Source organism: Triturus cristatus, chromosome 7 (assembly GCF_964204655.1).
Source record: "Triturus cristatus chromosome 7, aTriCri1.1, whole genome shotgun sequence".
NCBI lineage: Eukaryota > Metazoa > Chordata > Amphibia > Caudata > Salamandridae > Triturus > Triturus cristatus.
Window position 1 is genome coordinate 1,307,904,757 of NC_140590.1, and position 142,155 is coordinate 1,308,046,911.

Consider the following 142,155-nt stretch of genomic DNA (forward strand, 5'->3'; position numbering starts at 1 on the left):
CCTTAAGCATTAGGCCAGAGTACGAGTCTAATACCTTAGCTAACAGGCCAGAGTAAGAGTTAAGACCTTAGCTATTAGGCCAGAGTAAGAGCTAAGACCTTAGATATTAGGCCATAGTAAGCGTTAAGACCTTAACCAGTAGGCCAGAGCACGAGTCCAAGACCTTAGCTATTAGGCCAGAGTAAGAGTTAAGACCTTAACCAGTAGGCGATAGTACGAGTCTAAGACATTAGCTATTAGGCCAGAGTAAGGGTTAAGACCTTAACCAGTAGGCCAGAGTAAGAGTTAAGACCTTAGCTATTAGGCCAGAGTAAGAGTTAAGACCTTAGCTATTAGGCCAGAGTAAGAGTTAAGACCTTAATCAGTAGGCCAGACTACGAGTCTAAGACCTTAGCTATTAGGCCAGAGTAAGAGTTAAGACCTTAACCATTAGGCCAGAGTACGAGTCTAAGACCTTAGCTATTAGGCCAGAGTACGAGTTAAGACCTTAACCAGTAGGCCAGAGTAAAAGTTAAGACCTTAACCATTAGGCCAGAGTACGAGTCTAAGACCTTAGCTATTAGGCCAGAGTAAGAGTTAAGACCTTAACCAATAGGCCAGAGTAAGAGTTAGGACCTTAACCAGTAGGCCAGAGTAAGAGTTAAGACCTTAACCAGTAGGCCAGAGAAAAAGTTAAGTCCTTAACCTGTAGGCCACAATACAAGTCTAAGACCTTAGCTATTAGGCCAGAGTAAGAGTTAAGACCTTAACCATTAGGCAAGAGTATGAGTCTAAGACCTTAGCTATTAGGCCAGAGTAAGAGTTAAGACCTTAACCTGTAGGCCATAGTACGAGTCTAAGACCTTAGCTATTAGGCCAGAGTAAGGGTTAAGATCTTAACCAGTGGGCCAGAGTAAGAGTTAAGACCTTAACCAGTAGGCCAGAGTACGAGTCTAAGACCTTAGCTATTAGGCCATAATTAGATTTAAGACCTTAACCAGTAGGCCAGAGTAAGAGTTAAGAAATTAACCAGTAGGCCAGAGAAAAAGTTAAGACCTTAACCAGTAGGCCAGAGTACGAGTCTAAGATCTTAGCTATTAGGCCAGAGTAAGAGTTAAGACCTTAGCTATTAGGCCAGGGTACGAGTCTAAGACCTTAGCTATTATGCCAGAGTATGAGTTAAGACCTTAACCAGTAGGCCAGAGTACGAGTCTAAGACCTTAGCTATTAGGCCAGAGTACGAGTCTAAGACCTTAGCTATTAGGCCAGAGCAAGAGTTAAGACCTTAACCGTTAGGCCAGAGTAACAGTCTAAGACCCTAGCTATAGGCCAGAGTAAGAGTTAAGACCTTAGCTATTAGGCCAGAGTAAGAGTTAAGACCTTAACCATTAGGCCAGAGTACGAGTCTAAGACCTTAGCTATTAGGCCGGAGTAAGAGTAAAGACCTTAAGCATTAGACCAGAGTACGAGTCTAATACCTTAGCTAACAGGCCAGAGTAAGAGTTAAGACCTTAGCTATTAGGCCAGAGTAAGAGTTAAGACCTTAGATATTAGGCCAGAGTAAGAGTTAAGACCTTAACCATTAGGCCATAGTACGAGTCTAAGACCTTAGCCATTAGGCCAGAGTAAGAGTTAAGACCTTAACCAGTAGGCCAGAGTAAGAGTTAAGACCTTAACCAGTAGGACAGAGTAAGAGTTAAGACCTTAGCTATTCGGCCAGAGTAAGAGTTAAGACCTTAACCAGTAGGCCAGAGTACGAGTCTAAGACCTTAGCTATTAGGCTAGAGTAAGAGTTAAGACCTTAACCATTAGGCCACAGTACAAGTCTCAGACCTTAGCTATTAGGCCAGAGTGAGAGTTAAGACCTTAGCTATCAGGCCAGAGTACGAGTCTAAGACCTTAGCTATTAGGCCAGAGTACGAGTCTAAGACCTTAGCTATTAGGCCAGAGTAAGAGTTAAGACCTTAACCAGTAGGCCAGAGTACCAGTCTAAGACCTTAACTATTTAGGCCAGGTTAAGACCTTAGCTATTAGGCCAGAGTAAGAGTATAGACCTTAACCATTAGGCCAGAGTACGAGTCTAAGACCTTAGCTATTAGGCCGGAGTAAGAGTTAAGACCTTAAGCATTAGGCCAGAGTACGAGTCTAATACCTTAGCTAACAGGCCAGAGTAAGAGTTAAGACCTTAGCTATTAGGCCAGAGTAAGAGCTAAGACCTTAGATATTAGGCCATAGTAAGAGTTAAGACCTTAACCAGTAGGCCAGAGCACGAGTCCAAGACCTTAGCTATTAGGCCAGAGTAAGAGTTAAGACCTTAACCAGTAGGCGATAGTACGAGTCTAAGACATTAGCTATTAGGCCAGAGTAAGGGTTAAGACCTTAACCAGTAGGCCAGAGTAAGAGTTAAGACCTTAGCTATTAGGCCAGAGTAAGAGTTAAGACCTTAATCAGTAGGCCAGACTACGAGTCTAAGACCTTAGCTATTAGGCCAGAGTAAGAGTTAAGACCTTAACCATTAGGCCAGAGTACGAGTCTAAGACCTTAGCTATTAGGCCAGAGTACGAGTTAAGACCTTAACCAGTAGGCCAGAGTAAAAGTTAAGACCTTAACCATTAGGCCAGAGTACGAGTCTAAGACCTTAGCTATTAGGCCAGAGTAAGAGTTAAGACCTTAAGCATTAGGCCAGAGTACGAGTCTAATACCTTAGCTAACAGGCCAGAGTAAGAGTTAAGACCTTAGCTATTAGGCCAGAGTAAGAGCTAAGACCTTAGATATTAGGCCATAGTAAGAGTTAAGACCTTAACCAGTAGGCCAGAGCACGAGTCCAAGACCTTAGCTATTAGGCCAGAGTAAGAGTTAAGACCTTAACCAGTAGGCGATAGTACGAGTCTAAGACATTAGCTATTAGGCCAGAGTAAGGGTTAAGACCTTAACCAGTAGGCCAGAGTAAGAGTTAAGACCTTAGCTATTAGGCCAGAGTAAGAGTTAAGACCTGAGCTATTAGGCCAGAGTAAGAGTTAAGACCTTAATCAGTAGGCCAGACTACGAGTCTAAGACCTTAGCTATTAGGCCAGAGTAAGAGTTAAGACCTTAACCATTAGGCCAGAGTACGAGTCTAAGACCTTAGCTATTAGGCCAGAGTACGAGTTAAGACCTTAACCAGTAGGCCAGAGTAAAAGTTAAGACCTTAACCATTAGGCCAGAGTACGAGTCTAAGACCTTAGCTATTAGGCCAGAGTAAGAGTTAAGACCTTAACCAATAGGCCAGAGTAAGAGTTAGGACCTTAACCAGTAGGCCAGAGTAAGAGTTAAGACCTTAACCAGTAGGCCAGAGAAAAAGTTAAGTCCTTAACCTGTAGGCCACAATACAAGTCTAAGACCTTAGCTATTAGGCCAGAGTAAGAGTTAAGACCTTAACCATTAGGCAAGAGTATGAGTCTAAGACCTTAGCTATTAGGCCAGAGTAAGAGTTAAGACCTTAACCTGTAGGCCATAGTACGAGTCTAAGACCTTAGCTATTAGGCCAGAGTAAGGGTTAAGATCTTAACCAGTGGGCCAGAGTAAGAGTTAAGACCTTAACCAGTAGGCCAGAGTACGAGTCTAAGACCTTAGCTATTAGGCCATAGTAAGATTTAAGACCTTAACCAGTAGGCCAGAGTAAGAGTTAAGAAATTAACCAGTAGGCCAGAGAAAAAGTTAAGACCTTAACCAGTAGGCCAGAGTACGAGTCTAAGATCTTAGCTATTAGGCCAGAGTAAGAGTTAAGACCTTAGCTATTAGGCCAGGGTACGAGTCTAAGACCTTAGCTATTATGCCAGAGTATGAGTTAAGACCTTAACCAGTAGGCCAGAGTACGAGTCTAAGACCTTAGCTATTAGGCCAGAGTACGAGTCTAAGACCTTAGCTATTAGGCCAGAGCAAGAGTTAAGACCTTAACCGTTAGGCCAGAGTAACAGTCTAAGACCCTAGCTATAGGCCAGAGTAAGAGTTAAGACCTTAGCTATTAGGCCAGAGTAAGAGTTAAGACCTTAACCATTAGGCCAGAGTACGAGTCTAAGACCTTAGCTATTAGGCCGGAGTAAGAGTAAAGACCTTAAGCATTAGACCAGAGTACGAGTCTAATACCTTAGCTAACAGGCCAGAGTAAGAGTTAAGACCTTAGCTATTAGGCCAGAGTAAGAGTTAAGACCTTAGATATTAGGCCAGAGTAAGAGTTAAGACCTTAACCATTAGGCCATAGTACGAGTCTAAGACCTTAGCCATTAGGCCAGAGTAAGAGTTAAGACCTTAACCAGTAGGCCAGAGTAAGAGTTAAGACCTTAACCAGTAGGACAGAGTAAGAGTTAAGACCTTAGCTATTCGGCCAGAGTAAGAGTTAAGACCTTAACCAGTAGGCCAGAGTACGAGTCTAAGACCTTAGCTATTAGGCTAGAGTAAGAGTTAAGACCTTAACCATTAGGCCACAGTACAAGTCTCAGACCTTAGCTATTAGGCCAGAGTGAGAGTTAAGACCTTAGCTATCAGGCCAGAGTACGAGTCTAAGACCTTAGCTATTAGGCCAGAGTACGAGTCTAAGACCTTAGCTATTAGGCCAGAGTAAGAGTTAAGACCTTAACCAGTAGGCCAGAGTACCAGTCTAAGACCTTAACTATTTAGGCCAGGTTAAGACCTTAGCTATTAGGCCAGAGTAAGAGTATAGACCTTAACCATTAGGCCAGAGTACGAGTCTAAGACTTTAGCTATTAGGCCAGACCAAGAGTTAAAACCTTAACCAGTAGGCCAGAGTACGAGTCTAAGACCTTAGCTATTACGCCACACTAAGAGGTAAGACCTTAACCATTAGGCCAGAGTATGAGTCTAAGACCTTAGCTATGAGGCCAGAGTAAGAGTTAAGACCTTAGCTATTAGGCCAGTGTACGAGTCTAAGACCTTAGCTATTATGCCAGAGTATGAGTCTAAGACCTTAGCTATTAGGCCAGAGTAAGAGTTAAGACCTTAACCAGTAGGCCAGAGTACGAGTCTAAGACCTTAGCTATTAGGCCAGAGTAAGAGTTAAGACCTTAACTATTAGGCCAGAGTACGAGTTAAGACCTTAACCATTAGGCCAGAGTACGAGTCTAAGACCTTAGCTATTAGGCCAGTGTAAGAGATAAGACTTTAACCAGTAGGCCAGAGTAAGAGTTAAGACCTTAACCATTAGGCCAGAGTACGAGTCTAAGACCTTAGCTATTAGGCCAGAGTAAGAGTTAAGACCTTAACCAATAGGCCAGAGTAAGAGTTAAGACCTTAACCAGTAGGCCAGAGTAAGAGTTAAGACCTTAACCTGTAGGCCTTAGTACGAGTCTAAGACTTTAGCTATTAGGCCAGAGTAAGAATTAAGACCTTAACCATTAGGCCAGAGTACGAGTCTAAGACCTTAGCTATTAGGCCAGAGTAAGAGTTAGGACCTTAACCTGTAGGCCAGAGTACGAGTCTAAGACCTTAGCTATGAGGCCAGAGTAAGAGTTAAGACCTTAGCTATTAGGCCAGAGTAAGAGTTAAGACCTTAACCATTAGGCCAGAGTATGAGTCTAAGACCTTAGTTATTAGGCCAGAGTAAGAGTTAAGACCTTAACCAGGAGGACAGAGTAAGAGTTAAGACCTTAGCTATTAGGCCAGAGTAAGAGTTAAGACCTTAACCTGTAGGCCAGAGTACGAGTCTAAGACCTTAGCTATTAGGCCAGAGTAAGAGTTAAGACCTTAACCATTAGGCCAGAGTACAAGTCTAAGACCTTAGCTATTAGGCCAGAGTAAGAGTTAAGACCTTAGCTATCAGGCCAGAGTACGAGTCTCAGACCTTAGCTATTAGGCCAGAGTACGAGTCTAAGACCTTAGCTATTAGGCCAGAGCAAGAGGTAAGACCTTAACCAGTAGGCCAGAGTACCAGTCTAAGACCCTAGCTATAGGCCAGAGTAAGAGTTAAGACCTTAGCTATTAGGCCAGAGTAAGAGTTAAGGCCTTAACCATTAGGCCAGAGTACGAGTCTAAGACCTTAGCTATTAGGCCGGAGTAAGAGTTAAGACCTTAAGCATTAGGCCAGAGTACGAGTCTAATACCTTAGCTAACAGGCCAGAGTAAGAGTTAAGACCTTAGCTATTAGGCCAGAGTAAGAGCTAAGACCTTAGATATTAGGCCATAGTAAGAGTTAAGACCTTAACCAGTAGGCCAGAGCACGAGTCCAAGACCTTAGCTATTAGGCCAGAGTAAGAGTTAAGACCTTAACCAGTAGGCGATAGTACGAGTCTAAGACATTAGCTATTAGGCCAGAGTAAGGGTTAAGACCTTAACCAGTAGGCCACAGTAAGAGTTAAGACCTTAGCTATTAGGCCAGAGTAAGAGTTAAGACCTTAGCTATTAGGCCAGAGTAAGAGTTAAGACCTTAATCAGTAGGCCAGACTACGAGTCTAAGACCTTAGCTATTAGGCCAGAGTAAGAGTTAAGACCTTAACCATTAGGCCAGAGTACGAGTCTAAAACCTTAGCTATTAGGCCAGAGTACGAGTTAAGACCTTAACCAGTAGGCCAGAGTAAAAGTTAAGACCTTAACCATTAGGCCAGAGTACGAGTCTAAGACCTTAGCTATTAGGCCAGAGTAAGAGTTAAGACCTTAACCAATAGGCCAGAGTAAGAGTTAGGACCTTAACCAGTAGGCCAGAGTAAGAGTTAAGACCTTAACCAGTAGGCCAGAGAAAAAGTTAAGTCCTTAACATGTAGGCCACAATACAAGTCTAAGACCTTAGCTATTAGGCCAGAGTAAGAGTTAAGACCTTAACCATTAGGCAAGAGTATGAGTCTAAGACCTTAGCTATTAGGCCAGAGTAAGAGTTAAGACCTTAACCTGTAGGCCATAGTACGAGTCTAAGACCTTAGCTATTAGGCCAGAGTAAGGGTTAAGATCTTAACCAGTGGGCCAGAGTAAGAGTCTAAGACCTTAGCTATTAGGCCATAGTAAGATTTAAGACCTTAACCAGTAGGCCAGAGTAAGAGTTAAGAAAATAACCAGTAGGCCAGAGTAAGAGTTAGGACCTTAGCTATTAGGCCAGAGAAAAAGTTAAGACCTTAACCAGTAGGCCAGAGTACGAGTCTAAGATCTTAGCTATTAGGCCAGAGTAAGAGTTAAGACCTTAGCTATTAGGCCAGGGTACGAGTCTAAGACCTTAGCTATTATGCCAGAGTATGAGTTAAGACCTTAACCAGTAGGCCAGAGTACGAGTCTAAGACCTTAGCTATTAGGCCAGAGTACGAGTCTAAGACCTTAGCTATTAGGCCAGAGCAAGAGTTAAGACCTTAACCGTTAGGCCAGAGTAACAGTCTAAGACCCTAGCTATAGGCCAGAGTAAGAGTTAAGACCTTAGCTATTAGGCCAGAGTAAGAGTTAAGACCTTAACCATTAGGCCAGAGTACGAGTCTAAGACCTTAGCTATTAGGCCGGAGTAAGAGTAAAGACCTTAAGCATTAGACCAGAGTACGAGTCTAATACCTTAGCTAACAGGCCAGAGTAAGAGTTAAGACCTTAGCTATTAGGCCAGAGTAAGAGTTAAGACCTTAGATATTAGGCCAGAGTAAGAGTTAAGACCTTAACCATTAGGCCATAGTACGAGTCTAAGACCTTAGCCATTAGGCCAGAGTAAGAGTTAAGACCTTAACCAGTAGGCGAGAGTAAGAGTTAAGACCTTAACCAGTAGGACAGAGTAAGAGTTAAGACCTTAGCTATTCGGCCAGAGTAAGAGTTAAGACCTTAACCAGTAGGCCAGAGTACGAGTCTAAGACCTTAGCTATTAGGCCAGAGTAAGAGTTAAGACCTTAACCATTAGGCCACAGTACAAGTCTCAGACCTTAGCTATTAGGCCAGAGTGAGAGTTAAGACCTTAGCTATCAGGCCAGAGTACGAGTCTAAGACCTTAGCTATTAGGCCAGAGTACGAGTCTAAGACCTTAGCTATTAGGCCAGAGTAAGAGTTAAGACCTTAACCAGTAGGCCAGAGTACCAGTCTAAGACCGTAACTATTTAGGCCAGGTTAAGACCTTAGCTATTAGGCCAGAGTAAGAGTATAGACCTTAACCATTAGGCCAGAGTACGAGTCTAAGACTTTAGCTATTAGGCCAGACCAAGAGTTAAAACCTTAACCAGTAGGCCAGAGTACGAGTCTAAGACCTTAGCTATTACGCCACACCAAGAGGTAAGACCTTAACCATTAGGCCAGAGTATGAGTCTAAGACCTTAGCTATGAGGCCAGAGTAAGAGTTAAGACCTTAGCTATTAGGCCAGTGTACGAGTCTAAGACCTTAGCTATTATGCCAGAGTATGAGTCTAAGACCTTAGCTATTAGGCCAGAGTAAGAGTTAAGACCTTAACCAGTAGGCCAGAGTACGAGTCTAAGACCTTAGCTATTAGGCCAGAGTAAGAGTTAAGACCTTAACTATTAGGCCAGAGTACGAGTTAAGACCTTAACCATTAGGCCAGAGTACGAGTCTAAGACCTTAGCTATTAGGCCAGTGTAAGAGATAAGACTTTAACCAGTAGGCCAGAGTAAGAGTTAAGACCTTAACCATTAGGCCAGAGTACGAGTCTAAGACCTTAGCTATTAGGCCAGAGTAAGAGTTAAGACCTTAACCAATAGGCCAGAGTAAGAGTTAAGACCTTAACCAGTAGGCCAGAGTAAGAGTTAAGACCTTAACCTGTAGGCCTTAGTACGAGTCTAAGACTTTAGCTATTAGGCCAGAGTAAGAATTAAGACCTTAACCATTAGGCCAGAGTACGAGTCTAAGACCTTAGCTATTAGGCCAGAGTAAGAGTTAGGACCTTAACCTGTAGGCCAGAGTACGAGTCTAAGACCTTAGCTATGAGGCCAGAGTAAGAGTTAAGACCTTAGCTATTAGGCCAGAGTAAGAGTTAAGACCTTAACCATTAGGCCAGAGTATGAGTCTAAGACCTTAGTTATTAGGCCAGAGTAAGAGTTAAGACCTTAACCAGGAGGACAGAGTAAGAGTTAAGACCTTAGCTATTAGGCCAGAGTAAGCGTTAAGACCTTAACCTGTAGGCCAGAGTACGAGTCTAAGACCTTAGCTATTAGGCCAGAGTAAGAGTTAAGACCTTAACCATTAGGCCAGAGTACAAGTCTAAGACCTTAGCTATTAGGCCAGAGTAAGAGTTAAGACCTTAGCTATCAGGCCAGAGTACGAGTCTCAGACCTTAGCTATTAGGCCAGAGTACGAGTCTAAGACCTTAGCTATTAGGCCAGAGCAAGAGGTAAGACCTTAACCAGTAGGCCAGAGTACCAGTCTAAGACCCTAGCTATAGGCCAGAGTAAGAGTTAAGACCTTAGCTATTAGGCCAGAGTAAGAGTTAAGGCCTTAACCATTAGGCCAGAGTACGAGTCTAAGACCTTAGCTAATAGGCCGGAGTAAGAGCTAAGACCTTAAGCATTAGGCCAGAGTACGAGTCTAATACCTTAGCTAACAGGCCAGAGTAAGAGTTAAGACCTTAGCTATTAGGCCAGAGTAAGAGCTAAGACCTTAGATATTAGGCCATAGTAAGAGTTAAAACCTTAACCAGTAGGCCAGAGCACGAGTCCAAGACCTTAGCTATTAGGCCAGAGTAAGAGTTAAGACCTTAACCAGTAGGCCATAGTACGAGTCTAAGACCTTAGCTATTAGGCCAGAGTAAGGGTTAAGACCTTAACCAGTAGGCCAGAGTAAGAGTTAAGACCTTAGCTATTAGGCCTGTGTAAGAGTTAAGACCTTAGCTATTAGGCCAGAGTAAGAGTTAAGACCTTAATCAGTAGGCCAGACTACGAGTCTAAGACCTTAGCTATTAGGCCAGAGTAAGAGTTAAGACCTTAACCATTAGGCCAGAGTACGAGTCTAAGACCTTAGCTATTAGGCCAGAGTACGAGTTAAGACCTTAACCAGTAGGCCAGAGTAAAAGTTAAGACCTTAACCATTAGGCCAGAGTACGAGTCTAAGACCTTAGCTATTAGGCCAGAGTAAGAGTTAAGACCTTAACCAATAGGCCAGAGTAAGAGTTAGGACCTTAACCAGTAGGCCAGAGTAAGAGTTAAGACCTTAACCAGTAGGCCAGAGAAAAAGTTAAGTCCTTAACCTGTAGGCCACAATACAAGTCTAAGACCTTAGCTATTAGGCCAGAGTAAGAGTTAAGACCTTAACCATTAGGCCAGAGTATGAGTCTAAGACCTTAGCTATTAGGCCAGAGTAAGAGTTAAGACCTTAACCTGTAGGCCATAGTACGAGTCTAAGACCTTAGCTATTAGGCCAGAGTAAGGGTTAAGATCTTAACCAGTGGGCCAGAGTAAGAGTTAAGACCTTCACCAGTAGGCCAGAGTACGAGTCTAAGACCTTAGCTATTAGGCCATAGTAAGATTTAAGACCTTAACCAGTAGGCCAGAGTAAGAGTTAAGAAATTAACCAGTAGGCCAGAGTAAGAGTTAGGACCTTAGCTATTAGGCCAGAGTAAAAGTTAAGACCTTAACCAGTAGGCCAGAGTACGAGTCTAAGACCTTAGCTATTAGGCCAGAGTAAGAGTTAAGACCTTAGCTATTAGGCCAGGGTACGAGTCTAAGACCTTAGCTATTATGCCAGAGTATGAGTTAAGACCTTAACCAGTAGGCCAGAGTACGAGTCTAAGACCTTAGCTATTAGGCCAGAGTAAGAGTTAAGACCTTAGCTATTAGGCCAGAGTACGAGTTAAGACCTTAACCAGTAGGCCAGAGTAAGAGTTAAGACCTTAACCATTAGGCCAGAGTACGAGTCTAAGACCTTAGCTATTAGGCCAGAGTAAGAGTTAAGACCTTAACCAATAGGCCAGAGTAAGAGTTAGGACCTTAACCAGTAGGCCAGAGTAAGAGTTAAGACCTTAAACAGTAGGCCAGAGTAAGAGTTAAGACCTTAACCTGTAGGCCATAGTAGAAGTCTAAGACCTTAGCTATTAGGCCAGAGTATGAGTTAAGACCTTAACCATTAGGCCAGAGTACGAGTCTAAGACCTTAGCTATTAGGCCAGAGTAAGAGTTAAGACCTTAACCTGTAGGCCAGAGTAAGAGTTAAGACCTTAACCATTAGGCAGAGTACGAGTCTAAGACCTTAGCTATTAGGCCAGAGTAAGAGTTAAGACCTTAGCTATTAGGCCAGAGTAAGAGTTAAGACCTTAACCATTAGGCCAGAGTACGAGCCTAAGACCTTAGCTATTAGGCCAGAGTAAGAGTTAAGACCTTAACCATTAGGCCAGAGTAAGAGTTAAGACCTTAACCAGTAGGACAGAGTAAGAGTTAAGACCTTAACCATTAGGCCAGATAACGAGTCTAAGACCTTAGCTATTAGGCCAGAGTAAGAGTTAAGACCTTAACCAATAGGCCAGAGTAAGAGTTAAGACCTTAACCAGTAGGCCAGAGTAAGAGTTAAGACCTTAACCAGTAGGCCAGAGTAAGAGTTAAGACCTTAACCTGTAGGCCATAGTACGAGTCTAAGACCTTAGCTATTAGGCCAGAGTTAGAATTAAGACCTTAACCATTAGGCCAGAGTACGAGTCTAAGACCTTAGCTATTAGGCCAGAGTAAGAGTTAAGACCTTAACCTGTAGGCTAGAGTACGAGTCTAAGACCTTAGCTATTAGGCCAGAGTAAGAGTTAAGACCTTAGCTATTAGGCCAGAGTAAGAGTTAAGACCTTAACCATTAGGCCAGAGTATGAGTCTAAGACCTTAGTTATTAGGCCAGAGTAAGAGTTAAGACCTTAACCAGGAGGACAGAGTAAGAGTTAAGACCTTAGCTATTAGGCCAGAGTAAGAGTTAAGACCTTAACCTGTAGGCCAGAGTACGAGTCTAAGACCTTAGCTATTAGGCCAGAGTAAGAGTTAAGACCTTAACCATTAGGCCAGAGTACAAGTCTAAGACCTTAGCTATTAGGCCAGAGTAAGAGTTAAGACCTTAGCTATCAGGCCAGAGTACGAGTCTCAGACCTTAGCTATTAGGCCAGAGTACGAGTCTAAGACCTTAGCTATTAGGCCAGAGCAAGAGTTAGACCTTAACCAGTAGGCCAGAGTACCAGTCTAAGACCCTAGCTATAGGCCAGAGTAAGAGTTAAGACCTTAGCTATTAGGCCAGAGTAAGAGTTAAGACCTTAACCAATAGGCCAGAGTAAGAGTTAAGACCTTAACCATTAGGCCAGAGTACGAGTCTAAGACCTTAGCTATTATGCCAGTGTAAGAGATAAGACCTTAACCAGTAGGCCAGAGTAAGAGTTAAGACCTTAACCATTAGGCCAGAGAACGAGTCTAAGACCTTAGCTATTAGGCCAGAGTAAGAGTTAAGACCTTAACCAATAGGCCAGAGTAAGAGTTAAGACCTTAACCAGTAGGCCAGAGTAAGAGTTAAGACCTTAACCAGTAGGCCAGAGTAAGAGTTAAGACCTTAACCTGTGGGCCAGAGTAAGAGTTAAGACCTTAACCTGTAGGCCATAGTAGAAGTCTAAGACCTTAGCTATTAGGCCAGAGTAAGAGTTAAGACCTTAACCATTAGGCCAGAGTATGAGCCTAAGACCTTAGCTATTAGGCCAGAGTAAGAGTTAAGACCTTAACCATTAGGCCAGAGTACGAGTCTAAGACCTTAGCTATTAGGCCAGAGTAAGAGTTAAGACCTTAACCTATAGGCCATAGTACAAGTCTAAGACCTTAGCTATTAGGCCAGAGTAAGGGTTAAGATCTTAACCAGTGGGCCAGAGTAAGAGTTAAGACCTTAACCAGTAGGCCAGAGTACGAGTCTAAGACCTTAGCTATTAGGCCATAGTAAGATTTAAGACCTTAACCAGTAGGCCAGAGTAAGAGTTTAGAAATTAACCAGTAGGCCAGAGTAAGAGTTAAGACCTTAGCTATTAGGCCAGGGTACGAGTCTAAGACCTTAGCTATTATGCCAGAGTATGAGTTAAGACCTTAACCAGTAGGCCAGAGTACGAGTCTAAGACCTTAGCTATTAGGCCAGAGTATGAGTCTAAGACCTTAGCTATTAGGCCAGAGTAAGAGTTAAGACCTTAACCAATAGGCCAGAGTAAGAGTTAGGACCTTAACCAGTAGGCCAGAGTAAGAGTTAAGACCTTAACCAGTAGGCCAGAGTAAGAGTTAAGACCTTAACCTGTAGGCCATAGTAGAAGTCTAAGACCTTAGCTATTAGGCCAGAGTAAGAGTTAAGACCTTAACCATTAGGCCAGAGTATGAGCCTAAGACCTTAGCTATTAGGCCAGAGTAAGAGTTAAGACCTTAACCATTAGGCCAGAGTACGAGTCTAAGACCTTAGCTATTAGGCCAGAGTAAGAGTTAAGACCTTAACCTATAGGCCATAGTACAAGTCTAAGACCTTAGCTATTAGGCCAGAGTAAGGGTTAAGATCTTAACCAGTGGGCCAGAGTAAGAGTTAAGACCTTAACCAGTAGGCCAGAGTACGAGTCTAAGACCTTAGCTATTAGGCCATAGTAAGATTTAAGACCTTAACCAGTAGGCCAGAGTAAGAGTTAAGAAATTAACCAGTAGGCCAGAGTAAGAGTTAGGACCTTAGCTATTAGGCCAGAGTAAATGTTAAGACCTTAACCAGTAGGCCAGAGTACGAGTCTAAGACCTTAGCTATTAGGCCAGAGTAAGAGTTAAGACCTTAGCTATTAGGCCAGGGTACGAGTCTAAGACCTTAGCTATTATGCCAGAGTATGAGTTAAGACCTTAACCAGTAGGCCAGAGTACGAGTCTAAGACCTTAGCTATTAGGCCAGAGTAAGAGTTAAGACCTTAGCTATTAGGCCAGAGTAAGAGTTAAGACCTTAACCATTAGGCCAGAGTACGAGTCTAAGATCTAAGCTGTTAGGCCAGAGTACGAGTTAAGACCTTAACCAGTAGGCCAGAGTAAGAGTTAAGACCTTAACCATTAGGCCAGAGTACGAGTCTAAGACCTTAGCTATTAGGCCAGAGTAAGAGTTAAGACCTTAACCAATAGGCCAGAGTAAGAGTTAGGACCTTAACCAGTAGGCCAGAGTAAGAGTTAAGACCTTAACCTGTAGGCCATAGTAGAAGTCTAAGACCTTAGCTATTAAGCCAGAGTAAGAATTAAGACCTTAACCATTAGGCCAGAGTACGAGTCTAAGACCTTAGCTATTAGGCCAGAGTAAGAGTTAAGACCTTAACCTGTAGGCCAGAGTAAGAGTTAAGACCTTAACCATTAGGCAGAGTACGAGTCTAAGACCTTAGCTATTAGGCCAGAGTAAGAGTTAAGACCTTAGCTATTAGGCCAGAGTAAGAGTTAAGACCTTAACCATTAGGCCAGAGTACGAGCCTAAGACCTTAGCTATTAGGCCAGAGTAAGAGTTAAGACCTTAACCATTAGGCCAGGGTAAGAGTTAAGACCTTAACCAGTAGGCCAGAGTAAGAGTTAAGACCTTAACCAGTAGGCCAGAGTAAGAGTTAAGACCTTAACCTGTAGGCCATAGTACGAGTCTAAGACCTTAGCTATTAGGCCAGAGTAAGAATTAAGACCTTAGCTATTAGGCCAGAGTAAGAGTTAAGACCTTAACCATTAGGCCAGAGTAAGAGTCTAAGACCTTAGTTATTAGGCCAGAGTAAGAGTTAAGACCTTAGCTATTAGGCCAGAGTAAGAGTTAAGACCTTAACCATTAGGCCAGTGTACGAGTCTAAGACCTTAGCTATTATGCCAGAGTATGAGTCTAAGACCTTAGCTATTAGGCCAGAGTAAGAGTTAAGACCTTAACCAGTAGGCCAGAGTACGAGTCTAAGACCTTAGCTATTAGGCCAGAGTAAGAGTTAAGACCTTAACTATTAGGCCAGAGTACGAGTTAAGACCTTAACCATTAGGCCAGAGTACGAGTCTAAGACCTTAGCTATTAGGCCAGTGTAAGAGATAAGACCTTAACCAGTAGGCCAGAGTAAGAGTTAAGACCTTAACCATTAGGCCAGAGTACGAGTCTAAGACCTTAGCTATTAGGCCAGAGTAAGAGTTAAGACCTTAACCAATAGGCCAGAGTAAGAGTTAAGACCTTAACCAGTAGGCCAGAGTAAGAGTTAAGACCTTAACCTGTAGGCCTTAGTACGAGTCTAAGACTTTAGCTATTAGGCCAGAGTAAGAATTAAGACCTTAACCAATAGGCCAGAGTACGAGTCTAAGACCTTAGCTATTAGGCCAGAGTAAGAGTTAAGACCTTAACCTGTAGGCCAGAGTACGAGTCTAAGACCTTAGCTATGAGGCCAGAGTAAGAGTTAAGACCTTAGCTATTAGGCCAGAGTAAGAGTTAAGACCTTAACCATTAGGCCAGAGTAAGAGTTAAGACCTTAACCAATAGGCCAGAGTAAGAGTTAAGACCTTAACCAGTAGGCCAGAGTAAGAGTTAAGACCTTAACCAGTAGGCCAGAGTAAGAGTTAAGACCTTAACCTGTAGGCCATAGTACGAGTCTAAGACCTTAGCTATTAGGCCAGAGTAAGAATTAAGACCTTAGCTATTAGGCCAGCGTAAGAGTTAAGACCTTAACCATTAGGCCAGAGTAAGAGTCTAAGACCTTAGTTATTAGGCCAGAGTAAGAGTTAAGACCTTAGCTATTAGGCCAGAGTAAGAGTTAAGACCTTAACCATTAGGCCAGAGTATGAGTCTAAGACCTTAGTTATTAGACCAAAGTAAGAGTTAAGACCTTAACCAGGAGGACAGAGTAAGAGTTAAGACCTTAGCTATTAGGCCAGAGTAAGAGTTAAGACCTTAACCTGTAGGCCAGAGTACGAGTCTAAGACCTTAGCTATTAGGCCAGAGTAAGAGTTAAGACCTTAACCATTAGGCCAGAGTACAAGTCTAAGACCTTAGCTATTAGGCCAGAGTAAGAGTTAAGACCTTAGCTATCAGGCCAGAGTACGAGTCTCAGACCCTAGCTATTAGGCCAGAGTACGAGTCTAAGACCTTAGCTATTAGGCCAGAGCAAGAGTTAAGACCTTAACCAGTAGGCCCGAGTACCAGTCTAAGACCCTAGCTATAGGCCAGAGTAAGAGTTAAGACCTTAGCTATTAGGCCAGAGTAAGAGTTAAGACCTTAACCAATAGGCCAGAGTAAGAGTTAAGACCTTAACCATTAGGCCAGAGTATGAGTCTAAGACCTTAGCTATTATGCCAGTGTAAGAGATAAGACCTTAACCAGTAGGCCAGAGTAAGAGTTAAGACCTTAACCATTAGGCCAGAGAACGAGTCTAAGACCTTAGCTATTAGGCCAGAGTAAGAGTTAAGACCTTAACCAATAGGCCAGAGTACAAGTCTAATACCTTAGCTAACAGGCCAGAGTAAGAGTTAAGACCTTAGCTATTAGGCCAGAGTAAGAGCTAAGACCTTAGATATTAGGCCATAGTAAGAGTTAAGACCTTAACCAGTAGGCCAGAGCACGAGTCCAAGACCTTAGCTATTAGGCCAGAGTAAGAGTTAAGACCTTAACCAGTAGGCCATAGTACGAGTCTAAGACCTTAGCTATTAGGCCAGAGTAAGGGTTAAGACCTTAACCAGTAGGCCAGAGTAAGAGTTAAGACCTTAGCTATTAGGCCTGTGTAAGATTTAAGACCTTAGCTATTAGGCCAGAGTAAGAGTTAAGACCTTAATCAGTAGGCCAGACTACGAGTCTAAGACCTTAGCTATTAGGCCAGAGTAAGAGTTAAGACCTTAACCATTAGGCCAGAGTACGAGTCTAAGACCTTATCTATTAGGCCAGAGTACGAGTTAAGACCTTAACCAGTAGGCCAGAGTAAAAGTTAAGACCTTAACCATTAGGCCAGAGTACGAGTCTAAGACCTTAGCTATTAGGCCAGAGTAAGAGTTAAGACCTTAACCAATAGGCCAGAGTAAGAGTTAGGACCTTAACCAGTAGGCCAGAGTAAGAGTTAAGACCTTAACCAGTAGGCCAGAGAAAAAGTTAAGTCCTTAACCTGTAGGCCACAATACAAGTCTAAGACCTTAGCTATTAGGCCAGAGTAAGAGTTAAGACCTTAACCATAAGGCCAGAGTATGAGTCTAAGACCTTAGCTATTAGGCCAGAGTAAGAGTTAAGACCTTAACCTGTAGGCCATAGTACGAGTCTAAGACCTTAGCTATTAGGCCAGAGTAAGAGTTAAGATCTTAACCAGTGGGCCAGAGTAAGAGTTAAGACCTTCACCAGTAGGCCAGAGTACGAGTCTAAGACCTTAGCTATTAGGCCATAGTAAGATTTAAGACCTTAACCAGTAGGCCAGAGTAAGAGTTAAGAAATTAACCAGTAGGCCAGAGTAAGAGTTAGGACCTTAGCTATTAGGCCAGAGTAAAAGTTAAGACCTTAACCAGTAGGCCAGAGTACGAGTCTAAGACCTTAGCTATTAGGCCAGAGTAAGAGTTAAGACCTTAGCTATTAGGCCAGGGTACGAGTCTAAGACCTTAGCTATTATGCCAGAGTATGAGTTAAGACCTTAACCAGTAGGCCAGAGTACGAGTCTAAGACCTTAGCTATTAGGCCAGAGTAAGAGTTAAGACCTTAGCTATTAGGCCAGAGTACGAGTTAAGACCTTAACCAGTAGGCCAGAGTAAGAGTTAAGACCTTAACCATTAGGCCAGAGTACGAGTCTAAGACCTTAGCTATTAGGCCAGAGTAAGAGTTAAGACCTTAACCAATAGGCCAGAGTAAGAGTTAGGACCTTAACCAGTAGGCCAGAGTAAGAGTTAAGACCTTAAACAGTAGGCCAGAGTAAGAGTTAAGACCTTAACCTGTAGGCCATAGTAGAAGTCTAAGACCTTAGCTATTAGGCCAGAGTATGAGTTAAGACCTTAACCATTAGGCCAGAGTACGAGTCTAAGACCTTAGCTATTAGGCCAGAGTAAGAGTTAAGACCTTAACCTGTAGGCCAGAGTAAGAGTTAAGACCTTAACCATTAGGCAGAGTACGAGTCTAAGACCTTAGCTATTAGGCCAGAGTAAGAGTTAAGACCTTAGCTATTAGGCCAGAGTAAGAGTTAAGACCTTAACCATTAGGCCAGAGTACGAGCCTAAGACCTTAGCTATTAGGCCAGAGTAAGAGTTAAGACCTTAACCATTAGGCCAGAGTAAGAGTTAAGACCTTAACCAGTAGGACAGAGTAAGAGTTAAGACCTTAACCATTAGGCCAGATAACGAGTCTAAGACCTTAGCTATTAGGCCAGAGTAAGAGTTAAGACCTTAACCAATAGGCCAGAGTAAGAGTTAAGACCTTAACCAGTAGGCCAGAGTAAGAGTTAAGACCTTAACCAGTAGGCCAGAGTAAGAGTTAAGACCTTAACCTGTAGGCCATAGTACGAGTCTAAGACCTTAGCTATTAGGCCAGAGTTAGAATTAAGACCTTAACCATTAGGCCAGAGTACGAGTCTAAGACCTTAGCTATTAGGCCAGAGTAAGAGTTAAGACCTTAACCTGTAGGCTAGAGTACGAGTCTAAGACCTTAGCTATTAGGCCAGAGTAAGAGTTAAGACCTTAGCTATTAGGCCAGAGTAAGAGTTAAGACCTTAACCATTAGGCCAGAGTATGAGTCTAAGACCTTAGTTATTAGGCCAGAGTAAGAGTTAAGACCTTAACCAGGAGGACAGAGTAAGAGTTAAGACCTTAGCTATTAGGCCAGAGTAAGCGTTAAGACCTTAACCTGTAGGCCAGAGTACGAGTCTAAGACCTTAGCTATTAGGCCAGAGTAAGAGTTAAGACCTTAACCATTAGGCCAGAGTACAAGTCTAAGACCTTAGCTATTAGGCCAGAGTAAGAGTTAAAACCTTAGCTATCAGGCCAGAGTACGAGTCTCAGACCTTAGCTATTAGGCCAGAGTACGAGTCTAAGACCTTAGCTATTAGGCCAGAGCAAGAGTTAGACCTTAACCAGTAGGCCAGAGTACCAGTCTAAGACCCTAGCTATAGGCCAGAGTAAGAGTTAAGACCTTAGCTATTAGGCCAGAGTAAGAGTTAAGACCTTAACCAATAGGCCAGAGTAAGAGTTAAGACCTTAACTATTAGGCCAGAGTACGAGTCTAAGACCTTAGCTATTATGCCAGTGTAAGAGATAAGACCTTAACCAGTAGGCCAGAGTAAGAGTTAAGACCTTAACCATTAGGCCAGAGAACGAGTCTAAGACCTTAGCTATTAGGCCAGAGTAAGAGTTAAGACCTTAACCAATAGGCCAGAGTAAGAGTTAAGACCTTAACCAGTAGGCCAGAGTAAGAGTTAAGACCTTAACCAGTAGGCCAGAGTAAGAGTTAAGACCTTAACCTGTAGGCCATAGTACGAGTCTAAGACCTTAGCTATTAGGCCAGAGTAAGAGTTAAGACCTTAGCTATTAGGCCAGGGTACGAGTCTAAGACCTTAGCTATTATGCCAGAGTATGAGTTAAGACCTTAACCAGTAGGCCAGAGTGCGAGTCTAAGACCTTAGCTATTAGGCCAGAGTACGAGTCTAAGACCTTAGCTATTAGGCCAGAGTAAGAGTTAAGACCTTAACCAATAGGCCAGAGTAAGAGTTAGGACCTTAACCAGTAGGCCAGAGTAAGAGTTAAGACCTTAACCAGTAGGCCAGAGTAAGAGTTAAGACCTTAACCTGTAGGCCATAGTAGAAGTCTAAGACCTTAGCTATTAGGCCAGAGTAAGAGTTAAGACCTTAACCATTAGGCCAGAGTACGAGTCTAAGTCCTTAGCTATTAGGCCAGAGTAAGAGTTAAGACCTTAACCTGTAGGCCAGAGTAAGAGTTAAGACCTTAACCATTAGGCCAGAGTACGAGTCTAAGACCATAGCTATTAGGCCAGAGTAAGAGTTAAGACCTTAGCTATTAGGCCAGAGTAAGAGTTAAGACCTTAACCATTAGGCCAGAGTATGAGCCTAAGACCTTAGCTATTAGGCCAGAGTAAGAGTTAAGACCTTAACCATTAGGCCAGAGTACGAGTCTAAGACCTTAGCTATTAGGCCAGAGTAAGAGTTAAGACCTTAACCCATAGGCCATAGTACGAGTCTAAGACCTTAGCTATTAGGCCAGAGTAAGGGTTAAGATCTTAACCAGTGGGCCAGAGTAAGAGTTAAGACCTTAACCAGTAGGCCAGAGTACGAGTCTAAGACCTTAGCTATTAGGCCATAGTAAGATTTAAGACCTTAACCAGTAGGCCAGAGTAAGAGTTAAGAAATTAACCAGTAGGCCAGAGTAAGAGTTAGGACCTTAGCTATTAGGCCAGAGTAAATGTTAAGACCTTAACCAGTAGGCCAGAGTACGAGTCTAAGACCTTAGCTATTAGGCCAGAGTAAGAGTTAAGACCTTAGCTATTAGGCCAGGGTACGAGTCTAAGACCTTAGCTATTATGCCAGAGTATGAGTTAAGACCTTAACCAGTAGGCCAGAGTACGAGTCTAAGACCTTAGCTATTAGGCCAGAGTAAGAGTTAAGACCTTAGCTATTAGGCCAGAGTAAGAGTTAAGACCTTAACCATTAGGCCAGAGTACGAGTCTAAGATCTTAGCTGTTAGGCCAGAGTACGAGTTAAGACCTTAACCAGTAGGCCAGAGTAAGAGTTAAGACCTTAACCATTAGGCCAGAGTACGAGTCTAAGACCTTAGCTATTAGGCCAGAGTAAGAATTAAGACCTTAGCTATTAGGCCAGAGTAAGAGTTAAGACCTTAACCATTAGGCCAGAGTAAGAGTCTAAGACCTTAGTTATTAGGCCAGAGTAAGAGTTAAGACCTTAGCTATTAGGCCAGAGTAAGAGTTAAGACCTTAACCATTAGGCCAGTGTACGAGTCTAAGACCTTAGCTATTATGCCAGAGTATGAGTCTAAGACCTTAGCTATTAGGCCAGAGTAAGAGTTAAGACCTTAACCAGTAGGCCAGAGTACGAGTCTAAGACCTTAGCTATTAGGCCAGAGTAAGAGTTAAGACCTTAACTATTAGGCCAGAGTACGAGTTAAGACCTTAACCATTAGGCCAGAGTACGAGTCTAAGACCTTAGCTATTAGGCCAGTGTAAGAGATAAGACCTTAACCAGTAGGCCAGAGTAAGAGTTAAGACCTTAACCATTAGGCCAGAGTACGAGTCTAAGACCTTAGCTATTAGGCCAGAGTAAGAGTTAAGACCTTAACCAATAGGCCAGAGTAAGAGTTAAGACCTTAACCAGTAGGCCAGAGTAAGAGTTAAGACCTTAACCTGTAGGCCTTAGTACGAGTCTAAGACTTTAGCTATTAGGCCAGAGTAAGAATTAAGACCTTAACCATTAGGCCAGAGTACGAGTCTAAGACCTTAGCTATTAGGCCAGAGTAAGAGTTAAGACCTTAACCTGTAGGCCAGAGTACGAGTCTAAGACCTTAGCTATGAGGCCAGAGTAAGAGTTAAGACCTTAGCTATTAGGCCAGAGTAAGAGTTAAGACCTTAACCATTAGGCCAGAGTAAGAGTTAAGACCTTAACCAATAGGCCAGAGTAAGAGTTAAGACCTTAACCAGTAGGCCAGAGTAAGAGTTAAGACCTTAACCAGTAGGCCAGAGTAAGAGTTAAGACCTTAACCTGTAGGCCATAGTACGAGTCTAAGACCTTAGCTATTAGGCCAGAGTAAGAATTAAGACCTTAGCTATTAGGCCAGCGTAAGAGTTAAGACCTTAACCATTAGGCCAGAGTAAGAGTCTAAGACCTTCGTTATTAGGCCAGAGTAAGAGTTAAGACCTTAGCTATTAGGCCAGAGTAAGAGTTAAGACCTTAACCATTAGGCCAGAGTATGAGTCTAAGACCTTAGTTATTAGGCCAAAGTAAGAGTTAAGACCTTAACCAGGAGGACAGAGTAAGAGTTAAGACCTTAGCTATTAGGCCAGAGTAAGAGTTAAGACCTTAACCTGTAGGCCAGAGTACGAGTCTAAGACCTTAGCTATTAGGCCAGAGTAAGAGTTAAGACCTTAACCATTAGGCCAGAGTACAAGTCTAAGACCTTAGCTATTAGGCCAGAGTAAGAGTTAAGACCTTAGCTATCAGGCCAGAGTACGAGTCTCAGACCTTAGCTATTAGGCCAGAGTACGAGTCTAAGACCTTAGCTATTAGGCCAGAGCAAGAGTTAAGACCTTAACCAGTAGGCCCGAGTACCAGTCTAAGACCCTAGCTATAGGCCAGAGTAAGAGTTAAGACCTTAGCTATTAGGCCAGAGTAAGAGTTAAGACCTTAACCAATAGGCCAGAGTAAGAGTTAAGACCTTAACCATTAGGCCAGAGTACGAGTCTAAGACCTTAGATATTATGCCAGTGTAAGAGATAAGACCTTAACCAGTAGGCCAGAGTAAGAGTTAAGACCTTAACCATTAGGCCAGAGAACGAGTCTAAGACCTTAGCTATTAGGCCAGAGTAAGAGTTAAGACCTTAACCAATAGGCCAGAGTAAGAGTTAAGACCTTAACCAGTAGGCCAGGGTAAGAGTTAAGACCTTAACCAGTAGGCCAGAGTAAGAGTTAAGACCTTAACCTGTAGGCCATAGTACGAGTCTAAGACCTTAGCTATTAGGCCAGAGTAAGAGTTAAGACCTTAGCTATTAGGCCAGGGTACGAGTCTAAGACCTTAGCTATTATGCCAGAGTATGAGTTAAGACCTTAACCAGTAGGCCAGAGTACGAGTCTAAGACCTTAGCTATTAGACCAGAGTAAGAGTTAAGACCTTAGCTATTAGGCCAGAGTAAGAGTTAAGACCTTAACCATTAGGCCAAAGTACGAGTCTAAGATCTTAGCTATTAGGCCAGAGTACGAGTTAAGACCTTAACCAGTAGGCCAGAGTAAGAGTTAAGACCTTAACCATTAGGTCAGAGTACGAGTCTAAGACCTTAGCTATTAGGCCAGAGTAAGAGTTAAGACCTTAACCAATAGGCCAGAGTAAGAGTTAGGACCTTAACCAGTAGGCCAGAGTAAGAGTTAAGACCTTAACCAGTAGGCCAGAGAAAGAGTTAAGACCTTAACCTGTAGGCCATAGTAGTAGTCTAAGACCTTAGCTTTTAGGCCAGAGTAAGAGTTAAGACCTTAACCATTAGGCCAGAGTACGAGTCTAAGTCCTTAGCTATTAGGCCAGAGTAAGAGTTAAGACCTTAACCTGTAGGCCAGAGTAAGAGTTAAGACCTTAACCATTAGGCCAGAGTACGAGTCTAAGACCATAGCTATTAGGCCAGAGTAAGAGTTAAGACCTTAGCTATTAGGCCAGAGTAAGAGTTAAGACCTTAACCATTAGGCCAGAGTACGAGCCTAAGACCTTAGCTATTAGGCCAGAGTAAGAGTTAAGACCTTAACCATTAGGCCATAGTACGAGTCTAAGACCTTAGCTATTAGGCCAGAGTAAGAGTTAAGACCTTAACCAGTAGGCCAGAGTAAGAGTTAAGACCTTAACCAGTAGGACAGAGTAAGAGTTAAGACCTTAGCTATTAGGCCAGAGTAAGAGTTAAGACCTTAACCAGTAGGCCAGAGTACGAGTCTAAGACCCTAGCTATTAGGCCAGAGTAAGAGTTAAGACCTTAACCATTAGGCCAGAGTACAAGTCTAAGACCTTAGCTATTCGGCCAGAGTGAGAGTTAAGACCTTAGCTATCAGGCCAGAGTACTAGTCTAAGACCTTAGCTATTAGGCCAGAGTACGAGTCTAAGACCTTAGCTATTAGGCCAGAGTAAGAGTTAAGACCTTAACCAGTAGGCCAGAGTACCAGTCATAGACCTTAACTATTAGGCCAGAGTAAGAGTTAAGACCTTAGCTATTAGGCCAGAGTAAGAGTTAAGACCTTAACCATTAGGCCAGAGTACGAGCCTAAGACTTTAGCTATTAGGCTAGACCAAGAGTTAAAACCTTAACCAGTAGGCCAGAGTACGAGTCTAAGACCTTAGCTATTAGGCCAGAGTGAGAGTTAAGACCTTAGCTATCAGGCCAGAGTACAAGTCTAAGACCTTAGCTATTATGCCAGAGTATGAGTCTAAGACCTTAGCTATTAGGCCAGAGTAAGAGTTAAGACCTTAACCAGTAGGCCAGAGTAAGAGTTAAGCCCTTAGCTATTAGGCCAGTGTACGAGTCTAAGACCTTAGCTATTATGCCAGAGTATGAGTCTAAGACCTTAGCTATTAGGCCAGAGTAAGAGTTAAGACCTTAACCAGTAGGCCAGAGTAAGAGTTAAGACCTTAAACAGTAGGACAGAGTAAGAGTTAAGACCTTAGCTATTAGGCCAGAGTAAGAGTTAAGACCTTAACCAGTAGGCCAGAGTACGAGTCTGAGACCTTAGCTATTAGGCCAGAGTAAGAGTTAAGACCTTAACCAGTAGGCCAGAGTATGAGTCTAAGACCTCAGCTATTAGGCCAGAGTAAGAGTTAAGACCTTAGCTATTAGGCCAGAGTAAGAGTTAAGACCTTAACCATTAGGCCAGAGTACGAGTCTAAGACCTTAGCTATTAGGCCAGTGTAAGAGATAAGACCTTAACCAGTAGGCCAGAGTAAGAGTTAAGACCTTAACCATTAGGCCAGAGTACGAGTCTAAGACCTTAGCTATTAGGCCAGAGTAAGAGTTAAGACCTTAACCTGTAGGCCATAGTAGAAGTCTAAGACCTTAGCTATTAGGCCAGAGTAAGAGTTAAGACCTTAACCATTAGGCCAGAGTACGAGTCTAAGTCCTTAGCTATTAGGCCAGAGTAAGAGTTAAGACCTTAACCTGTAGGCCAGAGTAAGAGTTAAGACCTTAACCATTAGGCCAGAGTACGAGTCTAAGACCATAGCTATTAGGACAGAGTAAGAGTTAAGACCTTAGCTATTAGGCCAGAGTAAGAGTTAAGACCTTAACCATTAGGCCAGAGTATGAGCCTAAGACCTTAGCTATTAGGCCAGAGTAAGAGTTAAGACCTTAACCATTAGGCCAGAGTACGAGTCTAAGACCTTAGCTATTAGGCCAGAGTAAGAGTTAAGACCTTAACCTATAGGCCATAGTACGAGTCTAAGACCTTAGCTATTAGGCCAGAGTAAGGGTTAAGATCTTAACCAGTGGGCCAGAGTAAGAGTTAAGACCTTAACCAGTAGGCCAGAGTACGAGTCTAAGACCTTAGCTATTAAGCCATAGTAAGATTTAAGACCTTAACCAGTAGGCCAGAGTAAGAGTTAAGAAATTAACCAGTAGGCCAGAGTAAGAGTTAGGACCTTAGCTATTAGGCCAGAGTAAATGTTAAGACCTTAACCAGTAGGCCAGAGTACGAGTCTAAGACCTTAGCTATTAGGCCAGAGTAAGAGTTAAGACCTTAGCTATTAGGCCAGGGTACGAGTCTAAGACCTTAGCTATTATGCCAGAGTATGAGTTAAGACCTTAACCAGTAGGCCAGAGTACGAGTCTAAGACCTTAGCTATTAGGCCAGAGTAAGAGTTAAGACCTTAGCTATTAGGCCAGAGTAAGAGTTAAGACCTTAACCATTAGGCCAGAGTACGAGTCTAAGATCTTAGCTGTTAGGCCAGAGTACGAGTTAAGACCTTAACCAGTAGGCCAGAGTAAGAGTTAAGACCTTAACCATTAGGCCAGAGTACGAGTCTAAGACCTTAGCTATTAGGCCAGAGTAAGAGTTAAGACCTTAACCAATAGGCCAGAGTAAGAGTTAGGACCTTAACCAGTAGGCCAGAGTAAGAGTTAAGACCTTAACCTGAAGCCATAGTAGAAGTCTAAGACCTTAGCTATTAGGCCAGAGTAAGAATTAAGACCTTAACCATTAGGCCAGAGTACGAGTCTAAGACCTTAGCTATTAGGCCAGAGTAAGAGTTAAGACCTTAACCTGTAGGCCAGAGTAAGAGTTAAGACCTTAACCATTAGGCAGAGTACGAGTCTAAGACCTTAGCTATTAGGCCAGAGTAAGAGTTAAGACCTTAGCTATTAGGCCAGAGTAAGAGTTAAGACCTTAACCATTAGGCCAGAGTACGAGCCTAAGACCTTAGCTATTAGGCCAGAGTAAGAGTTAAGACCTTAACCATTAGGCCAGGGTAAGAGTTAAGACCTTAACCAGTAGGCCAGAGTAAGAGTTAAGACCTTAACCAATAGGCCAGAGTAAGAGTTAAGACCTTAACCAGTAGGCCAGAGTAAGAGTTAAGACCTTAACCAGTAGGCCAGAGTAAGAGTTAAGACCTTAACCTGTAGGCCATAGTACGAGTCTAAGACCTTAGCTATTAGGCCAGAGTAAGAATTAAGACCTTAGCTATTAGGCCAGAGTAAGAGTTAAGACCTTAACCATTAGGCCAGAGTAAGAGTCTAAGACCTTAGTTATTAGGCCAGAGTAAGAGTTAAGACCTTAGCTATTAGGCCAGAGTAAGAGTTAAGACCTTAACCATTAGGCCAGTGTACGAGTCTAAGACCTTAGCTATTATGCCAGAGTATGAGTCTAAGACCTTAGCTATTAGGCCAGAGTAAGAGTTAAGACCTTAACCAGTAGGCCAGAGTACGAGTCTAAGACCTTAGCTATTAGGCCAGAGTAAGAGTTAAGACCTTAACTATTAGGCCAGAGTACGAGTTAAGACCTTAACCATTAGGCCAGAGTACGAGTCTAAGACCTTAGCTATTAGGCCAGTGTAAGAGATAAGACCTTAACCAGTAGGCCAGAGTAAGAGTTAAGACCTTAACCATTAGGCCAGAGTACGAGTCTAAGACCTTAGCTATTAGGCCAGAGTAAGAGTTAAGACCTTAACCAATAGGCCAGAGTAAGAGTTAAGACCTTAACCAGTAGGCCAGAGTAAGAGTTAAGACCTTAACCTGTAGGCCTTAGTACGAGTCTAAGACTTTAGCTATTAGGCCAGAGTAAGAATTAAGACCTTAACCATTAGGCCAGAGTACGAGTCTAAGACCTTAGCTATTAGGCCAGAGTAAGAGTTAAGACCTTAACCTGTAGGCCAGAGTACGAGTCTAAGACCTTAGCTATGAGGCCAGAGTAAGAGTTAAGACCTTAGCTATTAGGCCAGAGTAAGAGTTAAGACCTTAACCATTAGGCCAGAGTAAGAGTTAAGACCTTAACCAATAGGCCAGAGTAAGAGTTAAGACCTTAACCAGTAGGCCAGAGTAAGAGTTAAGACCTTAACCAGTAGGCCAGAGTAAGAGTTAAGACCTTAACCTGTAGGCCATAGTACGAGTCTAAGACCTTAGCTATTAGGCCAGAGTAAGAATTAAGACCTTAGCTATTAGGCCAGCGTAAGAGTTAAGACCTTAACCATTAGGCCAGAGTAAGAGTCTAAGACCTTAGTTATTAGGCCAGAGTAAGAGTTAAGACCTTAGCTATTAGGCCAGAGTAAGAGTTAAGACCTTAACCATTAGGCCAGAGTATGAGTCTAAGACCTTAGTTATTAGGCCAAAGTAAGAGTTAAGACCTTAACCAGGAGGACAGAGTAAGAGTTAAGACCTTAGCTATTAGGCCAGAGTAAGAGTTAAGACCTTAACCTGTAGGCCAGAGTACGAGTCTAAGACCTTAGCTATTAGGCCAGTGTAAGAGTTAAGACCTTAACCATTAGGCCAGAGTACAAGTCTAAGACCTTAGCTATTGGGCCAGAGTAAGAGTTAAGACCTTAGCTATCAGGCCAGAGTACGAGTCTCAGACCTTAGCTATTAGGCCAGAGTACGAGTCTAAGACCTTAGCTATTAGGCCAGAGCAAGAGTTAAGACCTTAACCAGTAGGCCCGAGTACCAGTCTAAGACCCTAGCTATAGGCCAGAGTAAGAGTTAAGACCTTAGCTATTAGGCCAGAGTAAGAGTTAAGACCTTAACCAATAGGCCAGAGTAAGAGTTAAGACCTTAACCATTAGTCCAGAGTACGAGTCTAAGACCTTAGATATTATGCCAGTGTAAGAGATAAGACCTTAACCAGTAGGCCAGAGTAAGAGTTAAGACCTTAACCATTAGGCCAGAGAACGAGTCTAAGACCTTAGCTATTAGGCCAGAGTAAGAGTTAAGACCTTAACCAATAGGCCAGAGTAAGAGTTAAGACCTTAAGCAGTAGGCCAGGGTAAGAGTTAAGACCTTAACCAGTAGGCCAGAGTAAGAGTTAAGACCTTAACCTGTAGGCCATAGTACGAGTCTAAGACCTTAGCTATTAGGCCAGAGTAAGAGTTAAGACCTTAGCTATTAGGCCAGGGTACGCGTCTAAGACCTTAGCTATTATGCCAGAGTATGAGTTAAGACCTTAACCAGTAGGCCAGAGTACGAGTCTAAGACCTTAGCTATTAGACCAGAGTAAGAGTTAAGACCTTAGCTATTAGGCCAGAGTAAGAGTTAAGACCTTAACCATTAGGCCAAAGTACGAGTCTAAGATCTTAGCTATTAGGCCAGAGTACGAGTTAAGACCTTAACCAGTAGGCCAGAGTAAGAGTTAAGACCTTAACCATTAGGTCAGAGTACGAGTCTAAGACCTTAGCTATTAGGCCAGAGTAAGAGTTAAGACCTTAACCAATAGGCCAGAGTAAGAGTTAGGACCTTAACCAGTAGGCCAGAGTAAGAGTTAAGACCTTAACCAGTAGGCCAGAGAAAGAGTTAAGACCTTAACCTGTAGGCCATAGTAGAAGTCTAAGACCTTAGCTTTTAGGCCAGAGTAAGAGTTAAGACCTTAACCATTAGGCCAGAGTACGAGTCTAAGTCCTTAGCTATTAGGCCAGAGTAAGAGTTAAAACCTTAACCTGTAGGCCAGAGTAAGAGTTAAGACCTTAACCATTAGGCCAGAGTACGAGTCTAAGACCATAGCTATTAGGCCAGAGTAAGAGTTAAGACCTTAGCTATTAGGCCAGAGTAAGAGTTAAGACCTTAACCTGTAGGCCAGAGTACGAGTCTAAGACCTTAGCTATTAGGCCAGAGTAAGAGTTAAGACCTTAACCATTAGGCCAGAGTACAAGTCTAAGACCTTAGCTATTAGGCCAGAGTAAGAGTTAAGACCTTAGCTATCAGGCCAGAGTACGAGTCTCAGACCTTAGCTATTAGGCCAGAGTACGAGTCTAAGACCTTAGCTATTAGGCCAGAGCAAGAGTTAAGACCTTAACCAGTAGTCCCGAGTACCAGTCTAAGACCCTAGCTATAGGCCAGAGTAAGAGTTAAGACCTTAGCTATTAGGCCAGAGTAAGAGTTAAGACCTTAACCAATAGGCCAGAGTAAGAGTTAAGACCTTAACCATTAGGCCAGAGTACGAGTCTAAGACCTTAGATATTATGCCAGTGTAAGAGATAAGACCTTAACCAGTAGGCCAGAGTAAGAGTTAAGACCTTAACCATTAGGCCAGAGAACGAGTCTAAGACCTTAGCTATTAGGCCAGAGTAAGAGTTAAGACCTTAACCAATAGGCCAGAGTAAGAGTTAAGACCTTAACCAGTAGGCCAGGGTAAGAGTTAAGACCTTAACCAGTAGGCCAGAGTAAGAGTTAAGACCTTAACCTGTAGGCCATAGTACGAGTCTAAGACCTTAGCTATTAGGCCAGAGTAAGAGTTAAGACCTTAGCTATTAGGCCAGGGTACGAGTCTAAGACCTTAGCTATTATGCCAGAGTATGAGTTAAGACCTTAACCAGTAGGCCAGAGTACGAGTCTAAGACCTTAGCTATTAGACCAGAGTAAGAGTTAAGACCTTAGCTATTAGGCCAGAGTAAGAGTTAAGACCTTAACCATTAGGCCAAAGTACGAGTCTAAGATCTTAGCTATTAGGCCAGAGTACGAGTTAAGACCTTAACCAGTAGGCCAGAGTAAGAGTTAAGACCTTAACCATTAGGTCAGAGTACGAGTCTAAGACCTTAGCTATTAGGCCAGAGTAAGAGTTAAGACCTTAACCAATAGGCCAGAGTAAGAGTTAGGACCTTAACCAGTAGGCCAGAGTAAGAGTTAAGACCTTAACCAGTAGGCCAGAGAAAGAGTTAAGACCTTAACCTGTAGGCCATAGTAGAAGTCTAAGACCTTAGCTTTTAGGCCAGAGTAAGAGTTAAGACCTTAACCATTAGGCCAGAGTACGAGTCTAAGTCCTTAGCTATTAGGCCAGAGTAAGAGTTAAAACCTTAACCTGTAGGCCAGAGTAAGAGTTAAGACCTTAACCATTAGGCCAGAGTACGAGTCTAAGACCATAGCTATTAGGCCAGAGTAAGAGTTAAGACCTTAGCTATTAGGCCAGAGTAAGAGTTAAGACCTTAACCTGTAGGCCAGAGTACGAGTCTAAGACCTTAGCTATTAGGCCAGAGTAAGAGTTAAGACCTTAACCATTAGGCCAGAGTACAAGTCTAAGACCTTAGCTATTAGGCCAGAGTAAGAGTTAAGACCTTAGCTATCAGGCCAGAGTACGAGTCTCAGACCTTAGCTATTAGGCCAGAGTACGAGTCTAAGACCTTAGCTATTAGGCCAGAGCAAGAGTTAAGACCTTAACCAGTAGTCCCGAGTACCAGTCTAAGACCCTAGCTATAGGCCAGAGTAAGAGTTAAGACCTTAGCTATTAGGCCAGAGTAAGAGTTAAGACCTTAACCAATAGGCCAGAGTAAGAGTTAAGACCTTAACCATTAGGCCAGAGTACGAGTCTAAGACCTTAGATATTATGCCAGTGTAAGAGATAAGACCTTAACCAGTAGGCCAGAGTAAGAGTTAAGACCTTAACCATTAGGCCAGAGAACGAGTCTAAGACCTTAGCTATTAGGCCAGAGTAAGAGTTAAGACCTTAACCAATAGGCCAGAGTAAGAGTTAAGACCTTAACCAGTAGGCCAGGGTAAGAGTTAAGACCTTAACCAGTAGGCCAGAGTAAGAGTTAAGACCTTAACCTGTAGGCCATAGTACGAGTCTAAGACCTTAGCTATTAGGCCAGAGTAAGAGTTAAGACCTTAGCTATTAGGCCAGGGTACGAGTCTAAGACCTTAGCTATTATGCCAGAGTATGAGTTAAGACCTTAACCAGTAGGCCAGAGTACGAGTCTAAGACCTTAGCTATTAGACCAGAGTAAGAGTTAAGACCTTAGCTATTAGGCCAGAGTAAGAGTTAAGACCTTAACCATTAGGCCAAAGTACGAGTCTAAGATCTTAGCTATTAGGCCAGAGTACGAGTTAAGACCTTAACCAGTAGGCCAGAGTAAGAGTTAAGACCTTAACCATTAGGTCAGAGTACGAGTCTAAGACCTTAGCTATTAGGCCAGAGTAAGAGTTAAGACCTTAACCAATAGGCCAGAGTAAGAGTTAGGACCTTAACCAGTAGGCCAGAGTAAGAGTTAAGACCTTAACCAGTAGGCCAGAGAAAGAGTTAAGACCTTAACCTGTAGGCCATAGTAGAAGTCTAAGACCTTAGCTTTTAGGCCAGAGTAAGAGTTAAGACCTTAACCATTAGGCCAGAGTACGAGTCTAAGTCCTTAGCTATTAGGCCAGAGTAAGAGTTAAGACCTTAACCTGTAGGCCAGAGTAAGAGTTAAGACCTTAACCATTAGGCCAGAGTACGAGTCTAAGACCATAGCTATTAGGCCAGAGTAAGAGTTAAGACCTTAGCTATTAGGCCAGAGTAAGAGTTAAGACCTTAACCATTAGGCCAGAGTACGAGCCTAAGACCTTAGCTATTAGGCCAGAGTAAGAGTTAAGACCTTAACCATTAGGCCATAGTACGAGTCTAAGACCTTAGCTATTAGGCCAGAGTAAGAGTTAAGACATTAACCAGTAGGCCAGAGTAAGAGTTAAGACCTTAACCAGTAGGACAGAGTAAGAGTTAAGACCTTAGCTATTAGGCCAGAGTAAGAGTTAAGACCTTAACCAGTAGGCCAGAGTACGAGTCTAAGACCCTAGCTATTAGGCCAGAGTAAGAGTTAAGACCTCAACCATTAGGCCAGAGTACAAGTCTAAGACCTTAGCTATTCGGCCAGAGTGAGAGTTAAGACCTTAGCTATCAGGCCAGAGTACTAGTCTAAGACCTTAGCTATTAGGCCAGAGTACGAGTCTAAGACCTTAGCTATTAGGCCAGAGTAAGAGTTAAGACCTTAACCAGTAGGCCAGAGTACCAGTCATAGACCTTAACTATTAGGCCAGAGTAAGAGTTAAGACCTTAGCTATTAGGCCAGAGTAAGAGTTAAGACCTTAACCATTAGGCCAGAGTACGAGCCTAAGACTTTAGCTATTAGGCTAGACCAAGAGTTAAAACCTTAACCAGTAGGCCAGAGTACGAGTCTAAGACCTTAGCTATTAGGCCAGAGTGAGAGTTAAGACCTTAGCTATCAGGCCAGAGTACAAGTCTAAGACCTTAGCTATTATGCCAGAGTATGAGTCTAAGACCTTAGCTATTAGGCCAGAGTAAGAGTTAAGACCTTAACCAGTAGGCCAGAGTAAGAGTTAAGCCCTTAGCTATTAGGCCAGTGTACGAGTCTAAGACCTTAGCTATTATGCCAGAGTATGAGTCTAAGACCTTAGCTATTAGGCCAGAGTAAGAGTTAAGACCTTAACCAGTAGGCCAGAGTAAGAGTTAAGACCTTAAACAGTAGGACAGAGTAAGAGTTAAGACCTTAGCTATTAGGCCAGAGTAAGAGTTAAGACCTTAACCAGTAGGCCAGAGTACGAGTCTGAGACCTTAGCTATTAGGCCAGAGTAAGAGTTAAGACCTTAACCAGTAGGCCAGAGTATGAGTCTAAGACCTCAGCTATTAGGCCAGAGTAAGAGTTAAGACCTTAGCTATTAGGCCAGAGTAAGAGTTAAGACCTTAACCATTAGGCCAGAGTACGAGTCTAAGACCTTAGCTATTAGGCCAGTGTAAGAGATAAGACCTTAACCAGTAGGCCAGAGTAAGAGTTAAGACCTTAACCATTAGGCCAGAGTACGAGTCTAAGACCTTAGCTATTAGGCCAGAGTAAGAGTTAAGACCTTAACCAGTAGGCCAGAGTAAGAGTTAAGACCTTAACCAGTAGGCCAGAGTAAGAGTTAAGACCTTAACCTGTAGGCCATAGTACGAGTCTAAGACCTTAGCTATTAGGCCAGAGTAAGAATTAACACCTTAATCATTAGGCCAGAGTACGAGTCTAAGACCTTAGCTATTAGGCCAGAGTAAGAGTTAAGACCTTAACCTGTAGGCCATAGTACGAGTCTAAGACCTTAGCTATTAGGCCAGAGTAAGAATTAACACCTTAACCATTAGGCCAGAGTACGAGTCTAAGACCTTAACCAGTAGGCCAGAGTAAGAGTTAAGACCTTAACCAGTAGGCCAGAGTAAGAGTTAAGACCTTAAACAGTAGGACAGAGTAAGAGTTAAGACCTTAGCTATTAGGCCAGAGTAAGAGTTAAGACCTTAACCAGTAGGCCAGAGTAGGAGTCTGAGACCTTAGCTGTTAGGCCAGAGTAAGAGTTAAGACCTTAACCAGTAGGCCAGAGTACGAGTCTAAGACCTCAGCTATTAGGCCAGAGTAAGAGTTAAGACCTTAGCTATTAGGCCAGAGGGAGAGTTAAGACCTTAACCATTAGGCCAGAGTATGATTCTAAGACCTTAGTTATTAGGTCAGAGTAAGAGTTAAGACCTTAACCAGGAGGACAGAGTAAGAGTTAAGACCTTAGCTATTAAGCCAGAGTAAGAGTTAAGACCTTAACCTGAAGGCCAGAGTACAAGTCTCAGACCTTAGCTATTAGGCCAGAGTAAGAGTTAAGACCTTAACCATTAGGCCAGAGTACAAGTCTAAGACCTTAGCTATTAGGCCAGAGTAAGAGTTAAGACCTGAGCTATCAGGCCAGAGTACGAGTCTCAGACCTTAGCTATTAGGCCAGAGTACGAGTCTAACACCTTAGCTATTAGGCCAGAGCAAGAGTTAAGACCTTAACCAGTAGGCCATAGTACCAGTCTAAGACCCTAGCTATAGGCCATAGTAAGAGTTAAGACCTTAGCTATTAGGCCAGAGTAAGAGTTAAGACCTTAACCATTAGGCCAGAGTACGAGTCTAAGACCTTAGCTATTAGTCCGGAGTAAGAGTTAAGACCTTAAGCATTAGGCCAGAGTACGAGTCTAATACCTTAGCTAACAGGCCAGAGTAAGAGTTAAGACCTTAGCTATTAGGCCAGAGTAAGAGCTAAGACCTTAGATATTAGGCCATTGTAAGAGTTAATACCTTAACCAGTAGGCCAGAGCACAAGTCTAAGACCTTAGCTATTAGGCCAGAGTAAGAGTTAAGACCTTAACCAGTAGGCCAGAGTAAGAGTTAAGACCTTAGCTATAAGCCAGAGTAAGAGTTAAGACCTTAGCTATTAGGCCAGAGTAAGAGTTAAGACCTTAACCAGTAGGCCAGACTATGAGTCTAAGACCTTAGCTATTAGGACAGAGTAAGAGTTAAGACCTTAACCATTAGGCCAGAGTACGAGTCTAAGACCTTAGCTATTAGGCCAGAGTACGAGTTAAGACCTTAACCAGTAGGCCAGAGTAAAAGTTAAGACCTTAACCATTAGGCCAGAGTACTAGTCTAAGACCTTAGCTATTAGGCCAGAGTAAGAGTTAAGACCTTAACCAATAGGCCAGAGTAAGAGTTAGGACCTTAACCAGTAGGCCAGAGTAAGAGTTAAGACCTTAACCAGTAGGCCAGAGAAAGAGTTAAGTCCTTAACCTGTAGGCCACAATACAAGTCTAAGACCTTAGCTATTAGGCCAGAGTAAGAGTTAAGACCTTAACCATTAGGCCAGAGTATGAGTCTAAGACCTTAGTTATTAGGCCAGAGTAAGAGTTAAGACCTTAACCTGTAGGCCAGAGTAAGAGTTAAGACCTTAACCATTAGGCCAGAGTACGAGTCTAAAACCTTAGCTATTAGGCCAGAGTAAGAGTTAAGACCTTAGCTATTAGGCCAGAGTAAGAGTTAAGACCTTAACCATTAGGCCAGAGTACGAGCCTAAGACCTTAGCTATTAGGCCAGAGTGAGAGTTAAGACCTTAACCATTAGGCCATAGTACGAGTCTAAGACCTTAGCTATTAGGCCAGAGTAAGAGTTAAGACCTTAACCAGTAGGCCGGAGTAAGAGTTAAGACCTTAACCAGTAGGACAGAGTAAGAGTTAAGAACTTAACCATTAGGCCAGAGTACGAGTCTAAGACCTTAGCTATTAGGCCAGAGTAAGAGTTAAGACCTTAACCAGTAGGCCAGAGTAAGAGTTAAGACCTTAACCTGTAGGCCAGAGTACGAGTCTAAGACCTTAGCTATTAGGCCAGAGTAAGAGTTAAGACCTTAGCTATTAGGCCAGAGTAAGAGTTAAGACCTTAACCATTAGGACAGAGTATGAGTCTAAGACCTTAGTTATTAGGCCAGAGTAAGAGTTAAGACCTTAACCAGGAGGACAGAGTAAGAGTTAAGACCTTAACTATTAGGCCAGAGTAAGAGTTAAGACCTTAACCTGTAGGCCAGAGTACGAGTCTAAGACCTTAGCTATTAGGCCAGAGTAAGAGTTAAGACCTTAACCATTAGGCCAGAGTACAAGTCTAAGACCTTAGCTATTAGGCCAGAGTAAGAGTTAAGACCTTAGCTATCAGGCCAGAGTACGAGTCTCAGACCTTAGCTATTAGGCCAGAGTACGAGTCTAACACCTTAGCTATTAGGCCAGAGCAAGAGTTAAGACCTTAACCAGTAGGCCAGAGTACCAGTCTAAGACCCTAGCTATAGGCCAGAGTAAGAGTTAAGACCTTAGCTATTAGGCCAGAGTAAGAGTTAAGACCTTAACCATTAGGCCAGAGTACGAGTCTAAGACCTTAGCTATTAGGCCGGAGTAAGAGTTAAGACCTTAAGCATTAGGCCAGAGTACGAGTCTAATACCTTAGCTAACAGGCCAGAGTAAGAGTTAAGACCTTAGCTATTAGGCCAGAGTAAGAGCTAAGACCTTAGATATTAGGCCATTGTAAGAGTTAAGACCTTAACCAGTAGGCCAGAGCACGAGTCTAAGACCTTAGCTATTAGGCCAGAGTAAGAGTTAAGACCTTAACCAGTAGGCCAGAGTAAGAGATAAGACCTTAACCAGTGGGCCATAGTACGAGTCTAAGACCTTAGCTATTAGGCCACAGTAAGGGTTAAGACCTTAGCCAGCAGGCCAGAGTAAGAGTTAAGATCTTAGCTATAAGCCAGAGTAAGAGTTAAGACCTTAGCTATTAGGCCAGAGTAAGAGTTAAGACCTTAACCATTAGGCCAGAGTATGAGTCTAAGACCTTAGCAATTAGGCCAGAGTAAGAGTTAAGACCTTAACCATTAGGCCAGAGTACGAGTCTAAGACCTTAGCTATTAGGCCAGAGTAAGGGTTAAGACCTTAACCAATAGGCCAGAGTAAGAGTTAGGACCTTAACCAGTAGGCCAGAGTAAGAGTTAAGACCTTAACCAGTAGGCCAGAGAAAGAGTTAAGTCCTTAACCTGTAGGCCACAATACAAGTCTAAGACCTTAGCTATTAGGCCAGAGTAAGAGTTAAGACCTTAACCATTAGGCCAGAGTATGAGTCTAAGACTTTAGCTATTAGGTCAGAGTAAGAGTTAAGACCTTAACCTGTAGGCCAGAGTAAGAGTTAAGACCTTAACCATTAGGCCAGAGTACGAGTCTAAAACCTTAGCTATTAGGCCAGAGTAAGAGTTAAGACCTTAGCTTTTAGGCCAGAGTAAGAGTTAAGACCTTAACCATTAGGCCAGAGCACGAGCCTAAGACCTTAGCTATTAGGCCAGAGTAAGAGTTAAGACCTTAACCATTAGGCCATAGTACGAGTCGAAGACCTTAGCTATTAGGCCAGAGTAAGAGTTAAGACCTTAACAAGTAGGCCGGAGTAAGAGTTAAGACCTCAACCAGTAGGACAGAGTAAGAGTTAAGAACTTAGCTATTAGGCCAGAGTAAGAGTTAAGACCTTAACCAGTAGGCCAGAGTACGAGTCTAAGACCTTAGCTATTAGGCCAGAGTAAGAGTTAAGACCTTAACCATTAGGCCAGACTACAAGTCTAAGACCTTAGCTATTAGGCCAGAGTGAGAGTTAAGTCCTTAGCTATCAGGCCAGAGTACGAGTCTAAGACCTTAGCTATTAGGCCAGAGTACGAGTCTAAGACCTTAGCTATTAGGCCAGAGCAAGAGTTAAGACCTTAACCAGTAGGCCAGAGTACGAGTCTAAGACCTTAGCTATTAGGCCAGAGTAAGAGTTAAGACCTTAATCATTAGGCCAGAGTACGAGCCTAAGACCTTAGCTATTAGGCCAGAGTAAGAGTTAAGACCTTAACCATTAGGCCATAGTACGAGTCGAAGACCTTAGCTATTAGGCCAGAGTAAGAGTTAAGACCTTAACCAGTAGGCCGGAGTAAGAGTTAAGACCTTAACCAGTAGGACAGAGTAAGAGTTAAGACCTTAACCATTAGGCCAGAGTACGAGTCTAAGACCTTAGCTATTAGGAGAGAGTAAGAGTTAAGACCTTAACCAGTAGGCCAGAGTAAGAGTTAAGACCTTAACCAGTAGGCCAGAGTAAGAGTTAAGACCTTAACCTGTAGGCCATAGTGCGAGTCTAAGACCTTAGCTATTAGGCCAGAGTAAGAATTAAGACCTTAACCATTAGGCCAGAGTACGAGTCTAAGACCTTAGCTATTAGGCCAGAGTAAGAGTTAAGACCTTAACCTGTAGGCCAGAGTACGAGTCTAAGACCTTAGCTATTAGGCCAGAGTAAGAGTTAAGACCTTAGCTATTAGGCCAGAGTAAGAGTTAAGACCTTAACCATTAGGCCAGAGTATGAGTCTAAGACCTTAGTTATTAGGCCAGAGTAAGAGTTAAGACCTTAACCAGGAGGACAGAGTAAGAGTTAAGACCTTAGCTATTAGGCCAGAGTAAGAGTTAAGACCTTAACCTGTAGGCCAGAGTACAAGTCTAAGACCTTAGCTATTAGGCCAGAGTAAGAGTTAAGACCTTAGCTATCAGGCCAGAGTACGAGTCTCAGACCTTAGCTATTAGGCCAGAGTACGAGTCTAACACCTTAGCTATTAGGCCAGAGCAAGAGTTAAGACCTTAACCAGTAGGCCAGAGTACCAGTCTAAGACCCTAGCTATAGGCCAGAGTAAGAGTTAAGACCTTAGCTATTAGGCCAGAGTAAGAGTTAAGACCTTAACCATTAGGCCAGAGTACGAGTCTAAGACCTTAGCTATTAGGCCGGAGTAAGAGTTAAGAACTTAACCATTAGGCCAGAGTACGAGTCTAAGACCTTAGCTATTAGGCCAGAGTAAGAGTTAAGACCTTAACCAGTAGGCCAGAGTAAGAGTTAAGACCTTAACCTGTAGGCCAGAGTACGAGTCTAAGACCTTAGCTATTAGGCCAGAGTAAGAGTTAAGACCTTAGCTATTAGGCCAGAGTAAGAGTTAAGACCTTAACCATTAGGACAGAGTATGAGTCTAAGACCTTAGTTATTAGGCCAGAGTAAGAGTTAAGACCTTAACCAGGAGGACAGAGTAAGAGTTAAGACCTTAACTATTAGGCCAGAGTAAGAGTTAAGACCTTAACCTGTAGGCCAGAGTACGAGTCTAAGACCTTAGCTATTAGGCCAGAGTAAGAGTTAAGACCTTAACCATTAGGCCAGAGTACGAGTCTCAGACCTTAGCTATTAGGCCAGAGTACGAGTCTAACACCTTAGCTATTAGGCCAGAGCAAGAGTTAAGACCTTAACCAGTAGGCCAGAGTACCAGTCTAAGACCCTAGCTATAGGCCAGAGTAAGAGTTAAGACCTTAGCTATTAGGCCAGAGTAAGAGTTAAGACCTTAACCATTAGGCCAGAGTACGAGTCTAAGACCTTAGCTATTAGGCCGGAGTAAGAGTTAAGACCTTAAGCATTAGGCCAGAGTACGAGTCTAATACCTTAGCTAACAGGCCAGAGTAAGAGTTAAGACCTTAGCTATTAGGCCAGAGTAAGAGCTAAGACCTTAGATATTAGGCCATTGTAAGAGTTAAAACCTTAACCAGTAGGCCAGAGCACGAGTCTAAGACCTTAGCTATTAGGCCAGAGTAAGAGTTAAGACCTTAACCAGTAGGCCAGAGTAAGAGATAAGACCTTAACCAGTGGGCCATAGTACGAGTCTAAGACCTTAGCTATTAGGCCACAGTAAGGGTTAAGACCTTAGCCAGCAGGCCAGAGTAAGAGTTAAGATCTTAGCTATAAGCCAGAGTAAGAGTTAAGACCTTAGCTATTAGGCCAGAGTAAGAGTTAAGACCTTAACCATTAGGCCAGAGTATGAGTCTAAGACCTTAGCAATTAGGCCAGAGTAAGAGTTAAGACCTTAACCATTAGGCCAGAGTACGAGTCTAAGACCTTAGCTATTAGGCCAGAGTAAGGGTTAAGACCTTAACCAATAGGCCAGAGTAAGAGTTAGGACCTTAACCAGTAGGCCAGAGTAAGAGTTAAGACCTTAACCAGTAGGCCAGAGAAAGAGTTAAGTCCTTAACCTGTAGGCCACAATACAAGTCTAAGTCCTTAGCTATTAGGCCAGAGTAAGAGTTAAGACCTTAACCATTAGGCCAGAGTATGAGTCTAAGACTTTAGCTATTAGGTCAGAGTAAGAGTTAAGACCTTAACCTGTAGGCCAGAGTAAGAGTTAAGACCTTAACCATTAGGCCAGAGTACGAGTCTAAAACCTTAGCTATTAGGCCAGAGTAAGAGTTAAGACCTTAGCTTTTAGGCCAGAGTAAGAGTTAAGACCTTAACCATTAGGCCAGAGCACGAGCCTAAGACCTTAGCTATTAGGCCAGAGTAAGAGTTAAGACCTTAACCATTAGGCCATAGTACGAGTCGAAGACCTTAGCTATTAGGCCAGAGTAAGAGTTAAGACCTTAACAAGTAGGCCGGAGTAAGAGTTAAGACCTCAACCAGTAGGACAGAGTAAGAGTTAAGAACTTAGCTATTAGGCCAGAGTAAGAGTTAAGACCTTAACCAGTAGGCCAGAGTACGAGTCTAAGACCTTAGCTATTAGGCCAGAGTAAGAGTTAAGACCTTAACCATTAGGCCAGACTACAAGTCTAAGACCTTAGCTATTAGGCCAGAGTGAGAGTTAAGTCCTTAGCTATCAGGCCAGAGTACGAGTCTAAGACCTTAGCTATTAGGCCAGAGTACGAGTCTAAGACCTTAGCTATTAGGCCAGAGCAAGAGTTAAGACCTTAACCAGTAGGCCAGAGTACGAGTCTAAGACCTTAGCTATTAGGCCAGAGTAAGAGTTAAGACCTTAACCATTAGGCCAGAGTACGAGCCTAAGACCTTAGCTATTAGGCCAGAGTAAGAGTTAAGACCTTAACCATTAGGCCATAGTACGAGTCGAAGACCTTAGCTATTAGGCCAGAGTAAGAGTTAAGACCTTAACCAGTAGGCCGGAGTAAGAGTTAAGACCTTAACCAGTAGGACAGAGTAAGAGTTAAGACCTTAACCATTAGGCCAGAGTACGAGTCTAAGACCTTAGCTATTAGGAGAGAGTAAGAGTTAAGACCTTAACCAGTAGGCCAGAGTAAGAGTTAAGACCTTAACCTGTAGGCCATAGTGCGAGTCTAAGACCTTAGCTATTAGGCCAGAGTAAGAATTAAGACCTTAACCATTAGGCCAGAGTACGAGTCTAAGACCTTAGCTATTAGGCCAGAGTAAGAGTTAAGACCTTAACCTGTAGGCCAGAGTACGAGTCTAAGACCTTAGCTATTAGGCCAGAGTAAGAGTTAAGACCTTAGCTATTAGGCCAGAGTAAGAGTTAAGACCTTAACCATTAGGCCAGAGTATGAGTCTAAGACCTTAGTTATTAGGCCAGAGTAAGAGTTAAGACCTTAACCAGGAGGACAGAGTAAGAGTTAAGACCTTAGCTATTAGGCCAGAGTAAGAGTTAAGACCTTAACCTGTAGGCCAGAGTACAAGTCTAAGACCTTAGCTATTAGGCCAGAGTAAGAGTTAAGACCTTAGCTATCAGGCCAGAGTACGAGTCTCAGACCTTAGCTATTAGGCCAGAGTACGAGTCTAACACCTTAGCTATTAGGCCAGAGCAAGAGTTAAGACCTTAACCAGTAGGCCAGAGTACCAGTCTAAGACCCTAGCTATAGGCCAGAGTAAGAGTTAAGACCTTAGCTATTAGGCCAGAGTAAGAGTTAAGACCTTAACCATTAGGCCAGAGTACGAGTCTAAGACCTTAGCTATTAGGCCGGAGTAAGAGTTAAGACCTTAAGCATTAGGCCAGAGTACGAGTCTAATACCTTAGCTAACAGGCCAGAGTAAGAGTTAAGACCTTAGCTATTAGGCCAGAGTAAGAGCTAAGACCTTAGATATTAGGCCATTGTAAGAGTTAAGTCCTTAACCAGTAGGCCAGAGCACGAGTCTAAGACCTTAGCTATTAGGCCAGAGTAAGAGTTAAGACCTTAACCAGTAGGCCAGAGTAAGAGATAAGACCTTAACCAGTCGGCCATAGTACGAGTCTAAGACCTTAGCTATTAGGCCAGCGTAAGGGTTAAGACCTTAACCAGCAGGCCAGAGTAAGAGTTAAGACCTTAGCTATAAGCCAGAGTAAGAGTTAAGAACTTAGCTATTAGGCCAGAGTAAGAGTTAAGACCTTAACCATTAGGCCAGAGTACGAGTCTAAGACCTTAGCTATTAGGCCAGAGTAAGAGTTAAGACCTTAACCAATAGGCCAGAGTAAGAGTTAGGACCTTAACCAGTAGGCCAGAGTAAGAGTTAAGACCTTAACCAGTAGGCCAGAGAAAGAGTTAAGTCCTTAACCTGTAGGCCACAATACAAGTCTAAGACCTTAGCTATTAGGCCAGAGTAAGAGTTAAGACCTTAACCATTAGGCCAGAGTATGAGTCTAAGACCTTAGCTATTAGGCCAGAGTAAGAATTAAGACCTTAACCATTAGGCCAGAGTACGAGTCTAAGACCTTAGCTATTAGGCCAGAGTAAGAGTTAAGACCTTAACCAATAGGCCAGAGTAAGAGTTAGGACCTTAACCAGTAGGCCAGAGTAAGAGTTAAGACCTTAACCAGTAGGCCAGAGAAAGAGTTAAGTCCTTAACCTGTAGGCCACAATACAAGTCTAAGACCTTAGCTATTAGGCCAGAGTAAGAGTTAAGACCTTAACCATTAGGCCAGAGTATGAGTCTAAGACCTTAGCTATTAGGCCAGAGTAAGAGTTAAGACCGTAACTATTAGGCCAGTGTACGAGTCTAAGACATTAGATATTATGCCAGAGTATGAGTCTAAGACCTTAGCTATTAGGCCAGAGTAAGAGTTAAGACCTTAACCAGTAGGCCAGAGTACAAGTCTAAGACCTTAGCTATTAGGCCAGAGTAAGAGTTAAGACCTTAGCTATTATGCCAGAGTAAGAGTTAAGACCTTAACCATTAGGCCAAAGTACGAGTCTAAGACCTTAGCTATTAGGCCAGAGTAAGAGCTAAGACCTTAACCAGTAGGCCAGAGTAAGAGTTAAGACCTTAACCTGTAGGCCAGAGTAAGAGTTAAGACCTTAACCATTAGGCCAGAGTACGAGTCTAAAACCTTAGCTATTAGGCCAGAGTAAGAGTTAAGACCTTAGCTATTAGGCCAGAGTAAGAGTTAAGACCTTAACCATTAGGCCAGAGTACGAGCCTAAGACCTTAACCATTAGGCCATAGTACGAGTCGAAGACCTTAGCTATTAGGCCAGAGTAAGAGTTAAGACCTTAACAAGTAGACCGGAGTAAGAGTTAAGACCTCAACCAGTAGGACAGAGTAAGAGTTAAGATCTTAGCTATTAGGCCAGAGTAAGAGTTAAGACCTTAACCAGTAGGCCAGAGTACGAGTCTAAGACCTTAGCTATTAGGCCAGAGTAAGAGTTAAGACCTTAACCATTAGGCCAGACTACAAGTCTAAGACCTTAGCTATTAGGCCAGAGTGAGAGTTAAGACCTTAGCTATCAGGGCAGAGTACGAGTCTAAGACCTTAGCTATTAGGCCAGAGTACGAGTCTAAGACCTTAGCTATTAGGCCAGAGTAAGAGTTAAGACCTTAACCAGTAGGCCAGAGTACCAGTCTAAGACCTTAGCTATTAGGCCAGAGTAAGAGTTAAGACCTTAGCTATTAGGCCAGAGTAAGAGTTAAGACCTTAACCATTAGGCCAGAGTACGAGTCTAAGACTTTAGCTATTAGGCCAGAGCAAGAGTTAAGACCTTAACCAGTAGGCCAGAGTACGAGTCTAAGACCTTAGCTATTAGGCCAGAGTAAGAGTTAAGACCTTAACCATTAGGCCAGACTACAAGTCTAAGACCTTAGCTATTAGGCCAGAGTGAGAGTTAAGTCCTTAGCTATCAGGCCAGAGTACGAGTCTAAGACCTTAGCTATTAGGCCAGAGTACGAGTCTAAGACCTTAGCTATTAGGCCAGAGCAAGAGTTAAGACCTTAACCAGTAGGCCAGAGTACGAGTCTAAGACCTTAGCTATTAGGCCAGAGTAAGAGTTAAGACCTTAACCATTAGGCCAGAGTACGAGCCTAAGACCTTAGCTATTAGGCCAGAGTAAGAGTTAAGACCTTAACCATTAGGCCATAGTACGAGTCGAAGACCTTAGCTATTAGGCCAGAGTAAGAGTTAAGACCTTAACCAGTAGGCCGGAGTAAGAGTTAAGACCTTAACCAGTAGGACAGAGTAAGAGTTAAGACCTTAACCATTAGGCCAGAGTACGAGTCTAAGACCTTAGCTATTAGGAGAGAGTAAGAGTTAAGACCTTAACCAGTAGGCCAGAGTAAGAGTTAAGACCTTAACCAGTAGGCCAGAGTAAGAGTTAAGACCTTAACCTGTAGGCCATAGTGCGAGTCTAAGACCTTAGCTATTAGGCCAGAGTAAGAATTAAGACCTTAACCATTAGGCCAGAGTACGAGTCTAAGACCTTAGCTATTAGGCCAGAGTAAGAGTTAAGACCTTAACCTGTAGGCCAGAGTACGAGTCTAAGACCTTAGCTATTAGGCCAGAGTAAGAGTTAAGACCTTAGCTATTAGGCCAGAGTAAGAGTTAAGACCTTAACCATTAGGCCAGAGTATGAGTCTAAGACCTTAGTTATTAGGCCAGAGTAAGAGTTAAGACCTTAACCAGGAGGACAGAGTAAGAGTTAAGACCTTAGCTATTAGGCCAGAGTAAGAGTTAAGACCTTAACCTGTAGGCCAGAGTACAAGTCTAAGACCTTAGCTATTAGGCCAGAGTAAGAGTTAAGACCTTAGCTATCAGGCCAGAGTACGAGTCTCAGACCTTAGCTATTAGGCCAGAGTACGAGTCTAACACCTTAGCTATTAGGCCAGAGCAAGAGTTAAGACCTTAACCAGTAGGCCAGAGTACCAGTCTAAGACCCTAGCTATAGGCCAGAGTAAGAGTTAAGACCTTAGCTATTAGGCCAGAGTAAGAGTTAAGACCTTAACCATTAGGCCAGAGTACGAGTCTAAGACCTTAGCTATTAGGCCGGAGTAAGAGTTAAGAACTTAACCATTAGGCCAGAGTACGAGTCTAAGACCTTAGCTATTAGGCCAGAGTAAGAGTTAAGACCTTAACCAGTAGGCCAGAGTAAGAGTTAAGACCTTAACCTGTAGGCCAGAGTACGAGTCTAAGACCTTAGCTATTAGGCCAGAGTAAGAGTTAAGACCTTAGCTATTAGGCCAGAGTAAGAGTTAAGACCTTAACCATTAGGACAGAGTATGAGTCTAAGACCTTAGTTATTAGGCCAGAGTAAGAGTTAAGACCTTAACCAGGAGGACAGAGTAAGAGTTAAGACCTTAACTATTAGGCCAGAGTAAGAGTTAAGACCTTAACCTGTAGGCCAGAGTACGAGTCTAAGACCTTAGCTATTAGGCCAGAGTAAGAGTTAAGACCTTAACCATTAGGCCAGAGTACAAGTCTAAGACCTTAGCTATTAGGCCAGAGTAAGAGTTAAGACCTTAGCTATCAGGCCAGAGTACGAGTCTCAGACCTTAGCTATTAGGCCAGAGTACGAGTCTAACACCTTAGCTATTAGGCCAGAGCAAGAGTTAAGACCTTAACCAGTAGGCCAGAGTACCAGTCTAAGACCCTAGCTATAGGCCAGAGTAAGAGTTAAGACCTTAGCTATTAGGCCATAGTAAGAGTTAAGACCTTAACCATTAGGCCAGAGTACGAGTCTAAGACCTTAGCTATTAGGCCGGAGTAAGAGTTAAGACCTTAAGCATTAGGCCAGAGTACGAGTCTAATACCTTAGCTAACAGGCCAGAGTAAGAGTTAAGACCTTAGCTATTAGGCCAGAGTAAGAGCTAAGACCTTAGATATTAGGCCATTGTAAGAGTTAAGACCTTAACCAGTAGGCCAGAGCACGAGTCTAAGACCTTAGCTATTAGGCCAGAGTAAGAGTTAAGACCTTAACCAGTAGGCCAGAGTAAGAGATAAGACCTTAACCAGTGGGCCATAGTACGAGTCTAAGACCTTAGCTATTAGGCCACAGTAAGGGTTAAGACCTTAGCCAGCAGGCCAGAGTAAGAGTTAAGATCTTAGCTATAAGCCAGAGTAAGAGTTAAGACCTTAGCTATTAGGCCAGAGTAAGAGTTAAGACCTTAACCATTAGGCCAGAGTATGAGTCTAAGACCTTAGCAATTAGGCCAGAGTAAGAGTTAAGACCTTAACCATTAGGCCAGAGTACGAGTCTAAGACCTTAGCTATTAGGCCAGAGTAAGGGTTAAGACCTTAACCAATAGGCCAGAGTAAGAGTTAGGACCTTAACCAGTAGGCCAGAGTAAGAGTTAAGACCTTAACCAGTAGGCCAGAGAAAGAGTTAAGTCCTTAACCTGTAGGCCACAATACAAGTCTAAGACCTTAGCTATTAGGCCAGAGTAAGAGTTAAGACCTTAACCATTAGGCCAGAGTATGAGTCTAAGACTTTAGCTATTAGGTCAGAGTAAGAGTTAAGACCTTAACCTGTAGGCCAGAGTAAGAGTTAAGACCTTAACCATTAGGCCAGAGTACGAGTCTAAAACCTTAGCTATTAGGCCAGAGTAAGAGTTAAGACCTTAGCTTTTAGGCCAGAGTAAGAGTTAAGACCTTAACCATTAGGCCAGAGCACGAGCCTAAGACCTTAGCTATTAGGCCAGAGTAAGAGTTAAGACCTTAACCATTAGGCCATAGTACGAGTCGAAGACCTTAGCTATTAGGCCAGAGTAAGAGTTAAGACCTTAACAAGTAGGCCGGAGTAAGAGTTAAGACCTCAACCAGTAGGACAGAGTAAGAGTTAAGAACTTAGCTATTAGGCCAGAGTAAGAGTTAAGACCTTAACCAGTAGGCCAGAGTACGAGTCTAAGACCTTAGCTATTAGGCCAGAGTAAGAGTTAAGACCTTAACCATTAGGCCAGACTACAAGTCTAAGACCTTAGCTATTAGGCCAGAGTGAGAGTTAAGTCCTTAGCTATCAGGCCAGAGTACGAGTCTAAGACCTTAGCTATTAGGCCAGAGTACGAGTCTAAGACCTTAGCTATTAGGCCAGAGCAAGAGTTAAGACCTTAACCAGTAGGCCAGAGTACGAGTCTAAGACCTTAGCTATTAGGCCAGAGTAAGAGTTAAGACCTTAACCATTAGGCCAGAGTACGAGCCTAAGACCTTAGCTATTAGGCCAGAGTAAGAGTTAAGACCTTAACCATTAGGCCATAGTACGAGTCGAAGACCTTAGCTATTAGGCCAGAGTAAGAGTTAAGACCTTAACCAGTAGGCCGGAGTAAGAGTTAAGACCTTAACCAGTAGGACAGAGTAAGAGTTAAGACCTTAACCATTAGGCCAGAGTACGAGTCTAAGACCTTAGCTATTAGGAGAGAGTAAGAGTTAAGACCTTAACCAGTAGGCCAGAGTAAGAGTTAAGACCTTAACCTGTAGGCCATAGTGCGAGTCTAAGACCTTAGCTATTAGGCCAGAGTAAGAATTAAGACCTTAACCATTAGGCCAGAGTACGAGTCTAAGACCTTAGCTATTAGGCCAGAGTAAGAATTAAGACCTTAACCTGTAGGCCAGAGTACGAGTCTAAGACCTTAGCTATTAGGCCAGAGTAAGAGTTAAGACCTTAACCAGTAGGCCAGAGTAAGAGTTAAGACCTTAACCTGTAGGCCAGAGTACGAGTCTAAGACCTTAGCTATTAGGCCAGAGTAAGAGTTAAGACCTTAGCTATTAGGCCAGAGTAAGAGTTAAGACCTTAACCATTAGGCCAGAGTATGAGTCTAAGACCTTAGTTATTAGGCCAGAGTAAGAGTTAAGACCTTAACCAGGAGGACAGAGTAAGAGTTAAGACCTTAGCTATTAGGCCAGAGTAAGAGTTAAGACCTTAACCTGTAGGCCAGAGTACAAGTCTAAGACCTTAGCTATTAGGCCAGAGTAAGAGTTATGACCTTAGCTATCAGGCCAGAGTACGAGTCTCAGACCTTAGCTATTAGGCCAGAGTACGAGTCTAACACCTTAGCTATTAGGCCAGAGCAAGAGTTAAGACCTTAACCAGTAGGCCAGAGTACCAGTCTAAGACCCTAGCTATAGGCCAGAGTAAGAGTTAAGACCTTAGCTATTAGGCCAGAGTAAGAGTTAAGACCTTAACCATTAGGCCAGAGTACGAGTCTAAGACCTTAGCTATTAGGCCGGAGTAAGAGTTAAGACCTTAAGCATTAGGCCAGAGTACGAGTCTAATACCTTAGCTAACAGGCCAGAGTAAGAGTTAAGACCTTAGCTATTAGGCCAGAGTAAGAGCTAAGACCTTAGATATTAGGCCATTGTAAGAGTTAAGTCCTTAACCAGTAGGCCAGAGCACGAGTCTAAGACCTTAGCTATTAGGCCAGAGTAAGAGTTAAGACCTTAACCAGTAGGCCAGAGTAAGAGATAAGACCTTAACCAGTCGGCCATAGTACGAGTCTAAGACCTTAGCTATTAGGCCAGAGTAAGGGTTAAGACCTTAACCAGCAGGCCAGAGTAAGAGTTAAGACCTTAGCTATAAGCCAGAGTAAGAGTTAAGACCTTAGCTATTAGGCCAGAGTAAGAGTTAAGACCTTAACCATTAGGCCAGAGTACGAGTCTAAGACATTAGATATTATGCCAGAGTATGAGTCTAAGTCCTTAGCTATTAGGCCAGAGTAAGAGTTAAGACCTTAACCAGTAGGCCAGAGTACAAGTCTAAGACCTTAGCTATTAGGCCAGAGTAAGAGTTAAGACCTTAGCTATTAGGCCAGAGTAAGAGTTAAGACCTTAACCATTAGGCCAAAGTACGAGTCTAAGACCTTAGCTATTAGGCCAGAGTAAGAGCTAAGACCTTAACCAGTAGGCCAGAGTAAGAGTTAAGACCTTAACCTGTAGGCCAGAGTAAGAGTTAAGACCTTAACCATTAGGCCAGAGTACGAGTCTAAAACCTTAGCTATTAGGCCAGAGTAAGAGTTAAGACCTTAGCTATTAGGCCAGAGTAAGAGTTAAGACCTTAACCATTAGGCCAGAGTAAGAGTTAGGACCTTAACCAGTAGGCCAGAGTAAGAGTTAAGACCTTAACCAGTAGGCCAGAGAAAGAGTTAAGTCCTTAACCTGTAGGCCACAATACAAGTCTAAGACCTTAGCTATTAGGCCAGAGTAAGAGTTAAGACCTTAACCATTAGGCCAGAGTATGAGTCTAAGACCTTAGCTATTAGGCCAGAGTAAGAATTAAGACCTTAACCATTAGGCCAGAGTACGAGTCTAAGACCTTAGCTATTAGGCCAGAGTAAGAGTTAAGACCTTAACCAATAGGCCAGAGTAAGAGTTAGGACCTTAACCAGTAGGCCAGAGTAAGAGTTAAGACCTTAACCAGTAGGCCAGAGAAAGAGTTAAGTCCTTAACCTGTAGGCCACAATACAAGTCTAAGACCTTAGCTATTAGGCCAGAGTAAGAGTTAAGACCTTAACCATTAGGCCAGAGTATGAGTCTAAGACCTTAGCTATTAGGCCAGAGTAAGAGTTAAGACCGTAACTATTAGGCCAGTGTACGAGTCTAAGACATTAGATATTATGCCAGAGTATGAGTCTAAGTCCTTAGCTATTAGGCCAGAGTAAGAGTTAAGACCTTAACCAGTAGGCCAGAGTACAAGTCTAAGACCTTAGCTATTAGGCCAGAGTAAGAGTTAAGACCTTAGCTATTAGGCCAGAGTAAGAGTTAAGACCTTAACCATTAGGCCAAAGTACGAGTCTAAGACCTTAGCTATTAGGCCAGAGTAAGAGCTAAGACCTTAACCAGTAGGCCAGAGTAAGAGTTAAGACCTTAACCTGTAGGCCAGAGTAAGAGTTAAGACCTTAACCATTAGGCCAGAGTACGAGTCTAAAACCTTAGCTATTAGGCCAGAGTAAGAGTTAAGACCTTAGCTATTAGGCCAGAGTAAGAGTTAAGACCTTAACCATTAGGCCAGAGTACGAGCCTAAGACCTTAACCATTAGGCCATAGTACGAGTCGAAGACCTTAGCTATTAGGCCAGAGTAAGAGTTAAGACCTTAACAAGTAGACCGGAGTAAGAGTTAAGACCTCAACCAGTAGGACAGAGTAAGAGTTAAGATCTTAGCTATTAGGCCAGAGTAAGAGTTAAGACCTTAACCAGTAGGCCAGAGTACGAGTCTAAGACCTTAGCTATTAGGCCAGAGTAAGAGTTAAGACCTTAACCATTAGGCCAGACTACAAGTCTAAGACCTTAGCTATTAGGCCAGAGTGAGAGTTAAGACCTTAGCTATCAGGGCAGAGTACGAGTCTAAGACCTTAGCTATTAGGCCAGAGTACGAGTCTAAGACCTTAGCTATTAGGCCAGAGTAAGAGTTAAGACCTTAACCAGTAGGCCAGAGTACCAGTCTAAGACCTTAGCTATTAGGCCAGAGTAAGAGTTAAGACCTTAGCTATTAGGCCAGAGTAAGAGTTAAGACCTTAACCATTAGGCCAGAGTACGAGTCTAAGACTTTAGCTATTAGGCCAGAGCAAGAGTTAAGACCTTAACCAGTAGGCCAGAGTACGAGTCTAAGACCTTAGCTATTAGGCCAGAGTACGAGTCTAACACCTTAGCTATTAGGCCAGAGCAAGAGTTAAGACTTTAACCAGTAGGCCAGAGTACCAGTCTAAGACCCTAGCGATAGGCCAGAGTAAGAGTTAAGACCTTAGCTATTAGGCCAGAGTAAGAGTTAAGACCTTAACCATTAGGCCAGAGTACGAGTCTAAGACCTTAGCTATTAGGCCGGAGTAAGAGTTAAGACCTTAAGCATTAGGCCAGAGTACGAGTCTAATACCTTAGCTAACAGGCCAGAGTAAGAGTTAAGACCTTAGCTATTAGGCCAGAGTAAGAGCTAAGACCTTAGATATTAGGCCATTGTAAGAGTTAAGACCTTAACCAGTAGGCCAGAGCACGAGTCTAAGACCTTAGCTATTAGGCCAGAGTAAGAGTTAAGACCTTAACCAGTAGGCCAGAGTAAGAGATAAGACCTTAACCAGTAGGCCATAGTACGAGTCTAAGACCTTAGCTATTAGGCCAGAGTAAGCCAGAGTAAGAGTTAAGACCTTAGCTATAAGCCAGAGTAAGAGTTAAGACCTTAGCTATTAGGCCAGAGTAAGAGTTAAGACCTTAACCATTAGGCCAGAGTACGAGTCTAAGACCTTAGCTATTAGGCCAGAGTAAGAGTTAAGACCTTAACCAATAGGCCAGAGTAAGAGTTAGGACCTTAACCAGTAGGCCAGAGTAAGAGTTAAGACCTTAAACAGTAGGCCAGAGAAAGAGTTAAGTCCTTAACCTGTAGGCCACAATACAAGTGTAAGACCTTAGCTATTAGGCCAGAGTAAGAGTTAAGACCTTAACCATTAGGCCAGAGTATGAGTCTAAGACCTTAGCTATTAGGCCAGAGTAAGAGTTAAGACCTTAACCATTAGGCCAGAGTACGAGTCTAAGACCTTAGCTATTAGGCCAGAGTAAGAGTTGAGACCTTAACCAATAGGCCAGAGTAAGAGTTAGGACCTTAACCAGTAGGCCAGAGTAAGAGTTAGGACCTTACCCAGTAGGCCAGAGAAAGAGTTAAGTCCTTAACCTGTAGGCCACAATACAAGTCTAAGACCTTAGCTATTAGGCCAGAGTAAGAGTTAAGGCCTTAACCATTAGGCCAGAGTATGAGTCTAAGACCTTAGCTATTAGGCCAGAGTAAGAGTTAAGACCTTAACCTGTAGGCCAGAGTAAGAGTTAAGACCTTAACCATTAGGCCAGAGTACGAGTCTAAAACCTTAGCTATTAGGCCAGAGTAAGAGTTAAGACCTTAGCTATTAGGCCAGAGTAAGAGTTAAGACCTTAACCATTAGGCCAGAGTACGAGCCTAAGACCTTAGCTATTAGGCCAGAGTAAGAGTTAAGACCTTAACCATTAGGCCATAGTACGAGTCGAAGACCTTATCTATTAGGCCAGAGTAAGAGTTAAGACCTTAACAAGTAGGCCGGAGTAAGAGTTAAGACCTTAACCAGTAGGACAGAGTAAGAGTTAAGAACTTAGCTATTAGGCCAGAGTAAGAGTTAAGACCTTAACCAGTAGGCCAGAGTACGAGTCTAAGACCTTAGCTATTAGGCCAGAGTAAGAGTTAAGACCTTAACCACTAGGCCAGACTACAAGTCTAAGACCTTAGCTATTAGGCCAGAGTGAGAGTTAAGACCTTAGCTATCAGGCCAGAGTACGAGTCTAAGACCGTAGCTATTAGGCCAGAGTACGAGTCTAAGACCTTAGCTATTAGGCCAGAGTAAGAGTTAAGACCTTAACCAGTAGGCCAGAGTACCAGTCTAAGACCTTAGCTATTAGGCCAGAGTATGAGTTAAGACCTTAGCTATTAGGCCAGAGTAAGAGTTAAGACCTTAACCATTAGGCCAGAGTACGAGTCTAAGACTTTAGCTATTAGGCCAGAGCAAGAGTTAAGACCTTAACCAGTGGGCCAGAGTACGAGTCTAAGACCTTAGCTATTAGGCCAGAGCAAGAGTTAAGACCTTAACCATTAGGCCAGAGAACGAGTCTAAGACCTTAGCTATTAGGCCAGAGTAAGAGTTAAGACCGTAACTATTAGGCCAGTGTACGAGTCTAAGACATTAGATATTATGCCAGAGTATGAGTCTAAGACCTTAGCTATTAGGCCAGAGTAAGAGTTAAGACCTTAACCAGTAGGCCAGAGTACAAGTCTAAGACCTTAGCTATTAGGCCAGAGTAAGAGTTAAGACCTTAGCTATTAGGCCAGAGTAAGAGTTAAGACCTTAACCAATAGGCCAGAGTAAGAGTTAAGACCTTAACCTGTAGGCCAGAGTAAGAGTTAAGACCTTAACCAGTAGGCCAGAGTAAGAGTTAAGACCTTAACCTGTAGGCCATAGTACGAGTCTAAGACCTTAGCTATTAGGCCATAGTAAGAATTAAGACCTTAACCATTAGGCCAGAGTTCGAGTCTAAGACCTTAGCTATTAGGCCAGAGTAAGAGTTAAGACCTTAACCTGTAGGCCAGAGTAAGAGTTAAGACCTTAACCATTAGGCCAGAGTACGAGTCTAAGACCTTAGCTATTAGGCCAGAGTAAGAGTTAAGACCTTAGCTATTAGGCCAGAGTAAGAGTTAAGACCTTAACCATTAGGCCAGAGTGTGAGTCTAAGACGTTAGTTATTAGGCCAGAGTAAGAGTTAAGACCTTAACCATTAGGCCATAGTACGAGCCTAAGACCTTAGCTATTAGGCCAGAGTAAGAGTTAAGACCTTAAACAGTAGGCCAGAGTAAGAGTTAAGACCTTAACCAGGAGGACAGAGTAAGAGTTAAGACCTTAGCTATTAGGCCAGAGTAAGAGTTAAGACCTTAACCTGTAGTCCAGAGTACGAGTCTAATACCTTAGCTATTAGACCAGAGTAAGAGTTAAGACCTTAACCATGAGGCCAGAGTACAAGTCTAAGTCCTTAGCTATTAGGCCAGAGTAAGAGTTAAGACCTTAGCTATCAGGCCAGAGTACAAGTCTAAGACCTTAGCTATTAGGCCAGAGTGAGAGTTAAGACCTTAGCTATCAGGCCAGAGTACGAGTCTAAGACCTTACTATTAGGACAGAGTACGAGTCTAAGACCTTAGCTATTAGGCCAGAGTAAGAGTTAAGACCTTAGCTATTAGGCCAGAATAAGAGTTATGACCTTAACCATTAGGCCAGAGTACGAGTCTAAGACCTTAGCTATTAGGCCAGAGTAAGAGTTAAGACCTTTTACCATTAGGCCAGAGTACGAGTCTAAGACCTTAGCTATTAGGCCAGAGTAAGAGTTAAGACCTTAGCTATTAGGCCAGAGTAAGAGTTAAGACCTTAACCTGTAGGCACAGAGTACGAGTCTAAGACCTTAGCTATTAGGCCAGACTACGAGTCTAAGACCTTAGCTATTAGGCGAGAGTAAGAGTTAAGACCTTAACCATTAGGCCAGAGTACGAGTCTAAGACCTTAGCTATTAGGCCTGAGTAAGAGTTAAGACCTTAACCTGTAGGCCATAGTACGAGTCTAAGACCTTAGCTATTAGGCCAGAGTAAGAGTTAAGTCCTTAACCTGTAGGCCATAGCACGAGTCTAAGACATTAGCTATTAGGCCAGAGTAAGAGTTAAGACCTTAACCATTAGGCCAGAGTAAGAGTCCAAGACCTTAGCTATTAGGCCAGTGTAAGAGTAAAGACCTTAACCAGTAGGCCAGAGTAAGAGTTAAGATCTTAGATATTAGGCCAGAGTAAGAGTTAAGACCTTAACCAGTAGGCCAGCGTAAGAGTTAAGACCTTAACCAGTAGGCCAGAGTAAGATTTAAGACCTTAAACAGTAGGCTAGAGTAAGAGTTAAGACCTTAACCAGTAGGCCAGAGTAAGAGTTAAGACCTTAGCTAGTAGGCCAGAGTACGAGTCTAAAACCTTAGCTATTAGGCCAGAGCAAGAGTTAAGACCTTAACCATTAGGCCAGAGTACGAGTCTAAGACCTTAGCTATTAGGCCAGAGTAAGAGTTATGACCTTAGCTATTAGGCCAGTGTACGAGACTAAGACCTTAGCTATTATGCCAGAGTATGAGTCTAAGACCTTAGCTATTAGGCCAGAGTAAGAGTTAAGACCTTAACCAGTAGGCCAGAGTACGAGTCTAAGACCTTAGCTATTAGGCCAGAGTAAGAGTTAAGACCTTAGCTATTAGGCCAGAGTAAGAGTTAAGACCTTAACCATTAGGCCAGAGTACGAGTCTAAGACCTTAGCTATTAGGCCAGAGTAAGAGTTAAGACCTTAACCAGTAGGCCAGAGTAAGAGTTAAGACCTTAACCATTAGGCCAGAGTATGAGTCTAAGACCTTAACCATTAGGCCAGAGTAAGAGTTAAGACCTTAACCAATAGCCCAGAGTAAGAGTTAAGACCTTAACCAGTAGGCCAGAGTAAGAGTTAAGACCTTAACCAATAGGCCAGAGTAACAGCTAAGACCTTAACCTGTAGGCCATAGTACGAGTCTAAGACCTTAGATATTAGGCCAGAGTAAGAGTTAAGACCATAACCATTGGGCCACAGTACGAGTCTAAGACCTTAGCTATTAGGCCAGAGTAAGGGTTAAGACCTTAACCTGTAGGCAAGAGTAAGAGTTAAGACCTTAACCATTAGGTCAGAGTACGAGTCTAAGACCTTAGCTATTAGGCCAGAGTAAGAGTTAAGACCTTAACCAGTATGCCAGAGTAAGAGTTAAGACCTTAACCAGTAGGACAGAGTAAGATTTAAGACCTTAGCTATTAGGCCAGAGTAAGAGTTAAGACCTTAACCTGTAGGCCAGAGTACGAGCCTAAGACCTTAGCTATTAGGCCAGAGTAAGAGTTAAGACCTTAACCATTGGGCCAGAGTAAGAGTTAAGACCTTAGCTATTAGGCCAGAGTACGAGTCTAAGACCTTAGCTATTAGGCCAGAGTAAGAGTTAAGACCTTAGCTAATAGCCCAGAGTAAGAGTTAAGACCTTAACCTGTATACCAGAGTACGAGTCTAAGACCTTAGCTATTAGGCCAGAGTACGAGTCTAAGACCTTCGCTATTACGCCAGAGTAAGATTTAAGACCTTAACCATTAGGCCAGAGTACGAGTTAAGACATTAACAGTAGGCCAGAGTAAGAGTTAAGACCTTAACCAGTAGGCCAGAGTAAAAGTTAAGACCTTAGATATTAGGCCAGAGTAAGAGTTAAGACCTTAACCAGTAGGCCAGAGTACGAGTCTAAGACCTTAGCTATTAGGCCAGAGTAAGAGTTAAGACCTTAACCATTAGGCCAGTGTATGAGTCTAAGACCTTAGCTATTAGGCCAGAGTAAGAGTTAAGACCTTAACCATTAGGCCAGAGTACGAGTCTAAGACCCTAGCTATTAGGCCAGAGTACGAGTCTAGACCTTCGCTATTAGGCCAGAGTAAGAGTTAAGACCTTAACCAGTAGGCCAGGAACAAGTCTAATACCTTAGCTATTAGGCCAGAGTAAGAGTTAAGACCTTAGCTATTAGGCCAGAGTAGGAGTTAAGACCTTAACCATTAGGCCAGAGTATGAGTCTAAGACCTTAGCTATTAGGCCAGAGTAAGAGTTAAGACCTTAGCTATTAGGCCATAGTACTAGTCTAAGACCTTAGCTAATAGGCCAGAGTAAGAGTTAAGACCTTAACTATTAGGCCAGAGTACGAGTCTAAGACCTTAGCTATTAGGCCAGACTAAGAGTTAAGACTGTAACCATTAGTCCATAGTACGAGTCTAAGACCTTAGCTATTAGGCCAGTGTAAGAGGTAAGACCGTAACCAGTAGGCCAGAGTAAGAGTTAAGACCTTAACCATTAGGCCAGAGTACGAGTCGAAGACCTTAGCTATTAGGCCAGAGTAAGAGTTAAGACTTTAGCTATTAGGCCAGAGTACGAGTCTAAGACCTTAGCTATAAGGCCAGAGTAAGAGTTAAGACCTTAACCAGTAGGCCAGAGTACGAGTTAAGACCTTAGCTATTAGGCCAGAGTAAGAGTTAAGACCGTAACCCATAGGCCAGAGTAAGAGTTAAGACCTTAACCGGTAGGCCAGAGTATGAGTCTAAGACTTTAGCTATTAGGCCAGAGTAAGAGTTAAGACTTTAGCTATTAGGCGAGAGTAAGAGTTAAGACCTTAACCAGTAGGCCAGTGTAAGAGTTAAGACCTTAACCAGTAGGCCAGAGTAAGAGTTAAGACCTTAGCTATTAGGCCAGAGTAAGAGTTAATACCTTAACTATTAGGCCATAGTACGAGTCTAAGACCTTAGCTATTGGGCCAGAGTAAGAGTTAAGACCTTAACCTGTAGGCCATAGTACGAGTCTAAGACCTTAGCTATTAGGCCAGTGTAAGAGTTAAAATGTTAACCAGTGGGCCATAGTAAGAGTTAAGACCTTAACCAGTAGGCCAGAGTATGAGTCTGAGACCTTAGCTATTAGGCCATAGTAAGATTTAGGACCTTAACCAGTAGGCCAGATTAAGAGTTAAAACCTTAACCAGTAGGCCAGAGTAAGAGTTAAGACCGTAGCTATTAGGCCAGAGTAAGAGTTAAGACCTTAACCAGTAGGCCAGAGTACGAGTCTAAGACCTTAGCTAATAGGCCAGAGTAAGAGTTAAGACATTAGCTATTAGGCCAGTGTACGAGTTTAAGACCTTAGCTATTATGCCAGAGTATGAGTCTAAGACCTTAGCTATTAGGCCAGAGTAAGAGTTAAGACCTTAACCAGTAGGCCAGAGTACGAGTCTAAGACCTTAGCTATTAGGCCAGAGTAAGAGTTCAGACCTTAGCTATTAGGCCAGAGTAAGTGTTAAGACCTTAACCATTAGGCCAGAGTACGAGTCTAAGACTTTAGCTATTAGGCCAGAGTACGAGTTAAGACCTTAACCAGTAGGCCAGAGTAAGAGTTAAGACCTTAACCATTAGGCCAGAGTACGAGTCTAAGACCTTAGCTATTAGGCCAGAGTAAGAGTTAAGACCTTAACCAATAGGCCAGAGCAAGAGTTAGGACCTTAATCAGTAGGCCAGAGTAAGAGTTAAGACCTTAACCAGTAGGCCAGAGTAAGAGTTAAGACCTTAACCTGTAGGCCATAGTACAAGTCTAAGACCTTAGCTATTAGGCTAGAGTAAGAGTTAAGACCTTAACCATTAGGCCAGAGTACGAGTCTAAGACCTTAGCTATTAGGCCAGAGTAAGAGTTAAGACCTTAACCAGTAGGCCAGAGTACGAGTCTAAGATCATAGCTATTAGGCCAGAGTAAGAGTTAAGACCTTAACCATTAGGCCAGAGTACAAGTCTAAGACCTTAGCTATTAGGCCAGAGTGAGAGTTAAGACCTTAGCTATCAGGCCAGACTACGAGTCTAAGACCTTAGCTATTAGGCCAGAGTACGAGTCTAAGACCTTAGCTATTAGGCCAGAGTAAGAGTTAAGACCTTAACCAGTAGGCCAGAGTACCAGTCTAAGACCTTAGCTATTAGGCCAGAGTAAGAGTTAAGACCTTAGCTTTTAGGCCAGAGTAAGAGTTAAGACCTTAATCATTAGGCCAGAGTATGAGTCTAAGACTTTAGCTATTAGGCCAGACCAAGAGTTAAGACCTTAACCAGTAGTGATGAATACAGGCCCCAGCTAGGCCCGCAAATACAAGGGTTCGCCCTTCTGTAACGAAAGCTAGAAGGAAGTTGGCACGGAAACTGCAAATACAAAGACAGAGTTTATTAACCCTTAAGGGTGGTCCTACAACCCATACAACACTCTTCAGTATTGCATAGAGTAGCACAAAGAACTTGCATACACAGTCCCCTTTTATACACAACAGAGGGGCTCATAAGTGGGTGGATACAACATGAGGCAAAGAATGTTACCTTTTATGGACATTTTCGATACAGAATCAATATGTGGGCGGAGTTAATACACTCCTAAGCCCGCGAAAACATGGTCAAGCAAGGACTAACTGATAACAGATGTGGTCAAGTTTGGGCATGCGCCAGACGGACAAAGGAGCTATTTATAGACTGTTACTAGGTAGATTATGAGAGCAACTGACTCGAAGATAGGACTCTTCTCGTGCTAAGCACGAGGAGACACGACAATACAAAATGGAATCCAGACATTAGTCAACATAAGGAGAGAAACTTGGTCCAACTAAGGGGAATTCATGTCTTTAGTGAATGCTTAATCATATCGCTGTTTTAATTTTCAACAGACGACCCTTTCAGCATTTACTGAAGACATCCGGCTTATTAGGATAATCATCATATATGTCAATTTTCATCATCTCTTCTACCTCTTTAGTTAAATGTTTCTGATAGGTGACATTGGCAATAGCTTTCTTATCAGGAATACAAAATTACACACATAAAGAACAGAGTAAAGGACCACACTGGACACAAATGCAGCAGGAAAACAGAATTGCCACAATAATGCAGAGACCAGTTAAAACCTTACATCCCCATGTAGTGATCAATGCCCAAAACCATCCAGAAAAGGTCCAAGTGCCATTTTCTGTATGGATTTCGGCTGCGATTTTATGCAATTTATTAATAGCATTATAAACTGATGGCGTATGGTCAGGAATAAACACACAATAACTACTTCCAATAATTTTACATGCTCCACCTCGGTCGGCTAACATAACATCTAATACCATACGATTCTGTAATGCAACAATTCTAGTAATTTGTAATTCTTCCATAAGATTCCCAAGAGCAGCAGCGGTCTGATTTGTCACAGCCTCTACAACTCTGGTTAATCTTCGAACCTTCCTACTATTTAGGGCAGCTCCAACAAAGAAAAACAATCCTAAGTTAAAATCAATATACTGCTGCAAACTAGTATCAGTTTGATCAACATCATCAATAGATAGAGTACGTTTATACCTATTTACAGTCACATTATTCAACAACTTCAAATCTTTATGATAAGATGCAGGTGCCAAAAATACAGGAGGTAATAGGAACGCTACATAGCATACTCCGGACCAGCCGGCTGGCAAACGATAATAACCCTTATTCCCACATACAAAGTATGTGTTGTGGGAGGCTAAGAAAGTACTATTATTTAGACCATCTATATTCAATACAATAATACAGTCACTAACACCAACTGGAATATAACCCACACTCTGGACACATAGGTCCGCTTGAGCTTGTGCCACTTGAATCACAAATTGTTCATTCCTTGTAGTGTCTCTGGTGTTCGTGAAAATGTAGGGAATCGAGTCATTATCTGGTCGATATTCTTCCCATTCCCATATTGTCCCATTCGCTTGTGGATAGCCATCTTTATCCTGATGACATTCCTTATTAAGTCTGAAGAGTAATCGTCCCACTGTAGGTTTCCGTGTGGCAAAAAGCAAAGTATACCATGCTCTACACGAGCCATTGTGAGAGAAAGGAAGAGGTATGAATGGCGTTCCTCCTTTCTTCTGATGAGCTGGCATCATACCACATATCCAACAATTCGTAGCATTCGTAGCAACATGGGTATGATGCAACATCTGGATGAAGGTGTTATTCAGATAAGACTGACGATGCTTCAATTCTTGATACGGGAGGGTATAAAAGTAGTGCTCCTCAGGCACTGGAGTGGTCAAAACAAGCAACTCACGGGCAGGAGTCACATCTTCAACAAACCATGTGGTTATACCAACAATAGCCACAATGATAATAAAGCTTGTCGCACAAAAAATCTTCTTCTTCTCCATCTTGTAGTAAGAAATCACTATCTTCCTGAAACTAAAAGGTTGTCAGAACTCTTCCCCTTAGGCAGCCGTTGATTTCTTCACCAGCGGGCCAAGACGGGTGTCACTACACTAATGCAGGGCTGATCCCCCCCCTTGCCACATTGGCTCTCCGTTTCACTAACCTAAGGGCCGTTCTGACAACTTTGGATACAGCAATCACTTCCTTGGTCTAAGGTGATATCTTCTTCCTCCAGGAATCGCTTGGTCCGGGAAGAGCTCCTCAGTGTCGTTCGGTTCCACAGCACGGCCTTTCTCCGCAGTCAGGATTTCTCGATGGTCGGTCAACACAGCAGGCTCCACCAATCCAGGCGGCACTTTACGACAATGCAAGGAGTGGATCCAGTTCTTCCGGTTGGAAACCCGCACAGCTGTCCTCGTTGCGAGCAAGACTTGCTCAGGACCAACCCATCTCGGCTCCAGACTGTTCGTCCTTTCGAACACCTTGATCATGACATGATCCCCAGGCCGGAGGTTATGTCCTTCACCTGTGGACCGATCAGGGAGCGCTTCTCGAACCTGTTGGTGAATAGAAACCAAATTATCCGTTAACTGTGCCAGATAATCATTCATCATTACACAAGGTACATCATACACTAACCTCGGTTTTGGTGGACCCCAAATATTCATTGGGCGTCCAAAGACAATCTCGTAGGGTGTGAGACCGGTCCGAGAATGCGGTATCGATCTGATTGACAATAATGCCAGCGGTAAAGCGTCTGGCCAAGTCAAAGAAGTCGAAGCTTGAATCTTAGCGATCTTAAGCTTCAAAGTACCGTTATATTTCTCAACCAATCCCGCAGACTGAGGGTGGAATACTGCATGAAACTTCTGGGTAATGCCTAGGCCTTTCAGGACATACTTGATAACGTCCGCTATAAAATGAGGTCCATTATCACTCCACAACAATCTGCAAACACCATATCGAGGGAAGAACTCCTTCAATAGCATCTTGGCTGTAGTCATTGCAGTATTGTCTTTTGTAGGGTATGCCTCAACCCATTTACTGAAGGCACAAACCACTACTAAAACATACTTCAGATTGTTACAGCGCTCAAGCTGAATGTAATCCATCTGCAAAACCTCAAAGGGTGCAGTAGGTGTCGCAAATCCTCCTGCTGGAGTTCGGGTACCCTTTCCCGGGTTATACCTCAGGCAAATCATGCAGGTCTGCACTACCCTCTTTGCCGTACTAGCGATCTCCGGATGCTCCCAAACTCGTGTGAGTAATTTAACAATTGCGGAAGCTCCGACATGCGCTAGTCCATGTGCCATCTGAACCATAGGTTGTACGAAGGCAGTGGGTAACTTCCACTTATCCATCTGCTTACTTCTCCAGCACCCTTCATCATCTAATTCTCCATCGTTGGACCATTGCTCCCGTTCCTTATCGGAAGCGGTCCTCTGTATTTCCAGCACTTCTCTCCTTGCATCGTGCCATCTTTCTGCCTGTGACTTCACAACATACATTGCAGTAGCACCAGGCTGCACCGCAGTCTCTCGCGCCACCCGGTCTGCTAAAGCATTCCCTTCTCCAACTTTATCAACCACTTTCTTATGGGCACTACATTTAACTATAGCAATCTTCTTTGGATATGTTAATGCAGTCAAAAGGTTGTGAACTAACTTCCCATACATTATCTGTGCTCCATGTGACGTTAGAAAGCCTCTCTCCTTCCAGAGTAGGCCGAAATCGTGCGCTACTCCGAAGGCATAGCGGCTATCTGTATAAACATTCACACACAATCCTGCACTGAGCTCACATGTTCGTGTTAATGCTATCAGTTCCCCTGCTTGAGCTGATTTCTGCGGTATGCGTGCAGTCTCCACTATTATTTGTAATGTGGTAATTGCATACGCTGCTGAAGTCGTACCATCTGGTAGCCTCAGGCATGATCCGTCCACCCACAGTTCTCCATCTACATCTGTAAAGGGCGTATCCTGGAGATCAATACGACCCTTTGTCTGTTCCTCAGTCACAAGAATACAATCATGTGCTTTTCGTGCTTTAGACTGAGTTTCCGGGAACGGCAACAATGTGGCTGGATTTAACGTTGCACACCTCTTTAACGTAATATGAGGAGCCAAAAGCGTCAACTCATATCCGTTAAACGGGCACTGGTCAAATGTTGCGTCTTTGTCTGATTAAGCAGGGCATCAACAGCATGGGGAACTAATACCAACAGCTTATGAGATAACACAATTCTCTCGCTTTGGCGTATTGACACAGCTGTCGCCGCAACCGAGCGAAAACAACCAGGCAACGCTCGGGCAACAGGATCAAGTACAGCCGAAAAATATGCACAAGGGCGCTGCTTGTCGCCGTGCATCTGCACTAAAACTGATAATGCACATCCATCTTTCTCATGCACGTACAGTGAAAAGGGCTTCGTGTAATCAGGGGTACCTAACACTGGTGCTGAACAAAGGGCTTTTCGTAATTGCTGAAAGGCAATTTCACACTCATTTGACCAGTGAAGAGGGATCGGTGTGTCTTTTGTCAAAAGTGCTAACAATGGCTTAGCTATGTGTGAAAACCCCAATATCCATTGCCTACAAAAAGAAGCAAGACCCAAAAATGCACGCACATCCTTCTGTGTGGAAGGTACTGGCGTGTCCAAAATTGCTTGAATACGATCTGGTGTGAGTGCACGCCCCTCCTTAGACAAAAGGTGACCCAAATAAATCACCTTTGGTCTACAAAATTGCAATTTCTTCCTCGACACTTTGTGATTGTGAGATGCCAAAAAGGAAAGCAAGGATAACGTACACTGCTCACACAACTCAGGAATGTCGGCCGCCAACAAGATGTCATCGACATATTGTATAAGGGCGACACCCTCAGGCAGAACAAAGGAATCCAATTGCCTTTTCAATGCTTGACTATAAATACTAGGGCTCTCTGTATAACCCTGAGGGATTCTACAAAATCTATAAGACCTATTATCCAAAGTGAAACCGAAAAGATATCGGCTATCAGGGTGGATAGGAATGGAAAAGAAAGCATTTTTCAAATCAATAACTGAAAACGTGGTCGCCGTTGGCGGGACCAGAGTAAGTAACGTCGTGATATCAGAAACCACTGGATACTGGGGTATCACAATCTTGTTCACTTCCCTTAAGTCAATAATAAAACGATAAACCCTGGCATCGGTATCTTTCTTCAAAATGGGTAAAATGGGACTGTTGCAGACATTATAGGGAACTTCCTCCACTACTCCCACCTTAATCAAATCCTGCACAATCAGTATGAGTGCCTCCTCCCCCTCCTGGGAAATACGATACTGAGGGAGGCGCGGTAACACCGCACCCTCCTGGACACTAATGTGGACAGGCGGAATCACCATCTGTCCCACATCGGTATCCGAAGTGGCCCACAAAGAATGAGGGAGGGAAGCTAATGCAGTATCCTCCGCAACCACACACATCCGTTCTGTCATGGGGTGATTATCATTTAAGATCACACGTACTCCAGTAGGGGAGCAGCGGATCGTTGCTCTGAAGTACTTGAGCATATCAAGACCCATAATGTTGTCAGGCGTGTTCGGGGCAAGCAGAAACGGACAGGACGCGGAAAGGTTGTCAACATGGAATGCCAGGGGTCGGGAAAGAGGGCTTCGAGAGAGTGTACCATCAAACCCTACCGATGTAACCATTAAGCCAGATGGGGGAGCCCTCGGAACCAATTGTTTGGACAGTGCACTGCGAGTAGCTCCTGTATCAACTAGGAACCGATCAGTAGAACCCAAAACATTTGCTGAAACATAAGGACCCTTCTGATCAACCGGCACTTCGACTGATTCAAACCCCCATCCAACGCAATCCTACGCATGCTGTGAGTCATGATACCCAGAACGGTCGTTCCCAGACATTTGATACTGGTGTTGCCTATCAAACACATTAGGCCTATCCCGTTGCTGCACGCTAGACTCAAATCGAGTACGATCATTAGAGTTCCCTCTATAATTCGAAAAGCCCCCTCTACCTCTCGGTGGTCCCTGACCACGTCCCTGACGAGATGCATACAACACCGGACAATCTCTGGCCCAATGACCCGACTGTTTACAATACGCACATTGATTTCTATTTACATCTGACCGACCCGAAGGGGGACCATAGAATCCTCCCCTACCTCGTTCTACACCCCGACGAGGCGGACCATATACTTGTGCTAACATCACCTTAGTTTTCAAATCTTTCGATTTCTTCTCCTCATTCCCCTTCGCTTCTTGTTCCTGACGCTCATGATACTGGGCCATAGTCAGAAGGGATGCCGGAGACGAGGTGGACCAAGAACTTTCACTCGCTTTTAAACGAGCTGCTATTCCCGGTAATAAATTCGCCACATATTTATCCACAAAAAGATGCCGGCCCGTATCATCCGTAAGCGACTGACCACTGAAATCATGAAATGTCTCCTCAAAGCGTGTAAAGAAATCTGAAACTGATTCATCAACCTTCTGTTTACACGAGGCTAACATATTCCAATCAATCTTTTTAGGGGGAATAATCGTCTTCAACTTGGGCAAGATAGGAGCAGGAAGATCTAAAATAATCTGCGGTGGTTTTTGCTCGGGTTTTCTCTCCCTATCCTCATCCTCAATCTCGGACCACCTAGCCTTAAAAGCGGGAACATCATCCACCTTCCGCACAGATCTCCACATATCCGGTGGTAATATGAGCCCAAAGAACAAATCCATATCTGCTAAAGTCATAGTACAAGAATTCAAGGCCCCTTCGACCTCTTCATAAAAGGCCGCTGGATTCTTGCGGGGGTCAGGCAATGCATTCTTTAATGCCAAAACATCAGCCCTATGCCAGGGAGTATAAACCCAATTATACACAAAATATCCCTTAGCATCGGCGGAAGTAATATCTGAACTAGTTCCCGCTCCTTTAGGAGGAACATACAAAGGTGCCGCCTCTCGCATCGGTTTAGCATGCACTAGTTCGCTCTTATCTGAGTAGGAGGTAAATGATTGGTCGCCGCCGATACGTGAATCCGATTGCTCCTCCTCCCCTGTCTTTAGGCGCGCTCTCTCTTTAAGTTCACTCGCCGCGTCCCGCAATGCAAACAGTCGCCGGACCGCATCAGGTGCCTTAGAGGGAGAAAAAACACCGTTACGTAATGCTTTAGCATCTAATTCTACATCATCAGGCTCAAAAACTTCTGAATATTTCCGAAAGGCAGTAATCACTTCATCAGAAAAGGTTTCAAGAAAATACAACTTCTCTCTATCCCGCCACTGTTCCAAAGAGTCCAACAATTCAGAAAGGGATAACTTGCCCTTAAGTGCACGAAGAGAAAGTTTCCGAAGCTCACCCATACGCTCAGTTGATAACATGGACCGCGTGTCTACCTTATCCGAAACCGATCCAGAAGCCTGTGACCTCGGGGCAGACGCGCCAACATAAGGGGGCGGAGAGCGATCTAATAAATAAAAATCATCTTCAAGATTAGTAAGGACAGGATAAAGTGGCTGGCGGACAGCATATTGACCCGAGACTTGCAGCCTACGCTCTTTCTCTTGTCTCTCCGCCAGTTCTCTTTCTTCCCGACGCTTCGCTTCCTGCGCTCTCACATGATCATTTTTCCGTTGCTCTTTATCAAACAGCGCTTTCTCACGTTTCTCTCGCTCACGCACTTCCTTCACCCATAACCGTACACATTCAAACATGTCTTGGCGAGCACGCCGTTTACACATACACTGCTCCACATACTCAATCTTTCGCATATCAAACGATCCATACAAAGGCCATCGTAACTCAGGATCCTTTTTGGTGTATTTCCTCCACACTGTGCTGTACATTATAGAGGAAAGACCATGCTTCACATACATATCCCTATTAGGAGTCCCCTCTGGGGGGGCTGGAGCAGATTCCTCGAGGTTTAACCGGTTTCCAAAGCAGCAGCACCACTTACGGAGTGCGCTAAAAGCAGGCATGCTAAAAAATAATGCAAAATAGGCAGTATTATCAAAAATGGCACTTAAACTTTGCGCCGTTCAAATTTACACAGCTCCGGAGAAATATCTCCACATTACCTGCCTATCTGTGTTGCAACGCATATATTCTCACAATAATCAATACAAAATATGACCGTCATCACAAATCAAACTCAAATAGCCAACCCAGGCTTCAAAACTCGGAGCAAGTACCGTACAACGGTTCTTACCAATCAAGAGTGTCCAGGTTCCAACTGCCAAGTTCCAAAATTCGCCCAAACGGCTGTCCGAGTCGCCGATGAGCCCCACGTGACGGGCGCCAATTGATGAATACAGGCCCCAGCTAGGCCCGCAAATACAAGGGTTCGCCCTTCTGTAACGAAAGCTAGAAGGAAGTTGGCACGGAAACTGCAAATACAAAGACAGAGTTTATTAACCCATAAGGGTGGTCCTACAACCCATACAACACTCTTCATTATTGCATAGAGTAGCACAAAGAACTTGCATACACAGTCCCCTTTTATACACAACAGAGGGGCTCATAAGTGGGTGGATACAACATGAGGCAAACAATGTTACCTTTTATGGACATTTTCGATACAGAATCAATATGTGGGCGGAGTTAACACACTCCTAAGCCCGCGAAAACATGGTCAAGCAAGGACTAACTGATAACAGATGTGGTCAAGTTTGGGCATGCGCCAGACGGACAAAGGAGCTATTTATAGACTGTTACTAGGCAGATTATGAGAGCAACTGACACGAAGATAGGACTCTTCTCGTGCTAAGCACGTGGAGACTAGGGGTGGGCGGAACTTGCGGAATTGCGTTACGCAAATCTCCGCGAAACGGTAAAAAATCTCCGCGAACACGCAGAAATTCCGCGAACACGCGGAATTGCTTGTTCGCGATGCTTTTTTCCTGTTCGCAATTGCTGTTTGCGTGCTCGAGGAGAAATATCTCGCGAACATGCATTTTGAGAACGCGAACAAGCAAAAATTTCGCAAAATCGCGGAAAGCAGACTTTTGAGTAATTTCGCGTTCTCCGCGGAACGCGAAATTACGCAAATTCCGCAAATTCCGCGAGCGGAGCGGAATTTGCCGCCCAGGCCTAGTGGAGACACGACAATACAAAATGGAATCCAGACATTAGTCAACATAAGGAGAGAAACTTGGTCCAACTAAGGGGAATTCATGTCTTTAGTGAATGCTTAATCATATCGCTGTTTTAATTTTCAACAGTAGGACAGAGTACGAGTCTAAGACCTTAGCTATTAGGCCAGACCAAGAGTTAAGACCTTAACCATTAGGCCAGAGTACGAGTCTAAGACCTTAGCTATTAGGCCAGAGTAAGAGTTAAGACCTTAGCTGTTAGGCCAGTGTACAAGTCTAAGACCTTAGCTATTATGCCAGAGTATGAGTCTAAGACCTTAGCTAATAGGCCAGAGTAAGAGTTAAGACCTTAACCAGTAGGCCAGAGTACGAGTCTAAGACCTTAGCTATTAGGCCAGAGTAAGAGTTAAGACCTTAGCTATTAGGCCAGAGTAAGAGTTAAGACCTTAACCATTAGGCCAGAGTACGAGTCTAAGACCTTAGCTATTAGGCCAGAGTAAGAGATAAGACCTTAACCAGAAGGCCAGAGTAAGAGTTAAGACCTTAACCATTAGGCCAGAGTAAGAATTAAGACCTTAACCATTGGGCCATAGTACGAGTCTAAGACCTTAGCTATTAGGCCAGAGTAAGAATTAAGACCTTAACCATTAGGCCAGAGTACGAGTCTAAGACCTTAGCTATTAGGCCAGAGTAAGAGTTAAGACCCTAACCAATAGGCCAGAGTAAGAGTTAAGACCTTAACCAGTAGGCCAGAGTAAGAGTTAAGACCTTAACCAGTAGGCCAGAGTAAGAGTTAAGACCTTAACCTGTAGGCCATAGTACGAGTCTAAGACCTTGGCTATTAGGCCAGAGTAAGAATTAAGACCTTAACCATTAGGCCAGAGTACGAGTCTAAGATCTTAGCTATTAGGCCAGAGTAAGAGTTAAGACCTTAACCTGTAGGCCAGAGTATGAGTCTAAGACCTTAGCTATTAGGCCAGAGTAAGAGTTAAGACCTTAGCTATTAGGCCAGTGTACGAGACTAAGACCTTAGCTATTATGTCAGAGTATGAGTCTAAGACCTTAGCTATTAGGCCAGAGTAAGAGTTAAGACCTTAACCATTATGCCATAGTACGAGTCTAAGACCTTAGCTATTAGGCCAGAGTAAGAGTTAAGACCTTAACCAGTAGGCCAGAGTAAGAGTTAAGACCTTAACCAGGAGGACAGAGTAAGACTTAAGACCTTAGCTATTAGGCCAGAGTAAGAGTTAAGACCTTAACCTGTAGGCCAGAGTACGAGTCTAATACCTTAGCTATTAGGCCATAGTAAGAGTTAAGACCTTAACCATTAGGCCAGAGTACAAGTCTAAGACCTTAGCTATTAGGCCAGAGTAAGAGTTAAGACCTTAGCTATCAGGCCAGAGTACAAGTCTAAGACCTTAGCTATTAGGCCAGAGTGAGAGTTAAGACCTTAGCTATCAGAGCAGAGTACGAGTCTAAGACCTTAGCTATTAGGACAGAGTACGAGTCTAAGACCTTAGCTATTAGGCCAGAGTAAGAGTTAAGACCTTAGCTATTAGGCCAGAATAAGAGTTATGACCTTAACCATTAGGCCAGAGTACGAGTCTAAGACCTTAGCTATTAGGCCAGAGTAAGAGTTAAGACCTTTTACCATTAGGCCAGAGTACGTGTCTAAGACCTTAGCTATTAGGCCAGAGTAAGAGTTAAGACCTTAGCTATTAGGCCAGAGTAAGAGTTAAGACCTTAACCTGTAGGCCAGAGTACGAGTCTAAGACCTTAGCTATTAGGCCAGACTACGAGTCTAAGACCTTAGCTATTAGGCCAGAGTAAGAGTTAAGACCTTAACCATTAGGCCAGAGTACGAGTCTAAGACCTTAGCTATTAGGCCTGAGTAAGAGTGAAGACCTTAACCTGTAGGCCATAGTACGAGTCTAAGACCTTAGCTATTAGGCCAGAGTAAGAGTTAAGTCCTTAACCTGTAGGCCATAGCACGAGTCTAAGACATTAGCTATTAGGCCAGAGTAAGAGTTAAGACCTTAACCATTAGGCCAGAGTAAGAGTCTAAGACCTTAGCTATTAGGCCAGAGTAAGAGTAAAGACCTTAACCAGTAGGCCAGAGTAAGAGTTAAGACCTTAGATATTAGGCCAGAGTAAGAGTTAAGACCTTAACCAGTAGGCCAGAGTACGAGTCTAAGACCTTAGCTATTAGTCCAGAGTAAGAGTTAAGACCTTAAACATTAGGCCAGTGTATGAGTCTAAGACCTTAGCTATTAGGCCAGAGAAAGAGTTAAGACCTTAACCAGTAGGCCAGAGTAAGAGTTAAGACCTTAACCAGTAGGCCAGAGTAAGATTTAAGACCTTAAACAGTAGGCCAGAGTAAGAGTTAAGACCTTAACCAGTAGGCCAGAGTAAGAGTTAAGACCTTAGCTAGTAGGCCAGAGTACGAGTCTAAGACCTTAGCTATTAGGCCAGAGCAAGAGTTAAGACCTTAACCATTAGGCCAGAGTACGAGTCTAAGACCTTAGCTATTAGGCCAGAGTAAGAGTTACGACCTTAGCTATTAGGCCAGTGTACGAGACTAAGACCTTAGCTATTATGCCAGAGTATGAGTCTCAGACCTTAGCTATTAGGCCAGAGTAAGAGTTAAGACCTTAACCAGTAGGCCAGAGTACGAGTCTAAGACCTTAGCTATTAGGCCAGAGTAAGAGTTAAGACCTTAGCTATTAGGCCAGAGTAAGAGTTAAGACCTTAACCATTAGGCCAGAGTACGAGTCTAAGACCTTAGCTATTAGGCCAGAGTAAGAGTTAAGACCTTAACCAGTAGGCCAGAGTAAGAGTTAAGACCTTAACCATTAGGCCAGAGTATGAGTCTAAGACCTTAACCATTAGGCCAGAGTAAGAGTTAAGACCTTAACCAATAGCCCAGAGTAAGAGTTAAGACCTTAACCAGTAGGCCAGAGTAAGAGTTAAGACCTTAACCAGTAGGCCAGAGTGACAGCTAAGACCTTAACCTGTAGGCCATAGTACGAGACTAAGACCTTAGCTATTAGGCCAGAGTAAGGGTTAAGACCTTAACCTGTAGGCCAGAGTAAGAGTTAAGACCTTAACCATTAGGTCAGAGTACGAGTCTAAGACCTTAGCTATTAGGCCAGAGTAAGAGTTAAGACCTTAACCAGTATGCCAGAGTAAGAGTTAAGACCTTAACCAGTATTACAGAGTAAGAGTTAAGACCTTAGCTATTAGGCCAGAGTAAGAGTTAAGACCTTAACCTGTAGGCCAGAGTACGAGCCTAAGACCTTAGCTATTAGGCCAGAGTAAGAGTTAAGACCTTAACCATTAGGCCAGAGTAAGAGTTAAGACCTTAGCTATTAGGCCAGAGTACGAGTCTAAGACCTTAGCTATTAGGCCAGAGTACGAGTCTAAGACCTTAGCTATTAGGCCAGAGTAAGAGTTAAGACCTTAACCAGTAGGCCAGAGTACCAGTCTAAGACCTTAGCTATTAGGCCAGAGTAAGAGTTAAGACCTTAGCTATTAGGCCAAAATAAGAGTTATGGCCTTAACCATTAGGCCAGAGTACGAGTCTACGACCTTAGCTATTAGGCCAGAGTGAGAGTTAAGACCTTAGCTATTAGGCCAGAGTAAGAGTTAAGACCTTAACCTGTATGCCAGAGTACGAGTCTAAGACCTTAGCTATTAGGCCAGAGTACGAGTCTAAGACCTTCGCTATTAGGCCAGAGTAAGATTTAAGACCTTAACCATTAGGCCAGAGTATGAGTCTAAGACCTTAGCTATTAGGCCAGAGTAAGAGTTAAGACCTTAGCTATTAGGCCAAAATAAGAGTTACGGCCTTAACCATTAGGCCAGAGTACGAGTCTACGACCTTAGCTATTAGGCCAGAGTAAGAGTTAAGACCTTAGCTATTAGGCCAGAGTAAGAGTTAAGACCTTAACCTGTATGCCAGAGTACGAGTCTAAGACCTTAGCTATTAGGCCAGAGTACGAGTCTAAGACCTTCGCTATTAGGCCAGAGTAAGATTTAAGACCTTAATCATTAGGCCAGAGTATGAGTCTAAGACCTTAGCTATTAGGCCAGAGTAAGAGTTAAGACCTTAACAGTAGGCCAGAGTAAGAGTTAAGACCTTAACCAGTAGGCCAGAGTACGAGTCTAAGACCTTAGCTATTAGGCCAGAGTAAGAGTTCAGACCTTAGCTATTAGGCCAGAGTAAGTGTTAAGACCTTAACCATTAGGCCAGAGTACGAGTCTAAGACCTTAGCTATGAGGCCAGAGTACGAGTTAAGACCTTAACCAGTAGGCCAGAGTAAGAGTTAAGACCTTAACCATTAGGCCAGAGTACGAGTCTAAGACCTTAGCTATTAGGCCAGAGTAAGAGTTAAGACCTTAACCAATAGGCCAGAGTAAGAGTTAGGACCTTAACCAGTAGGCCAGAGTAAGAGTTAAGACCTTAACCAGTAGGCCAGAGTAAGAGTTAAGACCTTAACCTGTAGGCCATAGTACAAGTCTAAGACCTTAGCTATTAGGCTAGAGTAAGAGTTAAGACCTTAACCATTAGGCCAGAGTACGAGTCTAAGACCTTAGCTATTAGGCCAGAGTAAGAGTTAAGACCTTAACCAGTAGGCCAGAGTACGAGTCTAAGACCATAGCTATTAGGCCAGAGTAAGAGTTAAGACCTTAACCATTAGGCCAGAATACAAGTCTAAGACCTTAGCTATTAGGCCAGAGTGAGAGTTAAGACCTTAGCTATCAGGCCAGACTACGAGTCTAACACCTTAGCTATTAGGCCAGAGTACGAGTCTAAGACCTTAGCTATTAGGCCAGAGTAAGAGTTAAGACCTTAACCAGTAGGCCAGAGTACCAGTCTAAGACCTTAGCTATTAGGCCAGAGTAAGAGTTAAGACCTTAGCTTAGGCCAGAGTAAGAGTTAAGACCTTAACCATTAGGCCAGAGTATGAGTCTAAGGCTTTAGCTTTTAGGCCAGACCAAGAGTTAAGACCTTAACCATTAGGCCAGAGTACGAGTCTAAGACCATAGCTATTAGGCCAGAGTAAGAGTTAAGACCTTAGCTGTTAGGCCAGTGTATGAGTCTAAGACCTTAGCTATTATGCCAGAGTAAGAGTTAAGACCTTAGCTATTAGGCCAGATTAAGAGTTAAGACCTTAACCAGTAGGCCAGAGTACGAGTCTAAGACCTTAGCTATTAGGCCAGAGTAAGAGTTAAGACCTTAGCTATTAGGCCAGAGTAAGAGTTAAGACCTTAACCATTAGGCCAGAGTATGAGTCTAAGACCTTAGCTATTAGGCCAGAGTAAGAGATAAGACCTTAACCAGAAGGCCAGAGTAAGAGTTAAGACCTTAACCATTAGGCCAGAGTAAGAATTAAGACCTTAACCATTAGGCCATAGTACGAGTCTAAGACCTTAGCTATTAGGCCAGAGTAAGAATTAAGACCTTAACCATTAGGCCAGAGTACGAGTCTAAGACCTTAGCTATTAGGCCAGAGTAAGAGTTAAGACCCTAACTAATAGGCCATAGTACGAGTCTAAGACCTTAGCTATTAGGCCAGAGTAAGAATTAAGACCTTAACCATTAGGCCAGAGTACGAGTCTAAGACCTTAGCTATTAGGCCAGAGTAAGAGTTAAGACCCTAACTAATAGGCAAGAGTAAGAGTTAAGACCTTAACCAGTAGGCCAGATTAAGAGTTAAGACCTTAACCAGTAGGCCAGAGTAAGAGTTAAGACCTTAACCTGTAGGCCATAGTACGAGTCTAAGACCTTAGCTATTAGGCCAGAGTAATAATTAAGACCTTAACCATTAGGCCAGAGTACGAGTCTAAGATCTTAGCTATTAGGCCAGAGTAAGAGTTAAGACCTTAACCTGTAGGCCAGAGTATGAGTCTAAGACCTTAGCTATTAGGCCAGAGTAAGAGTTAAGACCTTAGCTATTAGGCCAGTGTACAAGACTAAGACCTTAGCTATTATGCCAGAGTCTGAGTCTAAGACCTTAGCTATTAGGCCAGAGTAAGAGTTAAGACCTTAACCAGTAGGCCAGAGTACGAGTATAAGACCTTAGCTATTAGGCCAGAGTAAGAGTTAAGACCTTAGCTATTAGGCCAGAGTAAGAGTTAAGACCTTAACCATTAGGCCAGAGTACGAGTCTAAGACCTTAGCTATTAGGCCAGAGTAAGAGTTAAGACCTTAACCTGTAGGCCAGAGTAAGAGTTAAGACCTTAACCATTAGGCCAGAGTATGAGTCTAAGACCTTAGCTATTAGGCCAGAGTAAGAGTTAAGACCTTAACCAGTAGGCCAGAGTAAGAGTTAAGACCTTAACCATTAGGCCAGAGTATGAGTCTAAGACCTTAACCATTAGGCCAGAGTAAGAGTTAAGACCTTAACCAATAGCCCAGAGTAAGAGTTAAGACCTTAACCAGTAGGCCAGAGTAGGAGTTAAGACCTTAACCAGTAGGCCAGAGTAACAGCTAAGACCTTAACCTGTAGGCCATAGTACGAGTCTAAGACCTTAGCTATTAGTCCAGAGTAAGAGTTAAGACCCTAACCATTAGGCCACAGTACGAGTCTAAGACCTTAGCTATTAGGCCAGAGTAAGGGTTAAGACCTTAACCTGTAGGCCAGAGTAAGAGTTAAGACCTTAACCATTAGGTCAGAGTACGAGTCTAAGACCTTGGCTATTAGGCCAGAGTAAGAGTTAAGACCTTAACCAGTATGCCAGAGTAAGAGTTAAGACCTTAACCAGTATTACAGAGTAAGAGTTAAGACCTTAGCTATTAGGCCAGAGTAAGAGTTAAGACCTTAACCTGTAGGCCAGAGTACGAGCCTAAGACCTTAGCTATTAGGCCAGAGTAAGAGTTAAGACCTTAACCATTAGGCCAGAGTAAGAGTTAAGACCTTAGCTATTAGGCCAGAGTACGAGTCTAAGACCTTAGCTATTAGGCCAGAGTAAGAGTTAAGACCTTAACCATTAGGCCAGAGTATGAGTCTAAGACCTTAGCTATTAGGCCAGAGTAAGAGTTAAGACCTTAACCATTAGGCCAGAGTACGAGTCTAAGACCTTAGCTATTAGGCCAGAGTACGAGTCTAGACCTTAGCTATTAGGCCGGAGTAAGAGTTAAGACCTTAAGCATTAGGCCAGAGTACGAGTCTAATACCTTAGCTAACAGGCCAGAGTAAGAGTTAAGACCTTAGCTATTAGGCCAGAGTAAGAGTTAAGACCTTGGATATTAGGCCAGAGTAAGAGTTAAGACCTTACCCATTAGGCCATAGTACGAGTCTAAGACCTTAGCTGTTAGGCCACAGTAAGAGTTAAGACCTTAACCAGTAGGCCAGAGTAAGAGTTAAGACCTTAACCAGTAGGACAGAGTAAGTGTTAAGACCTTAGCTATTAGGCCAGAGTAAGAGTTAAGACCTTAACCAGTAGGCCAGAGTACGAGTCTAAGACCTTAGCTATTAGGCCAGAGTAAGAGTTAAGACCTTAACCAGTAGGCCAGAGTACGAGTCTAAGACCTTAGCTATTAGGCCAGAGTAAGAGTTAAGACCTTAACCATTAGGCCAGAGTACAAGTCTAAGACCTTAGCTATTAGGCCAGAGTACGAGTCTAAGACGTTAGCTATTAGGCCAGAGTAAGAGTTAAGACCTTAACCAGTAGGCAAGAGTACCAGTCTAAGACCTTAACTATTAGGCCAGAGTAAGAGTTAAGACCTTAGCTATTAGGCCAGAGTAAGAGTTAAGACCTTAACCATTAGGCCAGAGTACGAGTCTAAGACTTTAGCTATTAGGCCAGACCAAGAGTTAAAACCTTAACCAGTAGACCAGAGTACGAGTCTAAGACCTTAGCTATTAGGCCACACCAAGAGTTAAGACATTAACCATTAGGCCAGAGTAAGAGTTAAGACCTTAGCTATTAGGCCAGTGTACGAGTCTAAGACCTTAGCTATTATGCCAGAGTATGAGTCTAAGACCTTAGCTATTAGGCCAGAGTCAGAGTTAAGACCTTAACCAGTAGGCCAGAGTACGAGTCTAAGACCTTAGCTATTAGGCCAGAGTAAGAGTTAAGACCTTAGCTATTAGGCCAGAGTAAGAGTTAAGACCTTAACCATTAGGCCAGAGTACGAGTCTAAGACCTTAGCTATTAGGCCAGTGTAAGAGATAAGACCTTAACCAGTAGGCCAGAGTACGAGTCTAAGACCTTAGCTATTAGGCCAGAGTAAGAGTTAAGACCTTAACCAGTAGGCCAGAGTAAGAGTTAAGACCTTAACCAGTAGGCCAGAGTAAGAGTTAAGACCTTAACCTGTGGGCCATAGTACGAGTCTAAGACCTTAGCTATTAGGCCAGAGTAAGATTTAAGACCTTAACCATTAGGCCAGAGTATGAGTCTAAGACCTTAGCTATTAGGCCAGAGTAAGAGTTAAGACCTTAACAGTAGGCCAGAGTAAGAGTTAAGACCTTAACCAGTAGGCCAGAGTACGAGTCTAAGACCTTAGCTATTAGGCCAGAGTAAGAGTTCAGACCTTAGCTATTAGGCCAGAGTAAGTGTTAAGACCTTAACCATTAGGCCAGAGTACGAGTCTAAGACCTTAGCTATTAGGCCAGAGTACGAGTTAAGACCTTAACCAGTAGGCCAGAGTAAGAGTTAAGACCTTAACCATTAGGCCAGAGTACGAGTCTAAGACCTTAGCTATTAGGCCAGAGTAAGAGTTAAGACCTTAACCAATAGGCCAGAGTAAGAGTTAGGACCTTAACCAGTAGGCCAGAGTAAGAGTTAAGACCTTAACCAGTAGGCCAGAGTAAGAGTTAAGACCTTAACCTGTAGGCCATAGTACAAGTCTAAGACCTTAGCTATTAGGCCAGAGTAAGAGTTAAGACCTTAACCAGTAGGCCAGAGTACGAGTCTAAGACCATAGCTATTAGGCCAGAGTAAGAGTTAAGACCTTAACCATTAGGCCAGAATACAAGTCTAAGACCTTAGCTATTAGGCCAGAGTGAGAGTTAAGACCTCAGCTATCAGGCCAGACTACGAGTCTAAGACCTTAGCTATTAGGCCAGAGTACGAGTCTAAGACCTTAGCTATTAGGCCAGAGTAAGAGTTAAGACCTTAACCAGTAGGCCAGAGTACCAGTCTAAGACCTTAGCTATTAGGCCAGAGTAAGAGTTAAGACCTTAGCTTTTAGGCCAGAGTAAGAGTTAAGACCTTAACCATTAGGCCAGAGTATGAGTCTAAGGCTTTAGCTTTTAGGCCAGACCAAGAGTTAAGACCTTAACCAGTAGGACAGAGTACGAGTCTAAGACCTTAGCTATTAGGTCAGACCAAAAGTTAAGACCTTAACCATTAGGCCAGTGTACGAGTCTAAGACCTTAGCTATTAGGCCAGAGAAAGAGTTAAGACCTTAGCTGTTAGGCCAGTGTACGAGTCTAAGACCTTAGCTATTATGCCAGAGTATGAGTCTAAGACCTTAGCTAATAGGCCAGAGTAAGAGTTAAGACCTTAACAAGTAGGCCAGAGTACGAGTCTAAGACCTTAGCTATTAGGCCAGAGTAAGAGTTAAGACCTTAGCTATTAGGCCAGAGTAAGAGTTAAGACCTTAACCATTAGGCCAGAGTATGAGTCTAAGGCTTTAGCTTTTAGGCCAGACCAAGAGTTAAGACCTTAACCAGTAGGACAGAGTACGAGTCTAAGACCTTAGCTATTAGGCCAGACCAAAAGTTAAGACCTTAACCATTAGGCCAGAGTACGAGTCTAAGACCTTAGCTATTAGGCCAGAGTAAGAGTTAAGACCTTAGCTGTTAGGCCAGTGTACGAGTCTAAGACCTTAGCTATTATGCCAGAGTAAGAGTTAAGACCTTAGCTATTAGGCCAGAGTAAGAGTTAAGACCTTAACCAGTAGGCCAGAGTACGAGTCTAAGACCTTAGCTATTAGGCCAGAGTAAGAGTTAAGACCTTAGCTATTAGGCCAGAGTAAGAGTTAAGACCTTAACCATTAGGCCAGAGTACGAGTCTAAGACCTTAGCTATTAGGCCAGAGTAAGAGATAAGACCTTAACCAGAAGGCCAGAGTAAGAGTTAAGACCTTAACCATTAGGCCAGAGTAAGAATTAAGACCTTAACCATTAGGCCATAGTACGAGTCTAAGACCTTAGCTATTAGGCCAGAGTAAGAATTAAGACCTTAACCATTAGGCCAGAGTACGAGTCTAAGACCTTAGCTATTAGGCCAGAGTAAGAGTTAAGACCCTAACTAATAGGCCAGAGTAAGAGTTAAGACCTTAACCAGTAGGCCAGAGTAAGAGTTAAGACCTTAACTAGTAGGCCAGAGTAAGAGTTAAGACCTTAACCTGTAGGCCATAGTACGAGTCTAAGACCTTAGCTATTAGGCCAGAGTAAGAATTAAGACCTTAACCATTAGGCCAGAGTACGAGTCTAAGATCTTAGCTATTAGGCCAGAGTAAGAGTTAAGACCTTAACCTGTAGGCCAGAGTATGAGTCTAAGACCTTAGCTATTAGGCCAGAGTAAGAGTTAAGACCTTAGCTATTAGGCCAGTGTACAAGACTAAGACCTTAGCTATTATGCCAGAGTCTGAGTCTAAGACCTTAGCTATTAGGCCAGAGTAAGAGTTAAGACCTTAACCAGTAGGCCAGAGTACGAGTATAAGACCTTAGCTATTAGGCCAGAGTAAGAGTTAAGACCTTAGTTATTAGGCCAGAGTAAGAGTTAAGACCTTAACCATTAGGCCAGAGTACGAGTCTAAGACCTTAGCTATTAGGCCAGAGTAAGAGTTAAGACCTTAACAAGTAGGCCAGAGTAAGAGTTAAGACCTTAACCATTAGGCCAGAGTATGAGTCTAAGACCTTAGCTATTAGGCCAGAGTAAGAGTTAAGACCTTAACCAGTAGGCCAGAGTAAGAGTTAAGACCTTCACCATTAGGCCAGAGTATGAGTCTAAGACCTTAACCATTAGGCCAGAGTAAGAGTTAAGACCTTAACCAATAGCCCAGAGTAAGAGTTAAGACCTTAACCAGTAGGCCAGAGTAGGAGTTAAGACCTTAACCAGTAGGCCAGAGTAACAGCTAAGACCTTAACCTGTAGGCCATAGTACGAGTCTAAGACCTTAGCTATTAGTCCAGAGTAAGAGTTAAGACCATAACCATTAGGCCACAGTACGAGTCTAAGACCTTAGCTATTAGGCCAGAGAAAGGGTTAAGACCTTAACCTGTAGGCCAGAGTAAGAGTTAAGACCTTAACCATTAGGTCAGAGTACGAGTCTAAGACCTTGGCTATTAGGCCAGAGTAAGAGTTAAGACCTTAACCAGTATGCCAGAGTAAGAGTTAAGACCTTAACCAGTATTACAGAGTAAGATTTAACACCTTAGCTATTATGCCAGAGTAAGAGTTAAGACCTTAACCTGTAGGCCAGAGTACGAGCCTAAGACCTTAGCTATTAGGCCAGAGTAAGAGTTAAGACCTTAACCATTAGGCCTGTGTACAAGACTAAGACCTTAGCTATTATGCCAGAGTCTGAGTCTAAGACCTTAGCTATTAGGCCAGAGTGAGAGTTAAGACCTTAACCAGTAGGCCAGAGTATGAGTCTAAGACCTTAGCTATTAGGCCAGAGTAAGAGTTAAGACCTTAACCATTAGGCCAGAGTACGAGTCTAAGACCTTAGCTATTAGGCCAGAGTACGAGTCTAGACCTTAGCTATTAGGCCGGAGTAAGAGTTAAGACCTTAAGCATTAGGCCAGAGTACGAGTCTAATACCTTAGCTAACAGGCCAGAGTAAGAGTTAAGACCTTAGCTATTAGGCCAGAGTAAGAGTTAAGACCTTGGATATTAGGCCAGAGTAAGAGTTAAGACCTTAACCATTAGGCCATAGTATGAGTCTAAGACCTTAGCTGTTAGGCCACAGTAAGAGTTACGACCTTAACCAGTAGGCCAGAGTAAGAGTTAAGACCTTAACCAGTAGGACAGAGTAAGTGTTAAGACCTTAGCTATTAGGCCAGAGTAAGAGTTAAGACCTTAACCAGTAGGCCAGAGTACGAGTCTAAGACCTTAGCTATTAGGCCAGAGTAAGAGTTAAGACCTTAACCATTAGGCCAGAGTACAAGTCTAAGACCTTAGCTATTAGGCCAGAGTGAGAGTTAAGACCTTAGCTATCAGGCCAGAGTACGAGTCTAAGACCTTAGCTATTAGGCCAGAGTACGAGTCTAAGACCTTAGCTATTAGGCCAGAGTAAGAGTTAAGACCTTAACCAGTAGGCAAGAGTACCAGTCTAAGACCTTAACTATTAGGCCAGAGTAAGAGTTAAGACCTTAGCTATTAGGCCAGAGTAAGAGTTAAGACCTTAACCATTAGGCCAGAGTACGAGTCTAAGACTTTAGCTATTAGGCCAGACCAAGAGTTAAAACCTTAACCAGTAGGCCAGAGTACGAGTCTAAGACCTTAGCTATTAGGCCACACCAAGAGTTAAGACATTAACCATTAGGCCAGAGTAAGAGTTAAGACCTTAGCTATTAGGCCAGTGTACGAGTCTAAGACCTTAGCTATTATGCCAGAGTATGAGTCTAAGACCTTAGCTATTAGGCCAGAGTCAGAGTTAAGACCTTAACCAGTAGGCCAGAGAACGAGTCTAAGACCTTAGCTATTAGGCCAGAGTAAGAGTTAAGACCTTAGCTATTAGGCCAGAGTAAGAGTTAAGACCTTAACCATTAGGCCAGAGTACGAGTCTAAGACCTTAGCTATTAGGCCAGTGTAAGAGATAAGACCTTAACCAGTAGGCCAGAGTACGAGTCTAAGACCTTAGCTATTAGGCCAGAGTAAGAGTTAAGACCTTAACCAGTAGGCCAGAGTAAGAGTTAAGACCTTAGCTAGTAGGCCAGAGTACGAGTCTAAGACCTTAGCTATTAGGCCAGAGCAAGAGTTAAGACCTTAACCATTAGGCCAGAGTACGAGTCTAAGACCTTAGCTATTAGGCCAGAGTAAGAGTTACGACCTTAGCTATTAGGCCAGTGTACGAGACTAAGACCTTAGCTATTATGCCAGAGTATGAGTCTCAGACCTTAGCTATTAGGCCAGAGTAAGAGTTAAGACCTTAACCAGTAGGCCAGAGTACGAGTCTAAGACCTTAGCTATTAGGCCAGAGTAAGAGTTAAGACCTTAGCTATTAGGCCAGAGTAAGAGTTAAGACCTTAACCATTAGGCCAGAGTACGAGTCTAAGACCTTAGCTATTAGGCCAGAGTAAGAGTTAAGACCTTAACCAGTAGGCCAGAGTAAGAGTTAAGACCTTAACCATTAGGCCAGAGTATGAGTCTAAGACCTTAACCATTAGGCCAGAGTAAGAGTTAAGACCTTAACCAATAGCCCAGAGTAAGAGTTAAGACCTTAACCAGTAGGCCAAAGTAAGAGTTAAGACCTTAACCATTAGGCCAGAGTATGAGTCTAAGACCTTAACCTGTAGGCCAGAGTAAGAGTTAAGACCTTAACCATTAGGTCAGAGTACGAGTCTAAGACCTTAGCTATTAGGCCAGAGTAAGAGTTAAGACCTTAACCAGTATGCCAGAGTAAGAGTTAAGACCTTAACCAGTATTACAGAGTAAGAGTTAAGACCTTAGCTATTAGGCCAGAGTAAGAGTTAAGACCTTAACCTGTAGGCCAGAGTACGAGCCTAAGACCTTAGCTATTAGGCCAGAGTAAGAGTTAAGACCTTAACCATTAGGCCAGAGTAAGAGTTAAGACCTTAGCTATTAGGCCGGAGTACGAGTCTAAGACCTTAGCTATTAGGCCAGAGTACGAGTCTAAGACCTTAGCTATTAGGCCAGAGTAAGAGTTAAGACCTTAACCAGTAGGCCAGAGTACCAGTCTAAGACCTTAGCTATTAGGCCAGAGTAAGAGTTAAGACCTTAGCTATTAGGCCAAAATAAGAGTTACGGCCTTAACCATTAGGCCAGAGTACGAGTCTACGACCTTAGCTATTAGGCCAGAGTAAGAGTTAAGACCTTAGCTATTAGGCCAGAGTAAGAGTTAAGACCTTAACCTGTATGCCAGAGTACGAGTCTAAGACCTTAGCTATTAGGCCAGAGTACAAGTCTAAGACCTTTGCTATTAGGCCAGAGTAAGATTTAAGACCTTAACCATTAGGCCAGAGTATGAGTCTAAGACCTTAGCTATTAGGCCAGAGTAAGAGTTAAGACCTTAACAGTAGGCCAGAGTAAGAGTTAAGACCATAACCAGTAGGCCAGAGTACGAGTCTAAGACCTTAGCTATTAGGCCGGAGTAAGAGTTCAGACCTTAGCTATTAGGCCAGAGTAAGTGTTAAGACCTTAACCATTAGGCCAGAGTACGAGTCTAAGACCTTAGCTATTAGGCCAGAGTACGAGTTAAGACCTTAACCAGTAGGCCAGAGTAAGAGTTAAGACCTTAACCATTAGGCCAGAGTACGAGTCTAAGACCTTAGCTATTAGGCCAGAGTAAGAGTTAAGACCTTAACCAATAGGCCAGAGTAAGAGTTAGGACCTTAACCAGTAGGCCAGAGTAAGAGTTAAGACCTTAACCAGTAGGCCAGAGTAAGAGTTAAGACCTTAACCTGTAGGCTATAGTACAAGTCTAAGACCTTAGCTATTAGGCTAGAGTAAGAGTTAAGACCTTAACCATTAGGCCAGAGTACGAGTCTAAGACCTTAGCTATTAGGCCAGAGTAAGAGTTAAGACCTTAACCAGTAGGCCAGAGTATGAGTCTAAGACCATAGCTATTAGGCCAGAGTAAGAGTTAAGACCTTAACCATTAGGCCAGAATACAAGTCTAAGACCATAGCTATTAGGCCAGAGTAAGAATTAAGACCTTAACCATTAGGCCATAGTACGAGTCTAAGACCTTAGCTATTAGGCCAGAGTAAGAATTAAGACCTTAACCATTAGGCCAGAGTACGAGTCTAAGACCTTAGCTATTAGGCCAGAGTAAGAGTTAAGACCCTAACTAATAGGCAAGAGTAAGAGTTAAGACCTTAACCAGTAGGCCAGAGTAAGAGTTAAGACCTTAACCAGTAGGCCAGAGTAAGAGTTAAGACCTTAACCTGTAGGCCATAGTACGAGTCTAAGACCTTAGCTATTAGGCCAGAGTAAGAATTAAGACCTTAACCATTAGGCCAGAGTACGAGTCTAAGATCTTAGCTATTAGGCCAGAGTAAGAGTTAAGACCTTAACCTGTAGGCCAGAGTATGAGTCTAAGACCTTAGCTATTAGGCCAGAGTAAGAGTTAAGACCTTAGCTATTAGGCCATTGTACAAGACAAAGACCTTAGCTATTATGCCACAGTCTGAGTCTAAGACCTTAGCTATTAGGCCAGAGTAAGAGTTAAGACCTTAAACAGTAGGCCAGAGTACGAGTATAAGACCTTAGCTATTAGGCCAGAGTAAGAGTTAAGACCTTAGCTATTAGGCCAGTGTAAGAGTTAAGACCTTAACCATTAGGCCAGAGTACGAGTCTAAGACCTTAGCTATTAGGCCAGAGTAAGAGTTAAGACCTTAACCTGTAGGCCAGAGTAAGAGTTAAGACCTTAACCATTAGGCCAGAGTATGAGTCTAAGACCTTAGCTATTAGGCCAGAATAAGAGTTAAGACCTTAACCAGTAGGCCAGAGTAAGAGTTAAGACCTTAACCATTAGGCCAGAGTATGAGTCTAAGACCTTAACCATTAGGCCAGAGTAAGAGTTAAGACCTTAACCAATAGCCCAGAGTAAGAGTTAAGACCTTAACCAGTAGGCCAGAGTAGGAGTTAAGACCTTAACCAGTAGGCCAGAGTAACAGCTAAGACCTTAACCTGTAGGCCATAGTACGAGTCTAAGACCTTAGCTATTAGTCCAGAGTAAGAGTTAAGACCATAACCATTAGGCCACAGTACGAGTCTAAGACCTTAGCTATTAGGCCAGAGTAAGGGTTAAGACCTTAACCTGTAGGCCAGAGTAAGAGTTAAGACCTTAACCATTAGGTCAGAGTACGAGTCTAAGACCTTGGCTATTAGGCCAGAGTAAGAGTTAAGACCTTAACCAGTATGCCAGAGTAAGAGTTAAGACCTTAACCAGTATTAAAGAGTAAGAGTTAAGACCTTAGCTATTAGGCCAGAGTAAGAGTTAAGACCTTATCCTGTAGGCCAGAGTACGAGCCTAAGACCTTAGCTATTAGGCCAGAGTAAGAGTTAAGACCTTAACCATTAGGCCAGAGTAAGAGTTAAGACCTTAGCTATTAGGCCAGAGTACGAGTCTAAGACCTTAGCTATTAGGCCAGAGTAAGAGTTAAGACCTTAACCATTAGGCCAGAGTATGAGTCTAAGACCTTAGCTATTAGGCCAGAGTAAGAGTTAAGACCTTAACCATTAGGCCAGAGTACGAGTCTAAGACCTTAGCTATTAGGCCAGAGTACGAGTCTAGACCTTAGCTATTAGGCCGGAGTAAGAGTTAAGACCTTAAGCATTAGGCCAGAGTACGAGTCTAATACCTTAGCTAACAGGCCAGAGTAAGAGTTAAGACCTTAGCTATTAGGCCAGAGTAAGAGTTAAGACCTTGGATATTAGGCCAGAGTAAGAGTTAAGACCTTAACCATTAGGCCAGAGTACGAGTCTAAGACCTTAGCTGTTAGGCCACAGTAAGAGTTAAGACCTTAACCAGTAGGCCAGAGTAACATAACATAACACGTGTATTTGTAAAGCGCACGTTCACCACTACGGGTATCTTGGCGCTGAATAACAGATGTTTATTGTTACCCAACTCAATGGTACTCATTTTATCGACCTCAGATGGATGAAAGGCTGAGTGGACCTGCCGGGATTTGAACCTGTGACCATGAGGTCGAACACAGGCCCCTGCAGCAGACGCATTAGTCCACTGAGCCACCAGACCCGGCTATAAGAGTTAAGACCTTAACCAGTAGGACAGAGTAAGTGTTAAGACCTTAGCTATTAGGCCAGAGTAAGAGTTAAGACCTTAACCAGTAGGCCAGAGTACGAGTCTAAGACCTTAGCTATTAGGCCAGAGTAAGAGTTAAGACCTTAACCAGTAGGCCAGAGTACGAGTCTAAGACCTTAGCTATTAGGCCAGAGTAAGAGTTAAGACCTTAACCATTAGGCCAGAGTACAAGTCTAAGACCTTAGCTATTAGGCCAGAGTACGAGTCTAAGACCTTAGCTATTAGGCCAGAGTAAGAGTTAAGACCTTAACCATTAGGCCAGAGTACGAGTCTAAGACCTTAGCTGTTAGGCCACAGTAAGAGTTAAGACCTTAGCTATTAGGCCAGAGTAAGAGTTAAGACCTTAACCATTAGGCCAGAGTACGAGTCTAAGACTTTAGCTATTAGGCCAGACCAAGAGTTAAAACCTTAACCAGTAGACCAGAGTACGAGTCTAAGACCTTAGCTATTAGGCCACATCAAGAGTTAAGACATTAACCATTAGGCCAGAGTAAGAGTTAAGACCTTAGCTATTAGGCCAGTGTACGAGTCTAAGACCTTAGCTATTATGCCAGAGTATGAGTCTAAGACCTTAGCTATTAGGCCAGAGTCAGAGTTAAGACCTTAACCAGTAGGCCAGAGTACGAGTCTAAGACCTTAGCTATTAGGCCAGAGTAAGAGTTAAGACCTTAGCTATTAGGCCAGAGTAAGAGTTAAGACCTTAACCATTAGGCCAGAGTACGAGTCTAAGACCTTAGCTATTAGGCCAGTGTAAGAGATAAGACCTTAACCAGTAGGCCAGAGTACGAGTCTAAGACCTTAGCTATTAGGCCAGAGTAAGAGTTAAGACCTTAACCAGTAGGCCAGAGTAAGAGTTAAGACCTTAACCAGTAGGCCAGAGTAAGAGTTAAGACCTTAACCTGTGGGCCATAGTACGAGTCTAAGACCTTAGCTATTAGGCCAGAGTAAGATTTAAGACCTTAACCATTAGGCCAGAGTATGAGTCTAAGACCTTAGCTATTAGGCCAGAGTAAGAGTTAAGACCTTAACAGTAGGCCAGAGTAAGAGTTAAGACCTTAACCATTAGGCCAGAGTACGAGTCTAAGACCTTAGCTATTAGGCCAGAGTACGAGTTAAGACCTTAACCAGTAGGCCAGAGTAAGAGTTAAGACCTTAACCATTAGGCCAGAGTACGAGTCTAAGACCTTAGCTATTAGGCCAGAGTAAGAGTTAAGACCTTAACCAATAGGCCAGAGTAAGAGTTAGGACCTTAACCAGTAGGCCAGAGTGAGAGTTAAGACCTTAGCTATCAGGCCAGACTACGAGTCTAACACCTTAGCTATTAGGCCAGAGTACGAGTCTAAGACCTTAGCTATTAGGCCAGAGTAAGAGTTAAGACCTTAACCAGTAGGCCAGAGTACCAGTCTAAGACCTTAGCTATTAGGCCAGAGTAAGAGTTAAGACCTTAGCTTTTAGGCCAGAGTAAGAGTTAAGACCTTAACCATTAGGCCAGAGTATGAGTCTAAGGCTTTAGCTTTTAGGCCAGACCAAGAGTTAAGACCTTAACCAGTAGGACAGAGTTCGAGTCTAAGACCTTAGCTATTAGGCCAGACCAAAAGTTAAGACCTTAACCATTAGGCCAGAGTACGAGTCTAAGACCTTAGCTATTAGGCCAGAGTAAGAGTTAAGACCTTAGCTGTTAGGCCAGTGTACGAGTCTAAGACCTTAGCTATTATGCCAGAGTAAGAGTTAAGACCTTAGCTATTAGGCCAGAGTAAGAGTTAAGACCTTAACCAGTAGGCCAGAGTACGAGTCTAAGACCTTAGCTATTAGGCCAGAGTAAGAGTTAAGACCTTAGCTATTAGGCCAGAGTAAGAGTTAAGACCTTAACCATTAGGCCAGAGTACGAGTCTAAGACCTTAGCTATTAGGCCAGAGTAAGAGATAAGACCTTAACCAGAAGGCCAGAGTAAGAGTTAAGACCTTAACCATTAGGCCAGAGTAAGAATTAAGACCTTAACCATTAGGCCATAGTACGAGTCTAAGACCTTAGCTATTAGGCCAGAGTAAGAATTAAGACCTTAACCATTAGGCCAGAGTACGAGTCTAAGACCTTAGCTATTAGGCCAGAGTAAGAGTTAAGACCCTAACTAATAGGCAAGAGTAAGAGTTAAGACCTTAACCAGTAGGCCAGAGTAAGAGTTAAGACCTTAACCAGTAGGCCAGAGTAAGAGTTAAGACCTTAACCTGTAGGCCATAGTACGAGTCTAAGACCTTAGCTATTAGGCCAGAGTAAGAATTAAGACCTTAACCATTAGGCCAGAGTACGAGTCTAAGATCTTAGCTATTAGGCCAGAGTAAGAGTTAAGACCTTGTCCTGTAGGCCAGAGCATGAGTCTAAGACCTTAGCTATTAGGCCAGAGTAAGAGTTAAGACCTTAGCTATTAGGCCAGTGTACAAGACTAAGACCTTAGCTATTATGCCAGAGTCTGAGTCTAAGACCTTAGCTATTAGGCCAGAGTAAGAGTTAAGACCTTAACCAGTAGGCCAGAGTACGAGTATAAGACCTTAGCTATTAGGCCAGAGTAAGAGTTAAGACCTTAGCTATTAGGCCAGAGTAAGAGTTAAGACCTTAACCATTAGGCCAGAGTACGAGTCTAAGACCTTAGCTATTAGGCCAGAGTAAGAGTTAAGACCTTAACCTGTAGGCCAGAGTAAGAGTTAAGACCTTAACCATTAGGCCAGAGTATGAGTCTAAGACCTTAGCTATTAGGCCAGAGTAAGAGTTAAGACCTTAACCAGTAGGCCAGAGTAAGAGGTAAGACCTTAACCATTAGGCCAGAGTATGAGACTAAGACCTTAACCATTAGGCCAGAGTAAGAGTTAAGACCTTAACCAATAGCCCAGAGTAAGAGTTAAGACCTTAACCAGTAGGCCAGAGTAGGAGTTAAGACCTTAACCAGTAGGCCAGAGTAACAGCTAAGACCTTAACCTGTAGGCCATAGTACGAGTCTAAGACCTTAGCTATTAGTCCAGAGTAAGAGTTAAGACCATAACCATTAGGCCACAGTACGAGTCTAAGACCTTAGCTATTAGGCCAGAGTAAGGGTTAAGACCTTAACCTGTAGGCCAGAGTAAGAGTTAAGACCTTAACCATTAGGTCAGAGTACGAGTCTAAGACCTTGGCTATTAGGCCAGAGTAAGAGTTAAGACCTTAACCAGTATGCCAGAGTAAGAGTTAAGACCTTAACCAGTATTACAGAGTAAGAGTTAAGACCTTAGCTATTAGGCCAGAGTAAGAGTTAAGACCTTATCCTGTAGGCCAGAGTACGAGCCTAAGACCTTAGCTATTAGGCCAGAGTAAGAGTTAAGACCTTAACCATTAGGCCAGAGTAAGAGTTAAGACCTTAGCTATTAGGCCAGAGTACGAGTCTAAGACCTTAGCTATTAGGCCAGAGTAAGAGTTAAGACCTTAACCAGTAGGCCAGAGTACGAGTCTAAGACCTTAGCTATTAGGCCAGAGTAAGAGTTAAGACCTTAACCATTAGGCCAGAGTACAAGTCTAAGACCTTAGCTATTAGGCCAGAGTACGAGTTCAGACCTTAGCTATTAGGCCAGAGTAAGTGTTAAGACCTTAACCATTAGGCCAGAGTATGAGTCTAAGACCTTAGCTATTAGGCCAGAGTAAGAGTTAAGACCTTAACCAATAGGCCAGAGTAAGAGTTAGGACCTTAACCAGTAGGCCAGAGTAAGAGTTAAGACCTTAACCAGTAGGCCAGAGTAAGAGTTAAGACCTTAACCTGTAGGCCATAGTACAAGTCTAAGACCTTAGCTATTAGGCTAGAGTAAGAGTTAAGACCTTAACCATTAGGCCAGAGTACGAGTTAAGACCTTAACCAGTAGGCCAGAGTAAGAGTTAAGACCTTAACCTGTAGGCCATAGTACAAGTCTAAGACCTTAGCTATTAGGCCAGAGTAAGAGTTAAGACCTTAACCAGTAGGCCAGAGTACGAGTCTAAGACCATAGCTATTAGGCCAGAGTAAGAGTTAAGACCTTAACCATTAGGCCAGAATACAAGTCTAAGACCTTAGCTATTAGGCCAGAGTGAGAGTTAAGACCTCAGCTATCAGGCCAGACTACGAGTCTAAGACCTTAGCTATTAGGCCAGAGTACGAGTCTAAGACCTTAGCTATTAGGCCAGAGTAAGAGTTAAGACCTTAACCAGTAGGCCAGAGTACCAGTCTAAGACCTTAGCTATTAGGCCAGAGTAAGAGTTAAGACCTTAGCTTTTAGGCCAGAGTAAGAGTTAAGACCTTAACCATTAGGCCAGAGTATGAGTCTAAGGCTTTAGCTTTTAGGCCAGACCAAGAGTTAAGACCTTAACCAGTAGGACAGAGTACGAGTCTAAGACCTTAGCTATTAGGTCAGACCAAAAGTTAAGACCTTAACCATTAGGCAAGAGTACGAGTCTAAGACCTTAGCTATTAGGCCAGAGTAAGAGTTAAGACCTTAGCTGTTAGGCCAGTGTACGAGTCTAAGACCTTAGCTATTATGCCAGAGTATGAGTCTAAGACCTTAGCTAATAGGCCAGAGTAAGAGTTAAGACCTTAACAAGTAGGCCAGAGTACGAGTCTAAGACCTTAGCTATTAGGCCAGAGTAAGAGTTAAGACCTTAGCTATTAGGCCAGAGTAAGAGTTAAGACCTTAACCATTAGGCCAGAGTATGAGTCTAAGGCTTTAGCTTTTAGGCCAGACCAAGAGTTAAGACCTTAACCAGTAGGACAGAGTACGAGTCTAAGACCTTAGCTATTAGGCCAGACCAAAAGTTAAGACCTTAACCATTAGGCCAGAGTACGAGTCTAAGACCTTAGCTATTAGGCCAGAGAAAGAGTTAAGACCTTAGCTGTTAGGCCAGTGTACGAGTCTAAGACCTTAGCTATTATGCCAGAGTAAGTGTTAAGACCTTAGCTATTAGGCCAGAGTAAGAGTTAAGACCTTAACCAGTAGGCCAGAGTACGAGTCTAAGACCTTAGCTATTAGGCCAGAGTAAGAGTTAAGACCTTAGCTATTAGGCCAGAGTAAGAGTTAAGACCTTAACCATTAGGCCAGAGTACGAGTCTAAGACCTTAGCTATTAGGCCAGAGTAAGAGATAAGACCTTAACCAGAAGGCCAGAGTAAGAGTTAAGACCTTAACCATTAGGCCAGAGTAAGAATTAAGACCTTAACCATTAGGCCATAGTACGAGTCTAAGACCTTAGCTATTAGGCCAGAGTAAGAATTAAGACCTTAACCATTAGGCCAGAGTACGAGTCTAAGACCTTAGCTATTAGGCCAGAGTAAGAGTTAAGACCCTAACTAATAGGCCAGAGTAAGAGTTAAGACCTTAACCAGTAGGCCAGAGTAAGAGTTAAGACCTTAACCAGTAGGCCAGAGTAAGAGTTAAGACCTTAACCTGTAGGCCATAGTACGAGTCTAAGACCTTAGCTATTAGGCCAGAGTAAGAATTAAGACCTTAACCATTAGGCCAGAGTACGAGTCTAAGATCTTAGCTATTAGGCCAGAGTAAGAGTTAAGACCTTAACCTGTAGGCCAGAGTATGAGTCTAAGACCTTAGCTATTAGGCCAGAGTAAGAGTTAAGACCTTAGCTATTAGGCCAGTGTACAAGACTAAGACCTTAGCTATTATGCCAGAGTCTGAGTCTAAGACCTTAGCTATTAAGCCAGAGTAAGAGTTAAGACCTTAACCAGTAGGCCAGAGTACGAGTATAAGACCTTAGCTATTAGGCCAGAGTAAGAGTTAAGACCTTAACCATTAGGCCAGAGTACGAGTCTAAGACCTTAGCTATTAGGCCAGAGTAAGAGTTAAGACCTTAACCAGTAGGCCAGAGTAAGAGTTAAGACCTTAACCATTAGGCCAGAGTATGAGTCTAAGACCTTAGCTATTAGGCCAGAGTAAGAGTTAAGACCTTAACCAGTAGGCCAGAGTAAGAGTTAAGACCTTAACCATTAGGCCAGAGTAAGAGTTAAGACCTTAACCAATAGCCCAGAGTAAGAGTTAAGACCTTAACCAGTAGGCCAGAGTAGGAGTTAAGACCTTAACCAGTAGGCCAGAGTAACAGCTAAGACCTTAACCTGTAGGCCATAGTACGAGTCTAAGACCTTAGCTATTAGTCCAGAGTAAGAGTTAAGACCATAACCATTAGGCCACAGTACGAGTCTAAGACCTTAGCTATTAGGCCAGAGTAAGGGTTAAGACCTTAACCTGTAGGCCAGAGTAAGAGTTAAGACCTTAACCATTAGGTCAGAGTACGAGTCTAAGACCTTGGCTATTAGGCCAGAGTAAGAGTTAAGACCTTAACCAGTATGCCAGAGTAAGAGTTAAGACCTTAACCAGTATTACAGAGTAAGAGTTAAGACCTTAGCTATTAGGCCAGAGTAAGAGTTAAGACCTTATCCTGTAGGCCAGAGTACGAGCCTAAGACCTTAGCTATTAGGCCAGAGTAAGAGTTAAGACCTTAACCATTAGGCCAGAGTAAGAGTTAAGACCTTAGCTATTAGGCCAGAGTACGAGTCTAAGACCTTAGCTATTAGGCCAGAGTAAGAGTTAAGACCTTAACCATTAGGCCAGAGTATGAGTCTAAGACCTTAGCTATTAGGCCAGAGTAAGAGTTAAGACCTTAACCATTAGGCCAGAGTACGAGTCTAAGACCTTAGCTATTAGGCCAGAGTATGAGTCTAGACCTTAGCTATTAGGCCGGAGTAAGAGTTAAGACCTTAGCTATTAGGCCAGAGTAAGAGTTAAGACCTTGGATATTAGGCCAGAGTAAGAGTTAAGACCATAACCATTAGGCCATAGTACGAGTCTAAGACCTTAGCTGTTAGGCCACAGTAAGAGTTAAGACCTTAACCAGTAGGCCAGAGTAAGAGTTAAGACCTTAACCAGTAGGACAGAGTAAGTGTTAAGACCTTAGCTATTGGCCAGAGTAAGAGTTAAGACCTTAACCAGTAGGCCAGAGTACGAGTCTAAGACCTTAGCTATTAGGCCAGAGTAAGAGTTAAGACCTTAACCAGTAGGCCAGAGTACGAGTCTAAGACCTTAGCTATTAGGCCAGAGTAAGAGTTAAGACCTTAACCATTAGGCCAGAGTACAAGTCTAAGACCTTAGCTATTAGGCCAGAGTACGAGTTCAGACCTTAGCTATTAGGCCAGAGTAAGTGTTAAGACCTTAACCATTAGGCCAGAGTATGAATCTAAGACCTTAGCTATTAGGCCAGAGTAAGAGTTAAGACCTTAACCAATAGGCCAGAGTAAGAGTTAGGACCTTAACCAGTAGGCCAGAGTAAGAGTTAAGACCTTAACCAGTAGGCCAGAGTAAGAGTTAAGACCTTAACCTGTAGGCCATAGTACAAGTCTAAGACCTTAGCTATTAGGCTAGAGTAAGAGTTAAGACCTTAACCATTAGGCCAGAGTACGAGTTAAGACCTTAACCAGTAGGCCAGAGTAAGAGTTAAGACCTTAACCTGTAGGCCATAGTACAAGTCTAAGACCTTAGCTATTAGGCCAGAGTAAGAGTTAAGACCTTAACCAGTAGGCCAGAGTACGAGTCTAAGACCATAGCTATTAGGCCAGAGTAAGAGTTAAGACCTTAACCATTAGGCCAGAATACAAGTCTAAGACCTTAGCTATTAGGCCAGAGTGAGAGTTAAGACCTCAGCTATCAGGCCAGACTACGAGTCTAAGACCTTAGCTATTAGGCCAGAGTACGAGTCTAAGACCTTAGCTATTAGGCCAGAGTAAGAGTTAAGACCTTAACCAGTAGGCCAGAGTACCAGTCTAAGACCTTAGCTATTAGGCCAGAGTAAGAGTTAAGACCTTAGCTTTTAGGCCAGAGTAAGAGTTAAGACCTTAACCATTAGGCCAGAGTATGAGTCTAAGGCTTTAGCTTTTAGGCCAGACCAAGAGTTAAGACCTTAACCAGTAGGACAGAGTACGAGTCTAAGACCTTAGCTATTAGGTCAGACCAAAAGTTAAGACCTTAACCATTAGGCAAGAGTACGAGTCTAAGACCTTAGCTATTAGGCCAGAGTAAGAGTTAAGACCTTAGCTGTTAGGCCAGTGTACGAGTCTAAGACCTTAGCTATTATGCCAGAGTATGAGTCTAAGACCTTAGCTAATAGGCCAGAGTAAGAGTTAAGACCTTAACAAGTAGGCCAGAGTACGAGTCTAAGACCTTAGCTATTAGGCCAGAGTAAGAGTTAAGACCTTAGCTATTAGGCCAGAGTAAGAGTTAAGACCTTAACCATTAGGCCAGAGTATGAGTCTAAGGCTTTAGTTTTTAGGCCAGACCAAGAGTTAAGACCTTAACCAGTAGGACAGAGTACGAGTCTAAGACCTTAGCTATTAGGCCAGACCAAAAGTTAAGACCTTAACCATTAGGCCAGAGTACGAGTCTAAGACCTTAGCTATTAGGCCAGAGAAAGAGTTAAGACCTTAGCTGTTAGGCCAGTGTACGAGTCTAAGACCTTAGCTATTATGCCAGAGTAAGTGTTAAGACCTTAGCTATTAGGCCAGAGTAAGAGTTAAGACCTTAACCAGTAGGCCAGAGTACGAGTCTAAGACCTTAGCTATTAGGCCAGAGTAAGAGTTAAGACCTTAGCTATTAGGCCAGAGTAAGAGTTAAGACCTTAACCATTAGGCCAGAGTACGAGTCTAAGACCTTAGCTATTAGGCCAGAGTAAGAGATAAGACCTTAACCAGAAGGCCAGAGTAAGAGTTAAGACCTTAACCATTAGGCCAGAGTAAGAATTAAGACCTTAACCATTAGGCCATAGTACGAGTCTAAGACCTTAGCTATTAGGCCAGAGTAAGAATTAAGACCTTAACCATTAGGCCAGAGTACGAGTCTAAGACCTTAGCTATTAGGCCAGAGTAAGAGTTAAGACCCTAACTAATAGGCCAGAGTAAGAGTTAAGACCTTAACCAGTAGGCCAGAGTAAGAGTTAAGACCTTAACCAGTAGGCCAGAGTAAGAGTTAAGACCTTAACCTGTAGGCCATAGTACGAGTCTAAGACCTTAGCTATTAGGCCAGAGTAAGAATTAAGACCTTAACCATTAGGCCAGAGTACGAGTCTAAGATCTTAGCTATTAGGCCAGAGTAAGAGTTAAGACCTTAACCTGTAGGCCAGAGTATGAGTCTAAGACCTTAGCTATTAGGCCAGAGTAAGAGTTAAGACCTTAGCTATTAGGCCAGTGTACAAGACTAAGACCTTAGCTATTATGCCAGAGTCTGAGTCTAAGACCTTAGCTATTAAGCCAGAGTAAGAGTTAAGACCTTAACCAGTAGGCCAGAGTACGAGTATAAGACCTTAGCTATTAGGCCAGAGTAAGAGTTAAGACCTTAACCATTAGGCCAGAGTACGAGTCTAAGACCTTAGCTATTAGGCCAGAGTAAGAGTTAAGACCTTAACCAGTAGGCCAGAGTAAGAGTTAAGACCTTAACCATTAGGCCAGAGTATGAGTCTAAGACCTTAGCTATTAGGCCAGAGTAAGAGTTAAGACCTTAACCAGTAGGCCAGAGTAAGAGTTAAGACCTTAACCATTAGGCCAGAGTATGAGTCTAAGACCTTAACCATTAGGCCAGAGTAAGAGTTAAGACCTTAACCAATAGCCCAGAGTAAGAGTTAAGACCTTAACCAGTAGGCCAGAGTAGGAGTTAAGACCTTAACCAGTAGGCCAGAGTAACAGCTAAGACCTTAACCTGTAGGCCATAGTACGAGTCTAAGACCTTAGCTATTAGTCCAGAGTAAGAGTTAAGACCATAACCATTAGGCCACAGTACGAGTCTAAGACCTTAGCTATTAGGCCAGAGTAAGGGTTAAGACCTTAACCTGTAGGCCAGAGTAAGAGTTAAGACCTTAACCATTAGGTCAGAGTAGGAGTCTAAGACCTTGGCTATTAGGCCAGAGTAAGAGTTAAGACCTTAACCAGTATGCCAGAGTAAGAGTTAAGACCTTAACCAGTATTACAGAGTAAGAGTTAAGACCTTAGCTATTAGGCCAGAGTAAGAGTTAAGACCTTAACCTGTAGGCCAGAGTACGAGCCTAAGACCTTAGCTATTAGGCCAGAGTAAGAGTTAAGACCTTAACCATTAGGCCAGTGTACAAGACTAAGACCTTAGCTATTATGCCAGAGTCTGAGTCTAAGACCTTAGCTATTAGGCCAGAGTAAGAGTTAAGACCTTAACCAGTAGGCCAGAGTATGAGTCTAAGACCTTAGCTATTAGGCCAGAGTAAGAGTTAAGACCTTAACCATTAGGCCAGAGTACGAGTCTAAGACCTTAGCTATTAGGCCAGAGTACGAGTCTAGACCTTAGCTATTAGGCCGGAGTAAGAGTTAAGACCTTAAGCATTAGGCCAGAGTACGAGTCTAATACCTTAGCTAACAGGCCAGAGTAAGAGTTAAGACCTTAGCTATTAGGCCAGAGTAAGAGTTAAGACCTTGGATATTAGGCCAGAGTAAGAGTTAAGACCTTAACCATTAGGCCATAGTACGAGTCTAAGACCTTAGCTGTTAGGCCACAGTAAGAGTTAAGACCTTAACCAGTAGGCCAGAGTAAGAGTTAAGACCTTAACCAGTAGGACAGAGTAAGTGTTAAGACCTTAGCTATTAGGCCAGAGTAAGAGTTAAGACCTTAACCAGTAGGCCAGAGTACGAGTCTAAGACCTTAGCTATTAGGCCAGAGTAAGAGTTAAGACCTTAACCATTAGGCCAGAGTACAAGTCTAAGACCTTAGCTATTAGGCCAGAGTGAGAGTTAAGACCTTAGCTATCAGGCCAGAGTACGAGTCTAAGACCTTAGCTATTAGGCCAGAGTACGAGTCTAAGACCTTAGCTATTAGGCCAGAGTAAGAGTTAAGACCTTAACCAGTAGGCAAGAGTACCAGTCTAAGACCTTAACTATTAGGCCAGAGTAAGAGTTAAGACCTTAGCTATTAGGCCAGAGTAAGAGTTAAGACCTTAACCATTAGGCCAGAGTACGAGTCTAAGACTTTAGCTATTAGGCCAGACCAAGAGTTAAAACCTTAACCAGTAGGCCAGAGTACGAGTCTAAGACCTTAGCTATTAGGCCACATCAAGAGTTAAGACATTAACCATTAGGCCAGAGTAAGAGTTAAGACCTTAGCTATTAGGCCAGTGTACGAGTCTAAGACCTTAGCTATTATGCCAGAGTATGAGTCTAAGACCTTAGCTATTAGGCCAGAGTCAGAGTTAAGACCTTAACCAGTAGGCCAGAGTACGAGTCTAAGACCTTAGCTATTAGGCCAGAGTAAGAGTTAAGACCTTAGCTATTAGGCCAGAGTAAGAGTTAAGACCTTAACCATTAGGCCAGAGTACGAGTCTAAGACCTTAGCTATTAGGCCAGTGTAAGAGATAAGACCTTAACCAGTAGGCCAGAGTACGAGTCTAAGACCTTAGCTATTAGGCCAGAGTAAGAGTTAAGACCTTAACCAGTAGGCCAGAGTAAGAGTTAAGACCTTAACCAGTAGGCCAGAGTAAGAGTTAAGACCTTAACCTGTGGGCCATAGTACGAGTCTAAGACCTTAGCTATTAGGCCAGAGTAAGATTTAAGACCTTAACCATTAGGCCAGAGTATGAGTCTAAGACCTTAGCTATTAGGCCAGAGTAAGAGTTAAGACCTTAACAGTAGGCCAGAGTAAGAGTTAAGACCTTAAGCAGTAGGCCAGAGTACGAGTCTAAGACCTTAGCTATTAGGCCAGAGTAAGAGTTCAGACCTTAGCTATTAGGCCAGAGTAAGAGTTAAGACCTTAACCATTAGGCCAGAGTACGAGTCTTAGACCTTAGCTATTAGGCCAGAGTAAGAGTTAAGACCTTAACCAATAGGCCAGAGTAAGAGTTAGGACCTTAACCAGTAGGCCAGAGTAAGAGTCTAAGACCTTAGCTATTAGGCCAGAGTAAGAGTTAAGACCTTAACCAGTAGGCCAGAGTACGAGTCTAAGACCTTAGCTATTAGGCTAGAGTAAGAGTTAAGACCTTAACCATTAGGCCAGAGTACGAGTCTAAGACCTTAGCTATTAGGCCAGAGTAAGAGTTAAGACCTTAACCAGTAGGCCAGAGTACGAGTCTAAGACCATAGCTATGAGGCCAGAGTAAGAGTTAAGACCTTAACCATTAGGCCAGAATACAAGTCTAAGACCTTAGCTATTAGGCCAGAGTGAGAGTTAAGACCTTAGCTATCAGGCCAGACTACGAGTCTAAGACCTTAGCTATTAGGCCAGAGTACGAGTCTAAGACCTTAGCTATTAGGCCAGAGTAAGAGTTAAGACCTTAACCAGTAGGCCAGAGTACCAGTCTAAGACCTTAGCTATTAGGCCAGAGTAAGAGTTAAGACCTTAGCTTTTAGGCCAGAGTAAGAGTTAAGACCTTAACCATTAGGCCAGAGTATGAGTCTAAGGCTTTAGCTTTTAGGCCAGACCAAGAGTTAAGACCTTAACCAGTAGGACAGAGTACGAGTCTAAGACCTTAGCTATTAGGTCAGACCAAAAGTTAAGACCTTAACCATTAGGCCAGAGTACGAGTCTAAGACCTTAGCTATTAGGCCAGAGTAAGAGTTAAGACCTTAGCTGTTAGGCCAGTGTACGAGTCTAAGACCTTAGCTATTATGCCAGAGTATGAGTCTAAGACCTTAGCTAATAGGCCAGAGTAAGAGTTAAGACCTTAACCAGTAGGCCAGAGTACGAGTCTAAGACCTTAGCTATTAGGCCAGAGTAAGAGTTAAGACCTTAGCTATTAGGCCAGAGTAAGAGTTAAGACCTTAACCATTAGGCCAGAGTACGAGTCTAAGACCTTAGCTATTAGGCCAGAGTAAGAGATAAGACCTTAACCAGAAGGCCAGAGTAAGAGTTAAGACCTTAACCATTAGGCCAGAGTAAGAATTAAGACCTTAACCATTAGGCCATAGTACGAGTCTAAGACCTTAGCTATTAGGCCAGAGTAAGAATTAAGACCTTAACCATTAGGCCAGAGTACGAGTCTAAGACCTTAGCTATTAGGCCAGAGTAAGAGTTAAGACCTTAGCTATTAGGCCAGAGTAAGAGTTAAGACCTTAACCATTAGGCCAGAGTACGAGTCTAAGACCTTAGCTATTAGGCCAGTGTAAGAGATAAGACCTTAACCAGTAGGCCAGAGTACGAGTCTAAGACCTTAGCTATTAGGCCAGAGTAAGAGTTAAGACCTTAACCAGTAGGCCAGAGTAAGAGTTAAGACCTTAACCAGTAGGCCAGAGTAAGAGTTAAGACCTTAACCTGTGGGCCATAGTACGAGTCTAAGACCTTAGCTATTAGGCCAGAGTAAGATTTAAGACCTTAACCATTAGGCCAGAGTATGAGTCTAAGACCTTAGCTATTAGGCCAGAGTAAGAGTTAAGACCTTAACAGTAGGCCAGAGTAAGAGTTAAGACCTTAACCATTAGGCCAGAGTACAAGTCTAAGACCTTAGCTATTAGGCCAGAGTGAGAGTTAAGACCTTATCTATCAGGCCAGAGTACGAGTCTAAGACCTTAGCTATTAGGCCAGAGTACGAGTCTAAGACCTTAGCTATTAGGCCAGAGTAAGAGTTAAGACCTTAACCAGTAGGCAAGAGTACCAGTCTAAGACCTTAACTATTAGGCCAGAGTAAGAGTTAAGACCTTAGCTATTAGGCCAGAGTAAGAGTTAAGACCTTAACCATTAGGCCAGAGTACGAGTCTAAGACTTTAGCTATTAGGCCAGACCAAGAGTTAAAACCTTAACCAGTAGGCCAGAGTACGAGTCTAAGACCTTAGCTATTAGGCCACATCAAGAGTTAAGACATTAACCATTAGGCCAGAGTAAGAGTTAAGACCTTAGCTATTAGGCCAGTGTACGAGTCTAAGACCTTAGCTATTATGCCAGAGTATGAGTCTAAGACCTTAGCTATTAGGCCAGAGTCAGAGTTAAGACCTTAACCAGTAGGCCAGAGTACGAGTCTAAGACCTTAGCTATTAGGCCAGAGTAAGAGTTAAGACCTTAGCTATTAGGCCAGAGTAAGAGTTAAGACCTTAACCATTAGGCCAGAGTACGAGTCTAAGACCTTAGCTATTAGGCCAGTGTAAGAGATAAGACCTTAACCAGTAGGCCAGAGTACGAGTCTAAGACCTTAGCTATTAGGCCAGAGTAAGAGTTAAGACCTTAACCAGTAGGCCAGAGTAAGAGTTAAGACCTTAACCAGTAGGCCAGAGTAAGAGTTAAGACCTTAACCTGTGGGCCATAGTACGAGTCTAAGACCTTAGCTATTAGGCCAGAGTAAGATTTAAGACCTTAACCATTAGGCCAGAGTATGAGTCTAAGACCTTAGCTATTAGGCCAGAGTAAGAGTTAAGACCTTAACAGTAGGCCAGAGTAAGAGTTAAGACCTTAAGCAGTAGGCCAGAGTACGAGTCTAAGACCTTAGCTATTAGGCCAGAGTAAGAGTTCAGACCTTAGCTATTAGGCCAGAGTAAGAGTTAAGACCTTAACCATTAGGCCAGAGTACGAGTCTTAGACCTTAGCTATTAGGCCAGAGTAAGAGTTAAGACCTTAACCAATAGGCCAGAGTAAGAGTTAGGACCTTAACCAGTAGGCCAGAGTAAGAGTCTAAGACCTTAGCTATTAGGCCAGAGTAAGAGTTAAGACCTTAACCAGTAGGCCAGAGTACGAGTCTAAGACCTTAGCTATTAGGCTAGAGTAAGAGTTAAGACCTTAACCATTAGGCCAGAGTACGAGTCTAAGACCTTAGCTATTAGGCCAGAGTAAGAGTTAAGACCTTAACCAGTAGGCCAGAGTACGAGTCTAAGACCATAGCTATTAGGCCAGAGTAAGAGTTAAGACCTTAACCATTAGGCCAGAATACAAGTCTAAGACCTTAGCTATTAGGCCAGAGTGAGAGTTAAGACCTTAGCTATCAGGCCAGACTACGAGTCTAAGACCTTAGCTATTAGGCCAGAGTACGAGTCTAAGACCTTAGCTATTAGGCCAGAGTAAGAGTTAAGACCTTAACCAGTAGGCCAGAGTACCAGTCTAAGACCTTAGCTATTAGGCCAGAGTAAGAGTTAAGACCTTAGCTTTTAGGCCAGAGTAAGAGTTAAGACCTTAACCATTAGGCCAGAGTATGAGTCTAAGGCTTTAGCTTTTAGGCCAGACCAAGAGTTAAGACCTTAACCAGTAGGACAGAGTATGAGTCTAAGACCTTAGCTATTAGGTCAGACCAAAAGTTAAGACCTTAACCATTAGGCCAGAGTACGAGTCTAAGACCTTAGCTATTAGGCCAGAGTAAGAGTTAAGACCTTAGCTGTTAGGCCAGTGTACGAGTCTAAGACCTTAGCTATTATGCCAGAGTATGAGTCTAAGACCTTAGCTAATAGGCCAGAGTAAGAGTTAAGACCTTAACCAGTAGGCCAGAGTACGAGTCTAAGACCTTAGCTATTAGGCCAGAGTAAGAGTTAAGACCTTAGCTATTAGGCCAGAGTAAGAGTTAAGACCTTAACCATTAGGCCAGAGTACGAGTCTAAGACCTTAGCTATTAGGCCAGAGTAAGAGTTAAGACCTTAACCATTAGGCCAGAGTAAGAATTAAGACCTTAACCATTAGGCCATAGTACGAGTCTAAGACCTTAGCTATTAGGCCAGAGTAAGAATTAAGACCTTAACCATTAGGCCAGAGTACGAGTCTAAGACCTTAGCTATTAGGCCAGAGTAAGAGTTAAGACCTTAGCTATTAGGCCAGAGTAAGAGTTAAGACCTTAACCATTAGGCCAGAGTACGAGTCTAAGACCTTAGCTATTAGGCCAGTGTAAGAGATAAGACCTTAACCAGTAGGCCAGAGTACGAGTCTAAGACCTTAGCTATTAGGCCAGAGTAAGAGTTAAGACCTTAACCAGTAGGCCAGAGTAAGAGTTAAGACCTTAACCAGTAGGCCAGAGTAAGAGTTAAGACCTTAACCTGTGGGCCATAGTACGAGTCTAAGACCTTAGCTATTAGGCCAGAGTAAGATTTAAGACCTTAACCATTAGGCCAGAGTATGAGTCTAAGACCTTAGCTATTAGGCCAGAGTAAGAGTTAAGACCTTAACAGTAGGCCAGAGTAAGAGTTAAGACCTTAAGCAGTAGGCCAGAGTACGAGTCTAAGACCTTAGCTATTAGGCCAGAGTAAGAGTTCAGACCTTAGCTATTAGGCCAGAGTAAGTGTTAAGACCTTAACCATTAGGCCAGAGTACGAGTCTAAGACCTTAGCTATTAGGCCAGAGTACGAGTTAAGACCTTAACCAGTAGGCCAGAGTAAGAGTTAAGACCTTAACCATTAGGCCAGAGTACGAGTCTTAGACCTTAGCTATTAGGCCAGAGTAAGAGTTAAGACCTTAACCAATAGGCCAGAGTAAGAGTTAGGACCTTAACCAGTAGGCCAGAGTAAGAGTTAAGACCTTAACCAGTAGGCCAGAGTAAGAGTTGAGACCTTAACCTGTAGGCCATAGTACAAGTCTAAGACCTTAGCTATTAGGCTAGAGTAAGAGTTAAGACCTTAACCATTAGGCCAGAGTACGAGTCTAAGACCTTAGCTATTAGGCCAGAGTAAGAGTTAAGACCTTAACCAGTAGGCCAGAGTACGAGTCTAAGACCATAGCTATTAGGCCAGAGTAAGAGTTAAGACCTTAACCATTAGGCCAGAATACAAGTCTAAGACCTTAGCTATTAGGCCAGAGTGAGAGTTAAGACCTTAGCTATCAGGCCAGACTACGAGTCTAAGACCTTAGCTATTAGGCCAGAGTACGAGTCTAAGACCTTAGCTATTAGGCCAGAGTAAGAGTTAAGACCTTAACCAGTAGGCCAGAGTACCAGTCTAAGACCTTAGCTATTAGGCCAGAGTAAGAGTTAAGACCTTAGCTTTTAGGCCAGAGTAAGAGTTAAGACCTTAACCATTAGGCCAGAGTATGAGTCTAAGGCTTTAGCTTTTAGGCCAGACCAAGAGTTAAGACCTTAACCAGTAGGACAGAGTACGAGTCTAAGACCTTAGCTATTAGGTCAGACCAAAAGTTAAGACCTTAACCATTAGGCCAGAGTACGAGTCTAAGACCTTAGCTATTAGGCCAGAGTAAGAGTTAAGACCTTAGCTGTTAGGCCAGTGTACGAGTCTAAGACCTTAGCTATTATGCCAGAGTATGAGTCTAAGACCTTAGCTAATAGGCCAGAGTAAGAGTTAAGACCTTAACCAGTAGGCCAGAGTACGAGTCTAAGACCTTAGCTATTAGGCCAGAGTAAGAGTTAAGACCTTAGCTATTAGGCCAGAGTAAGAGTTAAGACCTTAACCATTAGGCCAGAGTACGAGTCTAAGACCTTAGCTATTAGGCCAGAGTAAGAGATAAGACCTTAACCAGAAGGCCAGAGTAAGAGTTAAGACCTTAACCATTAGGCCAGAGTAAGAATTAAGACCTTAACCATTAGGCCATAGTACGAGTCTAAGACCTTAGCTATTAGGCCAGAGTAAGAATTAAGACCTTAACCATTAGGCCAGAGTACGAGTTAAGACCCTAACTAATAGGCCAGAGTAAGAGGTAAGACCTTAACCAGTAGGCCAGAGTAAGAGTTAAGACCTTAACCAGTAGGCCAGAGTAAGAGTTAAGACCTTAACCTGTAGGCCATAGTACGAGTCTAAGACCTTAGCTATTAGGCCAGAGTAAGAATTAAGACCTTAACCATTAGGCCAGAGTACGAGTCTAAGATCTTAGCTATTAGGCCAGAGTAAGAGTTAAGACCTTAACCTGTAGGCCAGAGTACGAGTCTAAGACCTTAGCTATTAGGCCAGAGTAAGAGTTAGGACCCTAACCATTAGGCCAGAGTACGAGTCTAAGACCTTAGCTATTAGGCCTGAGTAAGAGTGAAGACCTTAACCTGTAGGCCATAGTACGAGTCTAAGACCTTAGCTATTAGGCCAGAGTAAGAGTTAAGTCCTTAACCTGTAGGCCATAGCACGAGTCTCAGACATTAGCTATTAGGCCAGAATAAGAGTTAAGACCTTAACCATTAGGCCAGAGTAAGAGTCTAAGACCTTAGCTATTAGGCCAGAGTAAGAGTAAAGACCTTAACCAGTAGGCCAGAGTAAGAGTTAAGACCTCAGCTATTAGTCCAGAGTAAGAGTTAAGACCTTAAACATTAGGCCAGTGTATGATTCTAAGACCTTAGCTATTAGGCCAGAGAAAGAGTTAAGACCTTAACCAGTAGGCCAGAGTAAGATTTAAGACCTTAAACAGTAGGCCAGAGTAAGAGTTAAGACCTTAACCAGTAGGCCAGAGTAAGAGTTAAGACCTTAGCTAGTAGGCCAGAGTACGAGTCTAAGACCTTAGCTATTAGGCCAGAGTAAGAGTTACGACCTTAGCTATTAGGCCAGTGTACGAGACTAAGACCTTAGCTATTATGCCAGAGTATGAGTCTCAGACCTTAGCTATTAGGCCAGAGTAAGAGTTAAGACCTTAACCAGTAGGCCAGAGTACGAGTCTAAGACCTTAGCTATTAGGCCAGAGTAAGAGTTAAGACCTTAGCTATTAGGCCAGAGTAAGAGTTAAGACCTTAACCATTAGGCCAGAGTACGAGTCTAAGACCTTAGCTATTAGGCCAGAGTAAGAGTTAAGACCTTAGCTATTAGGCCAGAGCAAGAGTTAAGACCTTAACCATTAGGCCAGAGTACGAGTCTAAGACCTTAGCTATTAGGCCAGAGTAAGAGTTACGACCTTAGCTATTAGGCCAGTGTACGAGACTAAGACCTTAGCTATTATGCCAGAGTATGAGTCTCAGACCTTAGCTATTAGGCCAGAGTAAGAGTTAAGACCTTAACCAGTAGGCCAGAGTACGAGTCTAAGACCTTAGCTATTAGGCCAGAGTAAGAGTTAAGACCTTAGCTATTAGGCCAGAGTAAGAGTTAAGACCTTAACCATTAGGCCAGAGTACGAGTCTAAGACCTTAGCTATTAGGCCAGTGTAAGAGATAAGACCTTAACCAGTAGGCCAGAGTACGAGTCTAAGACCTTAGCTATTAGGCCAGAGTAAGAGTTAAGACCTTAACCAGTAGGCCAGAGTAAGAGTTAAGACCTTAACCAGTAGGCCAGAGTAAGAGTTAAGACCTTAACCTGTGGGCCATAGTACGAGTCTAAGACCTTAGCTATTAGGACAGAGTAAGATTTAAGACCTTAACCATTAGGCCAGAGTATGAGTCTAAGACCTTAGCTATTAGGCCAGAGTAAGAGTTAAGACCTTAACAGTAGGCCAGAGTAAGAGTTAAGACCTTAAGCAGTAGGCCAGAGTACGAGTCTAAGACCTTAGCTATTAGGCCAGAGTAAGAGTTCAGACCTTAGCTATTAGGCCAGAGTAAGAGTTAAGACCTTAACCATTAGGCCAGAGTACGAGTCTTAGACCTTAGCTATTAGGCCAGAGTAAGAGTTAAGACCTTAACCAATAGGCCAGAGTAAGAGTTAGGACCTTAACCAGTAGGCCAGAGTAAGAGTCTAAGACCTTAGCTATTAGGCCAGAGTAAGAGTTAAGACCTTAACCAGTAGGCCAGAGTACGAGTCTAAGACCTTAGCTATTAGGCTAGAGTAAGAGTTAAGACCTTAACCATTAGGCCAGAGTACGAGTCTAAGACCTTAGCTATTAGGCCAGAGTAAGAGTTAAGACCTTAACCAGTAGGCCAGAGTACGAGTCTAAGACCATAGCTATTAGGCCAGAGTAAGAGTTAAGACCTTAACCATTAGGCCAGAATACAAGTCTAAGACCTTAGCTATTAGGCCAGAGTGAGAGTTAAGACCTTAGCTATCAGGCCAGACTACGAGTCTAAGACCTTAGCTATTAGGCCAGAGTACGAGTCTAAGACCTTAGCTATTAGGCCAGAGTAAGAGTTAAGACCTTAACCAGTAGGCCAGAGTACCAGTCTAAGACCTTAGCTATTAGGCCAGAGTAAGAGTTAAGACCTTAGCTTTTAGGCCAGAGTAAGAGTTAAGACCTTAACCATTAGGCCAGAGTATGAGTCTAAGGCTTTAGCTTTTAGGCCAGACCAAGAGTTAAGACCTTAACCAGTAGGACAGAGTACGAGTCTAAGACCTTAGCTATTAGGTCAGACCAAAAGTTAAGACCTTAACCATTAGGCCAGAGTACGAGTCTAAGACCTTAGCTATTAGGCCAGAGTAAGAGTTAAGACCTTAGCTGTTAGGCCAGTGTACGAGTCTAAGACCTTAGCTATTATGCCAGAGTATGAGTCTAAGACCTTAGCTAATAGGCCAGAGTAAGAGTTAAGACCTTAACCAGTAGGCCAGAGTACGAGTCTAAGACCTTAGCTATTAGGCCAGAGTAAGAGTTAAGACCTTAGCTATTAGGCCAGAGTAAGAGTTAAGACCTTAGCTATTAGGCCAGAGTAAGAGTTAAGACCTTAACCATTAGGCCAGAGTACGAGTCTAAGACCTTAGCTATTAGGCCAGTGTAAGAGATAAGACCTTAACCAGTAGGCCAGAGTACGAGTCTAAGACCTTAGCTATTAGGCCAGAGTAAGAGTTAAGACCTTAACCAGTAGGCCAGAGTAAGAGTTAAGACCTTAACCAGTAGGCCAGAGTAAGAGTTAAGACCTTAACCTGTGGGCCATAGTACGAGTCTAAGACCTTAGCTATTAGGCCAGAGTAAGATTTAAGACCTTAACCATTAGGCCAGAGTATGAGTCTAAGACCTTAGCTATCAGGCCAGAGTAAGAGTTAAGACCTTAACAGTAGGCCAGAGTAAGAGTTAAGACCTTAAGCAGTAGGCCAGAGTACGAGTCTAAGACCTTAGCTATTAGGCCAGAGTAAGAGTTCAGACCTTAGCTATTAGGCCAGAGTAAGTGTTAAGACCTTAACCATTAGGCCAGAGTACGAGTCTAAGACCTTAGCTATTAGGCCAGAGTACGAGTTAAGACCTTAACCAGTAGGCCAGAGTAAGAGTTAAGACCTTAACCATTAGGCCAGAGTACGAGTCTTAGACCTTAGCTATTAGGCCAGAGTAAGAGTTAAGACCTTAACCAATAGGCCAGAGTAAGAGTTAGGACCTTAACCAGTAGGCCAGAGTAAGAGTTAAGACCTTAACCTGTAGGCCATAGTACAAGTCTAAGACCTTAGCTATTAGGCTAGAGTAAGTGTTAAGACCTTAACCATTAGGCCAGAGTACGAGTCTAAGACCTTAGCTATTAGGCCAGAGTAAGAGTTAAGACCTTAACCAGTAGGCCAGAGTACGAGTCTAAGACCATAGCTATTAGGCCAGAGTAAGAGTTAAGACCTTAACCATTAGGCCAGAATACAAGTCTAAGACCTTAGCTATTAGGCCAGAGTGAGAGTTAAGACCTTAGCTATCAGGCCAGACTACGAGTCTAAGACCTTAGCTATTAGGCCAGAGTACGAGTCTAAGACCTTAGCTATTAGGCCAGAGTAAGAGTTAAGACCTTAACCAGTAGGCCAGAGTACCAGTCTAAGACCTTAGCTATTAGGCCAGAGTAAGAGTTAAGACCTTAGCTTTTAGGCCAGAGTAAGAGTTAAGACCTTAACCATTAGGCCAGAGTATGAGTCTAAGGCTTTAGCTTTTAGGCCAGACCAAGAGTTAAGACCTTAACCAGTAGGACAGAGTACGAGTCTAAGACCTTAGCTATTAGGTCAGACCAAAAGTTAAGACCTTAACCATTAGGCCAGAGTACGAGTCTAAGACCTTAGCTATTAGGCCAGAGTAAGAGTTAAGACCTTAGCTGTTAGGCCAGTGTACGAGTCTAAGACCTTAGCTATTATGCCAGAGTATGAGTCTAAGACCTTAGCTAATAGGCCAGAGTAAGAGTTAAGACCTTAACCAGTAGGCCAGAGTACGAGTCTAAGACCTTAGCTATTAGGCCAGAGTAAGAGTTAAGACCTTAGCTATTAGGCCAGAGTAAGAGTTAAGACCTTAACCATTAGGCCAGAGTACGAGTCTAAGACCTTAGCTATTAGGCCAGAGTAAGAGATAAGACCTTAACCAGAAGGCCAGAGTAAGAGTTAAGACCTTAACCATTAGGCCAGAGTAAGAATTAAGACCTTAACCATTAGGCCATAGTACGAGTCTAAGACCTTAGCTATTAGGCCAGAGTAAGAATTAAGACCTTAACCATTAGGCCAGAGTACGAGTCTAAGACCTTAGCTATTAGGCCAGAGTAAGAGTTAAGACCCTAACTAATAGGCCAGAGTAAGAGTTAAGACCTTAACCAGTAGGCCAGAGTAAGAGTTAAGACCTTAACCAGTAGGCCAGAGTAAGAGTTAAGACCTTAACCTGTAGGCCATAGTACGAGTCTAAGACCTTAGCTATTAGGCCAGAGTAAGAATTAAGACCTTAACCATTAGGCCAGAGTACGAGTCTAAGATCTTAGCTATTAGGCCAGAGTAAGAGTTAAGACCTTAACCTGTAGGCCAGAGTACGAGTCTAAGACCTTAGCTATTAGGCCAGAGTAAGAGTTAAGACCCTAACCATTAGGCCAGAGTACGAGTCTAAGACCTTAGCTATTAGGCCTGAGTAAGAGTGAAGACCTTAACCTGTAGGCCATAGTACGAGTCTAAGACCTTAGCTATTAGGCCAGAGTAAGAGTTAAGTCCTTAACCTGTAGGCCATAGCACGAGTCTCAGACATTAGCTATTAGGCCAGAGTAAGAGTTAAGACCTTAACCATTAGGCCAGAGTAAGAGTCTAAGACCTTAGCTATTAGGCCAGAGTAAGAGTAAAGACCTTAACCAGTAGGCCAGAGTAAGAGTTAAGACCTTAGATATTAGGCCAGAGTAAGAGTTAAGACCTTAGATATTAGGCCAGAGTAAGAGTTAAGACCTTAACCAGTAGGCCAGAGTACGAGTCTAAGACCTCAGCTATTAGTCCAGAGTAAGAGTTAAGACCTTAAACATTAGGCCAGTGTATGATTCTAAGACCTTAGCTATTAGGCCAGAGAAAGAGTTAAGACCTTAACCAGTAGGCCAGAGTAAGATTTAAGACCTTAAACAGTAGGCCAGAGTAAGAGTTAAGACCTTAACCAGTAGGCCAGAGTAAGAGTTAAGACCTTAGCTAGTAGGCCAGAGTACGAGTCTAAGACCTTAGCTATTAGGCCAGAGCAAGAGTTAAGACCTTAACCATTAGGCCAGAGTACGAGTCTAAGACCTTAGCTATTAGGCCAGAGTAAGAGTTACGACCTTAGCTATTAGGCCAGTGTACGAGACTAAGACCTTAGCTATTATGCCAGAGTATGAGTCTCAGACCTTAGCTATTAGGCCAGAGTAAGAGTTAAGACCTTAACCAGTAGGCCAGAGTACGAGTCTAAGACCTTAGCTATTAGGCCAGAGTAAGAGTTAAGACCTTAGCTATTAGGCCAGAGTAAGAGTTAAGACCTTAACCATTAGGCCAGAGTACGAGTCTAAGACCTTAGCTATTAGGCCAGAGTAAGAGTTAAGACCTTAACCAGTAGGCCAGAGTAAGAGTTAAGACCTTAACCATTAGGCCAGAGTATGAGTCTAAGACCTTAACCATTAGGCCAGAGTAAGAGTTAAGACCTTAACCAATAGCCCAGAGTAAGAGTTAAGACCTTAACCAGTAGGCCAGAGTACGAGTCTAAGACCTTAGCTATTAGGCCAGAGTAAGAGTTAAGACCTTAACCAGTAGGCCAGAGTAAGAGTTAAGACCTTAACCAGTAGGCCAGAGTAAGAGTTAAGACCTTAACCTGTGGGCCATAGTACGAGTCTAAGACCTTAGCTATTAGGCCAGAGTAAGATTTAAGACCTTAACCATTAGGCCAGAGTATGAGTCTAAGACCTTAGCTATTAGGCCAGAGTAAGAGTTAAGACCTTAACAGTAGGCCAGAGTAAGAGTTAAGACCTTAAGCAGTAGGCCAGAGTACGAGTCTAAGACCTTAGCTATTAGGCCAGAGTAAGAGTTCAGACCTTAGCTATTAGGCCAGAGTAAGAGTTAAGACCTTAACCATTAGGCCAGAGTACGAGTCTTAGACCTTAGCTATTAGGCCAGAGTAAGAGTTAAGACCTTAACCAATAGGCCAGAGTAAGAGTTAGGACCTTAACCAGTAGGCCCGAGTAAGAGTCTAAGACCTTAGCTATTAGGCCAGAGTAAGAGTTAAGACCTTAACCAGTAGGCCAGAGTACGAGTCTAAGACCTTAGCTATTAGGCTAGAGTAAGAGTTAAGACCTTAACCATTAGGCCAGAGTACGAGTCTAAGACCTTAGCTATTAGGCCAGAGTAAGAGTTAAGACCTTAACCAGTAGGCCAGAGTACGAGTCTAAGACCATAGCTATGAGGCCAGAGTAAGAGTTAAGACCTTAACCATTAGGCCAGAATACAAGTCTAAGACCTTAGCTATTAGGCCAGAGTGAGAGTTAAGACCTTAGCTATCAGGCCAGACTACGAGTCTAAGACCTTAGCTATTAGGCCAGAGTACGAGTCTAAGACCTTAGCTATTAGGCCAGAGTAAGAGTTAAGACCTTAACCAGTAGGCCAGAGTACCAGTCTAAGACCTTAGCTATTAGGCCAGAGTAAGAGTTAAGACCTTAGCTTTTAGGCCAGAGTAAGAGTTAAGACCTTAACCATTAGGCCAGAGTATGAGTCTAAGGCTTTAGCTTTTAGGCCAGACCAAGAGTTAAGACCTTAACCAGTAGGACAGAGTACGAGTCTAAGACCTTAGCTATTAGGTCAGACCAAAAGTTAAGACCTTAACCATTAGGCCAGAGTACGAGTCTAAGACCTTAGCTATTAGGCCAGAGTAAGAGTTAAGACCTTAGCTGTTAGGCCAGTGTACGAGTCTAAGACCTTAGCTATTATGCCAGAGTATGAGTCTAAGACCTTAGCTAATAGGCCAGAGTAAGAGTTAAGACCTTAACCAGTAGGCCAGAGTACGAGTCTAAGACCTTAGCTATTAGGCCAGAGTAAGAGTTAAGACCTTAGCTATTAGGCCAGAGTAAGAGTTAAGACCTTAACCATTAGGCCAGAGTACGAGTCTAAGACCTTAGCTATTAGGCCAGAGTAAGAGATAAGACCTTAACCAGAAGGCCAGAGTAAGAGTTAAGACCTTAACCATTAGGCCAGAGTAAGAATTAAGACCTTAACCATTAGGCCATAGTACGAGTCTAAGACCTTAGCTATTAGGCCAGAGTAAGAATTAAGACCTTAACCATTAGGCCAGAGTACGAGTCTAAGACCTTAGCTATTAGGCCAGAGTAAGAGTTAAGACCTTAGCTATTAGGCCAGAGTAAGAGTTAAGACCTTAACCATTAGGCCAGAGTACGAGTCTAAGACCTTAGCTATTAGGCCAGTGTAAGAGATAAGACCTTAACCAGTAGGCCAGAGTACGAGTCTAAGACCTTAGCTATTAGGCCAGAGTAAGAGTTAAGACCTTAACCAGTAGGCCAGAGTAAGAGTTAAGACCTTAACCAGTAGGCCAGAGTAAGAGTTAAGACCTTAACCTGTGGGCCATAGTACGAGTCTAAGACCTTAGCTATTAGGCCAGAGTAAGATTTAAGACCTTAACCATTACGCCAGAGTATGAGTCTAAGACCTTAGCTATTAGGCCAGAGTAAGAGTTAAGACCTTAACAGTAGGCCAGAGTAAGAGTTAAGACCTTAACCATTAGGCCAGAGTACAAGTCTAAGACCTTAGCTATTAGGCCAGAGTGAGAGTTAAGACCTTATCTATCAGGCCAGAGTACGAGTCTAAGACCTTAGCTATTAGGCCAGAGTACGAGTCTAAGACCTTAGCTATTAGGCCAGAGTAAGAGTTAAGACCTTAACCAGTAGGCAAGAGTACCAGTCTAAGACCTTAACTATTAGGCCAGAGTAAGAGTTAAGACCTTAGCTATTAGGCCAGAGTAAGAGTTAAGACCTTAACCATTAGGCCAGAGTACGAGTCTAAGACTTTAGCTATTAGGCCAGACCAAGAGTTAAAACCTTAACCAGTAGGCCAGAGTACGAGTCTAAGACCTTAGCTATTAGGCCACATCAAGAGTTAAGACATTAACCATTAGGCCAGAGTAAGAGTTAAGACCTTAGCTATTAGGCCAGTGTACGAGTCTAAGACCTTAGCTATTATGCCAGAGTATGAGTCTAAGACCTTAGCTATTAGGCCAGAGTCAGAGTTAAGACCTTAACCAGTAGGCCAGAGTACGAGTCTAAGACCTTAGCTATTAGGCCAGAGTAAGAGTTAAGACCTTAGCTATTAGGCCAGAGTAAGAGTTAAGACCTTAACCATTAGGCCAGAGTACGAGTCTAAGACCTTAGCTATTAGGCCAGTGTAAGAGATAAGACCTTAACCAGTAGGCCAGAGTACGAGTCTAAGACCTTAGCTATTAGGCCAGAGTAAGAGTTAAGACCTTAACCAGTAGGCCAGAGTAAGAGTTAAGACCTTAACCAGTAGGCCAGAGTAAGAGTTAAGACCTTAACCTGTGGGCCATAGTACGAGTCTAAGACCTTAGCTATTAGGCCAGAGTAAGATTTAAGACCTTAACCATTAGGCCAGAGTATGAGTCTAAGACCTTAGCTATTAGGCCAGAGTAAGAGTTAAGACCTTAACAGTAGGCCAGAGTAAGAGTTAAGACCTTAAGCAGTAGGCCAGAGTACGAGTCTAAGACCTTAGCTATTAGGCCAGAGTAAGAGTTCAGACCTTAGCTATTAGGCCAGAGTAAGAGTTAAGACCTTAACCATTAGGCCAGAGTACGAGTCTTAGACCTTAGCTATTAGGCCAGAGTAAGAGTTAAGACCTTAACCAATAGGCCAGAGTAAGAGTTAGGACCTTAACCAGTAGGCCAGAGTAAGAGTCTAAGACCTTAGCTATTAGGCCAGAGTAAGAGTTAAGACCTTAACCAGTAGGCCAGAGTACGAGTCTAAGACCTTAGCTATTAGGCTAGAGTAAGAGTTAAGACCTTAACCATTAGGCCAGAGTACGAGTCTAAGACCTTAGCTATTAGGCCAGAGTAAGAGTTAAGACCTTAACCAGTAGGCCAGAGTACGAGTCTAAGACCATAGCTATTAGGCCAGAGTAAGAGTTAAGACCTTAACCATTAGGCCAGAATACAAGTCTAAGACCTTAGCTATTAGGCCAGAGTGAGAGTTAAGACCTTAGCTATCAGGCCAGACTACGAGTCTAAGACCTTAGCTATTAGGCCAGAGTACGAGTCTAAGACCTTAGCTATTAGGCCAGAGTAAGAGTTAAGACCTTAACCAGTAGGCCAGAGTACCAGTCTAAGACCTTAGCTATTAGGCCAGAGTAAGAGTTAAGACCTTAGCTTTTAGGCCAGAGTAAGAGTTAAGACCTTAACCATTAGGCCAGAGTATGAGTCTAAGGCTTTAGCTTTTAGGCCAGACCAAGAGTTAAGACCTTAACCAGTAGGACAGAGTACGAGTCTAAGACCTTAGCTATTAGGTCAGACCAAAAGTTAAGACCTTAACCATTAGGCCAGAGTACGAGTCTAAGACCTTAGCTATTAGGCCAGAGTAAGAGTTAAGACCTTAGCTGTTAGGCCAGTGTACGAGTCTAAGACCTTAGCTATTATGCCAGAGTATGAGTCTAAGACCTTAGCTAATAGGCCAGAGTAAGAGTTAAGACCTTAACCAGTAGGCCAGAGTACGAGTCTAAGACCTTAGCTATTAGGCCAGAGTAAGAGTTAAGACCTTAGCTATTAGGCCAGAGTAAGAGTTAAGACCTTAACCATTAGGCCAGAGTACGAGTCTAAGACCTTAGCTATTAGGCCAGAGTAAGAGTTAAGACCTTAACCATTAGGCCAGAGTAAGAATTAAGACCTTAACCATTAGGCCATAGTACGAGTCTAAGACCTTAGCTATTAGGCCAGAGTAAGAATTAAGACCTTAACCATTAGGCCAGAGTACGAGTCTAAGACCTTAGCTATTAGGCCAGAGTAAGAGTTAAGACCTTAGCTATTAGGCCAGAGTAAGAGTTAAGACCTTAACCATTAGGCCAGAGTACGAGTCTAAGACCTTAGCTATTAGGCCAGTGTAAGAGATAAGACCTTAACCAGTAGGCCAGAGTACGAGTCTAAGACCTTAGCTATTAGGCCAGAGTAAGAGTTAAGACCTTAACCAGTAGGCCAGAGTAAGAGTTAAGACCTTAACCAGTAGGCCAGAGTAAGACTTAAGACCTTAACCTGTGGGCCATAGTACGAGTCTAAGACCTTAGCTATTAGGCCAGAGTAAGATTTAAGACCTTAACCATTAGGCCAGAGTATGAGTCTAAGACCTTAGCTATTAGGCCAGAGTAAGAGTTAAGACCTTAACAGTAGGCCAGAGTAAGAGTTAAGACCTTAAGCAGTAGGCCAGAGTACGAGTCTAAGACCTTAGCTATTAGGCCAGAGTAAGAGTTCAGACCTTAGCTATTAGGCCAGAGTAAGTGTTAAGACCTTAACCATTAGGCCAGAGTACGAGTCTAAGACCTTAGCTATTAGGCCAGAGTACGAGTTAAGACCTTAACCAGTAGGCCAGAGTAAGAGTTAAGACCTTAACCATTAGGCCAGAGTACGAGTCTTAGACCTTAGCTATTAGGCCAGAGTAAGAGTTAAGACCTTAACCAATAGGCCAGAGTAAGAGTTAGGACCTTAACCAGTAGGCCAGAGTAAGAGTTAAGACCTTAACCAGTAGGCCAGAGTAAGAGTTAAGACCTTAACCTGTAGGCCATAGTACAAGTCTAAGACCTTAGCTATTAGGCTAGAGTAAGAGTTAAGACCTTAACCATTAGGCCAGAGTACGAGTCTAAGACCTTAGCTATTAGGCCAGAGTAAGAGTTAAGACATTAACCAGTAGGCCAGAGTACGAGTCTAAGACCATAGCTATTAGGCCAGAGTAAGAGTTAAGACCTTAACCATTAGGCCAGAATACAAGTCTAAGACCTTAGCTATTAGGCCAGAGTGAGAGTTAAGACCTTAGCTATCAGGCCAGACTACGAGTCTAAGACCTTAGCTATTAGGCCAGAGTACGAGTCTAAGACCTTAGCTATTAGGCCAGAGTAAGAGTTAAGACCTTAACCAGTAGGCCAGAGTACCAGTCTAAGACCTTAGCTATTAGGCCAGAGTAAGAGTTAAGACCTTAGCTTTTAGGCCAGAGTAAGAGTTAAGACCTTAACCATTAGGCCAGAGTATGAGTCTAAGGCTTTAGCTTTTAGGCCAGACCAAGAGTTAAGACCTTAACCAGTAGGACAGAGTACGAGTCTAAGACCTTAGCTATTAGGTCAGACCAAAAGTTAAGACCTTAACCATTAGGCCAGAGTACGAGTCTAAGACCTTAGCTATTAGGCCAGAGTAAGAGTTAAGACCTTAGCTGTTAGGCCAGTGTACGAGTCTAAGACCTTAGCTATTATGCCAGAGTATGAGTCTAAGACCTTAGCTAATAGGCCAGAGTAAGAGTTAAGACCTTAACCAGTAGGCCAGAGTACGAGTCTAAGACCTTAGCTATTAGGCCAGAGTAAGAGTTAAGACCTTAGCTATTAGGCCAGAGTAAGAGTTAAGACCTTAACCATTAGGCCAGAGTACGAGTCTAAGACCTTAGCTATTAGGCCAGAGTAAGAGATAAGACCTTAACCAGAAGGCCAGAGTAAGAGTTAAGACCTTAACCATTAGGCCAGAGTAAGAATTAAGACCTTAACCATTAGGCCATAGTACGAGTCTAAGACCTTAGCTATTAGGCCAGAGTAAGAATTAAGACCTTAACCATTAGGCCAGAGTACGAGTCTAAGACCTTAGCTATTAGGCCAGAGTAAGAGTTAAGACCCTAACTAATAGGCCAGAGTAAGAGTTAAGACCTTAACCAGTAGGCCAGAGTAAGAGTTAAGACCTTAACCAGTAGGCCAGAGTAAGAGTTAAGACCTTAACCTGTAGGCCATAGTACGAGTCTAAGACCTTAGCTATTAGGCCAGAGTAAGAATTAAGACCTTAACCATTAGGCCAGAGTACGAGTCTAAGATCTTAGCTATTAGGCCAGAGTAAGAGTTAAGACCTTAACCTGTAGGCCAGAGTACGAGTCTAAGACCTTAGCTATTAGGCCAGAGTAAGAGTTAAGACCCTAACCATTAGGCCAGAGTACGAGTCTAAGACCTTAGCTATTAGGCCTGAGTAAGAGTGAAGACCTTAACCTGTAGGCCATAGTACGAGTCTAAGACCTTAGCTATTAGGCCAGAGTAAGAGTTAAGTCCTTAACCTGTAGGCCATAGCACGAGTCTCAGACATTAGCTATTAGGCCAGAGTAAGAGTTAAGACCTTAACCATTAGGCCAGAGTACGAGTCTAAGACCTTAGCTATTAGGCCAGAGTAAGAGTTAAGACCTTAGCTATTAGGCCAGAGTAAGAGTTAAGACCTTAACCATTAGGCCAGAGTACGAGTCTAAGACCTTAGCTATTAGGCCAGTGTAAGAGATAAGACCTTAACCAGTAGGCCAGAGTACGAGTCTAAGACCTTAGCTATTAGGCCAGAGTAAGAGTTAAGACCTTAACCAGTAGGCCAGAGTAAGAGTTAAGACCTTAACCAGTAGGCCAGAGTAAGAGTTAAGACCTTAACCTGTGGGCCATAGTACGAGTCTAAGACCTTAGCTATTAGGCCAGAGTAAGATTTAAGACCTTAACCATTAGGCCAGAGTATGAGTCTAAGACCTTAGCTATTAGGCCAGAGTAAGAGTTAAGACCTTAACAGTAGGCCAGAGTAAGAGTTAAGACCTTAAGCAGTAGGCCAGAGTACGAGTCTAAGACCTTAGCTATTAGGCCAGAGTAAGAGTTCAGACCTTAGCTATTAGGCCAGAGTAAGAGTTAAGACCTTAACCATTAGGCCAGAGTACGAGTCTTAGACCTTAGCTATTAGGCCAGAGTAAGAGTTAAGACCTTAACCAATAGGCCAGAGTAAGAGTTAGGACCTTAACCAGTAGGCCAGAGTAAGAGTCTAAGACCTTAGCTATTAGGCCAGAGTAAGAGTTAAGACCTTAACCAGTAGGCCAGAGTACGAGTCTAAGACCTTAGCTATTAGGCTAGAGTAAGAGTTAAGACCTTAACCATTAGGCCAGAGTACGAGTCTAAGACCTTAGCTATTAGGCCAGAGTAAGAGTTAAGACCTTAACCAGTAGGCCAGAGTACGAGTCTAAGACCATAGCTATTAGGCCAGAGTAAGAGTTAAGACCTTAACCATTAGGCCAGAATACAAGTCTAAGACCTTAGCTATTAGGCCAGAGTGAGAGTTAAGACCTTAGCTATCAGGCCAGACTACGAGTCTAAGACCTTAGCTATTAGGCCAGAGTACGAGTCTAAGACCTTAGCTATTAGGCCAGAGTAAGAGTTAAGACCTTAACCAGTAGGCCAGAGTACCAGTCTAAGACCTTAGCTATTAGGCCAGAGTAAGAGTTAAGACCTTAGCTTTTAGGCCAGAGTAAGAGTTAAGACCTTAACCATTAGGCCAGAGTATGAGTCTAAGGCTTTAGCTTTTAGGCCAGACCAAGAGTTAAGACCTTAACCAGTAGGACAGAGTACGAGTCTAAGACCTTAGCTATTAGGTCAGACCAAAAGTTAAGACCTTAACCATTAGGCCAGAGTACGAGTCTAAGACCTTAGCTATTAGGCCAGAGTAAGAGTTAAGACCTTAGCTGTTAGGCCAGTGTACGAGTCTAAGACCTTAGCTATTATGCCAGAGTATGAGTCTAAGACCTTAGCTAATAGGCCAGAGTAAGAGTTAAGACCTTAACCAGTAGGCCAGAGTACGAGTCTAAGACCTTAGCTATTAGGCCAGAGTAAGAGTTAAGACCTTAGCTATTAGGCCAGAGTAAGAGTTAAGACCTTAACCATTAGGCCAGAGTACGAGTCTAAGACCTTAGCTATTAGGCCAGAGTAAGAGTTAAGACCTTAACCATTAGGCCAGAGTAAGAATTAAGACCTTAACCATTAGGCCATAGTACGAGTCTAAGACCTTAGCTATTAGGCCAGAGTAAGAATTAAGACCTTAACCATTAGGCCAGAGTACGAGTCTAAGACCTTAGCTATTAGGCCAGAGTAAGAGTTAAGACCTTAGCTATTAGGCCAGAGTAAGAGTTAAGACCTTAACCATTAGGCCAGAGTACGAGTCTAAGACCTTAGCTATTAGGCCAGTGTAAGAGATAAGACCTTAACCAGTAGGCCAGAGTACGAGTCTAAGACCTTAGCTATTAGGCCAGAGTAAGAGTTAAGACCTTAACCAGTAGGCCAGAGTAAGAGTTAAGACCTTAACCAGTAGGCCAGAGTAAGACTTAAGACCTTAACCTGTGGGCCATAGTACGAGTCTAAGACCTTAGCTATTAGGCCAGAGTAAGATTTAAGACCTTAACCATTAGGCCAGAGTATGAGTCTAAGACCTTAGCTATTAGGCCAGAGTAAGAGTTAAGACCTTAACAGTAGGCCAGAGTAAGAGTTAAGACCTTAAGCAGTAGGCCAGAGTACGAGTCTAAGACCTTAGCTATTAGGCCAGAGTAAGAGTTCAGACCTTAGCTATTAGGCCAGAGTAAGTGTTAAGACCTTAACCATTAGGCCAGAGTACGAGTCTAAGACCTTAGCTATTAGGCCAGAGTACGAGTTAAGACCTTAACCAGTAGGCCAGAGTAAGAGTTAAGACCTTAACCATTAGGCCAGAGTACGAGTCTTAGACCTTAGCTATTAGGCCAGAGTAAGAGTTAAGACCTTAACCAATAGGCCAGAGTAAGAGTTAGGACCTTAACCAGTAGGCCAGAGTAAGAGTTAAGACCTTAACCAGTAGGCCAGAGTAAGAGTTAAGACCTTAACCTGTAGGCCATAGTACAAGTCTAAGACCTTAGCTATTAGGCTAGAGTAAGAGTTAAGACCTTAACCATTAGGCCAGAGTACGAGTCTAAGACCTTAGCTATTAGGCCAGAGTAAGAGTTAAGACATTAACCAGTAGGCCAGAGTACGAGTCTAAGACCATAGCTATTAGGCCAGAGTAAGAGTTAAGACCTTAACCATTAGGCCAGAATACAAGTCTAAGACCTTAGCTATTAGGCCAGAGTGAGAGTTAAGACCTTAGCTATCAGGCCAGACTACGAGTCTAAGACCTTAGCTATTAGGCCAGAGTACGAGTCTAAGACCTTAGCTATTAGGCCAGAGTAAGAGTTAAGACCTTAACCAGTAGGCCAGAGTACCAGTCTAAGACCTTAGCTATTAGGCCAGAGTAAGAGTTAAGACCTTAGCTTTTAGGCCAGAGTAAGAGTTAAGACCTTAACCATTAGGCCAGAGTATGAGTCTAAGGCTTTAGCTTTTAGGCCAGACCAAGAGTTAAGACCTTAACCAGTAGGACAGAGTACGAGTCTAAGACCTTAGCTATTAGGTCAGACCAAAAGTTAAGACCTTAACCATTAGGCCAGAGTACGAGTCTAAGACCTTAGCTATTAGGCCAGAGTAAGAGTTAAGACCTTAGCTGTTAGGCCAGTGTACGAGTCTAAGACCTTAGCTATTATGCCAGAGTATGAGTCTAAGACCTTAGCTAATAGGCCAGAGTAAGAGTTAAGACCTTAACCAGTAGGCCAGAGTACGAGTCTAAGACCTTAGCTATTAGGCCAGAGTAAGAGTTAAGACCTTAGCTATTAGGCCAGAGTAAGAGTTAAGACCTTAACCATTAGGCCAGAGTACGAGTCTAAGACCTTAGCTATTAGGCCAGAGTAAGAGATAAGACCTTAACCAGAAGGCCAGAGTAAGAGTTAAGACCTTAACCATTAGGCCAGAGTAAGAATTAAGACCTTAACCATTAGGCCATAGTACGAGTCTAAGACCTTAGCTATTAGGCCAGAGTAAGAATTAAGACCTTAACCATTAGGCCAGAGTACGAGTCTAAGACCTTAGCTATTAGGCCAGAGTAAGAGTTAAGACCCTAACTAATAGGCCAGAGTAAGAGTTAAGACCTTAACCAGTAGGCCAGAGTAAGAGTTAAGACCTTAACCAGTAGGCCAGAGTAAGAGTTAAGACCTTAACCTGTAGGCCATAGTACGAGTCTAAGACCTTAGCTATTAGGCCAGAGTAAGAATTAAGACCTTAACCATTAGGCCAGAGTACGAGTCTAAGATCTTAGCTATTAGGCCAGAGTAAGAGTTAAGACCTTAACCTGTAGGCCAGAGTACGAGTCTAAGACCTTAGCTATTAGGCCAGAGTAAGAGTTAAGACCCTAACCATTAGGCCAGAGTACGAGTCTAAGACCTTAGCTATTAGGCCTGAGTAAGAGTGAAGACCTTAACCTGTAGGCCATAGTACGAGTCTAAGACCTTAGCTATTAGGCCAGAGTAAGAGTTAAGTCCTTAACCTGTAGGCCATAGCACGAGTCTCAGACATTAGCTATTAGGCCAGAGTAAGAGTTAAGACCTTAACCATTAGGCCAGAGTACGAGTCTAAGACCTTAGCTATTAGGCCAGAGTAAGAGTTAAGACCTTAGCTATTAGGCCAGAGTAAGAGTTAAGACCTTAACCATTAGGCCAGAGTACGAGTCTAAGACCTTAGCTATTAGGCCAGAGTAAGAGTTAAGACCTTAACCAGTAGGCCAGAGTAAGAGTTAAGACCTTAACCATTAGGCCAGAGTATGAGTCTAAGACCTTAACCATTAGGCCAGAGTAAGAGTTAAGACCTTAACCAATAGCCCAGAGTAAGAGTTAAGACCTTAACCAGTAGGCCAGAGTAAGAGTTAAGACCTTAACCAGTAGGCCAGAGTAACAGCTAAGACCTTAACCTGTAGGCCATAGTACGAGACTAAGACCTTAGCTATTAGGCCAGAGTAAGGGTTAAGACCTTAACCTGTAGGCCAGAGTAAGAGTTAAGACCTTAACCATTAGGTCAGAGTACGAGTCTAAGACCTTAGCTATTAGGCCAGAGTAAGAGTTAAGACCTTAACCAGTATGCCAGAGTAAGAGTTAAGACCTTAACCAGTATTACAGAGTAAGAGTTAAGACCTTAGCTATTAGGCCAGAGTAAGAGTTAAGACCTTAACCTGTAGGCCAGAGTACGAGCCTAAGACCTTAGCTATTAGGCCAGAGTAAGAGTTAAGACCTTAACCATTAGGCCAGAGTAAGAGTTAAGACCTTAGCTATTAGGCCAGAGTACGAGTCTAAGACCTTAGCTATTAGGCCAGAGTACGAGTCTAAGACCTTAGCTATTAGGCCAGAGTAAGAGTTAAGGCCTTAACCAGTAGGCCAGAGTACCAGTCTAAGACCTTAGCTATTAGGCCAGAGTAAGAGTTAAGACCTTAGCTATTAGGCCAAAATAAGAGTTACGGCCTTAACCATTAGGCCAGAGTACGAGTCTACGACCTTAGCTATTAGGCCAGAGTAAGAGTTAAGACCTTAGCTATTAGGCCAGAGTAAGAGTTAAGACCTTAACCTGTATGCCAGAGTACGAGTCTAAGACCTTAGCTATTAGGCCAGAGTACGAGTCTAAGACCTTCGCTATTAGGCCAGAGTAAGATTTAAGACCTTAACCATTAGGCCAGAGTATGAGTCTAAGACCTTAGCTATTAGGCCAGAGTAAGAGTTAAGACCTTAACAGTAGGCCAGAGTAAGAGTTAAGACCTTAACCAGTAGGCCAGAGTACGAGTCTAAGACCTTAGCTATTAGGCCAGAGTAAGAGTTCAGACCTTAGCTATTAGGCCAGAGTAAGTGTTAAGACCTTAACCATTAGGCCAGAGTACGAGTCTAAGACCTTAGCTATTAGGCCAGAGTACGAGTTAAGACCTTAACCAGTAGGCCAGAGTAAGAGTTAAGACCTTAACCATTAGGCCAGAGTACGAGTCTAAGACCTTAGCTATTAGGCCAGAGTAAGAGTTAAGACCTTAACCAATAGGCCAGAGTAAGAGTTAGGACCTTAACCAGTAGGCCAGAGTAAGAGTTAAGACCTTAACCAGTAGGCCAGAGTAAGAGTTAAGACCTTAACCTGTAGGCCATAGTACAAGTCTAAGACCTTAGCTATTAGGCTAGAGTAAGAGTTAAGACCTTAACCATTAGGCCAGAGTACGAGTCTAAGACCTTAGCTATTAGGCCAGAGTAAGAGTTAAGACCTTAACCAGTAGGCCAGAGTACGAGTCTAAGACCATAGCTATTAGGCCAGAGTAAGAGTTAAGACCTTAACCATTAGGCCAGAATACAAGTCTAAGACCTTAGCTATTAGGCCAGAGTGAGAGTTAAGACCTTAGCTATCAGGCCAGACTACGAGTCTAAGACCTTAGCTATTAGGCCAGAGTACGAGTCTAAGACCTTAGCTATTAGGCCAGAGTAAGAGTTAAGACCTTAACCAGTAGGCCAGAGTACCAGTCTAAGACCTTAGCTATTAGGCCAGAGTAAGAGTTAAGACCTTAGCTTTTAGGCCAGAGTAAGAGTTAAGACCTTAACCATTAGGCCAGAGTACGAGTCTAAGACCATAGCTATTAGGCCAGAGTAAGAGTTACGACCTTAGCTATTAGGCCAGTGTACGAGACCAAGACCTTAGCTATTATGCCAGAGTATGAGTCTCAGACCTTAGCTATTAGGCCAGAGTAAGAGTTAAGACCTTAACCAGTAGGCCAGAGTACGAGTCTAAGACCTTAGCTATTAGGCCAGAGTAAGAGTTAAGACCTTAGCTATTAGGCCAGAGTAAGAGTTAAGACCTTAACCATTAGGCCAGAGTACGAGTCTAAGACCTTAGCTATTAGGCCAGAGTAAGAGTTAAGACCTTAACCAGTAGGCCAGAGTAAGAGTTAAGACCTTAACCAGTAGGCCAGAGTAACAGCTAAGACCTTAACCTGTAGGCCATAGTACGAGACTAAGACCTTAGCTATTAGGCCAGAGTAAGGGTTAAGACCTTAACCTGTAGGCCAGAGTAAGAGTTAAGACCTTAACCATTAGGTCAGAGTACGAGTCTAAGACCTTAGCTATTAGGCCAGAGTAAGAGTTAAGACCTTAACCAGTATGCCAGAGTAAGAGTTAAGACCTTAACCAGTATTACAGAGTAAGAGTTAAGACCTTAGCTATTAGGCCAGAGTAAGAGTTAAGACCTTAACCTGTAGGCCAGAGTACGAGCCTAAGACCTTAGCTATTAGGCCAGAGTAAGAGTTAAGACCTTAACCATTAGGCCAGAGTAAGAGTTAAGACCTTAGCTATTAGGCCAGAGTACGAGTCTAAGACCTTAGCTATTAGGCCAGAGTAAGAGTTAAGGCCTTAACCAGTAGGCCAGAGTACCAGTCTAAGACCTTAGCTATTAGGCCAGAGTAAGAGTTAAGACCTTAGCTATTAGGCCAAAATAAGAGTTACGGCCTTAACCATTAGGCCAGAGTACGAGTCTACGACCTTAGCTATTAGGCCAGAGTAAGAGTTAAGACCTTAGCTATTAGGCCAGAGTAAGAGTTAAGACCTTAACCTGTATGCCAGAGTACGAGTCTAAGACCTTAGCTATTAGGCCAGAGTACGAGTCTAAGACCTTCGCTATTAGGCCAGAGTAAGATTTAAGACCTTAACCATTAGGCCAGAGTATGAGTCTAAGACCTTAGCTATTAGGCCAGAGTAAGAGTTAAGACCTTAACAGTAGGCCAGAGTAAGAGTTAAGACCTTAACCAGTAGGCCAGAGTACGAGTCTAAGACCTTAGCTATTAGGCCAGAGTAAGAGTTCAGACCTTAGCTATTAGGCCAGAGTAAGTGTTAAGACCTTAACCATTAGGCCAGAGTACGAGTCTAAGACCTTAGCTATTAGGCCAGAGTACGAGTTAAGACCTTAACCAGTAGGCCAGAGTAAGAGTTAAGACCTTAACCATTAGGCCAGAGTACGAGTCTAAGACCTTAGCTATTAGGCCAGAGTAAGAGTTAAGACCTTAACCAATAGGCCAGAGTAAGAGTTAGGACCTTAACCAGTAGGCCAGAGTAAGAGTTAAGACCTTAACCAGTAGGCCAGAGTAAGAGTTAAGACCTTAACCTGTAGGCCATAGTACAAGTCTAAGACCTTAGCTATTAGGCTAGAGTAAGAGTTAAGACCTTAACCATTAGGCCAGAGTACGAGTCTAAGACCTTAGCTATTAGGCCAGAGTAAGAGTTAAGACCTTAACCAGTAGGCCAGAGTACGAGTCTAAGACCATAGCTATTAGGCCAGAGTAAGAGTTAAGACCTTAACCATTAGGCCAGAATACAAGTCTAAGACCTTAGCTATTAGGCCAGAGTGAGAGTTAAGACCTTAGCTATCAGGCCAGACTACGAGTCTAAGACCTTAGCTATTAGGCCAGAGTACGAGTCTAAGACCTTAGCTATTAGGCCAGAGTAAGAGTTAAGACCTTAACCAGTAGGCCAGAGTACCAGTCTAAGACCTTAGCTATTAGGCCAGAGTAAGAGTTAAGACCTTAGCTTTTAGGCCAGAGTAAGAGTTAAGACCTTAACCATTAGGCCAGAGTATGAGTCTAAGGCTTTAGCTTTTAGGCCAGACCAAGAGTTAAGACCTTAACCAGTAGGACAGAGTACGACTCTAAGACCTTAGCTATTAGGCCAGACCAAAAGTTAAGACCTTAACCATTAGGCCAGAGTACGAGTCTAAGACCTTAGCTATTAGGCCAGAGTAAGAGTTAAGACCTTAGCTGTTAGGCCAGTGTACGAGTCTAAGACCTTAGCTATTATGCCAGAGTAAGAGTTAAGACCTTAGCTATTAGGCCAGAGTAAGAGTTAAGACCTTAACCAGTAGGCCAGAGTACGAGTCTAAGACCTTAGCTATTAGGCCAGAGTAAGAGTTAAGACCTTAGCTATTAGGCCAGAGTAAGAGTTAAGACCTTAACCATTAGGCCAGAGTACGAGTCTAAGACCTTAGCTATTAGGCCAGAGTAAGAGATAAGACCTTAACCAGAAGGCCAGAGTAAGAGTTAAGACCTTAACCATTAGGCCAGAGTAAGAATTAAGACCTTAACCATTAGGCCATAGTACGAGTCTAAGACCTTAGCTATTAGGCCAGAGTAAGAATTAAGACCTTAACCATTAGGCCAGAGTACGAGTCTAAGACCTTAGCTATTAGTCCAGAGTAAGAGTTAAGACCCTAACTAATAGGCAAGAGTAAGAGTTAAGACCTTAACCAGTAGGCCAGAGTAAGAGTTAAGACCTTAACCAGTAGGCCAGAGTAAGAGTTAAGACCTTAACCTGTAGGCCATAGTACGAGTCTAAGACCTTAGCTATTAGGCCAGAGTAAGAATTAAGACCTTAACCATTAGGCCAGAGTACGAGTCTAAAATCTTAGCTATTAGGCCAGAGTAAGAGTTAAGACCTTAACCTGTAGGCCAGAGTATGAGTCTAAGACCTTAGCTATTAGGCCAGAGTAAGAGTTAAGACCTTAGCTATTAGGCCAGTGTACAAGACTAAGACCTTAGCTATTATGCCAGAGTCTGAGTCTCAGACCTTAGCTATTAGGCCAGAGTAAGAGTTAAGACCTTAACCAGTAGGCCAGAGTACGAGTATAAGACCTTAGCTATTAGGCCAGAGTAAGAGTTAAGACCTTAGCTATTAGGCCAGAGTAAGAGTTAAGACCTTAACCATTAGGCCAGAGTACGAGTCTAAGACCTTAGCTATTAGGCCAGAGTAAGAGTTAAGACCTTAACCTGTAGGCCAGAGTAAGAGTTAAGACCTTAACCACTAGGCCAGAGTATGAGTCTAAGACCTTAGCTATTAGGCCAGAGTAAGAGTTAAGACCTTAACCAGTAGGCCAGAGTAAGAGTTAAGACCTTAACCATTAGGCCAGAGTATGAGTCTAAGACCTTAACCATTAGGCCAGAGTAAGGGTTAAGACCTTAACCAATAGCCCAGAGTAAGAGTTAAGACCTTAACCAGTAGGCCAGAGTAGGAGTTAAGACCTTAACCAGTAGGCCAGAGTAACAGCTAAGACCTTAACCTGTAGGCCATAGTACGAGTCTAAGACCTTAGCTATTAGTCCAGAGTAAGAGTTAAGACCATAACCATTAGGCCACAGTACGAGTCTAAGACCTTAGCTATTAGGCCAGAGTAAGGGTTAAGACCTTAACCTGTAGGCCAGAGTAAGAGTTAAGACCTTAACCATTAGGTCAGAGTACGAGTCTAAGACCTTGGCTATTAGGCCAGAGTAAGAGTTAAGACCTTAACCAGTATGCCAGAGTAAGAGTTAAGACCTTAACCAGTATTACAGAGTAAGAGTTAAGACCTTAGCTATTAGGCCAGAGTAAGAGTTAAGACCTTAACCTGTAGGCCAGAGTACGAGCCTAGGACCTTAGCTATTAGGCCAGAGTAAGAATTAAGACCTTAACCATTAGGCCAGAGTACGAGTCTAAGACCTTAGCTATTAGTCCAGAGTAAGAGTTAAGACCCTAACTAATAGGCAAGAGTAAGAGTTAAGACCTTAACCAGTAGGCCAGAGTAAGAGTTAAGACCTTAACCAGTAGGCCAGAGTAAGAGTTAAGACCTTAACCTGTAGGCCATAGTACGAGTCTAAGACCTTAGCTATTAGGCCAGAGTAAGAATTAAGACCTTAACCATTAGGCCAGAGTACGAGTCTAAGATCTTAGCTATTAGGCCAGAGTAAGAGTTAAGACCTTAACCTGTAGGCCAGAGTATGAGTCTAAGACCTTAGCTATTAGGCCAGAGTAAGAGTTAAGACCTTAGCTATTAGGCCAGTGTACAAGACTAAGACCTTAGCTATTATGCCAGAGTCTGAGTCTCAGACCTTAGCTATTAGGCCAGAGTAAGAGTTAAGACCTTAACCAGTAGGCCAGAGTACGAGTATAAGACCTTAGCTATTAGGCCAGAGTAAGAGTTAAGACCTTAGCTATTAGGCCAGAGTAAGAGTTAAGACCTTAACCATTAGGCCAGAGTACGAGTCTAAGACCTTAGCTATTAGGCCAGAGTAAGAGTTAAGACCTTAACCTGTAGGCCAGAGTAAGAGTTAAGACCTTAACCACTAGGCCAGAGTATGAGTCTAAGACCTTAGCTATTAGGCCAGAGTAAGAGTTAAGACCTTAACCAGTAGGCCAGAGTAAGAGTTAAGACCTTAACCATTAGGCCAGAGTATGAGTCTAAGACCTTAACCATTAGGCCAGAGTAAGGGTTAAGACCTTAACCAATAGCCCAGAGTAAGAGTTGAGACCTTAACCAGTAGGCCAGAGTAGGAGTTAAGACCTTAACCAGTAGGCCAGAGTAACAGCTAAGACCTTAACCTGTAGGCCATAGTACGAGTCTAAGACCTTAGCTATTAGTCCAGAGTAAGAGTTAAGACCATAACCATTAGGCCACAGTACGAGTCTAAGACCTTAGCTATTAGGCCAGAGTAAGGGTTAAGACCTTAACCTGTAGGCCAGAGTAAGAGTTAAGACCTTAACCATTAGGTCAGAGTACGAGTCTAAGACCTTGGCTATTAGGCCAGAGTAAGAGTTAAGACCTTAACCAGTATGCCAGAGTAAGAGTTAAGACCTTAACCAGTATTACAGAGTAAGAGTTAAGACCTTAGCTATTAGGCCAGAGTAAGAGTTAAGACCTTAACCTGTAGGCCAGAGTACGAGCCTAAGACCTTAGCTATTAGGCCAGAGTAAGAGTTAAGACCTTAACCATTAGGCCAGAGTAAGAGTTAAGACCTTAGCTATTAGGCCAGAGTACGAGTCTAAGACCTTAGCTATTAGGCCAGAGTAAGAGTTAAGACCTTAACCATTAGGCCAGAGTATGAGTCTAAGACCTTAGCTATTAGGCCAGAGTAAGAGTTAAGACCTTAACCATTAGGGCAGAGTACGAGTCTAAGACCTTAGCTATTAGGCCAGAGTACGAGTCTAGACCTTAGCTATTAGGCCGGAGTAAGAGTTAAGACCTTAAGCATTAGGCCAGAGTACGAGTCTAATACCTTAGCTAACAGGCCAGAGTAAGAGTTAAGACCTTAGCTATTAGGCCAGAGTAAGAGTTAAGACCTTGGATATTAGGCCAGAGTAAGAGTTAAGACCTTAACCATTAGGCCATAGTACGAGTCTAAGACCATAGCTGTTAGGACACAGTAAGAGTTAAGACCTTAACCAGTAGGCCAGAGTAAGAGTTAAGACCTTAACCAGTAGGACAGTGTAAGTGTTAAGACCTTAGCTATTAGGCCAGAGTAAGAGTTAAGACCTTAACCAGTAGGCCAGAGTACGAGTCTAAGACCTTAGCTATTAGGCCAGAGTAAGAGTTAAGACCTTAACCAATAGCCCAGAGTAAGAGTTAAGACCTTAACCAGTAGGCCAGAGTAAGAGTTAAGACCTTAACCAGTAGGCCAGAGTAAGAGTTAAGACCTTAGCTAGTAGGCCAGAGTATGAGTCTAAGACCTTAGCTATTAGTCCAGAGTAAGAGTTAAGACCATAACCATTAGGCCACAGTACGAGTCTAAGACCTTAGCTATTAGGCCAGAGTAAGGGTTAAGACCTTAACCTGTAGGCCAGAGTAAGAGTTAAGACCTTAACCATTAGGTCAGAGTACGAGTCTAAGACCTTGGCTATTAGGCCAGAGTAAGAGTTAAGACCTTAACCAGTATGCCAGAGTAAGAGTTAAGACCTTAACCAGTATTACAGAGTAAGAGTTAAGACCTTAGCTATTAGGCCAGAGTAAGAGTTAAGACCTTAACCTGTAGGCCAGAGTACGAGCCTAAGACCTTAGCTATTAGGCCAGAGTAAGAGTTAAGACCTTAACCATTAGGCCAGAGTAAGAGTTAAGACCTTAGCTATTAGGCCAGAGTACGAGTCTAAGACCTTAGCTATTAGGCCAGAGTAAGAGTTAAGACCTTAACCATTAGGCCAGAGTATGAGTCTAAGACCTTAGCTATTAGGCCAGAGTAAGAGTTAAGACCTTAACCATTAGGGCAGAGTACGAGTCTAAGACCTTAGCTATTAGGCCAGAGTACGAGTCTAGACCTTAGCTATTAGGCCGGAGTAAGAGTTAAGACCTTAAGCATTAGGCCAGAGTACGAGTCTAATACCTTAGCTAACAGGCCAGAGTAAGAGTTAAGACCTTAGCTATTAGGCCAGAGTAAGAGTTAAGACCTTGGATATTAGGCCAGAGTAAGAGTTAAGACCTTAACCATTAGGCCATAGTACGAGTCTAAGACCTTAGCTGTTAGGCAACAGTAAGAGTTAAGACCTTAACCAGTAGGCCAGAGTAAGAGTTAAGACCTTAACCAGTAGGACAGAGTAAGTGTTAAGACCTTAGCTATTAGGCCAGAGTAAGAGTTAAGACCTTAACCAGTAGGCCAGAGTACGAGTCTAAGACCTTAGCTATTAGGCCAGAGTAAGAGTTAAGACCTTAACCAGTAGGCCAGAGTACGAGTCTAAGACCTTAGCTATTAGGCCAGAGTAAGAGTTAAGACCTTAACCATTAGGCCAGAGTACAAGTCTAAGACCTTAGCTATTAGGCCAGAGTACGAGTCTAAGACCTTAGCTATTAGGCCAGAGTAAGAGTTAAGACCTTAACCAGTAGGCAAGAGTACCAGTCTAAGACCTTAACTATTAGGCCAGAGTAAGAGTTAAGACCTTAGCTATTAGGCCAGAGTAAGAGTTAAGACCTTAACCATTAGGCCAGAGTACGAGTCTAAGACTTTAGCTATTAGGCCAGACCAAGAGTTAAAACCTTAACCAGTAGGCCAGAGTACGAGTCTAAGACCTTAGCTATTAGGCCACACCAAGAGTTAAGACATTAACCATTAGGCCAGAGTAAGAGTTAAGACCTTAGCTATTAGGCCAGTGTACGAGTCTAAGACCTTAGCTATTATGCCAGAGTATGAGTCTAAGACCTTAGCTATTAGGCCAGAGTCAGAGTTAAGACCTTAACCAGTAGGCCAGAGTACGAGTCTAAGACCTTAGCTATTAGGCCAGAGTAAGAGTTAAGACCTTAGCTATTAGGCCAGAGTAAGAGTTAAGACCTTAACCATTAGGCCAGAGTACGAGTCTAAGACCTTAGCTATTAGGCCAGTGTAAGAGATAGGACCTTAACCAGTAGGCCAGAGTACGAGTCTAAGACCTTAGCTATTAGGCCAGAGTAAGAGTTAAGACCTTAACCAGTAGGCCAGAGTAAGAGTTAAGACCTTAACCAGTAGGCCAGAGTAAGAGTTAAGACCTTAACCTGTGGGCCATAGTACGAGTCTAAGACCTTAGCTATTAGGCCAGAGTAAGATTTAAGACCTTAACCATTAGGCCAGAGTATGAGTCTAAGACCTTAGCTATTAGGCCAGAGTAAGAGTTAAGACCTTAACAGTAGGCCAGAGTAAGAGTTAAGACCTTAACCAGTAGGCCAGAGTACGAGTCTAAGACCTTAGCTATTAGGCCAGAGTAAGAGTTCAGACCTTAGCTATTAGGCCAGAGTAAGTGTTAAGACCTTAACCATTAGGCCAGAGTACGAGTCTAAGACCTTAGCTATTAGGCCAGAGTACGAGTTAAGACCTTAACCAGTAGGCCAGAGTAAGAGTTAAGACCTTAACCATTAGGCCAGAGTACGAGTCTAAGACCTTAGCTATTAGGCCAGAGTAAGAGTTAAGACCTTAACCAATAGGCCAGAGTAAGAGTTAGGACCTTAACCAGTAGGCCAGAGTAAGAGTTAAGACCTTAACCAGTAGGCCAAAATAAGAGTTAAGACCTTAACCTGTAGGCCATAGTACAAGTCTAAGACCTTAGCTATTAGGCTAGAGTAAGAGTTAAGACCTTAACCATTAGGCCAGAGTACGAGTCTAAGACCTTAGCTATTAGGCCAGAGTAAGAGTTAAGACCTTAACCAGTAGGCCAGAGTACGAGTCTAAGACCATAGCTATTAGGCCAGAGTAAGAGTTAAGACCTTAACCATTAGGCCAGAATACAAGTCTAAGACCTTAGCTATTAGGCCAGAGTGAGAGTTAAGACCTCAGCTATCAGGCCAGACTACGAGTCTAAGACCTTAGCTATTAGGCCAGAGTACGAGTCTAAGACCTTAGCTATTAGGCCAGAGTAAGAGTTAAGACCTTAACCAGTAGGCCAGAGTACCAGTCTTAGACCTTAGCTATTAGGCCAGAGTAAGAGTTAAGACCTTAGCTTTTAGGCCAGAGTAAGAGTTAAGACCTTAACCATTAGGCCAGAGTATGAGTCTAAGGCTTTAGCTTTTAGGCCAGACCAAGAGTTAAGACCTTAACCAGTAGGACAGAGTACGAGTCTAAGACCTTAGCTATTAGGTCAGACCAAAAGTTAAGACCTTAACCATTAGGCCAGAGTACGAGTCTAAGACCTTAGCTATTAGGCCAGTGTAAGAGATAAGACCTTAACCAGTAGGCCAGAGTACGAGTCTAAGACCTTAGCTATTAGGCCAGAGTAAGAGTTAAGACCTTAACCAGTAGGCCAGAGTAAGAGTTAAGACCTTAACCAGTATGCCAGAGTAAGAGTTAAGACCTTAACCTGTGGGCCATAGTACGAGTCTAAGACCTTAGCTATTAGGCCAGAGTAAGATTTAAGACCTTAACCATTAGGCCAGAGTATGAGTCTAAGACCTTAGCTATTAGGCCAGAGTAAGAGTTAAGACCTTAACAGTAGGCCAGAGTAAGAGTTAAGACCTTAACCAGTAGGCCAGAGTACGAGTCTAAGACCTTAGCTATTAGGCCAGAGTAAGAGTTCAGACCTTAGCTATTAGGCCAGAGTAAGTGTTAAGACCTTAACCATTAGGCCAGAGTACGAGTCTAAGACTTTAGCTATTAGGCCAGACCAAGAGTTAAAACCTTAACCAGTAGGCCAGAGTACGAGTCTAAGACCTTAGCTATTAGGCCACACCAAGAGTTAAGACATTAACCATTAGGCCAGAGTAAGAGTTAAGACCTTAGCTATTAGGCCAGTGTACGAGTCTAAGACCTTAGCTATTATGCCAGAGTATGAGTCTAAGACCTTAGCTATTAGGCCAGAGTCAGAGTTAAGACCTTAACCAGTAGGCCAGAGTACGAGTCTAAGACCTTAGCTATTAGGCCAGAGTAAGAGTTAAGACCTTAGCTATTAGGCCAGAGTAAGAGTTAAGACCTTAACCATTAGGCCAGAGTACGAGTCTAAGACCTTAGCTATTAGGCCAGTGTAAGAGATAGGACCTTAACCAGTAGGCCAGAGTACGAGTCTAAGACCTTAGCTATTAGGCCAGAGTAAGAGTTAAGACCTTAACCAGTAGGCCAGAGTAAGAGTTAAGACCTTAACCAGTAGGCCAGAGTAAGAGTTAAGACCTTAACCTGTGGGCCATAGTACGAGTCTAAGACCTTAGCTATTAGGCCAGAGTAAGATTTAAGACCTTAACCATTAGGCCAGAGTATGAGTCTAAGACCTTAGCTATTAGGCCAGAGTAAGAGTTAAGACCTTAACAGTAGGCCAGAGTAAGAGTTAAGACCTTAACCAGTAGGCCAGAGTACGAGTCTAAGACCTTAGCTATTAGGCCAGAGTAAGAGTTCAGACCTTAGCTATTAGGCCAGAGTAAGTGTTAAGACCTTAACCATTAGGCCAGAGTACGAGTCTAAGACCTTAGCTATTAGGCCAGAGTACGAGTTAAGACCTTAACCAGTAGGCCAGAGTAAGAGTTAAGACCTTAACCATTAGGCCAGAGTACGAGTCTAAGACCTTAGCTATTAGGCCAGAGTAAGAGTTAAGACCTTAACCAATAGGCCAGAGTAAGAGTTAGGACCTTAACCAGTAGGCCAGAGTAAGAGTTAAGACCTTAACCAGTAGGCCAAAATAAGAGTTAAGACCTTAACCTGTAGGCCATAGTACAAGTCTAAGACCTTAGCTATTAGGCTAGAGTAAGAGTTAAGACCTTAACCATTAGGCCAGAGTACGAGTCTAAGACCTTAGCTATTAGGCCAGAGTAAGAGTTAAGACCTTAACCAGTAGGCCAGAGTACGAGTCTAAGACCATAGCTATTAGGCCAGAGTAAGAGTTAAGACCTTAACCATTAGGCCAGAATACAAGTCTAAGACCTTAGCTATTAGGCCAGAGTGAGAGTTAAGACCTCAGCTATCAGGCCAGACTACGAGTCTAAGACCTTAGCTATTAGGCCAGAGTACGAGTCTAAGACCTTAGCTATTAGGCCAGAGTAAGAGTTAAGACCTTAACCAGTAGGCCAGAGTACCAGTCTAAGACCTTAGCTATTAGGCCAGAGTAAGAGTTAAGACCTTAGCTTTTAGGCCAGAGTAAGAGTTAAGACCTTAACCATTAGGCCAGAGTATGAGTCTAAGGCTTTAGCTTTTAGGCCAGACCAAGAGTTAAGACCTTAACCAGTAGGACAGAGTACGAGTCTAAGACCTTAGCTATTAGGTCAGACCAAAAGTTAAGACCTTAACCATTAGGCCAGAGTACGAGTCTAAGACCTTAGCTATTAGGCCAGTGTAAGAGATAAGACCTTAACCAGTAGGCCAGAGTACGAGTCTAAGACCTTAGCTATTAGGCCAGAGTAAGAGTTAAGACCTTAACCAGTAGGCCAGAGTAAGAGTTAAGACCTTAACCAGTAGGCCAGAGTAAGAGTTAAGACCTTAACCTGTGGGCCATAGTACGAGTCTAAGACTAGGGGTGGGCGGAATTTGCGTAATTGCGTTCCGCAAATCTCCGCGAAATGGTAAAAATCTCCGCGAACACGCAGAAATTCCGCGAACACGCGGAATTGCTTGTTCGCGATGCTTTTTTCCTGTTCACAATTGCTGTTTGCGTGCTCGGGGAGAAATATCTCGCGAACACGCATTTTGAGAACGCGAACAAGCAAAAATTTCGCGAAATCGCGGAAAGCAGACTTTTGAGCAATTTCGCGTTCCCCGCGGAACGCGAAATTACGCAAATTCCGCAAATTCCGCGAGCGGAACGGAATTTACCGCCCAGGCCTATCTAAGACCTTAGCTATTAGGCCAGAGTAAGATTTAAGACCTTAACCATTAGGCCAGAGTATGAGTCTAAGACCTTAGCTATTAGGCCAGAGTAAGAGTTAAGACCTTAACAGTAGGCCAGAGTAAGAGTTAAGACCTTAACCAGTAGGCCAGAGTACGAGTCTAAGACCTTAGCTATTAGGCCAGAGTAAGAGTTCAGACCTTAGCTATTAGGCCAGAGTAAGTGTTAAGACCTTAACCATTAGGCCAGAGTACGAGTCTAAGACCTTAGCTATTAGGCCAGAGTACGAGTTAAGACCTTAACCAGTAGGCCAGAGTAAGAGTTAAGACCTTAACCATTAGGCCAGAGTACGAGTCTAAGACCTTAGCTATTAGGCCAGAGTAAGAGTTAAGACCTTAACCAATACGCCAGAGTAAGAGTTAGGAACTTAACCAGTAGGGCAGAGTAAGAGTTAAGACCTTAACCAGTAGGCCAGAGTAAGAGTTAAGACCTTAACCTGTAGGCCATAGTACAAGTCTAAGACCTTAGCTATTAGGCTAGAGTAAGAGTTAAGACCTTAACCATTAGGCCAGAGTACGAGTCTAAGACCTTAGCTATTAGGCCAGAGTAAGAGTTAAGACCTTAACCAGTAGGCCAGAGTACGAGTCTAAGACCATAGCTATTAGGCCAGAGTAAGAGTTAAGACCTTAACCATTAGGCCAGAATACAAGTCTAAGACCTTAGCTATTAGGCCAGAGTGAGAGTTAAGACCTTAGCTATCAGGCCAGACTACGAGTCTAAGACCTTAGCTATTAGGCCAGAGTACGAGTCTAAGACCTTAGCTATTAGGCCAGAGTAAGAGTTAAGACCTTAACCAGTAGGCCAGAGTACCAGTCTAAGACCATAGCTATTAGGCCAGAGTAAGAGTCTAAGACCTTAGCTATTATGCCAGAGTATGAGTCTAAGACCTTAGCTATTAGGCCAGAGTCAGAGTTAAGACCTTAACCAGTAGGCCAGAGTACGAGTCTAATACCTTAGCTATTAGGCCAGAGTAAGAGTTAAGACCTTAGCTATTAGGCCAGAGTAAGAGTTAAGACCTTAACCATTAGGCCAGAGTACGAGTCTAAGACCTTAGCTATTAGGCCAGTGTAAGAGATAAGACCTTAACCAGTAGGCCAGAGTACGAGTCTAAGACCTTAGCTATTAGGCCAGAGTAAGAGTTAAGACCTTAACCAGTAGGCCAGAGTAAGAGTTAAGACCTTAACCAGTAGGCCAGAGTAAGAGTTAAGACCTTAACCTGTGGGCCATAGTACGAGTCTAAGACCTTAGCTATTAGGCCAGAGTAAGATTTAAGACCTTAACCATTAGGCCAGAGTATGAGTCTAAGACCTTAGCTATTAGGCCAGAGTAAGAGTTAAGACCTTAGCTATTAGGCCAGAGTAAGAGTTAAGACCTTAACCATTAGGCCAGAGTACGAGTCTAAGACCTTAGCTATTAGGCCAGTGTAAGAGATAAGACCTTAACCAGTAGGCCAGAGTACGAGTCTAAGACCTTAGCTATTAGGCCAGAGTAAGAGTTAAGACCTTAGCTATTAGGCCAGAGTAAGAGTTAAGACCTTAACCATTAGGCCAGAGTACGAGTCTAAGACCTTAGCTATTAGGCCAGAGTAAGAGTTAAGACCTTAGCTATTAGGCCAGAGTACGAGTCTAAGACCTTAGCTATTAGGCCAGAGTAAGAGTTAAGACCTTAACCAGTAGGCCAGAGTAAGAGTTAAGACCTTAACCAGTAGGCCAGAGTAAGAGTTAAGACCTTAACCTGTGGGCCATAGTACGAGTCTAAGACCTTAGCTATTAGGCCAGAGTAAGATTTAAGACCTTAACCATTAGGCCAGAGTATGAGTCTAAGACCTTAGCTATTAGGCCAGAGTAAGAGTTAAGACCTTAACAGTAGGCCAGAGTAAGAGTTAAGACCTTAACCAGTAGGCCAGAGTACGAGTCTAAGACCTTAGCTATTAGGCCAGAGTAAGAGTTCAGACCTTAGCTATTAGGCCAGAGTAAGTGTTAAGACCTTAACCATTAGGCCAGAGTACGAGTCTAAGACCTTAGCTATTAGGCCAGAGTACGAGTTAAGACCTTAACCAGTAGGCCAGAGTAAGAGTTAAGACCTTAACCATTAGGCCAGAGTACGAGTCTAAGACCTTAGCTATTAGGCCAGAGTAAGAGTTAAGACCTTAACCAATAGGCCAGAGTAAGAGTTAGGACCTTAACCAGTAGGCCAGAGTAAGAGTTAAGACCTTAACCAATAGGCCAAACTAAGAGTTAAGACCTTAACCTGTAGGCCATAGTACAAGTCTAAGACCTTAGCTATTAGGCTAGAGTAAGAGTTAAGACCTTAACCATTAGGCCAGAGTACGAGTCTAAGACCTTAGCTATTAGGCCAGAGTAAGAGTTAAGACCTTAACCAGTAGGCCAGAGTATGAGTCTAAGACCATAGCTATTAGGCCAGAGTAAGAGTTAAGACCTTAACCATTAGGCCAGAATACAAGTCTAAGACCTTAGCTATTAGGCCAGAGTGAGAGTTAAGACCTCAGCTATCAGGCCAGACTACGAGTCTAAGACCTTAGCTATTAGGCCAGAGTACGAGTCTAAGACCTTAGCTATTAGGCCAGAGTAAGAGTTAAGACCTTAACCAGTAGGCCAGAGTACCAGTCTAAGACCTTAGCTATTAGGCCAGAGTAAGAGTTAAGACCTTAGCTTTTAGGCCAGAGTAAGAGTTAAGACCTTAACCATTAGGCCAGAGTATGAGTCTAAGGCTTTAGCTTTTAGGCCAGACCAAGAGTTAAGACCTTAACCAGTAGGACAGAGTACGAGTCTAAGACCTTAGCTATTAGGTCAGACCAAAAGTTAAGACCTTAACCATTAGGCCAGAGTACGAGTCTAAGACCTTAGCTATTAGGCCAGTGTAAGAGATAAGACCTTAACCAGTAGGCCAGAGTACGAGTCTAAGACCTTAGCTATTAGGCCAGAGTAAGAGTTAAGACCTTAACCAGTAGGCCAGAGTAAGAGTTAAGACCTTAACCAGTAGGCCAGAGTAAGAGTTAAGACCTTAACCTGTGGGCCATAGTACGAGTCTAAGACCTTAGCTATTAGGCCAGAGTAAGATTTAAGACCTTAACCATTAGGCCAGAGTATGAGTCTAAGACCTTAGCTATTAGGCCAGAGTAAGAGTTAAGACCTTAACAGTAGGCCAGAGTAAGAGTTAAGACCTTAACCAGTAGGCCAGAGTACGAGTCTAAGACCTTAGCTATTAGGCCAGAGTAAGAGTTCAGACCTTAGCTATTAGGCCAGAGTAAGTGTTAAGACCTTAACCATTAGGCCAGAGTACGAGTCTAAGACCTTAGCTATTAGGCCAGAGTACGAGTTAAGACCTTAACCAGTAGGCCAGAGTAAGAGTTAAGACCTTAACCATTAGGCCAGAGTACGAGTCTAAGACCTTAGCTTTTAGGCCAGAGTAAGAGTTAAGACCTTAACCAATACGCCAGAGTAAGAGTTAGGACCTTAACCAGTAGGCCAGAGTAAGAGTTAAGACCTTAACCAGTAGGCCAGAGTAAGAGTTAAGACATTAACCTGTAGGCCATAGTACAAGTCTAAGACCTTAGCTATTAGGCTAGAGTAAGAGTTAAGACCTTAACCATTAGGCCAGAGTACGAGTCTAAGACCTTAGCTATTAGGCCAGAGTAAGAGTTAAGACCTTAACCAGTAGGCCAGAGTACGAGTCTAAGACCATAGCTATTAGGCCAGAGTAAGAGTTAAGACCTTAACCATTAGGCCAGAATACAAGTCTAAGACCTTAGCTATTAGGCCAGAGTGAGAGTTAAGACCTTAGCTATCAGGCCAGACTACGAGTCTAAGACCTTAGCTATTAGGCCAGAGTACGAGTCTAAGACCTTAGCTATTAGGCCAGAGTAAGAGTTAAGACCTTAACCAGTAGGCCAGAGTACCAGTCTAAGACCTTAGCTATTAGGCCAGAGTAAGAGTCTAAGACCTTAGCTATTATGCCAGAGTATGAGTCTAAGACCTTAGCTATTAGGCCAGAGTCAGAGTTAAGACCTTAACCAGTAGGCCAGAGTACGAGTCTAAGACCTTAGCTATTAGGCCAGAGTAAGAGTTAAGACCTTAGCTATTAGGCCAGAGTAAGAGTTAAGACCTTAACCATTAGGCCAGAGTACGAGTCTAAGACCTTAGCTATTAGGCCAGTGTAAGAGATAAGACCTTAACCAGTAGGCCAGAGTACGAGTCTAAGACCTTAGCTATTAGGCCAGAGTAAGAGTTAAGACCTTAACCAGTAGGCCAGAGTAAGAGTTAAGACCTTAACCAGTAGGCCAGAGTAAGAGTTAAGACCTTAACCTGTGGGCCATAGTACGAGTCTAAGACCTTAGCTATTAGGCCAGAGTAAGATTTAAGACCTTAACCATTAGGCCAGAGTATGAGTCTAAGACCTTAGCTATTAGGCCAGAGTAAGAGTTAAGACCTTAACAGTAGGCCAGAGTAAGAGTTAAGACCTTAACCAGTAGGCCAGAGTACGAGTCTAAGACCTTAGCTATTAGGCCAGAGTAAGAGTTCAGACCTTAGTTATTAGGCCAGAGTAAGTGTTAAGACCTTAACCATTAGGCCAGAGTACGAGTCTAAGACCTTAGCTATTAGGCCAGAGTACGAGTTAAGACCTTAACCAGTAGGCCAGAGTAAGAGTTAAGACCTTAACCATTAGGCCAGAGTACGAGTCTAAGACCTTAGCTATTAGGCCAGAGTAAGAGTTAAGACCTTAACCAATAGGCCAGAGTAAGAGTTAGGACCTTAACCAGTAGGCCAGAGTAAGAGTTAAGACCTTAACCAGTAGGCCAGAGTAAGAGTTAAGACCTTAACTTGTAGGCCATAGTACAAGTCTAAGACCTTAGCTATTAGGCTAGAGTAAGAGTTAAGACCTTAACCATTAGGCCAGAGTACGAGTCTAAGACCTTAGCTATTAGGCCAGAGTAAGAGTTAAGACCTTAACCAGTAGGCCAGAGTACGAGTCTAAGACCATAGCTATTAGGCCAGAATAAGAGTTAAGACCTTAACCATTAGGCCAGAATACAAGTCTAAGACCTTAGCTATTAGGCCAGAGTGAGAGTTAAGACCTTAGCTATCAGGCCAGACTACGAGTCTAAGACCTTAGCTATTAGGCCAGAGTACGAGTCTAAGACCTTAGCTATTAGGCCAGAGTAAGAGTTAAGACCTTAACCAGTAGGCCAGAGTACCAGTCTAAGACCTTAGCTATTAGGCCAGAGTAAGAGTTAAGACCTTAGCTTTTAGGCCAGAGTAAGAGTTAAGACCTTAACCATTACGCCAGAGTATGAGTCTAAGGCTTTAGCTTTTAGGCCAGACCAAGAGTTAAGACCTTAACCAGTAGGACAGAGTACGAGTCTAAGACCTTAGCTATTAGGTCAGACCAAAAGTTAAGACCTTAACCATTAGGCCAGAGTACGAGTCTAAGACCTTAGCTATTAGGCCAGAGTAAGAGTTAAGACCTTAGCTGTTAGGCCAGTGTACGAGTCTAAGACCTTAGCTATTATGCCAGAGTATGAGTCTAAGACCTTAGCTAATAGGCCAGAGTAAGAGTTAAGACCTTAACCAGTAGGCCAGAGTACGAGTCTAAGACCTTAGCTATTAGGCCAGAGTAAGAGTTAAGACCTTAGCTATTAGGCCAGAGTAAGAGTTAAGACCTTAACCATTAGGCCAGAGTACGAGTCTAAGACCTTAGCTATTAGGCCAGAGTAAGAGATAAGACCTTAACCAGAAGGCCAGAGTAAGAGTCTAAGACCTTAGCCATTAGGCCAGAGTAAGAGTTAAGACCCTAACTAATAGGCCAGAGTAAGAGTTAAGACCTTAACCAGTAGGCCAGAGTAAGAGTTAAGACCTTAACCAGTAGGCCAGAGTAAGAGTTAAGACCTTAACCTGTAGGCCATAGTACGAGTCTAAGACCTTAGCTATTAGGCCAGAGTAAGAATTAAGACCTTAACCATTAGGCCAGAGTACGAGTCTAAGATCTTAGCTATTAGGCCAGAGTAAGAGTTAAGACCTTATCCTGTAGGCCAGAGTATGAGTCTAAGACCTTAGCTATTAGGTCAGAGTAAGAGTTAAGACCTTAGCTATTAGGCCAGTGTACAAGACTAAGACCTTAGCTATTATGCCAGAGTCTGAGTCTAAGACCTTAACTATTAGGCCAGAGTAAGAGTTAAGACCTTAACCAGTAGGCCAGAGTATGAGTCTAAGACCTTAGCTATTAGGCCAGAGTAAGAGTTAAGACCTTAACCATTAGGCCAGAGTACGAGTCTAAGACCTTAGCTATTAGGCCAGAGTACGAGTCTAGACCATAGCTATTAGGCCGGAGTAAGAGTTAAGACCTTAAGCATTAGGCCAGAGTACGAGTCTAATACCTTAGCTAACAGGCCAGAGTAAGAGTTAAGACCTTAGCTATTAGGCCAGAGTAAGAGTTAAGACCTTGGATATTAGGCCAGAGTAAGAGTTAAGACCTTAACCATTAGGCCATAGTACGAGTCTAAGACCTTAGCTGTTAGGCCACAGTAAGAGTTAAGACCTTAACCAGTAGGCCAGAGTAAGAGTTAAGACCTTAACCAGTAGGACAGAGTAAGTGTTAAGACCTTAGCTATTAGGCCAGAGTAAGAGTTAAGACCTTAACCAGTAGGCCAGAGTACGAGTCTAAGACCTTAGCTATTAGGCCAGAGTAAGAGTTAAGACCTTAACCATTAGGCCAGAGTACAAGTCTAAGACCTTAGCTATTAGGCCAGAGTGAGAGTTAAGACCTTAGCTATCAGGCCAGAGTACGAGTCTAAGACCTTAGCTATTAGGCCAGAGTACGAGTCTAAGACCTTAGCTATTAGGCCAGAGTAAGAGTTAAGACCTTAACCAGTAGGCAAGAGTACCAGTCTAAGACCTTAACTATTAGGCCAGAGTAAGAGTTAAGACCTTAGCTATTAGGCCAGAGTAAGAGTTAAGACCTTAACCATTAGGCCAGAGTACGAGTCTAAGACTTTAGCTATTAGGCCAGACCAAGAGTTAAAACCTTAACCAGTAGGCCAGAGTACGAGTCTAAGACCTTAGCTATTAGGCCACACCAAGAGTTAAGACATTAACCATTAGGCCAGAGTAAGAGTTAAGACCTTAGCTATTAGGCCAGTGTACGAGTCTAAGACCTTAGCTATTATGCCAGAGTATGAGTCTAAGACCTTAGCTATTAGGCCAGAGTCAGAGTTAAGACCTTAACCAGTAGGCCAGAGTACGAGTCTAAGACCTTAGCTATTAGGCCAGAGTAAGAGTTAAGACCTTAACCAGTAGGCCAGAGTATGAGTCTAAGACCTTAGCTATTAGGCCAGAGTCAGAGTTAAGACCTTAACCAGTAGGCCAGAGTACGAGTCTAAGACCTTAGCTATTAGGCCAGAGTAAGAGTTAAGACCTTAACCATTAGGCCAGAGTACGAGTCTAAGACCTTAGCTATTAGGCCAGTGTAAGAGATAGGACCTTAACCAGTAGGCCAGAGTACCAGTCTAAGACCTTAGCTATTAGGCCAGAGTAAGAGTTAAGACCTTAACCAGTAGGCCAGAGTAAGAGTTAAGACCTTAACCAGTAGGCCAGAGTAAGAGTTAAGACCTTAACCTGTGGGCCATAGTACGAGTCTAAGACCTTAGCTATTAGGCCAGAGTAAGATTTAAGACCTTAACCATTAGGCCAGAGTATGAGTCTAAGACCTTAGCTATTAGGCCAGAGTAAGAGTTAAGACCTTAACAGTAGGCCAGAGTAAGAGTTAAGACCTTAACCAGTAGGCCAGAGTACGAGTCTAAGACCTTAGCTATTAGGCCAGAGTAAGAGTTCAGACCTTAGCTATTAGGCCAGAGTAAGTGTTAAGACCTTAACCATTAGGCCAGAGTACGAGTCTAAGACCTTAGCTATTAGGCCAGAGTACGAGTTAAGACCTTAACCAGTAGGCCAGAGTAAGAGTTAAGACCTTAACCATTAGGCCAGAGTACGAGTCTAAGACCTTAGCTATTAGGCCAGAGTAAGAGTTAAGACCTTAACCAATAGGCCAGAGTAAGAGTTAGGACCTTAACCAGTAGGCCAGAGTAAGAGTTAAGACCTTAACCAATAGGCCAAAATAAGAGTTAAGACCTTAACCTGTAGGCCATAGTACAAGTCTAAGACCTTAGCTATTAGGCTAGAGTAAGAGTTAAGACCTTAACCATTAGGCCAGAGTACGAGTCTAAGACCTTAGCTATTAGGCCAGAGTAAGAGTTAAGACCTTAACCAGTAGGCCAGAGTACGAGTCTAAGACCATAGCTATTAGGCCAGAGTAAGAGTTAAGACCTTAACCATTAGACCAGAATACAAGTCTAAGACCTTAGCTATTAGGCCAGAGTGAGAGTTAAGACCTCAGCTATCAGGCCAGACTACGAGTCTAAGACCTTAGCTATTAGGCCAGAGTACGAGTCTAAGACCTTAGCTATTAGGCCAGAGTAAGAGTTAAGACCTTAACCAGTAGGCCAGAGTACCAGTCTAAGACCTTAGCTATTAGGCCAGAGTAAGAGTTAAGACCTTAGCTTTTAGGCCAGAGTAAGAGTTAAGACCTTAACCATTAGGCCAGAGTATGAGTCTAAGGCTTTAGCTTTTAGGCCAGACCAAGAGTTAAGACCTTAACCAGTAGGACAGAGTACGAGTCTAAGACCTTAGCTATTAGGTCAGACCAAAAGTTAAGACCTTAACCATTAGGCCAGAGTACGAGTCTAAGACCTTAGCTATTAGGCCAGAGTAAGAGTTAAGACCTTAGCTGTTAGGCCAGTGTACGAGTCTAAGACCTTAGCTATTATGCCAGAGTATGAGTCTAAGACCTTGGCTAATAGGCCAGAGTAAGAGTTAAGACCTTAACAAGTAGGCCAGAGTAGGAGTCTAAGACCTTAGCTATTAGGCCAGAGTAAGAGTTAAGACCTTAGCTATTAGACCAGAGTAAGAGTTAAGACCTTAACCATTAGGCCAGAGTATGAGTCTAAGGCTTTAGCTTTTAGGCCAGACCAAGAGTTAAGACCTTAACCAGTAGGACAGAGTACGAGTCTAAGACCTTAGCTATTAGGCCAGACCAAAAGTTAAGACCTTAACCATTAGGCCAGAGTACGAGTCTAAGACCTTAGCTATTAGGCCAGAGTAAGAGTTAAGACCTTAGCTGTTAGGCCAGTGTACGAGTCTAAGACCTTAGCTATTATGCCAGAGTATGAGTCTAAGACCTTAGCTAATAGGCCAGAGTAAGAGTTAAGACCTTAACCATTAGGCCAGAGTACGAGTCTAAGACCTTAGCTATTAGGCCAGAGTAAGAGATAAGACCTTAACCAGAAGGCCAGAGTAAGAGTTAAGACCTTAACCATTAGGCCAGAGTAAGAATTAAGACCTTAACCATTAGGCCATAGTACGAGTCTAAGACCTTAGCTATTAGGCCAGAGTAAGAATTAAGACCTTAACCATTAGGCCAGAGTACGAGTCTAAGACCTTAGCTATTAGGCCAGAGTAAGAGTTAAGACCCTAACTAATAGGCCAGAGTAAGAGTTAAGACCTTAACCAGTAGGCCAGAGTAAGAGTTAAGACCTTAACCAGTAGGCCAGAGTAAGAGTTAAGACCTTAACCTGTAGGCCATAGTACGAGTCTAAGACCTTAGCTATTAGGCCAGAGTAAGAGTTAAGACCTTAGCTATTAGGCCAGAGTAAGAGTTAAGACCTTAACCAGTAGGCCAGAGTACGAGTCTAAGACCTTAGCTATTAGGCCACACCAAGAGTTAAGACATTAACCATTAGGCCAGAGTAAGAGTTAAGACCTTAGCTATTAGGCCAGTGTACGAGTCTAAGACCTTAGCTATTATGCCAGAGTATGAGTCTAAGACCTTAGCTATTAGGCCAGAGTCAGAGTTAAGACCTTAACCAGTAGGCCAGAGTACGAGTCTAAGACCTTAGCTATTAGGCCAGAGTAAGAGTTAAGACCTTAGCTATTAGGCCAGAGTAAGAGTTAAGACCTTAACCATTAGGCCAGAGTACGAGTCTAAGACCTTAGCTATTAGGCCAGTGTAAGAGATAAGACCTTAACCAGTAGGCCAGAGTACGAGTCTAAGACCTTAGCTATTAGGCCAGAGTAAGAGTTAAGACCTTAACCAGTAGGCCAGAGTAAGAGTTAAGACCTTAACCAGTAGGCCAGAGTAAGAGTTAAGACCTTAACCTGTGGGCCATAGTACGAGTCTAAGACCTTAGCTATTAGGCCAGAGTAAGATTTAAGACCTTAACCATTAGGCCAGAGTATGAGTCTAAGACCTTAGCTATTAGGCCAGAGTAAGAGTTAAGACCTTAACAGTAGGCCAGAGTAAGAGTTAAGACCTTAACCAGTAGGCCAGAGTACGAGTCTAAGACCTTAGCTATTAGGCCAGAGTAAGAGTTCAGACCTTAGCTATTAGGCCAGAGTAAGTGTTAAGACCTTAACCATTAGGCCAGAGTACGAGTCTAAGACCTTAGCTATTAGGCCAGAGTACGAGTTAAGACCTTAACC